Here is a 144,179-nt window from a genome sequence, read left to right as displayed (position 1 = left end):
ATATAAAAATGGTGGGGAAAGGGGTGTCAACTTTCTTTCTGGCAGGGAATTATTTTCAAAGTTGGTAGGCAGAAACTCATCAGGTGACACACACACACACACACACACACACACACACACACACACACACACCCGCCCTGGCCCATGCCTCATTATCCTGGGAAAGATCCTCCTGTTCTGACTCCATGTAATCTTTAAAGGCACAGGAGCCCACCAACAGGAAAAGAACAAAGATTGACAGGTTTTCAATCAGAGATAGTACCCATCTTTAAATAGCTCTGATACAACAAGACCTTTCTAACTCACTGTGGGACAGAGTAGTTTGATCCAGGAGGTGGGAGAAGATGGTTTGCTTTGCCTATTAGATCATCAGAGCAGCACAGCAAGAGGCACAGCAGTTACCTTACTGCTTTGAACAGGTCATTTCTCTAGATGATAATTTGGTAAGACATATCAGAGTATACCCCTGTATTTAAGATTTTGTTTCCTCAGCTAGAGTTTGTTTCAAAGGGACAACCTGGGCTGAAAGAGAGGATCCTTGCTCTTATATTCTTAAATAACATTATTGGTTACTAAGCACATGTTGCCCAATAAACAACAGAGTAGATCCCTTGCCTGTTAATCACTACATTGCATAGCGTAGCACACAGTTCGATTTTGATAGCATTTTGGCTTCTCCTAAAGACTTGCCATTCCACTGAGATCAGCTGAAATATTTTGAGACCTGCTGCTACCAGGAATTTGGGTATGCAATTCTAGTTGGCAGTGAAAACATGCATGTAGCAAACTCCTTCCAAGAGATATGAAGCAACTGGTAGGAGGAGATCCTTGGTTGCCTGAGATGGCCCCAGACTGCATTCCAAACCTCCCTTGTCATTAAAAAAAATCTTAACCTCTGACCCTTGGGACAATAATAAACTGCAGGGCATTGCCAAGGGCTTACAGTCTGCAAGCACTTATCCGGAATCTGTGCTTTCAACTCTGGGCAGGAACTTTGGGGTTAAAATCTTAGTAGGCAACAAAGCTAAGTGCTGCTTCACACAATACTAGCAGTTTTCAGCTCACAGAATATGCTTGAATATGCTTTACTATGGACTGAATAGTCCCCACTGGTACTTCCATTCATCCTTCTTTCATATGCAGCATGCCAGCCTAAATTTTCCCTACTGGGGGAAGGGAAGGAGAGCAGACCAAAAAAAAATTGGTGGGGAAATGTACCCATTTATTTCTGTCTTCCCTTTATACAAAAGGAGGTTAAGCTGTGTTATTTTGGCTCCTAGTTTGGGAATTTAAAGATGTGACTGCATTACACACACAATATAGAAAATATATACCTGTAGCTGTTTAGCTTATGCATCACTAGATGGTGAAGGTGATGCATGTCACACTATTGTGTTCACTTTGATTCCCTCTGATTATATTCAGAGGTAGAGTGCCTGTGTTATCATAGGCTAGATGGCTGGCAACCTAAGAAAGGACCAACAGGTGAAGACTTCTTTGTTAGTTTTCCTCTCTGTTTATGTATTTTTAAGTGTTTACATTATGTTTTATTTAATGTTTAAATATATTATATATTATATATCTATTTATATTTTAAATGCTTTTAACGCTTGAACTGTTTTAATGGTTTGTTTTAATGATTCAGTGTTCGCAGCCTTGGAGACCCTGAATTGGGTGGGAAGGTTGAATAGAAATGTTTGTGGGAAAATAAACAAAATAAACCTTCATTTTCCAAAATGTAGTTCCATAACACTACAAGTCCTATGTTCATTTGCTTTTGGTCACTCGAGTTATAAAAGACAGTAGAAATCTGCCATGGTCTTCCCCTTCATCTCCAGAAAAGGACGTCCCAGAAAAAAAAAAGCCCAGTCCTAGATAGGCCTTATTTCATCAGAGCTCAGAAGCTAAGCATTATCATCCCTGATTAGCATTTGGATGGGAGACTACCAAGGAAGTCCAGGCTACTATGCAGAGGCAGACAAAGGCAAACCGCCTCTGAACATACCTTGCTTTGAAAACTCTGTGGAATTTCCATAAACTGGTTGTGACGTAATAGCAAAAAAGTAAACAAATCATAATCCTAGTCTCTTCTTCAGCCTTCACCTATGACTGCAGAGAGGTCAAGCACCTGTCATTTCCTCTTACCTAACTCAGTCCCTTATGCCTTGTGCAGCATTCTCCATAAGCGCCCAGGGAACCCCCATTTGTGGAAAAAATCCCAGCTTCTTTGTATTTTTATGCAGTCTATACTTTGCTCTCTCTCAAGTAATAGGCATTGAATTTGTTCCATGTTTGGACTTGACTTTGCATTATGGACCCTGACACTAAAGCACCAGGAATTTATAGACTTCCTCTTGGACCGAGTCTGACTATGTCTTTGGAAGCCAGATCCTAGGAAACGAATGTGCCTGAGCCAGTATTCATCCTCTCGTCTCCGCAACTGTTTATGCTATTACAGGGTCATATTACGATGTAATCCTTCCTGCTGTTAGAGAGGTTATGTTTAATAGAAACTGTGCACAAAAATAAATTGAAGGCACTGAAAAGAAACACTCACCTAAAGCTTGTACTATGCCACAAGTGGAAGAAAACATTAATAAATGTCAAGCAAGGGCTGGATAGCAAATCATATATTGTATAAGCATGATAAATTGAATAGCCACTTTGTCATTCCAAGTCCAGTTGAAGTGCTCCAGCTTCCTTTCATTTGTGACTTTGCCAGATGGAAAGAGGGGTTTAAGCTTTCAGAGACATTTTACAATGGACTTCTGTGCCAAATGGAGCAAGTGGAAGGTGGAACACATGATGTAGAGTTGGCATGGCTGTTAATCTTTTTCCTGACATAGTTGGGGATGCTGAGGCTTTAGCTTCTAAAGGGTATGCTTATGCAAAGCAACATGGCAAGGCAAGGGTTAGCAGAAGCAGTAACTCTCATTGCTGCTGCACCTGCCACACAGATGCTGCAACCATGTGGGACACTGCTGTGGAAAAACTCAGCTTCTTAGCTGTGTGAGTGTTTTCACGTTCAGCCATCACAGGCAGATGAGAAACAAGAACCCTGAAAGTGCAACCCTCCCCTCTGTACATTCAATCTGTACATGGAGAGGAAGAGCAGGCATAAGTGTGCTGGCCCCATTCCCTGCCTTTGTGTGATCAGCAGCTCTTCAGCCCTGTGTCCACATGTGGAGGAGAGGTAAGTGTGTGTGTGTGTCTGTGCACTCTACCTCCCAGCAGTGTCCCTGGGCTCAGGGAGAAGGCACATGCATATACTCCTTCTCCATGTATAGGCATGATGCTGACAAGCTGACAATTGTGTGACGGTGGAGGGAAGGCCAGTGGGCATGTGCTTTCTCTCCCTCTCCAGGTACTGACTGGCCTATTCATCTATTGCACCATTGCATTATTTCTGTCATTAAGGCAATATTTCTGGTGTGATGATATTTCTGTGTGTGATAGTGAAATTAACTCGAACGGAAAAGAATATAAAGAGAAATTTTTTTTGCCAATTACAGAAAGAGGAGCACTGTTAGGTTATTACAATTTTGTAGCACTGGTTCCATGGAACAGGTGGCTACTGCACAGGCGCAAAGCAGCTCAATATGAAATGTGGCAACAACCATTGAGGAAATCCAACCAGGAGTTTGCCTCATGACTACCTGAGGGAGTGGAAACAGATAAATTCACCTGGCAATCATATTCATGCTGAGGTTTACAGCCTGTCTAACATACATGAAGCTAAAGGCGCTGCAAATTTCACAGCGTATGGGTTTGGCAGGAACACATACCACATTTGACTGCTGTGATCGCCATAAGTTGATCTGAAGATCCATTTGCCTGTCCTTCCTGAACAGCTGCTGGACAGCTTTGCAGGCTGCTAGACAGCTTTGCAGCTATGGTAACCGAGTTCTGTTCTTTCTGCCTTGCAAGCTACTTTTTCATTGGAGCAGGAGGTTATGTTAAATGTTACGTTAAATTTAATTTGTATACCGCCTTCACCCAGAGGGCTCAGCACGGTGAACAACATCAAATAATAGTACAACCAATAATACATAACATTGCAATGCATCAAAACAAAATACATAACAATAAACTCAGTAACTCTTAACAGTATCTAATATCAGGTTATCAATTCTACAATTAACCACATATCAACTTAATAATCCCCATTACATAATCAACTAACAAATTCAGACATCATTACTTAATAACATCAAGACAGCATAACATCTGTATAAATACATAATGGATAACATTTCCTGACAATCCATCTAGAGCATAGGTGTCAAACTCGCGGCCCTCCAGATGTTATGGACTACAGTTCCATCATCCCCTGCCAGCATCATGCTGGCAGGGGATGATGGGAACTGTAGTCCGTAACATCTGGAGGGCCGCGAGTTTGACACCTGTGATCTAGGGCAACAAAATAGTACAATATAATCACATAGTCATTACAATATGATAATAGTGCAAAAAAGATAAGAACAACAAGAACAGACTCAACCAATCAACTGGCAATAATAAGGAAAATTTGTTTTTGATGGCGACTTCCTATAAAGTGCTACATTCAAACAACCTGAGAGTAAACAATTCTAGCATCCTCGCTACTAACAAGAAATGCTCTACATATATACTAACTAGCTAAACAGTCTCAAGTGCTATCATCTTCACAAGGATTCAGCAATCAGACGGAAAACCTCGATCTTAACTTCCCACCAAACTCAATACCCCAGCTTAAGTAACCAGTCTTGACAACTAATTTCTAAAAGCAACAATGAGAAGCAATGTCCACTGAATGTTACGATTGGTCAGTCCCAGCCTTTCAACAGGGAACTGACGCTGCCACCATGATCTTACCAGGCGCGCCCTACCCCCATTTCTGGGGGAGGGAGTCTTATATGTTTTTCTGGGGGCCACTGCCACCAGCTACGCCTCCACCGCTGCAGTTCAAGGCTTGCAAGGGAAACCTCTTGCATCGCATGGGGACCCCTGCCACGGACCCCCATCGTCTGCCAGGCTCCTCCTGGAGCAAGATGAATTATAATTACTCCAGCATGCTTGAGAGCCTCTCCATTTAAATCCGCCCAGGTCGATACCATCTGGGAACCTCGGCAGGCTTCTCCTAGGCTGCCACCAACCCTCTTGGGCAGGCATCATTATCACTGTCATTGCTGTCATCGTCAGAAGACCTCTGCCACCAATTGCCCTCACCCAGCATGTCCAAGGGCCCTCTCAGCAACTCCTGATCACACCGCCAGGCCACCGCCCGCCGGAACAAAGCTCATCTGCCGCTGTCTCCTGTATAGGGTAGGTTGAATCATTTTGACCCAGCCTAATCACAATACCCAGTCTAACTATAAAGTAGTGCAAAAAGTCCTACTAACTCTTCCCAAGTACTAGGTGAAAACAGTTCTCCCCAGGATCATGAATAGGCAGGTTAGGTAATTAAATAATACAGGGGCTGCAAAGCATTCTGTAAGGCTGTGATAAAGTGCACAGATGTGAAATAAAATAACTCAGGCGATAAGATGGACATACATGGACATCAAACTGTGGCCATTTCAGCACAGACACTTTAAAGTGTTTTAGGGCAGGAAATAAAATGTTTTTCCATGAGTTCTACTTTGTTCCCCTCCCCCCCTCAGAATGTTTTATTTGCAGCCTCGAAACATTTTAAATGAATCCTTTTTTTCTAGTGAGTCTTTTGGCTGAAACGTTTTTTAAAAGGCTTCATTTGTATACTGCCATTTTAAGACTCCATTTTGTGAGTTCACTCCTAGCCTGCAGAAACTGCTTACCTTGTTTTTGAGCATTTCAAAGCATTCTTGGGATTTGGTGGGGGGGGGGGGGCTAATCTTCACAAACTACAGAAGACTTAGGCCATTTCCTCACGGCCAGCTGAGCAGGGGTAAATTGGCATAGTTCATACCGATGCACTCCCCTGGCTCCCCAGCCAATGAAGCAGTCTTCTCATGGGCTGCGCCACTCCCTACCTCCTGCCGCCTCTGGGGTAGGAGACAAGGAGGCGTGTCCCCTGGCCTCCACAAAGTGACAAAAGGCGGCAGGAGGTAGGAGGCATCTGGGAGCAGTGCAGGAAATACGCCGGCTTCCACCCAGTGCCATTCACACAGCACCGGATGGAAGCAGGCATTTTTCAAAAACCTTGATCGGGGAGTGAAGTTCAAAAACACCATTTCAGGGGGGACAGGGCAACACCATATTGATTTGGCAGCAGTGCCTGCTCAAAGGCTCCCCACCCCAAGGTTTTTTACGGGCCGAAATCTGTGATTTCGGCTCGTACACAAACACCCTCAGGGAACTGCAGCATGAGGCTGTGGAGCATGAAGCACTGATTTGTTCACACACTGGGAAAAGGCGGGGGGGGGGGGGAAATGAAAATGGCAGCCAGGAATCATTTCAAGAAGGTAAGTGCAAACAAAAGGAGGGGTTGAAAACATTTTCAATGTTTTAGGAGATTTGTGTGGAAATAGTCAGTAAGACTTTTGGTGGAAAAACACAATGTTTATTCATAATTACTGGCTGACTGATTTACTCAATGTTGATTTATGCAACTACCTTCCAATCAGAAAGCAGTTAGAAAAAAACTGCAGAGGAGTGAGGAAATTAGGAATCCCATCAAGATGTGTGAGAACATGCAATGTGAAATCCTACCGATTGCACTATACTATACTGTACTGAACTGAACACAAATAAAGTAACCTGACAAACAGGCTCAAACTGCTTAGAACAGCCAAACAACTTGCTGAAAAACTGACTCCTTGCATCTAACTGACAAACTAGCAGGACTTCAAATATTACTGTTCACTAAATGTAGTCGCTGGAACAAAGACATGATGCTCCCATGCATATATGCATAACCTGTTCCTCTATCATCAGGAATGCTGCTTTTTCAAAATGTTCCTGACAAGGGAAATAGGTCCTATATGAGTACATTTACTACTGGTGCAAATATGGTGTTCACGTTTTGGCAACAATGTGTAGGTGGAGCCAACATCCTGCGTTACAAGTAGAAGCAGGACCAGGAGGACATTTGTCTCTCTTCTCCTCCTCTATGTACTTTGACCTAGATATCTCCTCTGAAGAGGCTTTCTGATATTTGAGCAGAGCTGGTTTATAACTTTCAGAATGAAGTAGCTACAAAAATGGGAAATCCACAATGTACTGATTTTCTCTCTCTGAAAATAAAAACAATTTAAAATTTGTTTTTGTTTTAAATCAAAATTTATGAATCATTACTCACAACCAGAAATCAAAAGCAGCATATCTAGTATGTAGAATGCTAAATAAATAAACAAATAGAATGAAAAGTCAAATGAATGTTACAGAAAGATCCTACATCCATTGAAGATACTATTTGGGCGGTCAAAATGTCAACATAATGTTATTAGGGTGCTTTACCACATGAACCACTGGCTCAAAATAATCCTTATTAATGTAGTCATTAAGCAAAGAAGGGGTGAGCAGTCCAGAAATAGAGATATTTGTGATTTGGAACAAATGTTTAAAAGAGAAAAACTATTTGCATGCAATACTTGTGGAGCAAAGCTGGGCCTGACAGAGCAGTGCTGCATATAAATTTCCTTATGACAACTAAGCTCAGGCACTGTCAATTGCAGTGATATCAGCTACGTACAGGCCTGGGATGATAATACCAAAGTGGCTCATATTGAAATACATGTGAGGCCCTGTTTCTTCTTCTCTGAGGATAATCTCTTTTTCAGGATTCCCCCCTCCCATTATTGGTTGCAAACGGAACTAGAGAAATGCCACCGTATTCAGTGTATGACATCACCTAGTGTTGTTACCCTGGGGATGGAAGTGAAGGGGTGCTAGGATTCAATCCCCTATCCTTACACAAATATAAATGATCAGAGCTGTCTGTATTGACAGTGTGGATTTTCTGTTCAGAAACCATCATGCTGTACAGAAGCACTGTATCTGTTACTATGTTTGATATATGTTGGATATAAGATTGTGTTAGGATTTTACAAGTGCCTGCTTCATTCAGTCAAGCAACAGTTAACTGCAAACATGCCTAGAATCACATGAGTCTCTGCTTCTTCTTCCAGCCTCAGTCAGGGCCTCTAATCCAGTGATGACAGTTTCAGCAAAAGTGAGTACAGTACAAACCCCAAACCAATGTGTCCTGGCAAGCTGCCCCACTCTACGTGCTCTCTCTCGGTTAAATGAGTGGATTTTTTTGATCTGGCAATTTCATATGAAGCATGCTGTTGCTATTCAGAATCTCTCCCATGTGACAAAAAATGCCACCAAATCCCCATGAGTTAGAACTGTTTAAAATGGCTGATTACATGCTATCTCCTGGGTTCAACAATAGGGGATGAGGAGTGCCCTTATTATGAGCTGCAAATCTGCTCGTGATCTTTGGAAAGACTTGAAAGAAAAATACTGGGGGAAATCAGTTAAAAAATAAGGCTTTTAACAAGGAAGTTCTACAGTGCAAGAATGAAGGGGCAATTTGAATGAACATTTAAAATGGATGGTTGATATGGTTATGCAAAGGGTAGCTGGAAAAGATTTGGAGGATGAAGATGTAATTTCTGTTGTCTTATGTTCTTTGGCTAAAATTTTTGAAAACCAAGTGTCTGTTCTTGAGACCAGAGAGTCATTGGACCCAAATTATGTTCTAAATTATGCAAGAGATATCGAAGGATATCGAAGAAATAAAAAAAGTGCAGAGAAGGGAAACGAGGATGATTGAGGGACTGGAGCACCATCCTTTTGAGGAGAGGCTGCAGTGTTTGGGACTCTTTAGTTTGGAGAGGAGACATCTGAGGGGGGATATGATTGAAGTCTATAAAATTATGCATGGGGTAGAAAATGTTGCCAGAGAGACATTTTTCTCTCTTTCTCACAATACTAAAACCAGGGGGCACACATTGAAAATGCTGGGGGGAAGAATTAGAACTAATAAAAGGAAACATTTCTTCACGCAATGCGTGATTGGTGTTTGGAATATGCTGCCACAGGAGGTGGTGATGGCCACTAACCTGGATAGCTTTAAAAGGGGCTTGGACAGATTTATGGAGTAGAAGTCAATGTATGGCTACCAATCTTGATCCTCCTTGATCTGACATTGCAAATGCCTTAGCAGACCAGGTGCTCAGGAGCAGCAGCAGCAGCAGAAGGCCATTGCTTTCACATTGCTTTCACATGTGAGCTCCCAAAGGCATCTGGTGGGCAACTGCAAGTAGCAGAGTGCTGGACTAAATGGACTCTGGTCTGATCCAGCAGGCTCTTTCTTATGTTCTTAAGAGATACAGATGCAGAAAAGAAAGGAAAAGAAAGCATGAAATGCAATGAAAGGCTTATATGTGCTTAGACTAGATTGTGCCAATGACGTAATTTGCTTTAACTGTGGAAGAAGGAGACATATGGCTAAATATTGTCATGAAAGCAAATCAGCTGGGAGAGGACGAAGGGAAGAACCAAGTAATGCTTATGGAGGAGATGATGTTAGTAAAACTTTGTGCATTCATGATTACAGATGACTGCAACAGTAAAGTGAATTCATTTCTTTTGGACTCTGGATCTTTCCCCCATGTTTGCAATAATGAAAAATATTTTATTGAATTGAAAGAAAGTGAAGAAGAGAATCTTTTGCAAACTAATGGTAAACCACTAAAAGTATATGGAAAAAGTACTGTGAAAATTGATGTTTTGAATTTTACTGGAGAGACATACATTTGATGCTGGTGAGAATTTAATAGTAGCGCGTAGATTGCTAATGATGGAAACAATATTATAATGAATGGAAAAATATGCTGCATTTATAATCCAAAACTTGATATGATGTTCAAAGCTGAAAAGATTGGAATCTTTTCCTTTCTAAGAGATGCTAAAAATGCTGAGAGAACCATATATCACATAAAAAAGGAAGACTGCTCTCCCTCCAGTTGTGTTTATGGTTGACATGTAAAATTATGCCACAGAAGTATGGACTCAGTGAGAAAACTTATAAAAGACTACGATTTAAAACTAACTGAATGCAGCAAAAGTACTGAATGCTGTGAAATGTGCATTAAAGACAAACGCACTGCTCCTCATTATTCAGAGAAAGAAGGAGCAGGAGAAAAGGAAGTGCTAACAAAAGTACACTCTGACCTTATTGGACCTCTGGCATCTTCTGTTGGTGGAAACAAATAAGTATTGATGTTTATTGATGCAGCAAGTGGATTTGTCCAGGTGTATGTTCTCAAATTAAAAGATCAAGTATTGAATAAGTTTATGTAGCAGCTGTTAACAAGCATGGAAGAGCTCCAAAAAATGTATTCTCGGATAATGAGATTGAATACAGTGCTAGTGAATTCCAAAATTACATAGAAGAAGATATGCAACATACATGATGATTTATATATTCCCCTCCTCAAAGTGGTCTAGCAGAACACTTATATGTACAGTACTTGAAACTGTACATTATTTATTAATGCAGGCTGGATTACCTGACACCATTTGGGCAGAAACTGTCAATACAGCTGTATATATCTATAACAGAACACCATGCAAACCCATTGGAATGACTCCTTTTGAAATATAGCATGAGAAGAAAGCCGGTTTAAAACACTTGAAGTCATTTGGAACAAAAACCGATGTACAAATTCCCAAAGACAGAAGAAGAAAACTAGATCCAAGAGCGGAACTTGGAATATTAGTTGGCTGCAGTCCGAATTCAAGAGGTTACAGAGTCATGGATTGTTCTGTTCCCCAACTAAAATATTCTATGTGCCCTGTACTCAGCCAGAACAGAGTGGGAGACTCACAAGCAATGGTGTAACAGTTCAAAAAAAAAGAGAGGTTTAATTGCATAGAAGAATTAAGACCCTAACTCCTCCCAGGGTCTGACTAAAACAAAGTACTTGCTTGACTGGAACAACTTGAAACTTGAGACTTTGATCCTTTCTTGACTTCTTCCAAGAAAGTCCACTTTGTCTGTGCTTCCTGTTGGTTCCTTCAGTGTCCTCTATCTGGACCTCGCTTTCTGTAACACCTTAACTTAATACTCATTACCTGATACATCTTATACGTAAGATATATTACAGCCTTCCAGCTCCACTGGCACCTTAGACTATAACTAACTGAACAGGAGCACTACTGGGTAATAAAAGGAAGACTGTAAGGCTGTTGCCTCTAGGGGGCTTCTTAAAGGGACAGAGTCTAACTAAGGTTCCCTCCCATAGAACACTATAAAAGAGAAACTAAACCCATACTAACTAAAGGGACAACTGAGACTTAATAAGAAAATAGTAAGAGTTTCTCTGGGGGCATGACATGGATCCTAATACCTATGATTTCTGGATATGCAATGATGTCTACATAGATGAAAGAAGCATTCTGTGTGCTCCAAAAGAAGATGACTCCACAAAAGAAAGCAGACATGATACGGAAGTCACATTTACAGAGTGGATAATAGGGTTGCCTACCTATACTGCATTCCAACAAGAGAATTCCCAACCAGAAGGGGAAGAAGATGGAACCAAACAACCAGAAATAGAGACTGTAGTAACTGTAAGTAGCTCAGAAAGAAGCACAAAGGGGGTGGCACCATAGAGATACACCTACCATAAAAATGTGCAAAGCCATAATGAACCTAAAAGCTGGGATAAAATGATGAAGTTGCCGCTACATGAAAAAGAAAAATGGATGATGGCAGGAAAAGAAGAACCACTTACCAAGATGAAATGTGAGAATCTCCCTCAGAAATTATGCCTGGTTGACTTCAGAAGCTGACACTTGAGAGGGGATTTGTTAGGATTTTAAAAGTGCCTGCTTCATTCAGTCAAGCCAGAGTTAACTGCTGAAGTCACATGTCTAAAATTACATGAGCTTCTGGAAAGATCTCTCCTTTCTTCTTCTAGCAGAAGACGAGAGACAGATACACAGGTACACATAGACTGCATAGATACCCAGACTGAACACTTGCATAGATAGAGTTTGCTGTGTAACTTTAGTTATTATCTAGTAAAGTTCTACAAAACAACTCACTTGCATTTCTGCCCTATTATTTACTCTGTTAATTCACTGCAATACCAACAGATTGCCTCCACTGCATGGTATCCTTCACTGTGCAATGCTGACCATGCCAATATGGTTCAATGGGGTCCTCAGGGCAATTTGCAGCATATGAATCAATGGCAGCCTAATTTTAGGCTGATTTAGACATCCCTAATTGCATTAATTTCAGTGGACCTAAATACCTTTCACAATACACAGGATCAGCCTGCAAATTGATAAATAATGTGGATTGGATTCAGAAGAGTGACACAAAGCAATAAAAGTTGATAGCAATGAAAAAATTTTAAATGCCACACTGGAAATCTGGATGTGCTCAGCAGGTGGGAAACTGTTTCTATATGCAGATCACTCTTGCTGAATCTGAATTATTTTTAAATGGTCCAGAACAAAAAAATTATCTGTGTGAGCAATTCTACGACCAGCGTTAGTATTATTCCACCCTTCCCACCTCATTTTCTTATCCAATGTACACCATCATCTCCTTCGATACAAATATTTCTTACTATCGTCATAAAAATCCAATCCCCATTTCTCTTTCATAACTTCACCCTGGAATAAAAGAATGTTTTAGAACAAAAATAAAGGTTTAACATTCACAAGGTAAATGAAATATTCCAATTCAGCAAATAGATGCAGAATGTCTGCTCTGTGTACAATCTGCATTTAAAAAAGCATAAAACTGTGTGCACATTCTGTGCCAAGAAAGCTAACTACACCTGTGTAAATTAAGTGAAGGGAATGGAGATATGGAGACATGGAGGACTTACACAGCATGCTTCTCCATTTGCCCTTCATCCGTGCTTGTCTGCTGCTGGCCTGCTTTTTCAATCCAGTGAGCAATGTTTTGGCGAGCAACAAGCTCCCTCTGAGCTTCCTCCTGGGTGGCCTTGGCATAGGGGGTTGGTGGCAGCAACCCCCCAACAACAACAAGTGGCTGAAGCACCCAGACAGCAACCAGCTGGGCATGTCTGCATGATGCAAGCCTTCGAGCGATAGCGTTCAGGCTCGTGGGGCTAACAGCGGCAGCCCATCAACAGTGAGAGTGCCGGGACATGGTGCCTTTGTTCATTGCTGGAGGCCCCCAGAAGTCAGTGAGGGCCAGTGGCAGGGGCTCCCACAAAACACATAGAAGGCTCACGCTCGAAAGCCGAGGCTGGGTGTGCCAGGACAAGAACATTGTAGTAGTGGTGGCGGTTGCCCCCCCAGATGGAACCCTATTCCCATTGAGAATCAGGGTTTGCACTGTTACCATTGAAGATATTGACTATGAGGGGAATTGGTGTTAACAGCTATTGGAGACATTTAGGTAGTAAGTTTATAGAGCTAGTGTTAGGTGTAGTTGCTTTGTATTAGTTTTAGTTAATGGTTGATATTACTTTAAGTTAGTGCTAGGCTTGGTCATTACCCTATCACTGCTATGAACTGCTTAGACGATTAGTTCTAGGTTGTTATGTTTTGTAGTCTTCGCTATAGAAGAGAAAGTTGCCATCTGTGCTTATTTAGACTATTTATTAGGTTATGGTTATTGGATTTTTTTTGTAAATGATGGTATTATTATGCTGTTACGTGATGTCCAGTGATATCGTTTGCTAGGTGTACTAGTCTGACTATTGTTATCTTGTTGTTTATACTGTCACATTTCATGCTATTATGCTATGTTTATTGATGTTTTTATTAGTGATGTTATGCTTATGATATTTTTATCATGTGAAATGTTATAATTATTGTTATTTGCTGCTTATATTGCTTATGTTTATTGATGTTCTTACTATTTTGTAATATTATGCCTATTGATGTTTTGTTAATTGACTATGACATGTTTGCTGTTTATATTATTGTTGTTCGCCACCCTGAGCCCTAAGGGGGAGGGCGGGTTATAAATCAAATAATGAAATGAATGAAAAGTAGAAGGAAGCGTAATCTTATCAGATCTTGGAAGCTAAGCAGTGTCACTACTTGGAAGGGAGACCAGCAAGGAAGGTTCTACAGAGAAAGGCAATGGCAAACTATCTCTGCTTCTCACTTACATTGAAAGCTCCATTCTTTGTAGTTGGCTTGGACTCATTCAGTTACTCCAGCTTCATAACTGATCTCTGGTTCCTTCACTCCATCACTGTTTTAATGCACTTCCATCCCACACATGGTCAGTTTCAACTCCAGTTTCTTTCCAGATCAGGCTCATAAGCCTTTGCCCCCCCCCCCCTTTTTCTCTAGTAGGCAGGTAGTTCTTTGTTAGGGAAAGATTTTGTTGTGTATTATCACCATCTATTTTACTTCTTGAAATCTCCATTTTGCTCAACATTATTGGTTAATTTGGTCTCTTTTCTGTCTAGTAAATTAAAACCCATTTTGTTTAAAAAGCTTATTCACCATAATTTGTTCTAGTATTTGTCTGAATCTGGACCTTGGGATGCACAGGGTTAAGATCCCAATAATATGAAAGTACCAAAAATATACCTTTGCGCTATTCCAGCAAGAGGACACATTTGCATGGTATGACCCTGACATTTGGGTAACACATTCTACTAACTCAAGGATCTACCATCTCATTTTGTCACACAAATAGATCACTCTATATTTTACTCTCTCATGGAGAGAGCTGTGGATTTAACAGGCCCTCTAACCCCCCACCCACCACCACTTGACATAAATCCTGTTTTTTGATTGAAAACCAAGGTTCTCAGAATATTGAATTCTATGCATTCTACCAAATTCTGTACTCTTCCTGCACTCTTCCTGCAAAATAAATCCATGTTGCATATTTCTTACTGAACGTACTTTTAAAAATATAACTTGACTCTATACACACAAAATTAAGCATATTTTCAATGGCCTTGGGTGCATTGAAATTGTTGAATTATTGGAAAGCAATACAGTTGGAAAGCAATACAGTTGAGAGGGACTGAAAATAATCAGTAAAATAGTTGAAGACCAACTAACATGAATAAAGTGGCCCGAACAGGGGTCCTTTTCAAACATCTGCTTGTAGAGCATATCCAAAGCCAGGATATTCTCTGTGATCCAGCCACTTTCACTTTCCTGGGTAGCTGATTTCTTGGTCCTCTGAATTTATATGTAACTGATGTTGCGGGAGGCAAAGAACTCCGGATTTTTTTAAGCAAGGCCCAGCATTTCATATGAACTGGGATTGCATTTGCAGTTCTAGAGACTAGGATAAAATGACAGGGACTATCAATCCACATGTGATTGAAGGAATAAACTGATCTCCAACTGGAGCTGTGAGGTAGAATGGTGTTACTTTACTTGATTTGGGAGAAAGAATTCTCCCCAAGAAGCATCATTTAGCTTTTGGTGGAGACTTGTTAAATTTGGGTAGGTAGCTTTGCTTTGAGTCTTCTTGTTATATTGTTTACCAATACTAAATCTTTATGAAAGGTAGGAAATTTGGGGCAATTGTCAAAACTAAACATTAGTAAACCCCACTGATTTCAATCACAAAGTGTTAAGCAATTCTTTAGATCTCCCACTGAAATTAACAAGCTTATCTTTGGCAAGGTTATGACCATAGTGAGTGGCAATGGGGTGCAACTGCTCCCCTCAAGCTCATTTTTGACAAGTGGCACCTTTTCAACATTTTTTCTCCCAATTCAGCCCAACCTGCTCCCCCACACAGGCCCGTGCTCTTGCTCCCCAAACTGGAGCCTGCACCGCTACTTGCTATGTGTCATAGCATCTTTTTATGTGCTTGCTTCCCCTAACTTTAGAACTTGACTATGCCCCTGACCATAGTATCTATTTTAGCCTTTCTTTTAAATCTGTTGATGTATACTGGCTTAAAATAGATTAATTACACATGAAGATATACACCCTAGTACAAGAGGAAAGGAATAGGCAGCCTTTGCTATTTGAACAATCATTCTAATCTAGGTTGTTGAGTGTCAGTGGTCCCACACATGACACTAACACCTATTTCTAATGTCTTTCAAACCAAGATGTAGTTAATGTGGCGTGTAATGTGGGGAAGAGTCATTTTAATGAAAATGGTTGTTCCTGGAAATGGGGCAATTTAATTTAAATGCTCTAGTGGATAAACATTTTCAGGCCATTATATATAGATATTTTTCCACCCATATTTTTCAATAAACATTTTTCCACTCAAGAGTGTGAGCGTGTATGGGAAGTAAAGGGTCCTCCTAGGGGTTTGACCACATCTTGCTCTTGGAGCAGAGTATTTTATAAGAATGTAAAAATGTTAATATATCAGCACTTCAAAAGGCAGTGAAATGTCACAAAAAAAAAGAAATGCAAAAACATTTAAAATATACCCTTTTGGATTTGGAGACAGGGCCTCTGGCTTACAGAGGGAAAGAAGGCAAAAAATGATGTTGTTACATTGATTAAATAAACTATGCCGAGCTCGTTTATCCTGGCTGCAACCCAGTCTAAATTTGGTGTGCAGAAAAGGCCTAAGTGACAGCAACAACTACTTTATCCTTGCCTCCCAGGTTTAATCATGAGGATCGAATAGCACTGAAAGAAAGTGCCTGGCCAAAAATAATTGATTAAGGTTCATGGCTGAACAAGATTGGAACCCAGGTTTCTCCGATCCACTCTATCAACCCACCGTGCTAGCTCTTAGCTTGTTGCAACTTATGTAACAACTACAATACTTCCAAAGGAAAACATGAAACCATCAGATTTGTATGATACTATTCATTTGAAAGGATTGAATGATGCCTCAATAAGCTACGTGTTTGAACAAGAACTCCAAATATGATTATGGTTCATACTGAGCTGGGATCTGCTGTGGTAAGCAAGGCAGAGTGATATATTTCCATCTGGCTTCCTGTGTGATCTCCCTGTATGGGTTTACAGCTGTCTTCGACTACAGTGTTCTGTGTGACAGATGGTTCTTTTTGACTTATCAACAGAATCACTTCTTCTGCATCTTTTTGGTCTTTGTCTGAAAAGTAGATTTGTATAATGCTAAAAGATGTACCTGGAAAACTTACAAGGTCATTCAGAGTTACTCATAACTCTGCTGAAGTAAATGGGCTTAGAAGGATGTGACTCTGCTTAGGATGGTGCTGAGAGTCACTGGATCTCAAGTACCATGAGTGAATATGAAAAATGAATGGGACAGATGGATTGTTGCGTGTGTGTTTGCATAAAAACACTAAATAAACCATTCCTGATCAAATGGTTGCTAATGTTTGTTTGATCTGAGGCCGTTTCCGCATGGCGTCGATGGGGGTTGGGTCGGTGCATTCCGCCACGGAGCGCCGTCGCCCGGCCACCCCAGCTTGTCCCTGGCCCTCCGGCACGTCGCCGAGGCCTGGAGACACGCCCCCCGGCCCTGCGCGCCTGCTTCAGCGTCGCAGGGCAGGGGGGCATGTCCCCAGGCTCCGACGTCGGAAACCTGACCTGAAGCCAAGTGAGGGGGGGAGGCCTGGAGGGACCAGTGTAAGTGAAGAAGGGAGGGGGGGGGGGGGGGGGGCGGGGAGGGTTAGGTAGGTAGGGGGGAGGGGGAGGGGGGAGTTATTCCTTAAAGATGTTCTTTAAGGAATAACTGAATATGGTGTAAAACCCATTATGTGAGGATGCAACTCCTCTCTAACTGGTACCTTAGCAGAGTTATCATAATTGTGTGAGTGTCTTTATGGTAGACCCTTAAAACCAAGAGTGTTGGCACAGGCAACTGCATTCTTGCTTGAATCCTCTATCCTGGCTTTATCCCAGTTGTGGTGAGATGTCCTAGCCACAACACTCCACTCATGCATTGCCTTCTGTGACAATTGAACATGTATTGTGATAAAAACAGTGGAGGAGGAAGGAGTCAGTCAGTGATGGCACAGAAGGAAGCTTGGTAGACTCTACAAATTGCTTCATAAAGGTGTGATAAACATAGTATAAATATAACCCACTTGTCTGCATGTGTGTTTAGGACTGCGGCCACACATTTCCCAACACTGTCACATGGATTCACATGTGTGGGAGAGAAATATTTCTTATTCAAAAAGGAAACCACTTATTTGGGTAAATTGAATATAGCTTGGCAATGATCTGAAATTGTGTAGGAACTGCTCTCGCTATGCATCTGTTCAGCATTTTATGAAATGTCAATTCTGTTTTCTTCAGGAGTTTCTGTTTTGGAAGCAACCAGGGTTTCAAGAAGCAAACTGGGCAGATTTTACAGAAACCCATTTTAAATCTTTGAATGATTAAGATTACTTAAATTGTTTGCCCTAATTAAAAAAAAAGTTTCAAAAGATGCCCAGGTGAAACAAGGACTGCTCATCAGAATTAGAAATCATACAAAGATCTATAATTGAGCAGATCTAGACGGTATGTTATCTTAATTTGAAATCATTTCTGGACTCTTCCTTCACCTTCTGCTTCCAGAACACCTGATGGAATTTGGAAGTAGGACAAACAATTGTAGAAACGTCCCAGGTTTCTGGTGTATGCATTTTTATCAGTTTAAATTCTGCATTGTTCCTGATGATTGCTACACCAGTTTCTCATAAACCATCAAGCATAAGAGTTTACACTGTTCCCATTTTGGTCTAAGGCCATGCTGTGCAAGTGCTGTTCAGATTTGGTTGAATTGTGCTTCGATTTTATGAACACTGCCCTCTCCATAGAAATCCTGAAGAGATTTTTTTTATCTAGAGGGGAGAAAACAAGATCTCTGTGATAATTTACAAGATAATATAAAGATGGGAGGAAGAAATATATCAGTACTCTGCAAAAATACAATGGTCAATGTTTTGGTACCTTGCTGGTTAGGTGTACTGATTTTGGGGCATCCTGGGAGGCATTTCTAGACACTTTATGAAGCATACTTCATGGATCGTGCTCTGCATTCTGTGCAAGTGGGTCACAGTAACTACCATGTTTAAGTAATTTAGGCCTCATATTTCCACCCATATCACTTCTGTTGGAGAGTTAATTCCTCTACTTATATGATTCTATCCTCTCTTTAACATACAATACAATACGTCCCCCAACCCATCCCTTCTTGTTCGCCTGTAAAGTTTTATACCCAGGAATGACTGTATCCCATAGATTTTCCCAATTCCACCATGTTTCTGTAATACCTCATATATTTAAATTATCATTTAGCACCAGACACTCCAGCTCCTCCATCTTAGTCCAGAACCTTCTAGCAGTGGCATAGAGAGACCTCCAATATGTTTCCCCCTCCAGCAACCCTTGCCTTCCTCAGCCTCTTTGTCACCATACATGGTCCTCCCTTGCCATCCTATCCTCCCTTCCAAGTTCTATTATGTTCCTATACATATTATCGTAATCATTTACATGATTGTTCCTTTGGACTGACTTGCCCTGAACAAGAGCTTCCCAGCTTCTGCTGGCTGTTCCCTTGGGATTAACTTAAAAGGTGCTCTGTCACCTCTTTGATATTAATCACCAGCAGCCTAGTTCCCTTTTGGTTCAAGTGAAGCCTGTTCCTTTGTACGGTTTGGCTTGCCCAAGCAAGTTTCCCACTACCTAATAAATTTAAACCCTTCCTGCTGGAACCATTTTCTCATTTGTGCATTGATCTGTGCCTAAGTTGGCCCTACACGTGGAACTGGCAGCAATTCTGAAAGCGATACCTTTGAGGTCCTGGTCTTTAACTTTCTGCCTTGTAACTTATAGTTTTCCTCCAGGAGCTCATGATTACATTTTGCCTCTGTCACTGGTGCCAATGAGCGCCACAAATTCTGACTCCTCCCTTGTACTATCTATCTACCTAGAAAGTCTAATGTCCACAACCTTCACATCCTTGGCACAAGAGGATATTGGCTTACGTCCCAAGGACGGGGTCCCTTCTAAGGGATCATCTTCCTCCTCCTCAAATTGGTGCCCTCAGACTTTGAGACTCTCGCTCTCCACAACAGCAGAAGAACTGTCAGTGCAGGACTGTTCTGCTAAATCCCTGAAGGTTTTGTCCCCAAACCTTTCTCTTTGCCTCTGTTTCTCCAGTTGGCAACCCTAGCCTCAAGGGACTGTAATTGCTGCCTGAGAGCCATGAGCTCTGGGCATCAAGCACACACCCATGCTTCTTTCCCATGGGGCAGAACACTGGATAGTCCCTGCTCCCCTGGTAGATTTCCACCTTCTTAACTGGTTAGTTCATTCATTCATTTTCTTTATTAGGCAGAGGATAAAACAACTATCAGACTAACAATAAAAAGTTATTAGGTGATCAACAGGAGTGCACAGTTGTTGATAAAGCTGTTGCCAAAAACTTTGCTATGTCTGCAGTTCTTTTAGTGCAGCAGAATAACTAGTTAGTTGTTTAAAGCTACTTTAGAGTGACATAAGGTGCTTATCTGAATTTCTGTGGATTTCCGTAGCAAAGATATAGCAGTACACCACCTTCCTTGCTGATGTGGAGATTGTATGTCCTTTTTCAGAAAAGTTGGACTAGAGGGGTTCTCTTCTGCACCCTCTTGATCTCTCTCTCTGAACTCCCAAACTCAGTTCCCATTAGAAATTCTATTCGAAGCAGCAGTTGCATACCCTACAGAGATTCTGAGTACTTTTTACAGAGACAGTCTTTTAATAAGTTCTGGTTTACAGCTGAGAACTGTGGTGCTGCTCCCATGACTCAGCTGATAGCAGACAGCTGAGTCATCCCACCCAAGCAGAGGCTCTTCCCAGCAGGTGCTTCTAGTGCACTCGTCAGTCCCAAGCTCAACTCCCTGTCAGAAACCCTGTTAGATTCCATTCACTTACTCCTTTCAAAGCCGGCAGTATTGCCAAAAAGATAGGAACAGTGAAGAAGAAGGAATGTAGGAGTGCAGAATATAGGAGGGCGGAAACACTCTGGTTCACCAGATAAGCTTCTGCCACTCAGGTGGAGGAGTGGGGAATCAAACCCAATTCTCCAGATTAGAATCCACCTGCTCTCAACCACTACACCACGCTGGCTCTCAATTTTGGAATGTATTTTGGAATGTATGCATTCAATACAATCTAAAAAACAACAGGTATACCAGAAACTGTTTTTTTTATTAACTGCACATATATAAATCAGAAAACATCAAAAAACACAGAAAATTTAGAAAATAATCAAAACAAACAACATAGCTAACTTCTATATACAGGTTTTCACAAGTGTTAGTACAAAGCAATTTCACAGTCTTAACAATGTACTAAATGATCATACACAGTCTCCAGGCATGAATGGGGATCTGACAACTTGCACAGATAGAAGCCTCTTTTTTTCTGAAAAGAAGGGATTAACCCCTGAGGCATTGACTCAATCCACTTCCAGAGCCAGCACAAAAGATGCTGATTCATGCTGCTGCTAATATCCATAAGGATTCTATGGTCAGGTAACATAGGAGCCTTCTGGAATTACCTAATTCACTAAAAAGATTTCTCAAATGTGGATCTCTATAAAACAAAAGGGATAGGTAGGAATTAAGATCAGGGACAAACAACTGTTTGGGATGGTTGTTTTGTAATCTCACCAAATGATTTTCATCAAATTACACTGGGTAATTTCCTGTAAATTCAAAGTTTCCAAAGTTTCCCACCCAATGTTTCCATTGTTCTGCTTTTCCTGAATGTAGCTCCTTAGTTTCGTATGGTATGATGCAGACATAACACAACTTATTGCATGTAATGAAGTGATGAAGCATTCAGTGTGGGTTGACAGCATCAGTATATGAAGGACCCATTTGGGTCTGGCACTGAGCTGCTCCATCAGTCCTTTCCGACTGCTGTCCATCAACCACACTTGGGGAGAAGTTCACTGGTCTCCCTGCTGACTTTCTGTTTCCATTTAGCAGTATGAAACATGAAATGCCATGGCAATGTAGTAAAACATACACTTTGCTAGCAGAAGTTTCAGTTCTTGGCATCTCCAGTTACATTGTGTGAGGTGGAAAGCATTTAGAAAAGAACCCAGAGAGCTGCTGCCAATACACTGTAGGCTGTACTGAGGTAGATGACCAATACTTTAACTCAGCATAAGGCAGCTTCATATATTTATTGTTAAGCATTATATGCAGACACACAGAACTATGGGAGGGATAGACCAGTTCAGACAAGATCCTTTCAACTCTATGGTCTCATGAAAGAGTTTGGTATCCCCTCAAGAAGAATCTTTCTTTACTATACTGCTCTTATAGTTAGATAGTTTTAGGTTAAAACCGCCAAACTATAAGAGCAATATAATAAAGATTCTCTAGCTAGAAAGAAATGAATAATTCATTTTAAAAAATCTTGTAAAATTCAACATATCTAAAGTTTTATAGTGATTTTTAAGGCATAAGACTTGCAGGAACCCACAATATGAATTGGGATTTTAAAGTCTGCAGACTGAGATAGTTAAGAATTAGCCTCTATGATGTTACAACATACAAAAAAAGTTGAAAAATATTAGAACTATATAGTATTATTTATTTTGATACTTGGCAGAATCTTTTAAAGAACTTTAAATTATTCTTTTATTCTTATATGTGATGTAAAGGAATAATTTTCTTCTCCTGTAATTTCTTCCTCTCGTTCTCACTGAATTATTCAAACCAAGTTCTCAGGAATCCTGTCACTTGAAAATCAGTGCAAGTTTCACAGCAATATCTCTCCTTTTCTACTGTGATCCTGTCTTGATTAGAAATTCCACGTTTTAAAAGACAAGTGATTTATTTTTTTGTAAGATATTTTGTCAACCCTAAGCACTAAAGTGACTGATCGGCAAACAAATCATTCAGTATGACAAGCAGCATATTCACAAAGGATACATCTGGAAGAAGGAACAGACGGTCTTAGAGACAGGTGAAAAGTACAGCAAAGGCAAAGGTGTCTGCAGTCTCTTCTGCTACATATTCAGGAAAGTTTTTACCATATGGAGATTGAATGCAGGGGACATCCTCCTGCAGAAGAAAAGAACATTCTGGTGAGCAAAGGTCCAGTCTCAAAACTGGGATGGTCTGTCTTTCCATCTCACAGTATTGTTTTTCCGCCAAGGTTGCAAGCTACCTAAGGAGTAAAAAGGCAGGGCCTAAAATATTTTAAATAAATAAACACAAGCTTCCACATTCGTTTGTTCTTCATAGAGTGCTAGGTCTTGCAATAACCAACCAATTAAATTCTTCTTCCCCTGAGAATTTATACCCACAAGTATTTTTCTATACATTTTCCTATCCTGTGTCTACTCTGCAATTTTATTACTCTTAAATGTTTACAGCATGCAGAAATCAGAAGGAAATACAGTTGGAAGATGTTAGAAACCAGCATGATACTACATATATTTTTTTCCCATTTCAAGTTAAATACTGTATTACGTTATGTTTTTTTTCTTTCCCTCTTATCACTTCTTAGGAGAGCAAACAGAAACCTCAGCCCAGCAAATGTCTTTGTCAGAGATGTAAACTTCATCTTACAGAAGGTTCCAAGGAAAAGAAGTTTCAAGGACCCCTGTATTCTCAAAAGGGTTCTGAAGATGATCGACATAAAGAGCTTGTTAAATTTTAAGGCAGCCTAGTGCTGTCTAGTAGGGCAGGTCTGATAGCTCTACATACAATGTTAGCCTGCCTATTCATGTAGGTAAAGCACAAGTAACAACCATGTAAGATTTCAGCAACAATGCCCTCTATTAGTTTCCCACCCATAGGCCAAAAGGACTTCAGAGGATTTCTCTACTGAGACTTTGCATACTTCCTGAAGAGACAAATATTTGACTGGGTCTCTCTTTCTTCCCTCTGAGTCTGATTTAGATTCAAGTGCCAAAATACTTTCTTACAGCCTCCCAGAATCTCGTGTGTCGGCATAGCTTCCAGCCATTACTCTAAACATTAAAATTCTGCATTCCAGCATCAGTTTTGTAGAACCATTCCTTTCCTTCATGAAGCACATTATATTGTCATTCAGCACATCATAGGGAAGGTCAGCCAGAGATGCAGCTATCCAATTATCCAGAACTTCTGATCCTTTGAGCTGACTGATTGCCCCCCTATGGAGTTTCGGTGTAATCCTGTATACAGAACTTCACGTACAAAAAATGTTTCAGGGAAATAAACTTTACCCCAAAAAGCTACATTACATCCAGCAGTCAGAATAGAAAATTGTACAATGCAGGTTTATTTAAAAAGCGCAATGTACTCTTGAAGTATACATTAAAACAGAATTGCAATAATGCAACTGTTAGACACCACAATAACAGTTTAAGGTTATCAATGCCAAGCACTGCCTACGCAGAAGTATGTTAACTGTTTTACAAACACATACGGGTAAGACTGTCAACTGCAACTCTCATCATGAATACATATGTACAAAAAAGTGTTAATTGCCATAAAATTGTAATTGCCTTAAAAGTAGAAATGTACAGGCGTGCCAAAACACTTTCTGCAATTTTACCTTTTAAAGGATGCCTCTACGGTATGTTGTGTCCCAGACTCCTGAGTATAGTGAAGAAATCCTATGTACCTGAACCTCAGCTCACCAAAACATTTTGGATGTATTCCCATTGGGGTTGCAAGCTCCATGTTGGAAAATGCCTGTGGATTTGGGGATGAAGCTTGAGAAGGGCTGGCTTTGGAGAGAGGAGAGACTTTAAGTGGGGTGTAATGTTGTAGAGTCCACCTTCCAAAGTGGCCCTTCTCTCCTGGTGAACGTATGTTTGTCTCCTAGAGATCAGATGTAATAGTAGGAGGTCTCCAGCCATAATCTGGAGGTTGGCAACCCTAACTCCCATTCAGCTAAATGAGCTGGTATTCTCCATAGATCTGCACATTCAGCTTCCAAAATATGCTATCTAGTGGCCTCATGAAATAGCAAACACATGTAGGGATTGGTAGGCTTTTGTCCTTCTGGGGGAAGAAAATTTTTAGAATGCAGTTAACTGATTAGTTCAGAATAATGTATGTGACCATCCCCCCTTTGCCTTTTGCAAGGCTTTGAAGCACATCCAGAATGTCATTTAGAATGAACAGATTCCTCCAGTTCCATCCTCAGTTCTATCCTGTTTAGGATTTGTTCCATCTTTAATCCAGAGGTTTTACTAAAATGTCATGGAACTTTGAAGGCAGATTCCAAGTTTTGTGTGTGCGTGCCGGGGGGAGGGGCAGTAAAAGAGAAAGAGAGCAAGAGATCAGCTCTATTCCTGTTTCCAAACAAACAACCCCCTAAAAGCATAACATTTGGTATGTCAAAAGCTAATTATGAAGGGATTTTTGTATTTTTTCCTTCCATAGGACAGGCGAACAGAACTATGGGCGTCTGCAATACAGAAATGAAAGAACAGAAACCCTTTCAAAACCAGTCCTCTGTGTGTCAACAAATGAAAACAAATATATTTTGTTTCTTTGTTTCTAACCCCATGAGTCGATAACACTAGTTCACTACAGTAAAAACCTCTATAAAGTTAAATCATAATAAACAGGCTAAATTAAAAAGGTTGCATAAATGTGTGCATGTTCGATACCATTCAATGTCAAATACACATCTAGCAATTCTCTAGGACAGGGGTCATCATGAGGCCCGCTGTATTCCTTGGGGCTTGCCTAGTGTTTTTAGAAAGTGGGCAAGGCCAACATATAGGAAGTTTGTCCAATAGAGCTTGTGACTGGACTGATCAGATTGCAGAGCTTTAAAACGTGCTTTGGCAGAAGTTCCTATCACAGCATACGGATCTTCACTGTGTGACTGAAGGCAGGCTGAATGTATGCAAGAAAATATTTTAGAACAGCATGTTCATTTTAAACTGTTAAACAAAGTTTCTGACTGAAATTTTGAAGAGTTACTATAAAAGTTACGTGTAACCTAATATTTTGTAGTTACAACCACTTCCTGCAGCAGCCATTTTCTGCCTACACCCACCCATGTCAGAATTCCAAAGATGTCCACTGGCTCAAAAAAGCTGGGAACCTGTGTTCCAGGATCTGAAGAAAATCCATCCTCCTTATGGCTTGGCTACAAATTACTGAAAACTTCCATTGGGTTCAATTCAACATGTTCTCTGATAAACCCCCTCTATTGATTTGCCCTCATTTGTTTTGCTCCTTTACAATTGCACAGTAGAATGTTTTCAAGAGAATATACTATTCATGGAGGTAATCTGCAATGACTCCATCTAGGATGAATGTTAAAAAAGCCATTGACCCTGATTGCTTGCTAAAGTCAAGAACACATTCCCCTTGAAATTGCAGGGGGAAAGCAGAAAAATAAACCAAATTTCATTTTTATTAGCCATGATTTGGGTCTCTTACTAGCTTTGCTTCATGAAGATTTAACAGTTAATTTCATGACAGAGGTGGAGAGGTTATACCATCTCTTCAAACAGCTAGGCTTCTGTGGAGTTTCTGTATATAATATGGATTTTTATTTTCACTTCTTTCTCCTTTCCCCCTCAAGATAACAATCCATAAGGCCAGCTTTACAGTTCAGTTAGCTCCAAGGTTTTTTGTCCTGATAGCTATGGGTCCTTCTTTTAAAACCCTTGTGGTGTTCTTTGTAATGCAGAAGCTCAGTATGCTACAGCTGTCATAAGCAGTGACTTATTTTTCTAACATTTATCTGGAGTTCATTTGAACTGCTGGTCTTGGACTGAGCAGAAAGATGCTTAGTTGGAATGTCAAGGTAGATCCTGGCAGCTAAGAGAGAGAAAGGGGAAGAAAAAGCTAATAATACAAGCTCCATAAATTAAGGCCAAGCAAAGGTATCCTAGGAACAAGAATGAGCTCAGAGACCAGAGGAGGCAAGCCATGCCATGCCATGCATAAAAAGCAAATCTTCAGAGGAAGGCTCCACCCTTTCTTGCCATTCCAAGCATATTTATGTGACCAAGCCTATATCTAGCTTGTAGAAGGCAGGCTTGAGACAAGTTCGAGACAGGTACAGCCCTGGGAAAAATAATTACAAGAGAATTTGAATTTGCTTAACTGTCCCAAAAGGGAACAAAGTGCCTTTTGTGAAACCTTCTCCCCAGAAAGCCTCCTAGAGTTTGAACTGTATCCATAGCCTCCTTTGGAATGAAACCCAAAGAAAGGTTATTGTTCCCATTCACTCTGACTACTGCATTGGGGAGGGGGGTAGACAATCCCAAGAGGTATTAAAATATTTAAAATATTGCATAGCTGTATTTTTCCCGGGACGTGAATCAACTTTATTGCAACAAACCAAAAGCTTCTAGTGTTATTGAAACATGGACAGCATCAGCGAACAGAAGCAGAGCAAAAGGATAAACAAATATTTTCATTCGGATGAGGTTATATTTTTACTGTTGCAAAATAGTCTGAGAAAAGGATTTTATATTGTGCAGCAAAACAGCAGACATTTCTTAGCCTCTCTTTGGAAACATGCTAGGCAGGCAAATTAATCATCCTCAGTCACAGACTTCAAAGGGGAAAAGGCATCGGAAATCTATTTGGTCTCAGTCCCGCTACTCTCTCAGAGTCCTTTGTACACCTTTCTTCAGCAGATCAGATTTAGTTCATCGAAGACTCAAGCGAAGAGCAAAAGTCACCACAGGGTGCTTTTCTAGGCAAGACTGGAGCAGACAGTCCAGAAATACTGTTCAAGATGTTGAGCTGAACTTTATGCTGAAATACAAGACATTTCTAGAATGGGGAACAAAACAACATGGAAAACCGCTATGGTTTTAAAAGCTTTGTGGTTGTTTCTTTGATCAGTTAACCTGAGTTCTCCAGCTTTGCTTACAAGGTGTCAGTCCATGGCGCATGAATCATATCTGGCAGCTTGCTTTGAAGTCAAGGTAGGCAGTTGAAGTAGAAAAGACTTGTTCTCATCTCAGGAGTTACCCATATACTAACTATCACTGGCTTGGTTTCAATTAGCTAAGCATTTTAAGAGAGAGGAGTGACCTAAAAACTAGGGACGGCTTAGTCTTGTATGTAGCCACTGCGATGTGCCCATATCCCACCATTACAGTGTATCAAATTCCTTTGTTATAGCTTAAAAATGATAAAGAAAATACAGAGCATTCAGATTGTATCCACTGATACTGCATATTATATTGGAAGCTTGCAGGCTTTCTGCATTAGGAGAGTGTGGGCCTTAAGTAGTTTTCCATGGTTTAGACTCAAGCTGCACTGGAGAAGCTCTTTGCTTTTGTAGAAGGAGGAATTTGGATGTACTTATTTCCTTCAATATTTTTATCCCCCTTTTCCCTCTAGTGGGGATTGAAAATGGCTGACAAAATAGGAAATATGAAAATATAATTTATATATGCAAACATGGAAAAACCAGGAAAACTGAGCGTATCAAATAAATTATTTGGTTGGAGGTGGGAAAGGTAGATTTATTTCACGACAAAAGCTCAGGATGGGAACTTTTAAGCTCCTAATAGCATGTGCTCATCTTGTTTATCCCAATGTCTCCGTGAGCTGGTTATGCTGAAAGGCTATTATTTGCTCAAGACCACTCAGGGAATATGTGGCCTGAGTAAGATCTATTGAACCCTACTGAAAATTTTTTTAATGCATGCTGGTTCCATCACAAACAACAAATTTTGTACACTTCATAAGTCAGAATTGTAGGTTTGCACTGGAAACCAAATTATAATAGGATTCCCACTCAGAGTGGTTAGGCCTGAAATTTTCATTGCTGTGTCAGTCATAAAGCGGAGCCCACTGGGCAGAGCGGGGTAAGCCGAGATCCCCACCATTATACTGTCTGTCCCTTTGGGAAGGATTTGATGAAGGCAGAGGAAAGCTTTCGGCCCTAGATACCAAAGGGAGAATTTACAGGAAGAAGAAAGAATCCCCATTCAAGCCAGGACCATCACCACAACAGAGTAGAAAGCCCTACTCCCAAGCAATGCACTTTGTGGTCACTTTGAGCAAGTACTAGTTGAGAAAGAAGGATTACAGAATTTAAATACACAAGCAGAAGGATCAATACGAAACTCATGAAGTTAGGCTGATACAAGGCCTGTTCAAAGACATGTTTAGAACTTATATTAGCAGCACTAATGAAGAAGAGAAGGAGTTTGGATTTATAGATCGCCTCTCTCTCCTGTAAGGAGTCTCAAAGTGGCTTACAAGCTCCTTCCCTTTTTCTCCCCACAACATGCACCTTGTGAGATAAGTGAAGTTGAGAGGATTTGAAGAGAACCCTCACTGGTCCAAAGTTACCCAGCAAGGAACTTAACATAGTGGCAGTGTGGAGATCAACACAGTTCTCCAGCATTAGGGGAGTCTACTTTACTTCTACTCCATCCAGCTCTCCTGGCTGTTATGGGTTTTGACTGCATAGCCCAACTGGTCCTACATGGTTTTAGCTCTCAATTTTTGCCTGCATCTGTAGCTGAAATGGCACAGTGTGGTGTAATTTGTGTGGTTTGGTATCTGTTTTGTCCTCCTCTCAGGTGGTGGTGGGGGGTTGCAAATGTCTGAGTGAAGTTAATGTATCATTATATTTATATGAATCCTGGTGGGTGAGGTGCATTTGAAAGTGTCACGGAGAGAAACACATCTTACTGTGATATGCCTATAAAGATGCCAGTCATAGATGTGGGTGAAATGTTAGTAGCTAAAACTACCAGACCATGGTCACAGATCCCAGAAAACTCATAACAGCCAAGTGATTCTGGCCATGAAAGCCTTTGACAATACATAATAGTACTAAACTGTTAAACAATGCTTAGCTACCAGCATATAAACATACAAATAATACCAACTGAACTACCATACAGTAACTCTGTGTTCTTGTAGAGAAGAGCAAGTGTACGTTTACAAGACATCCACAGCCTTAATGGATGAAGAATAAAATTGTTTCATACTAATGCTAAAAAAAATCACCATAGCTTATATATTAGCAGGTGCCCAGTTAGAGAACTGGCAGCTGTTTTGCAGTAATTAATGGATTCACTCACCTCCCAGTGTCTTGGCTGTATGCATTGTAAAGTTTCAGAAATTATTTTCAAATAGCTCAGTTCCACTAGTAATGACAAATAGATTCCACCTAACCAGTTAACTTCCACCACTGGTGTAATGCCCATTGGGCAAGGTGGGCAGCTGCCCAGGGCATCACCTTGTGGGGGGCATCAAAATGCTGGGTTCGTTTTTGGATATTTTTAGTGGTTTTCCAGTTTTGGCCTGCAGGAGGGCCTGCCAGTTTTAGGCTGAAGCTTCACCAAGCTTAATTTCAGCATATCATCCGGGGAGACTGTCCTTATACTACTCCCATGTTTTGGTGAGGTTTGGGGTCCAGGGAGTCCAGTTATGCTGACCCCCCAAAAGGGGTGCCTCTATCCCCATTGTTTCCAATGGGGAACTAATCAGGCAGATGGGGGGCTACAGTTTTTTGAGGGTCCATGCTTTGTTGCTGAATCAAACTTCACGCAAAATCTAGGGGGGGTATAATTAGAATTGTTAGTCTCCACAATGATGAGACCCTAGAAAGTTTTGAGACTGTGCCTTCAATGAATAATGTCCAGCCTGCAACCGCCCATTGTTGACAGCAATGCCAAGAAAACTCAATGCAGAACAAAGATTCTTGGGTGTTCGGGATGTTCTTGCAGGAGAGGGGCATTCTTGGACGATATCCAGCACCAAAATTTCAGGAACATCATCCTGGAAAAACTGTCATGATGTGCACCCCAGGGTTTGGGGTGCAGTTTGGTTCAGGGGGTCCAAAGTTCTGGACCCTCAAAAGGGTAGACAACCCATGTCTCCTTAGCAAAGGAATGGGGGATGAGGCACCCTGAGGGTGTAACTCCCTAAACGGCAGACTGTACCAAACGGAGTCCCATCAGGACTTCCAATCTGATTAGTGCTGATGCATACAAAAATGCACCCACTTCAGGAACATCCCAGAAATTTGCCCAAGAATCTACTGCATTGAATTCCTGTCAATTAGAATTACAGAGTGAAATTTCCTGAAGGCTGAGTCTCAAAACTATGATGGGTCTCTAAATCAGGAGACTAGTAGAATGAATCCTAGATAGATGGTCTGCCACTATCGGCATACAAGAGAGGAAGGATCAGGATTGTCCAACAGAGTGGTGTAATCTGATAGAACAGGCTGGGGGAGATCTGAGTAGAAATGTAAAAGGGAGTAAAGATTCACATACTTGGATCTACAGTTTCCTTGAATCTAAGGAGACAGTGTATTAATTGGTAGGAGCCAGAGATTCAACTGAGCCACATCATTACATGGGCACAATCTTTTAGCAACTTTTTCTTGCTTATTAAATCTGCTTAAATATGGCAAACAAGGAGCCAGAAGGCATAATAACTGTTAGAAACCTGGCAGAAGCATTATGGCTCTCCCTTTTGACAGGAGTTTATTAAGCTTAATACAGGTAGTGTGCCAAGTGGCCCCGTTCCAATGGGAGAGAGAAAAAATACAGGGGAGGCACGTTTTCTTGGCTGCGGTGATTGGGGTAGAGAACTTCTCTATCCAATACTTGACCCAACTTTTAATTTTCTATAAACTTCTGAACAGGACAAAAGGCAAGCCTAAGTCCACCGTAAAAGTCCAACAGAAGCTCATTTTTTCTTCAATTATGGAAAACCAGGGGTTGGAATGGGTGTCAGAAAGCAGACGGTGGACCAGGGAATTACAGTCCGAGAGAAAATGAATTTGCAGCCAGAATCTAAAAGCCCTCAGCCAAGCGGCTGATTCCAAGGAGTTTTGACCCAACTCCAGACAAAGGGCTGCATAGGGCACGCAACATGGGTGAACAACTTTTATTTTGGGAAAAACTGGAAATATAAAATATATCTAATTAAAAGTGGTGGAAAGATACATGCATGAGTGGAAATGTTGTTCAGATAACCACTGGAAATACTAAGGGACAACACAGAAAGACGACTCAGATGTCAACTTTTGGATGTTGTCTCAAATCCAGAAAGTATTGTCTGCCACATAATGAACACAAGCACGTGGCTATCTTTTAATATAATTGCACAATGCCACAATGATGCCCTCCTAGCCAATCGTCATGCAGGACTCAGTGAGTCCTGTGTGGAATTGAGTTCTATAGGGTGACTGGCCCATTGCCAGTCCCTTACCCAATCACCAAGCCAGGCCCACCAGGGCAGTCACCTCCCTTCCTCAAACCCCCCTCCCTTCCCCAAACACCAAGCCAAGGCTGGCAGAGCAGCGGGCAGCATTAGCCTCCCATTCCCCTGCCCTCCCCCACCCCCGTCTAGAGACCATTTTATCTGAACTTAATATGGGCTTTACTGCAAGTCTAGTAATATATGTTCATTATCACAAGTGTTAACTGATATTTGAGGACCATGAGTTACGAGAATACCCCTCACACTTTTCATTACATGATCTGTGACTGAGATGACTGATTCTTTATGATGGCATTCAGAATAGTTGGGAAGAGGAGCATGGGGGAAGAGGAGAAGACGAAGGCATGGTCTTGAAGTAAACCTGTGAACTGCATCTGAATTCTCAAACAAATATCTAATTCTCAACGTGATTCCATCTGTGAATAATGAAATCTGAAGACTGAGCCAAGAACAGATAAAAAACAGCTCCAGATAAACAGAGAAGGGGTATATGTGTGTCTGTGTGTGTGTGTGTGTGTGTGTGTGTGTGTGTGTGTATGTGAGAGAGATGTGTGTGTGTGTGTGTGAGAGAGTGAGTGGAGAGAGAGAGAAGAAAGAAAGAAAGAAAGAAAGAAAGAAAGAAAGAAAGAAAGAAGAAGGAAAGCAAGGAAAGAAAGAAGAGAGAAGAAGAAGAAGAAGAGAAGAAAGAAGAAAGAAAGAAGAGAGAAGAGAAAGAAAGAAGAAGAGAAAAGAAGAAGAAAGAAAGAAAGGGGGAGGACCAAAAGGTACTCAATACTTAAGGGTATCGGTAACTAGAGAAAAGAACGAAAATACAATAAAAATGTAAAGAGGATCCCCTAGAAACTAAAGCTAGTCATGTTTGTGAATGTCTTATGATACAAGACATTGGCTTAATTATTTTTTTGTTTGTTTTCTAGGTCGCTGTTCCCCTTCTGGGCTCAGAGATGTTTACATGGCACCCCAAATATATCTCACATTAAGGATGGAATAACAGTATCAACAAGACCTCATCAATAATAAAGGAAAAGAGGAAGGGGAAGGGAACCCAGCCTGATATATGCCGTTGCGGCCCTCAACCAAAGGCCTGGCAGATCAGCTCCATCTTACAGGCTTTATGGAACTGTGATAGATCCTGCAGGGTCCTGGTCTCATTTCAAAGAGTGTGATCATGACTTGTTACGTTTTAGACCTAGCAGTATGTAGCATTCAACATAAACATGTGGACCTCTCCCAAATTTCAAGGAAAACAGGCAATGACCAATTGTGCATGTTTAAGAAAGCAGCAGAGAAAATTAATTAAATGAGAAGGGATTTATATTCCAGGCACTAGAAGTTGAAGCATGAGGCATCTTACATTCCCTGAGGAATTGCAAATTAGCAGATGTCATCCAAATTGTAAGGCAGTCCAGCCCTCTGTGCCCCGGGGGTCCTTAATTTCTCCTGTCTGCCTGTTGTTAACATCAGCTGCTGGAACCCATATCTCAGCCACTTACTCTTGTTTCTTAGAAATTTTCCTAGCTACATTTGGACATGTAGAGTACCATAAACCAATGGTAGCAAAGAATTTGTACATAAAATAATAATGATAAGCAAGGAGACCAAGACTTGGAAAACCAGCTGAAGAGGTTTATGGGTCTGGTATAGACTACTTACAAAATAACATGCTTGTGGAAATCAAATGTTCCTTTTACTCATAGTCTGAAGCAGGTTTCCATACTAAATGGTAAATTTTAATTGAAACGATTAACTCTTATCTTCCAGATAATGTTCTTTTAGAGTGGAATCCAAAGGGGGTGTGTGTGAATGGAACCTTGGTAGCGACGCGAGATTGGGCTGACGCAGGTGCCTACTCCACTGGTATGAGGGGCAAATATGCCAGAGGAGGGGCTATGGTGATGGCAGTTGGATGCTGTGCAGCTGTGTGGCACCTGAATGCGGAGCGTGCCAGTGCTCCTAGGTTGAAAGACCTGCGCTAGTGTGTGTGTGTGTGCAGTTTGGGGGAGTCAACTTTAGTAGGCTTCCAGTGAGTTTTCAACCCAGAAACACCCCCTTTTGACTTATGTCATCAAAAAGGCAGGGTAAGCCCATTGAACTACATAGGGGGGTTGCAGGGTGGCCAGGGATTTTTTTTTTTTTGCAGCTTTTGTGCTTGCCCACCACCTGAAACTTCTTTGGAGGCACTGCAGCTGTGCCATAGCAATATTGTCCCTGGCCACAATACAACTACCCCCCCCCCACCCCCAGCTTTGGATTGGGCTGCCTATTTTCTTCTGAGCTCATCGTTGGAATATGCCATAATTCTGTCCAACAACTGCTGATGTACTGATCTGTCTGCCCACCATTCTCCCTCTGCTCCTCTCATTCTATTACAGTTCTTGAGTTGTCCACTTTCCACTTTGGAGTGGTGCGCACCGCCAGTTGCGGTTGCTGGACACCTCAGGTAGGTAACTTGCGCCATATCGTAATAATAAGGCCCAACCAAATCAAAGGCAATAGAGAGGCAGCAGCTCAGCACAAGTTGCACTTCTGATCTGTCATGATCAATTCTGAAGAGCAGCAAATGAACGCAGGGAGGATCTCAGGTAAGTCATCAGCAGTTTGTGACACATGGCAAGAGCCTCTCCAGCGTATTCATCTTCCATGCAGACTATTTTATGGCCTATCCATCATCCGGAGTAGAAGAAAAAATGAAAGTTGTCTTGAGAATAAGTTTTATGTAAGATATCACTCCAGCTGCAAAGCCCCAGTGGCAGAAAACTGCCAAAAACACAGGTGGATAGTGCAAAGTAGTTAAGAGTGAGATAGGACGGGAAAGGCAGACATAGGTAATCACATGACTCTCCAATGGGGAAAAAGGAAGAGGAGTCTAGTCTTCAATTCCACCCTTTATTGGGGCAATGCAGAAGTGACACTAATACATGCAGCCTCATCAAGAGACATGTGTGTAGTTGTTCAGTGAACTAGGCATTGCTGGCACAAGACATTAATTTTAATGGAGAGGAATGTGCACGTGTAAGCAAAAAGCTGCATGCACAGAGCTTCATATCCCACTGAAATGAGGTTCTAGGTAGTTTTTTTGGAGCTCTACGCCTATCACAGATAGGGGCAAGAGCCAATGCTATGTAAGGATTCCTGAAAACCTAAAGTTTCTGCTATCACTTGTGAGGTGATGCTACAGTTCATATCATTAATATAGCTTGGTTAATCACAAACGTTTCCAGTGGAGGCTTGCAAGGAGCAACTCACATGAACTGTCTTTATGCACTGATGCCTGCACTCTATCACGTGTCTCCACTTCTTTACACTGTAGATATGGGCAACACAGTCTGCACATAACCTCACAGAGTACATACTGGCAGAAACTTTTGAGCGTTGAACAACTGTCAAGAAAATCTAGGAATGCTGTTTTGACGAGTTCTACATACAATTTGAATGTTTTCAAAACATTCACAGATCTGGATGTAATGGCATTTGACTGGTGATAGGTAGCATTTAGTTTTAATTGTCCAACAAGCTCTATCTTCTGGAAATAATTTTAATTGGGTTGAGGGAAAAAAGGTCTTATTTTAATAGTGTTGGGGATAAAGAGACTAAACAGATCATATGCACCCCTTCCTGCCTGTCAGTGCCTTAAAACTGCTCAAATCTAATATGAAGCCAATGAGATCATTATCGATTACCCTTTGCGGCCAGTTCACCAGAGATACTGGAAATGGACAGATACACTTGATTATTTTATCCTGTCCTTAACTTACTGAACACAGGGTAGGTGTGAGTGGAAGGGAGGGGGAAGAGGCATGAATCACTTCATTAGTTATCTTTCTTCTTTTATAATGGTAACAAAATCCTTCTTCCAGTTTCTTAGGGCAAAGGGAGAGCAGCAAAAAGAAACAGTAAAAGTTAAGGCTTGAGTGTTTCCCTTCTTGGTACAGCACTTTCACACATTATGTATACAAACTTCCACAGTGGACACTGCGTGCATTCTCCATGTAAACAAGTATGTGTAATGGGCAAAGTGTACTCTGCAGCCTGAGGTTATAAGGCTGTGCTGCCAACTAGGACTTCCCACCATACCCATTTCAGGCAAAAGAGATACACATTTGTAGATTGTATTATGTTTGTGTGGCACACTTTTAAATCTCCATTTCAGCAGGACTGCATTTGTCCCTAGAGAGCTAGACTGCAGACTATTGCATCCTAAGTTCAGGTAATTGATGTTCAAACCAAGTCTGTTTTCTAATTGCATATTATGCTGGTGAAGGAAGTGGAGGCAGAGATTAATTTCTACTAACAGTCTGCATGACAATCATGCTGTATTCAAGCCACATTCTATTATGTAGAGGAGAGAAAATATGTGGTCATTGTCCAGTACTAAGGAAAAGGTGCCCTGCTTGTGATCAGATGCACTTTTCTCAAAGACACAAAAGTCTGCCTGGGCACAATTTTCTGAAAAGTACATTTCTTTTTATTGTTCTTTTAAATAGAGTCATATGTGTGAACACTCCATGAGTGTCTCTTGCTTCTTGAGGAGAACAGGAAGCATGTGATCTGAAGGAAAAAGAGACATTAGCAATACATTGATTGCCTTTGAGACATTCCAGGCAATGTGGGGACTGAAGGTACTGGCTTGGATCCAGCAATGCACAAGCAGAAACATAAATAGACTTATTTCAGTTCCATTGTGTGGAATGTTTTGCACATAATCCTAGTACTGTAGCCTCTGCATATTATACTGTTTAGAAATTGGTTGCAAAAGATCTTGGGAAGCAGAAACACAAGCAGAAATGAAATTAATTTGACTTGGCACATATCGCTATGCAGCCTTTTCTTGTGTTTCTGCTTGTGCAAGAGCTCTAGCCCGCGTGGAAATTTTGCACAGGATCCAACACACTTTGCAGTGTTTACATCAATAATACTAGTAGGACATATGAAGGACATTTTGGCAGTTCTGGCACAGGACACCTGAAGATAGGAATGAGCACGTGAACTTGTGGTGAATTGGCATTTAGGAAACTGAGATAAGGCATGTGTCAACCCAGGAAAAGGTATTTGCAGCAGTGGCACCAAAACTTTGGAACTTCCTCCTTAGGGAGATTCATCTGTCCCCTTCTGTTGCCATCTTCCTCACTGAGGGAATGCCAAAAGGGACAGCAGGAAAAGACATTTTTGTTTCATTTGGCATTTCTTCAGTGTTCCCTTTGTTCTAGCCCATGTTTTAATTGATGTTTTTTATGAATCTGAGTGAATTTTAACTTTTTAAAAAATTTGTTTTTGTGATCTGTGTTTTGGGAGGAGTTGATTAAATGATTTTAAAATGTTAATTTATCATGTAGATTTGTAAGTGTTAGTTGTCTTGGTGACCCTTTTGAAGGCAAAAAGGTGGGATATAGTTTTTGTAAATGAATAAAAAAATAATAGTTTAGCCCAAACTTTTGTTTAGCCCAAAAATAATTGTTTAACTGGAGAACACTTAATTTTTGACGGCATACATACATACCCTTCACTATGGAGAAGAGATATTAATGAAGGAAATTCAGTGCATGCAGATCAGTTCTTAGGTTCTTTGTCTAAAGAACTAGCTTAAAATATACATCAGAGACATTTTTGTTTCAGCCCTGTTGGAGGCAGCAAAAACACAGCTGTTTAAAGCAGCTCACAGAATCTGCCACATGTGGCACTTTTGTATTGCAAGAGCTCTCAAAATCATTTTGCACATTATACACGACAGCAGGAGCAGTTGGATTGATAAGGCAAGTGCCAGTCATCAGCATGTCACCAACAGCAACATCTGCAGAGATGAGTCGAGGAAAGAAGAGACTTTCTCAGAACACAGAATTATTATTAGTTCTTCCCATCCCCCCCTTTTTTCCTCCCCTTCCCCTTTTCAACATCTTTACCAGAAAATTGTCACACTCGTTCAGGAGACTCAAGATCGGGGATTAGGGAATATGACAGCATTAACAGAGAACCTTCTAAGGCTTTCTGATGCTCTTTATTAATTTAGTGTCTATGAATATCAATGAAAAATTGAAGAAAAGCCCTTGGGAGTGCTTCTCTCCAGTGGGCCCAGTGGAATGAGTGTGCCGGAGACTTTAGTCGGCTTATAAATACATAGAACCAAAGAAAAAAATGCACTAATGTTGCCTTTGAAATTAAGCATATCCCAGGAAATGCTGGAATATCTAGAGCAGGGTTTTCAGAATGTCAAGATTCCAGTCTGGACCAGGGAAGCCAGTACTTCCCCAGCCATGCAAAATAAGGAACATTCATATATCTCCCAGCGCCTTTGAAGACCCAGAAAATACATGAAGAAACTGACACTGCCATATCTTCCTGCATTACAAGGATTCACTAATTACTAAACTTCCAGCATATTCTTTTCATTTTAGCACGCTAAGAAATGTCAGTCTAGTCCAGATGCACCTGGGAAACTCACAAGCAGAATCAGTTGTTACATTTATCTGTGGTTTGAATTTTTAATTTTGCCAATGTCAAACAGACATGTGTCAGATCTGGAACTAGATTCATGGAGCAACCCTGAGCAAGTTTACTCAGAAGTAGTCTCTTTTTATTCAATGGGGCTTTGTCACAAGAAAATTTATTTAGGATTGCAGCCTCAGTCACCAAAGTGGTGACCTGGGTTCCTTTTCATCCAGATCATTCCAATTCTCATGATATATGTAGTTTTTATTGCATTAAGTTATCAGTCCTACTACAGGAATTTTCCCAGTCTCAGAAAGAAAACCTCCCATCTTCATGGGAATATTCTCAAGTAGGAGGCAGTTTGAATGCCTGGTTTGAATAAAATTAATGTAACCCCTAAAAGTCTAAAACCTGTGCAGCAGAAATGACAAATAGCTGATCGAAATTCACCTTCATATGACCAAACCTGCAACTTAATGCATTCTCTCCACACCTTTTCAGTTTTTAGTCTCAGACTGTATTTGCTCACAAACAATGTCACAGAGAAATATGGTAACATAGGGAAAAATGCAGACACCTACCCTGTTGCTAGAACCTCAGAGGTTATTACAGAGGAGTCAAGGAAAAGGACACACAACTGTTATTCCCACTAAAGTGTCTGTTCACATAAGACCTTTCAACTGTCAGATGATAATATGCTATGCGCTTGTTTTCTCTATTTTTTCCTCCCTCCTATATTCAGTTACTGCTTGAAAAGGCAGGCCAAGCAGAATCTCCTTTTGCTGTCTTGCTTCATTCCTCAGAAGGCAGATTAAAAGCCAGAAGCAAGGGAGACACTAAGATTAGCTGGAGCTTTTCCCTTGAAAATCAGAAGAACAGACACAGAAGATCCTTGGAGACATATAAACAAGCAGCTGATATCTAACACTGTATACTGCAGAAACATGAAGGGGCATGTTCCAATGAGGCTTTACTTGTCCCTGTATTCAGAGGTTTTCAATAGTAAGGCAGCAGGGTGGCAGACCAGAGGAAATTCAGAGGTCATGAAAAACATCAGTGATGCCATAATCTCATTTGAACATGCAGGGGAGAAGGGCTTAGAAACTTAGTTTGGGGCCCCAATCCATCTTTAATCTCTGTACTTTTCTTCTTACATTCACTCAAGCACAGAGAAGCAAGCTGGAATGATCTACATTACTCCTGAGCATCATGCTGTACAGGCAGGGTTGCCAACTTCACCATGGGAAATTCCTGGAGATTCTGGTGGTGGTCCCTGGGAAGGCTAGAATTTCGGACAGGACAGGACACTCTGCAGGGCTGTGATGCCATGATGCCACAGAGTTCACTCTTTGGAGTGGCAGTTTCTTCCAGGAGAATTGGCCTCTGCCATCTGTAGATCACTTGTGAATCTAGGAGAATGCCAGGCCTCACTTGGAGAGTGGCAACCCTATATACAGGTAACCCACATTATTATAGTTTCCTATTGGTAAACTTCTACAGGCATCTGTCTAGTTTGCCTTAGAAACATAATTCTGAGCTAGAATGGTTTTGGTTGGATCCAAGAAAGAAACACTCACATTTTTATATTTCCATTTCACTTAGAAAAGGTGGCCTTAAGATAGCTGGGAAAAGCCAGCTTATCAGCTTCTCTCCTCCCGCAGCTACTCAGTACTACCCTTGCTTGATAAGTTACACCTCTCTAAATCCATTAAGGTCCATAGGCTTAGAAGGCTATGCTTCCATTTAGGATTGCACTGTAAATATTCTTAAAATCATAGTTAACCTGCAATGATTTCAATGAGATTAATGATACCTACATTACCAGGATTGCATCAGTAAGGTTCAAAGAGATCAGCTGATGGTCTTTACTACTGCAATACTACTTTACAACTTTATTATTGCAACCTGTTGGTTGAGATCTTCATCTGAGTTCCTCCTCCATCTCCCTCCCTCTGAGGTAAGATGAATGACAGCTAGAACCAGGGCTTCTTCAATCACAGAATGCCCTCCCATCAATTCTGTGGGATTTGGTATCTTCCAGCACAAAGTAAAAGTTTGTTTTCCGTCCTCCACACCTCAAGATGTTGATTTTAGTCTGCTATTTTAAATGACAATTATTAGCTTCATGTTTTCTACTGTGCCCTATTTTACATTCTCCTACTTTAATTTCTCAGAAAACGCGATGAGTTTTAATTCATGCTGTTTTAGAATCATAGAACTAGAAGAGACCACAAGGGCCATCAAGTCCAACCCCTGCCATGCAGGAACACACCATCAAGGCATCTCTGACAGATAGCCATCCAGCATCTGTTTAAAAACCTCTAAAGAAGGAGACTCCACTACACTCCGAGGTAGTGCATTCCACTGTTGAACAGCCCTTACTGTCAGGAAGTTCCTTCTAATGTTTAGATGGAATCTCTTTTCCTTCACCTTGAACCCATTACGCCTTGTCCTAGTCTCTGGAGCAGCAAACAAGCTTGCTCCCTCTTCAACATGACATCCCTTCAGATATTAAAACATGGCTATCATGTCACCCCTTAACCTTCTCTTTGCCAAACAAACATATCCAGATCCCTAGGTCTCTCCTCATAGGGCATGGATACCAGAACTTTTACCATTTTAGTCGCCCTCTTCTGAACCTGTTCCAGTTTGTCAATATCCTTCTTGAATTGCGGTGCCCAGAACTGAACACAGTATTCCAAGTGAGGTCTGACCAATGCAGAATCGAGAGGTACTATTACATCACTTGATCTAGAGACTCTATACTCCTATTGATTGCATTGGTTCTTGGCCGCAGCATCACACTGCTGTCTCATGTTCAGCTTGTGGTCTACTAAGACTCCCAGATCCTTTTCACATGTAGTGTTGTCAAGTTGGTGTCACCCATCCTATATCTGTGCATTTCATTTTTCTGCCTAAGTGGAGTATCTTACATTTATCTTGTTTCAATACTGTTGTTACCTGCTCATTATCAGGAAAAGAAATCAGTTTGCCTAAATAATAGAGTAAAAACTGGCTGTGCAATTGCTGAATGTGTCTGAGGAGGCACCATTGGATTAGTATACAGAACCTGTAAGTAACAGGAAACAAATTAGAGCCTTAATTTGGTGCCAAATGAAATTCACAGCTGTCTAGAGGATATGGATTCCTAATTCTGGGATCTGATCCCTCTTTTTTTGAGAGACCCAGCTACATTGATTGTGAGACTATGAAAGTAAAAGGGGTTAGGAAAGCATGTCATTTATGTGCACTTCTGCTTATGCAATTCCATTTAGTACTAGCTTAAAATGTCACTTAATGCAGACACTTTGTTCTGATTTTTGCTTGTTTCAGATTTATGCAATCCCAGTCCTATCACATTGCTTATTAGATTACACTTATGCATGCCATATTCTCTGGCAAATACGAATAAGCACAATAAGCACAATCAGTACCTCTAAACTGATCACACAACTTTAGGAGTCACCTGAAAGTGATGTTATCACATCAGGTGATGCTCTAACATTCACCCAAACCCTATGGTTAAACCTATGGTGATTGGGATGAATGCTTGAGTGTTGCCCCCTACTGATGTCACTTCCGTATCTACCTGGAAGTGACATAATTGTACCAGGGCTGCCAATTTTCCCCTGCATTTAAGTTCCTACTTCTCCCAGTTCTTGCCAGTTGACATTACTTACACTGCATAATTCCCTCATCAGTGTCAGTGAGAAAGATGAATTATAAATATCATATATAAATTAATAAATTTGTGAAGAAGCAAATTATTTTACTATTACAGAACAATTTTTAAAAAAATCAATATACAATTAATGCTATCAGGCTGAAGACATTTTGTAAGCCCAGAAGGGATATGTAAAAATTAATTAAACAAGAGCTCAAGTGGACTTCTGGGGATGAAATGGATCTGACTTTGATAGCATTCTATAGCATTCTATATGTGCAGTTCTTTAATGGACCAAGCTGTTCTTTCTCCACCTGATGCTAGGATTAAACTCTTATCCTAGTTGTTCTTATCACAGCAAGAAGCAAAAAGACTAGAGCTCACCCATAGAGGAAAATAATCAGAGATCAATTGGCTACTAATGGAGGGGCTACATCATTTTGCTTTGAGTAGAAAAGCTTGCTGGTTTGGCAAATGATCAGTCTGTTTTATTCTTTTTTAAGCTATCCAGAGAGCTGGATCTATTTTTAGCTGCCCTGTGCTGTTTTAAATACAACTAAATGATAAACCTAAGCATGCTGAATATGCAACTTAAAACTGTACATTTCTTAAAAGGAGAGAACTGAAACAAGTAAAGATTTTATGTTAAGGAAGAAGTATATTTACCAGGCATGATGTTAGAATACTATGTCAACAGAGTCATCACAATCCAGCAAAGACAATGTTTGTACAATAAAGTAGCTTCATTTTTGTCAAAAATGTTTTCAAATTTTATGTAGTCAGTCTCTGAAAGGTGCTGATCTATTTCAGCATATAGGTAGGACTTATCCTGCTGCAACCATTGTATAGGCCCATACCAATGACCCAGGAACTTCGCAATGCTTGCAACAATATGGCTTTCTCACTTTTCAGGCCCTGGTCCCACTTCCCAGCATCAGGGAACCGTCACAAAAATCAGGGAATTTGGCACGGGAACTAGGGCAGGTTGGTGGAACATGCTTTCTTTTGCTTGAATGGAAATGCTTTCCACTCACTGAAAGGACATACAACCTTACTGTGAACAAACCCTGTGTTCACAGGATTTAAAAAAAAAAAACTACCCTTGCACAAACTGTACAAGGTTGCAAAATAGTGCACATCAAGGTTTGAAGTCCCATGTATTTTACTGATCACTTTTTCTTTAGTGCTGGAATTGCCTACCCCTTGTTGGCTTTAGGACTTAGAAATGACAGGAAATATTTGTAGTAATCATTGACAATCTATAGCTGGTAGTGGGATAACCAGCCCTAGTAGGCTTGTACCCTAGAATGAATTTATATAGAGCCATTTCATAGTGGAGAGCATCAGACCCAACTGAGCTGTGAAACATCTAAATTGCAATTTGATCACAGTTGTGAACAGTGCACTCAAGAATGTCTGTTTTTTTATGGAGCATTTTAAATTGTTGTGCTGAAAATATTTGGTAAAATGTGCATCCTTGAACCGTTTTTCCACTGATGTTCCTGTCACCAACAGAAAATACGCATTATTGGTTATCTCAGTTCTGCTGAACTGGAGCGATGGTGGTGAGGCAACCTGTTCGGCATGTCTCTCTCTAACACTCCAGCCTGATTCCCAAAGCAGAATATGTTTCTTCAATATTTTAAATTGGTTTGCAAACATTTTGCATATTCCTGTACAGCCAGCACCTTCTGACTGAACATGTGGCATTATCATCTCTGTATATAATTGGGCGAACCTAGAAGCTGGAGACAACTCACTTCCAGGCAATCGCTGTGCACACATGGCTTAGTGGTGGAACTAACACAGAACCAGTAAAAACTAACAAATAAAAAAGTGGAATTCAGCAATTACTTGCTCTATGCACAGCAGACTGCTTAGCTTTGGAGCTCTAATGAGTCTGGGCTAGCTTGAACCATCTAGGTGAGGGCACTACAGGTAACCCCAGGGTATAACTTGGTGGCTTTTTGAGCTATTTTCTAGAGCCCATTATATTTGTACAATGGGTTTTACTGCTAATAAATACTGCCGACAGTGAATACATAAAACCGTGAGGGAGCTATGGTAGGACAAACATTTGATATGCAGTGAATTTGAAATTGTGCATGACCTACTTCTCCAGACGCTGGATCATATGCAGTTCAAACTAACCAATAAATGGAGCACATGTGACAACAGAGAGACAGCATGGTGTAGAGATTAAGAGCAGAGGACTCTAATCCGGAGAATCGGATTTGATTCCCCACCCCTCCACATGAGAGGCAGACTCTGAGCTGGTGAACTAGATTTGTTTCCCCACTCCTACACACGAAGCCTGCTGGGTGATCTTGAGCTAGTCACAGTTCTCTGAGAATTCTCTGAGCCCCACCTACCTTACAGGGTATCTGCTGTGGAGAGAGAAAGGGAAGGCTAAGTCTCACTGAAGCTCCTTACAGTTGAGGAAAGTGGAATAAATCCAAATTATTATTCTTCAGAAGCAACCCAGCTAGCCACCAAGTATTCAGATATAAAACAGAACTCAAAACAAACATGAAACCTTGTAACACACCTCATTTTGCGTTGTGAAGAAATCATCAATGTGACCATATGGTGTGCTTGACTTGAGAGCAATAGACATGATGAGCAGGGTTAATTTGATATTTAAATGTGTTTGTTGAGATAACAGACACATTTAAAAGCATTACAAGAGATCCTTACCGAGCACCTTTCAACTGTGTTCTCTATCTTGGGGATCTGTGGGGAGAGACTAACTAAAAACATTGATTTTTACGATTCATAAAGAATATATACCTCAATAACACACCACATGAATTCTATTAGTGGGGAAGCCACTGTCCAAATACCTCCCAGTCTTGCAGTTACAGATAGAGGGGGCTTGGGAAACATTCTACCTGTTTCTATAGACAACCCTAGCCACAACCATGCTTTTTATGAATGACACCTCTCATATGTGGTAATTATTATCTTAATCCAAAATCTAAACAAATAAAGGCATTACCTATTAAGTCAAACTCATCCTGCTAAGGAATCATATACTTTGACTAGCAACAGCATTAAAAAGTATCAACCAGATAGCTTTTCAAGCCTTGCTACCTGAGTCTCTTCAGCTGTAGATGCTATGGACTGAACCTGGAACCTTCTGCAAGAAATCTATGTCTTCTACCATTAAGCCTCAGCCCCTCCTTCAAAGGACTTCTTCCTTTTGTCTTAGCTTTCCAATTATCACCATCTTAATGTTCATTTCTACTGCACTTTTCAGGGTATGATGACTTTCACAATTTTTATACAGTGTTGCCCTCAAGCCAATCCTGTAATATTGGTTAGGCTGCATGGCAGGGTTTTGCCTGAGCTTCCCAGAATGCCTGAGGAGGTGAACCAAGCTATACAAACCAAAAGAAAAACAATCTCCTGTTCTATTCGCCAGATTCCCAGTTATATCCTCCCCGCCACATGCTTCTTCAGCATCAATGCCTGCCCTTCAGAACTGTGCAACATTTTACTGTGCTGCAGATGTCAAGCTAGTTTGAATTTAGCCTTGCTCCCTGACAAAATTGACTGGCAAAAGGCAGACAGGCAGTCATTTCATTGCATGATGAAAAGCGGCTCTATGCTGCGCTGCTCACATCAGATTTTTCACAAGCTCAAGAGCACGCTGTTTTAAATTGTAAGTTCAATGCCTTGGGATGATACATCAGGAACGATAAGCGTTGAAGGAAAAAGAAAGGATGATTATTAAGACTGCTAGCATCTTTATGCATGACGGTCAGTGGCAGTTCAGGACAGACACATATACAGTCACTTGGATAGCACCATAGTATTTCTCAAAGACTTTAGAAATGCAACAAAATTATCAATCAGACTACAAATTGTGCTGCATGTAATAGCACATATTACTAATTACTAACAGAACATATTACTAATTAGTTGAGTTCAGCACAAATACACTTTGATAGTATCAGAATAGTTGTAAATATTTTTTGTTTCCAGAAAAGTATTACTTATTTCAGAACACAGCATATTGTTTTGATACGGCATCCAACGTGAACAGAGAGTGCACAGAATTTCTTTATTGAAGGGGATTTTTCTCACTGTCAAAAATCAGCGGAGTCATTGGGCTGCCCCGAGCCAGTGTAGGATATATTCCAAAAATAAGATGCAAGGGAGAAATTGAAGTTCATGTCATAAGGATACAGAGTGAACACTTCCACCTGACTGCCAGCTTGCTGTTCACTTGATGTTGTGTTCGCTGCATCCTCATATCATGAAAGAAGAGATGAGGACAGGCACTTAAAACTATTTTTCATATACAGCTGTTTTATCTGTAAAATAAGGTTTGGATCCACTAGAGGTTTCTGCAGCTAAAATGACTTCCAAAGAATGTGACTTTTTTGCCTCCTGGGGAATTCCCGTGAAGAGCATTTGGGGGACATCTGAGGCTACAAGGGACGGAGAGAATCATACCTTAGAGGCAAAAATCCCTCTACACAGAAAGCTCTGGTGGATCCCAGCCTAAGTCAAGAGTAAATTACCTCATAACTAGTACCTTAAGGTAACTCTTACATTATTAAAAAGATGTATGCAACAGTAAGAAACATTCTATTTGGTAAATCCAGATGTATGAAGTAGAATTCAAGTGTTTAGGAAATTAGGAGAACAACACATGAAAAAATCCCTTTTCAGGCATACACAGAAATTTTAGTGCATCCTATGTACAAACCGATGTGAAACCTGGGGAAAAAAATCTTCATAGAATGAACATTTAATTACAAAATTGACAAGAAGGAAATGAGCCATTGTGGGACAAAGAAGGGATCTCCATAATCAAAAAAGAAATTTAATCACTCAAAGGTAGCTGCTCCTTAGAAATATTGACCAATCTCTCCATTGTTGCTGTGATTTAGCAGAAAAGGAAAATCACTATATACTCTGAGTTGAGTTTCTTACATGGCTTCTTGGGGAAAAACTGTTAAAAGACTAATGGGCCGATCTAAAGAATAGTTGTTTCTCCATTATTTCAGTCCATGGCATGGAAGTATACTAAGCAGTGTACCAACACAACATCACAAAGGATGATCTTACCCTGTTGTTGCAGAGACTTCAGAACAATTGCAGAAAGACATGAGGATGCAAATATGGAGGACTGGGATGGTAAATGGAAAAGTAATCACTCGTATCAAATCCTTCCAGACAGACTGCTGTTTCATAAGCAGAAAGTCCATCAATTGTCATCATTAGCAGGTCTTCATTGAACATTCCTGAGTTCTACTCTGCTGTATAAAATACACTGCAAATTGTGTTCTCAGATAAGATGAAGTTAATGTTAAATCACATCCAGAGGCGTTCCTCCCATTGGGCAAAGTGGGCAGTTGCCCAGGGCGCCACCTTGTGGTGGGCGCCAAAAATGCAGGTTCGTTTGTGGGATTTTTTGTATTTTCAGTGTTTTTTCCGTTTCTGGCCTGCAGGGGGCGCAGCTTTTAGGCTAGCAGCACCACAATTTCAGGGATGTTTCTGGAGACTCTCCTGATGCTATCACCCAGGTTTGGTGAGGTTTGGTTCAGGGAGTCCAAAGTTATGGACTCCCAAAGGGGGTGCCCCATCCCCCATTGTTTCCAATGGGAGCTAATTGGAGATGGGGCTACACCTTTGAAGGTCCATAACCTTGGACTCCCTGAACAAAACTTCACCAAACCTGGGTGGTATCATTAGGAGAGTCTCCTAAAGATACCCTGAAAGTTTGGTGCTGCTAGCTTAACAATTGCACCTCTGACAGCAGGCACCCCCCAAATTTCCCCAGATTTTCCTTTTAAATCCCCCCCCCCTTTGGCATGGGTTTAAAGGGAGAATCTGAGGTCCCCAGTTTAAACATTGGAAGTGATGCTTTTTTAGGGTGTGGAGAATCCACCCCAAAATAGCATCACTTTCAATGTTGTTTAAAGTGATGCTGTTTGGGGGTGGATTCCAGCATCACTTGTTTAAACTAGGGAGTCCAGATTCTCCTTTTAAATCCACCTTAAAGGGAGAATCCGGGGTCCCCAGTTTAAACAACATTGAAAGTGATGCTGTTTCCCCCAATTGGGGGGACTGGATACAACACCATAAAATGTTTTCATAGCAGTAATAAAACATTTTGAAAGCATTTTGAAAATGTTTTCAAAAAACATTCTGCTGTGTTAAGATTTGTGTGTTGGGGCATGTTCTATATTGTGATGGTGACTTTGAAACCACCTGGTGGAAAAAATCATTGTTTGGTCACGGTGGGAGAGGGTGGCTGCCCATGGGGGTGGGGGCATCAAACTCAGGTTTTGCCCAGGGTTCCAGTTTGCCTATGTACGCCACTGATCACATCTGACATTGGTGGAAAAGAAATGGAGAAATAGAGGCTTCAATGGCTACCGATTTTCAGGAGCTTTGGAAATACATGTGGCTCTGTGCATAAGAAAATACAGAGTTTAATCCCTAACAAGGACTCCAACAACTTGAACAGAATTCTGAAAAACCCAAGGACAATGAACAAAGATTCTTTGGCTGTTGACCTACTTTAAAATCTGAGAGTGTTACAGTCTATATTCTATGTGAGTCTGCTTGAGTCTAATTGGACAATCAAATTGTGATTGGATAGCCTCACATAAATTTCCCAAATCACCTCAGGCCTTATTCCCAAGTTACTTCAAGCTGTGACTCTAATAGCAACACTGTATACATTGCCTCACTTTCTTTCAGGTCATGCCTTGCCTGAATTTTTACTATTTCATCTTGTCCTGACTTACTCTTAGATGGACCCTCCAGGTATGCGCCTTCTCAACCTTCTGCCAGAAGGATGGACACCAAAGACTGACCTATGGTCTAACTGCTAGCTCCTGCTTTCCTGCATTCCCGTTAATTAAGAACTGCAAGCCCTCTTTCTTAACGAAACTGTTTGATAGATTAGCAAACTGGCCTGTCAGTCTTCCCTTTCCTGCTTCTACCTGGGGAAAGGTAGTAAAGCATCACACAGGCAGACACTTCTCAATTATCCCTTGCAGGCACTCTGTTAACTTTCTGTGACCAGAACAAGCAGCAATATTTTAAAAAGTAGGGAGGGTCAAAACTGAGACTTCAGCCATTTCAATCACTCATATGAATACCTGCATCTTACAGATTGCTTTTTGAACTACATGCACAGGATTACCATTCTGTTGTAAACATGGTTTCATGGTGTTGTGATCTTATTTTTACATCACATTTGTCTCCATCCTACATGGTTGTAAACAAGTGTGTGGGAGTTTGAAAAATATCTCATGTGCTGTTTTTGTGCAGGCAAGTTTTTTAAAGGTTTCACACCTAAAAAGTAAACAACAGTGCAAATACCCATGATTACAAATTGAGTTCACAGGAGTTACTTTCTGGTTTGAAAAAGCTATTAAAACTGTTGAGGGAAAGAAACTGGGCTGAGACAAAACATTCAGCTCTTTTGCAGATGGCAGACTGAAGAACTGCCCCAGGTATTCACAGATGAAGATAAACAGTACATAGTCTCAGGGGGCAAAATGACTTCTACACAGACATTTGAAACTTAAATTTCATATCTTAAAAGCTTTATGTCTGGGTTCATAAATACAAACCACCATTGCATAGTTTTTTTCATGTCTACTGCCCATGGAAGAAAAACTGAAAGCACAGCTTGCCAGTACATTGCAGAATTAGATCAAGAAATCATATTTAACTGCCAACTATTTACATTCCCATTTTAGTAAGAATTTGTCAAGGATTTGTTATAGCATAAGCAAACAATTTAGCAGATATATGAAAAATTACAATCTGTTGCCAGTAAACTGTTCAGAAAAACAATTACATTTTTTAATTATTAAGATTTGCAAAAGCAGGGAGACACATTATTGACTCATAACAGGTTATACTGTCCTGGTCCTCATGGGCCTCTTTTCCCACTCTCCTGACAGAGTGAAATTACCCTACCATATATTCATATATACCAGTGTACATTAATTATGAACAATTTGTGAAGGTATATCAGTACTTCCAAAACTTTGGGCAAAAACATACCTGATGATACAACAGGGCTCTGTATCAGAGTTCATTATTGCCAAAAGTAAGTGGTGGTGGCTACAATACACTGCAAACTAGGGCTGCTATTAAATACTGCATGCTTCCTTGTTCAGTTCAAATATCCTCGTTTTCAATTTGTTTCTACTTAATGCAAACTGAACTTGTGAGTCTTTATTTTAACAAAATATATTCATATACAACTTTATTTATGTATCATCCCACATAACTGAGGTCTACTCTAGAATGATGTAATCATGGGAAAGTTTCTGTTTTCATGTGACATAAAATTTGTTTAACAGGAATACCACATTGTTGTGTTAGTAGACTGCCTCAGACTCCACCTCAAGAACTTCATGGTGATTTCAGGTGATTTTATTTAGCTTATGGTAATTAGAAAATTTGCATTATGCTCATTAGCATGAGCCTTTGTTAGAACTAGAGTTCTATCTCCAAGTTCTGAAAGAATGAATTCTAGTTCATGGAGCTCAACTGCTCCAATACTGAAGATATATACCGTTAAAATGTCATTATGCGACTTCAAGAGAAATCAGACTAACAGTACAATCCTAAAGAGGGCTACTCCAGTCTAACTCATTAATTTCAGTGGGCTTAAACTGGAGTAACTCTCCTTAGGACTGCACTGTAAATCCCAAGTTAAGATTAAACTGCAGAACTGAGTTTCCTCTTTTTAAAAACTTTGTTATCTTCTAATATTAAGTATGTATATTCAAATCACAGTCAACAGCCTCTTGAGGTCTCCTATGTAATGCAGGAACCAGACACAACAATTATCCACAGAATGAAGCTTTACCTTCTGTGATGGATTTCTACAAAAAAAAACACCCTCTTTTCTCTCTGTTACTTGAGTGGAGATTTTTGCATACCTTTTTCTTATTTGCTCTAAATATTAACTGTACTGTTTCTTTAAGTACTCCACTCAGCAACAATATCAAGTAAGTAGGGGTGTCACATGCTTCCCTCCCCAGGACATAGGATTACTCTCAGCCAATTTGGGAGTGCCCACTGTTCAATTTTGAATTTGCAGGTCTGTCTGAGCTCAGTTGAAATGGGGCTCTCTCAGGAACAAGTTGGAATAAGGCTCCCTTTTTTTCCTCATAAAGGGCAATTTGGAAAATTGGCTCTCAAGAACAGCTTATAAAATATCTCTCTAAACTGCATTTCTAGCATTTCCACACAGACCCCCACCACCATCCCAGTAATCCTCTTAACCACTGGACACTGAGGAATCACTGATTTATTCAAAAGTGAGGGAGAATCATACTTCTCTACCTGCCTATTTTCCTTTCTTACTTCAAAGCAATAAAATCATTAGAGTCAGATCACAAAATCTGTTCAAGAGGATTAAAATGTTTGTTTCCAAGGATAGACTTTAATAAGATACAAGCACACTGCAAGTATAGACTGTTACTGTTCAAGCTATTTTAATTGCTTTTAAGTGAAAGAAAAGAGAACCCTTGAGGTCTCTTTTCCTTCACTTTAAAATAGCATATGAGCATGAAGCAATGTCAAATCCTCAACTGAGTTGCTTGTGTATCAGTCAAGGCCTGGCTTTGTGTAAGAAAAATATTTCATCACAAATAGTTCAAATTTGCAAGAGTCACATTTTAAGGCACCAATTTAATCTGCCCCTCCTAATCAAAGGGAATGAGAGAGCAGCAGCTGATCAACCCCAAGTTTTTTTGGATAACTCATCTGATAGAACCTTTCAATTTGGTTTCAGACCAGGCTATGGGACAGACAGCTCAAATGGCTGTAGTTGATGACCTCCATCTAAATGCAGGCAAAGATCAGGCCTCCTTATTGCTCTAATTTATCTGCTGCCTTTGACAAAGTGAACCATTGTTGAGGCATCTGAAGGCAGAAGCAGGCATCACTGTTCATGTGTTGAACTGTTTCAAATCATTCTTCACAAACCAAACTCAGAGAATTACTGTTGGAGACCAGTTATCATTAGCAATAGACATGTCCGACCTATGGGGTCTTACTGGGTGCAATCCTATCCCCAGTGCTCTTCAATCTTTATGTAAAACTCTTAAGACAAAATCATTCATAGTTTTGGGACTGGCTATCATCAATATGCAGATGATCATAGCTATATATATCCTCACCCAAATCTTCTAACGGTGCAGTAGAGATTCTAAATCACCACTGGGCTGCTGTGATTAAATGGCTAAGAGTGAACAAGGATTGAGGTAATGCTGGTTGGAAAGGTGAAGGTGTGAAGGGGATCATGAGGGGGAAAATCTCCCTCCTCCCAATATTCAATGGCTACTAGCGTTCCCTAATTCTCCTAAGATCTTCTTTTCTTTGCTTCTGATCAGCTTTTCAGTCTGTCTCTCTGTCAGTCTCTCTGTATGCGTGTATGTACACACATACTCCCCTTTTAGGGGGTTCTCGTCCCACTCTGTTCCTCTTTAAAATAACTGAAGCAGCATAGGGATCTGAGGGGATTCCTTCCTCCCTTTGTGCTCTCTGTACTACCTCAGATAACCAAACAATAAGCTTTTTAAAAAGTTCAACAAATAAATAGTAGAATTGTATTGAACACTTCAAGGGAATAGGATAGGAGGGAACATTGTCAATAAGGAAATAAGCAGTTCTATATACAAGTTTGAAGTCATTTCCAAAGTTCAGCACAGATGGTATACGGCTGACTATTTAGATTTTTAATATTTCAGTTCAGAGTATTAAGATCTCAGTTAAGAACAGAATTCTTAATGCTTTAAAATATGATAGACTTTCAAGATTTCACAGATTTAACCCAAACTATCACTCAGAGCTTCATGAGTTCACTCTGGTGCCTGTAAGCTACCGTATATACTCGTGTATAAGTCGACCCGCATGTAAGTCGAGGCACCTAATTTTACCACAAAAAACTGGGAAAATTTATTGACTCGTGGGAAATGCAGCAGCTACTGGTAAATTTCAAAAATAAAAATAGATACCAATAAAATTACATTAATTGAGGCATCAGTAGGTTAAACTAGCTCTGTAAGCCCTGATTCTCCCTTTAAATCCACTCAGAAGGGGGAGGGGGTGATTTAGGGAGAATCTGGGGAAAATTTGAGGGTGCCTGTCAGGGGAGGAATGTTTATGTGAGCAGTACCAACATTTCAGAGTATCTTTAGGAGACCCTCCTGATGATATCACCCAGGTTTGGTGAAGTTTGGTTCAGGGGGCCCAAAGTTATGGACCCTCAAAAGGGTAGCCCCATCTACTATTAGCTTCCATTGGAAACAATGGGGGATGGGAGCACCCACTTTGGGAATCCATAACTTTGGATTCCCTGAACCAAACATCACCAATCCTGGCTGGTATCAGCAAGAGATTATCCTGATGATACCACCCAGGTTTAGTGAAGTTTGGTTCAAGGGGTCCAAAGTTATGGACCCTCAAAATGTAGCCCCACCTACTATTAGCTCCCATTGGAAACAATGGGGGACGGGGCACCCACTTTGGGGGTCCATAACTTTGGACCCCCTGAACCAAACTTCACCAAACCTGGCTGGTATCATCAGGAGTGTCACCTGCTGATACCCTGAAATTTTGATGCCGCTAGCCTAAAAACTGGGCTTTCTGGCAGCTGACAAAGTAAAAACCCTAAAATATTTTTTAAAACACACCTCACTCACATATAAGTCAAAGGGGGCTTTTTCAGCACAAAAAATGTGCTGAAAAATTCGACTTATATGCAAGTATATATGGTATATGGAAAGGAGTATTCTCCCAACTCGCTTATGCGAGTTGGGAGAATCCTCCTAAAACTTAAGGAACACTTCACAGTGTTTGAAGTAATTTCTTCCAAAGAACAAGGGATGAGGATTCTTCTCAGACACACAGTATAAATTCCCCTTCTGACTCGAGAATGGTCCCTTTCTGACACGAACCCTTTCACTGTCAGTTTCCTCAGTTCTACCCACTCTGTTGAGAAGACGAACTAACTCTGTTCTTAGAACCTGGTCTAGGATTTCTTCTTTCCCTAGAAATAAATTCCCTTCCTGGTTTGAGTAGGGTCTTTCTTTCCCCAATACTCGCTTCATGCCAACACCACAGGTGTTTCACAAACACTAAACATGTCTGTTCTTTCAGGAACTCAGTTGAATTCTTTCTAATTCTGTCAGATGCTTTGATGCCTGCTAAAACTCCATTCCCAGCCTGCCACTTACATACTTGGGCTCTATGAGGAATTAACACTTCTGCTTTTCTGCCTCTGCCGGTTTCTTAGATCCATCACAGGAGGTCTTGAAGGATATTGTGTTCCCCACTTTCTGTGGGGTTTATCTGACTATGTTAAGAACCTCAGGGTAATACTGAACCAGAACATATTGCAGGAGAAGCAAGTTAACACAGTTGCAAAAAAGTTGGTGTACTTTCAACTCAACCTAGCTTAAGAAAGGGCCTCTTACCTCAATTCGGCTGATCTGACTACCTGGATCCATGTCATGGTGACATCCACTACACCACAGCAATGCACAGTATATTGGTCTCCCCTCAAAATCATTTTGGAAACTTCAGGTGGTGCAGAATGCTGCAGTTTGGCTATTACCAGAACCTATATGGAACATGAATATTAATCCCAATCTGTACTCATTTCACTCACTGTCTTCAGTTACTGAGCTTCGATTAAAGTCCTAGCTATCACATAGAAAAGCCCTTCATGGCCTTGGACCCTCTTATCAATGCGGACATCTCTCCTCCTATGCTCTGCCACAATAGGTTTGCTCATCTGAATAGGGTGTTCTGCAGGTGCCAACTTGCAAATGGGCAGAATCAACAACTGCCTGTACACATGCCTTTTCCATTCTGGCCTCCATCTTATGGAACGGCCTGCCTGAGGAAATCAGAAAGGCTCCCACGCTCCTGGAGAACTATGAAAAACTGAATTATTCAAGGGAGCTTTTCCACACATGCAATAGGATAACACTGTACAAAATGATTCACAAACTTATTTGGACAAATTATTAGGGTCTGTGGTCTAAACTAATGCATATAGTTTGGTATAAATTAGATCCTCTATCTAATCTTGCATCATTTTATGTGTCATGTTAACATTTATGCTTTGCTTCAGAGCTGTTTTTTAGATTTCTGGTTGGTCTTCAACACAAATTCAATTTCACTGTTTACTGAATGTCTCATCCTATTGATTACATTGACTCACTCTGTGTAATCCGCCTCGAGTTTCTGTGAGAATAATATAAACAAACAAAATATGGAGCTGGGAAGAAATCCATTTCCTTGTACCCAGTATCAATTTTAGGCTATTGCTTAGTATTTTTCAAGTCCTATGGATGCAATTCTATTGGCATTCCACCTGCTCTTGCAAATTTTCTCCTAACCATCCAGCATACAGCAAGACATTTTTTCACAGTATGGTGGGTTCAGGTTCCTGAAAAATGTATTTAATTCCAGCATGAATAGCCTTCATCAGGTTATTCACATCTTCTTTATTTCTTCCTTGTTTCTAATATAGGTTTCACAGAGTGACTCTATAGCAAACAGCAATGTCAAACCCTCAATTGAATCGCTTGTTTGTCAGTCAAGACCTGGCCCTGTATGAGGAGTAAAATGTTGCACCACAAACATCTCTTTGGGTTGCTTCAGCTGTTTTCAGCAACACAGGAATAGCAAAATGAGAAAAGAAAATTACAGACCTGGTAAAAGCAGAGTTATGCCTGCCTGTACCTTGCTTCATCCCATTAAACCCTAGAAAGATTAATTATTGATCACAGTCCTTACTATCTTAGGACTGACCTCAAGAACCACTTTACATGCTATACTATGTACGAGCATAGAAACAGTTTACAGGAGTGCTTTAGATCTTCCCTTCTATTATGCATAGTAGCTATCTCCTTAGCATACATCCATTATGTATTTCTGAAGGTTTTACAAGGAATCATTAGGACAATTCACTTCATTTCTATAACATGCCTAATCAGAACTCCATGTTGGAGCTTTAATTAGTTAATAGTGCATATGCTCTTCCAGCAACATTTCCTACGCTGGGATGGTCTGCAAGCAGATCTACCTGAAGGCTGAAGTGCCACACTTTGCCAGGTCAAGTTGAAGACAGATCAGTCTTTGAATGCTAGGGTCATTTAGTAAAGTCCATCTCTGCCACTTGAGCTGTGGAGGCTTATCTGGTGAACTAGATTAGCTTGTGCACTCCAACACATGAAAGCTGGGTGACCTTGGGCTGGTCACAGTTCTTTGGAGCTCTCTCAGCCCCACCTACCTCACAGGGTGTTTGTTGGGGGTGGGGGGAAGGGAAAGGAGATTGGAAGCCCATTTGAGTCGCCTTACAGGAGAGAAAGGGGGGATATAAATCCAAACTCTTCTTCTTCTTCTATCCTCAGACAGAGAACACTGAAACTATAATCTCCCTGCTTCTAAGGTACATCCGTCATCATCTATCTTGATTTTTAGAAAACTGCTAAAACTTTTTTGTTTAATTAATTCTGAGGTTGATGGTTTGGAACTATGGTGGACTTGAGTGGGTTTTTGTTGATTCTATTGAATATTATTTAATATTATTCTGTACAATACTCTGTTTGGTTTGTTGGAATTTTGTTGTGATGAGTTATATGTTAATTCTTTACATAGTTATGATTTTATTATGTAAATAATGAAAGGCATTTTATACAAAGAGCAGGATATAAATATTTGAATGAAATATAAAATCAATACATTTTACATTCTCTAGCTGTTCCTGTTATTTGAAAATGAGTCATTTTCATAACTTTTCAGATGCTTCAGACCAATGAAGAGCATTTTCTCCAAATAGCCCTTGTTTTCATGTGGTCTTGTCTAAAATTTGGCCCACAATTTCAGATGCACTTGCAAAGGCTCAAAGAACTGGACAGCTTTCACCTCTGTGATCTGTACCTAATGGGGCATGTCATGGTCATGCCTCCCTTTTGCCATTCTCAATTGTACATGAAAAACAGTGGAGAACATTAAGGCTTTAGATGGAAGCTGATATTTGATAGAGATCAGCACTCTACTACGATCCACCCCGAGTGATGTGTCCCCACTTCTTTCAAGTGGAATGCAACAGAGGACATGCCACAGTTATTCCAATGCACTCTCCTAGCAACAGTCTCTTTTTCTCAATGAGGATCTCCAGGGGCTAGAAGAAAAAGACGACTTGTTACGGATTGTTCCTTTTGTGGGAAGGGATGACGTCACTGTGAGAAGAGGTAAGCAGCTCAGAGGGGACAAAACAGTCTACTGTCTTTTAAGGAATGCTATTAATCCTCATCTTTCCTGGCTTCTTTTTTTCTCCTCTTGCTTACCTCTCTCACTGTACCAATTCTCATCAAATTTGGAAGTCCTGCATTATTTGAGCTCCAAACATCTGCCACCAAATTATTTCTCTCCCTCGGTTCATTGAGCAAAGATTCTGCATCACTGAGTTAGAGAGAGCTTATCCGCATACAACAGGCTTGTTGCTGGAACTGCCACTCTCTCCTGGCGCGCACGCGCACTTGTGTGAAAAAAGACCCATGGTGGGCTACAAGATGCCAACGCTACTCCTTGGATGACAAAGAATGAAGCTTTCCACACATGAAAGGAAAAGTCCAAGACAGGTATTTGGGAAAGTAAGTTGGCTATTAAATCATGCTGTTCCTTAAGAAACAGCAGAATGCCAGTAATACAAATACAGACAATTCAGCCTGCTACATTGTGATTTAATTACATTATCAGGAGGAAGCAATCCACCACTCTAAAATTATTGGTTTCATGTTTTTTCTAAAACAGAGTAACACTTTCTGTCTGAGCAAAGAGGTGCCCAACCTTCCTCACTCCCTTGCTGGATCAAACAGGCTCCTGCTTTATGCGTGCATTTACTAATGAAAATGATAGTGAGACAATCCAAAGTGCCGGCGACATCTGCATGAATGCAAAATGAATTCATTATGATTGGAGACATTACAATGAACAGCAAATGCATCCATAACAGCAAGACATTTAAAAGTAATGGGCTTCCAGGTTCCCTGTGCATAAAAGTGATTATGAGGAAACCGGTATTCCCATAAATGAGAAACTGGCAGATTGCCACTTCAAGGAGTAAGGAGATGACTTCACGTACTGGTACTTCTTTAGGAAGCGCACAATTAGATCTTGTCCAGATGGCAGCTTCCACAGCAACTTTACCGTTAAACAGGAAGTGAATGGAAAGGTACATTTTGTGCTATTAGGGAAGAAATTTGCAGCTATGTTTGCCAATGTTAACTGTTCCACAAAAGGCAATCTTGCTAGGCCATTTGATCAGCATGGAAATGGAGCCAATGCCTTGAGGTTTACTACATGTGAAGAATACTTGCAAAACTCTTTTACTATATCCCTCCATCTGAGAGCATCTCTAGGGATAATGATTCTAAAATGGTAGGTCTGGTGCTATCCATATCCTGAAGTGCTTCAAGTTGCTAGATTGCTGGTGATGAGAGTTGTGAACTCTGCATAGCAAAGGATCTCAAATGCTTTGTGAGAACCCTATGCAGGTCACCAAATGCATCAGTGAATGTTGGGAATAACAAATAAGAATAGGTGTTAGTAACTGAACAAAAATAAATACACTGGTGAGTACTTGCATTTTTAATTTGGAGAAGCAGTAAGCTAAGGCAGTCAAAAGCAAGTTTTAAGCAAAACGCCACCCACCCACCCCCAGCCTAGTGAGTATGCTAAAAAAAAAAAAGCTTGGAAATGCTACGCTAGAGTCAACATTTCCAAAGTCTGAGGTAGGAATAAAGAATAGGCAAATTTGTAGCAGCAATAAGCTGCTACACTTCCTAGCCCACTGCGTGCACATTTTAATTCAGATTTAATTTAGATTTCCTTTTTACTTGAGCAGAGGGATATAGATTTCCCTTGATTTGTGCAATTCATTAACAGCCTATCTACACATTACAATACTTATGTGGAAGCCACCTGAAACACACATTTTTAAATGCATGCCACAGTAAACCGGGTTTGCTTTTCAATTGATTGAATAAGAAAAAAAAATCCCTCCACAAGAGCCATTGGGTTTAAGACAAAAACCAAAACAAACACTTCTTATTTGCAATACCTCTTGCAGCATCTCTCTTGCTCTGCATCGTCCAAAGACATTCACTTTGAAAATATCTGGTTTATTTTATACTCAAAATTAAGTCGTAATCAAATTGTAGGCACCAACATGATGCATTAGGAGTGTCAATCTGTTCAGCCATCTGTCCTTGAAGATAGTGCCTGTGACCATTTGAGTTTAAGAAAAAAATTGGGCAATCTGTGAACTCATTAATACTCACAGATTCTGCTGACAAGCCTGGACATATGAACTTTTCCAGTCATATAAGTATTGTCTAAAACTCTTTTAATTGGCAAAGGAGCTTAGCAGTCACCAGGCTTCAGCGCACAGTTTGATGACTCTAGATTTTGTATAGTTTCCTATGTACTGATTAGCATTTACAGCTCATGCCATAGCCCATATACCCTAACACCTGGTAGTGGAGTGTCTTATCTGGTTCATTTTCATGACAAACAGCATGACTAAACAACAACAACAGGGCATGCGCAAACCAAACTTCAAAAATCTTGGACTCACTTCCACAGACTTTGCTGCCAACTGTGGGGCCATAACCTACATAACCTACAGGTTGGGCAACGGTGGAATTAATCAACTGACAACTGTAAAAGGAACCAAACTGGGCACAGAACCAAGGACTGCAAGAGTTAGAGAAAGAAGAACCTGCTCTTCTCTGATTGGTGCCCTGTGTGTCACTGAGTTTTATTCTAGTACTAGGGGACATGACACTTGCCCTGAGGGTAAAATACGCTGTCACCTCAGAGCTCCCTCCATGTGTCTATTGTGTCAAAGTACAGCCAAGCTGATAAGCAGGATGCTGCTGTCTTTTGTAATATGCAGATTGCAGATTTCAGAGAATATGCAAAGGTTAACATACCTCTGTTTCTCCGAAAATAAGACATCCCCTGAGAATAAGACATAGTAGAGGTTTTGCTGAAGTGCTAAATATAAAACATCCCCCGAAAGTAAGACGTAGCAAAGTTTTTGTTTGGAAGCATGCCCGTCGAACAGAACACCAGAGCATGCAGCTGTGGAGTGGAAAAATAAGATATCCCCTGAAAATAAGACATAGCACATCTTTGGGAGCAAAAATTAATATAAGACACTGTCTTATTTTCGGAGAAACACGGTACGTAATAGAGGCCGAATCCCCACCAGGAAATTCAATCTAGATCAAACCAAGTTTGAAAATAAACTGCACCTTTTCATCGAGGTTTCAACCTCCCCACCGCAGCATGTTTCCAGACATCTAAGCCTATCTCGGATTCAAGAAATGTAACAATCCCCACTACCTCGCGATCGGCTTGGCGGGTCTCTTCTGATTGGTTGTCGTGCTGTGTTGGGGCAGGACCTTTTTTGTTCTCCCGCAAAAACGTGCTGACGTTATGACGTCAGAATGTCAGCACGTTGTCACGTCTTCCCCACCCAAGTTTCAGGTTGGTTCTCGTGCTCTCATGAGAACAGCACTGTGCGCACTGATTGGTTGTAAGGCATTTGTGTCACGCTCCAAGATTAGACCCCCAATCCTCCCCTCCAAACTGGATTGAAGACTTTTTTTTTAAAAAAAAGTAGTACTTTCAAGCAGGTTCGGCAAAGATGCAGAATAAGGGGGAGAATAAGCGCCAGAACCAGGATGAATTCTTGTTCGTCGATCAGGCAGTGGGGAGTTCTTCCTGAATCCTTGATATTTCGCGTGACTATCACGCGATTAATTGACCGTGGGGAATCGGCCTAAGAGTATCAAGAGAGAAGTAGATTATTTTTCTGCACCCTCCAGAATTAAAGTTAAAAAAGAGGAAGAACATTAAAACAGTCCTCACATCAAGCTACATGGGTTTGTCCTTGAAGACATCTATGACAAGAGGGAGGGCTGTTGGTGACCTTAAGCATCTTCCCACTGCCTCATGCCCAGAGGAGATTTTTTCCTGCCAAAATTCTAATGGTCAGTTATGCTTCGACTGAGCAGCCCTTTTGTCTGTCAGAATTGCTATGAAGTAGCATGAATGTGGTGAAAATTCTTAGGCTGCTTCTGCACTGCCCCAAAACAGCACCCTAGGGACGGTAAAAACACAGTCCCTGGGGTGCTCTTCAGGGGCTGTGCTCACCCCCACCCCGAAATGGCACGAAAACGCTGTTTTCAAAACACGCTCCACGAGTATTTTTTTGAAAAGCGGCATCTTCCCTCCAGCGCTGTGCGAAGGGCACCAGCATGAGAGCGATGCTTTCAGGCGCTGCCTGTTTGTGTGTGCTGTTTACCTTGTCTTCCCTCTGAGGCTCTAGAGAGAGAAGGGACACACGCATGCTGCCCTCCGACCCTCATGGGTTAGAGGGCAGTGTGGACGTGTCACTTCCTCCCTCTGGAGCCTCGGAGGAAAGACAAGGTAAACAACACGCAGACCAAAGACAAGGTAAACAACACACGAAGTATACAACAGTTTTGGCCCCACCTGCATGAGACCATGCAAATGGTTTTGTGCCCCCCCCCAGCATTAATTATGTTGGTGAACAGCTGCTTCTGCCACCATGCAGAAACAACTTTAATGTTTCCCCACTTCTGTAAATTAAATCAAGAAGTAAGAATGTTCTTCAGCTGTTCTGCTTGGGCACTTTACAGACAGGAAGATTAACAGCTCTGTGGGGACACCTAAATAACCTTTTCCTTGCTGTCAGAAAATAAAATAACAATAAGCTGGCACCAGAGGTGTATAAAGTTAACCAAAGAATCAAATGTTTTTATTTACAAGACCTAAATTAAGACGTTTTTTCCTGGCAAAGGAAAAAATAGAAATTATACATATATACAAGAATCTGGTTTTTTAGAGAGTTTACTATTTACAAGTTGTTTTATTATCACACAGGTCTTTAGTGCCTTCAAGTTGTTATTATCACTTCAAGTATACACACTATAAGGACCCACCAGTATAGGTGTATAGTTTTCTGTTTGGGTTTCTAGTTTAGGTGCTAAACCTTTAGTTCTGCCCACAGGTAAGTATAACTTACACAGTTTCTCAGATACTACTTCATAAGAACATAAGAAAGAGTCTGCTGGATCAGACCAGAGTCCATCTAGTCCAGCACTCTGCTACTTGCAGTGGCCCACCAGATGCCTTTGGGAGCTCACATGCAGTGGCCCACCAGATGCCTTTGGGAGCTCACATTACAGTGTCTAAGGGATACTGAAGGGCAGAGAACTTGATGCTTTTCAGGCATCGGTCCCATTACTCAGTGCAAAGCAATAGCCTTCTGCTGCTCCTGTTCCCGAGCACCTGGTCTGCTAAGGCATTTGCAACCTCAGATCAAGGAGGATCAAGATTGGTAGCCATACATTGACTTCTCCTGTCCAAGCCCCTTTTAAAGCTATCCAGGACCACCCTCCCAATATGCTCCACTGCAGTAGTTATGTTCATCAAAAGCCTGATAAGACTTTTAGAGTTTTGCAGACTATGAAAACCAGTATAGTTCAGGAGAGGACTTAAATGGAAGAGAACTGTAGTTTTAACATCTGTGAAAATACTAGACATTTCTGTTACATTGTTTATTGTATGTTTTAGATAATTATAGTACATTTACTATGTGATCCACTTCGAGTGTCGGAAAGGTGAAGTATAAACAAAAAATGAAATCAACACCTGAGTAGGAGGTGTAACAATAGGGATTTCACTACACAAACTCATATATGTCTCAGCACAAAATGGCATGCAAGTGCTTCCAGTTTAAAAAGAGAACAAAATTCAAGTTCAGAAATAGTGACAGAATACTGATTATCTCTCCCTCTGTGTACCTTATGCAGGAAGAGATAATTTTAAGAAGTTACAGTGTCTAAGGGATACTGAAGGGCAGAGAACTTGATGCTTTTCAGGCATCGGTCCCATTACTCAGTGCAAATGAAATACATGAACAATAAACCAGGAGGGACTTCTTCATGAGGGATAAACAGCACAGATGGTCCAGACTTTGTCATGGATTAACTAGAAGGCTGCATGTAGTAGCAAGACACTTATTGTTTTTTGGGTCAAACACCTCAGGAGTGAATAAAAAAACCAGAGATTAACCAAATCAGTGGCAAGAAATAGCAGCAACATGTTCAGAAATTCTTATCAGTGCCCTCAACTCTGGTCTCTGAAATGCAATCATGGCATTTGGAAAGGAAATTGCAGACCAGTAGAATTATTGGAAATTACAGAACAATATTTGCAACCTATGTTATAAAGCTACTAAAACAAAAAATGCAGATGATGCTAGGATCCTTGTATGCACTCTTCTGTCTCTGTTTCAGGAAGTGTGAAGAAAAAGTTAAGAAGCCAAAGGGCTGGCAGCTGAGGTCCAACAACTGTCTCTGTGTGAGTGCGCGCGTATATGTATCGAGTCACCCCCAACTTCTGGCAACCCTGGCAAGGGGCTTTGAAGACAAATGAGAAGTAGAGGTGGTTTGTCATTGCCTTCCTCTGCAGAGTCTTCCTTGGGGGTCTTCAGCAACCATAGGACTCTGCATCTTACCCAACGCTTCCCAATTTTCAGCCAACAAGTTGAGTTCTACTAAATGGTGGCTTGGATCTAAACCTTACCCTCTTAGAAGAATATTCCCATAAGCATCTGTCTTCTACCCAGGGGAAGAAGCATTTATCTAGCTGTCCTAAAATTCCAAGATATTAACAGTTAATGAGATGTCCTTTCTGTGATGAGCAAACAAAATCAGCCCCTTTCCTCCACCCTATCAGAACTGCCCAGGACACCTTCCAGAGTTATTTTAACAAAGAAACTCTTATATTTACCAGACCCCCATCCCTTCTATGTGCTGGTCTCCTTACTCTACAAAATTCCAAGTAGACCATTACTTATGTGATTTCTGTCAATACTTAAGAAAAGTCCACTTTGTCTTGAGGGATACCATTGAAATTCTGTCCCATCCAGGCAGACTGACAACTGAAAGCTAATTACAAAACATACAGAAATCACCTCCTTCTCTTCACTTGGCAGAAGGTGATTTCTTTTCCCCTTCATTGAAGTCATGTACCATATTGAACTTTGTTCCTGAGGATCCTCAGGAGTTTCAGATTGGCTTTTTGAGACAAGCATCACGCTGCAGTTAACAGAGTTAAGGTATTCAAGATCTGCTCCACTAACTCCCTCTGTGAGCTTTTCCACTGAGATCCAAACCATTGTCTATGGACTGCGTTTTTCCTCCTGATTTTGCATTACAACTGCAACATTCTGAACTGCCAAAGCTTAAGTCTGATTTGAAGAACAACAGCACTTTTGCTTTTTTTTAAAGTGGCATTTCTTGATTAGGCTATATGCAAGATGAGTTGCAAGATAAGGTATTCTAATGTTATCTGGGAAACTATTTACATTTTTTACAAGAACTGAAGGGGCCTCATAGTCATAACTACTGTCATTCAACAAAATCTATGACCTTGACCTGGAAAATCTAAAACGAATCAATTTCTAGTCAACAAGTATAAACATCAATATATCTGATCCTCAAGTTGTCCAAATTGGCGGATAATTAAATCAGAGATTGGAGCCATTAACGAACAAGACAGACTATTCTACACACTTGAAAAATATCCTAAATTTGCAAAAAAAAAAATCTTTAAAAAAGAAATTGGGGGATTTACCCCCCCCCTCAAAAATTAAAGAAGCAATGCCTGAATATTTATGGAATGAATGCCTGCTTAATGGCAACAATATTGTCAGCCTTCAAGCCTTAGCTTCTATCAGTAAAAGGCAGGGGGAGGGGGGAGCAGTCTTTCCAGGGTTGTTTTGATCTTCATGGTAAGAGTCATTGGGTCAGGCCAAGCAGCAACCACCAGCAATTTGGGATTCTGTATTCTCCATGAAACAGAAATAGCACACAATAAGTAATGGTTATTTGATTCATAAAAGGCAATGTCATATATTTCTTAGAACAAAAAGGACAAATATGTCAGCTTAGCCTTCTGTAATTTGACCCCCAAGCTAATGTTTTTAAGAAGTAGGTTACTGGGCCCTTTGCTGGCAAATGGCAAATAAATGAGATCTTGAAATAATCTCATCTCATATATTCAAAGAAAATTACATTTTCCACCATAATTATTATGTCAGTCAAACAACTCAACTCTGGTAATAATTGCTTCTCTTAAAACTCTGACACCAAATTGTCAGGAACGCAGGAAAAAAATAGAAAAGGGAAGAATTTCAAAGGTGAATTAAAGTAGGATGTAATGGAGGGACTGGGTAATGTGAATTACATTTTAAAATAAAGTGTCCTAATCAGGTCACTGCTGTCTCACACAGATCTTTTTGTTTCCATCAGGGGACTGGACAAACAGACCAAAAAAAAACAACTGAGCAGAAGTAGGTCACTGTCTTCACAAAAGAAAATGTTCACCAACATGAAGGCATTAAAATCTAGTTGGTGACCTCAGGTATTCAGGACACACATCTCATAAAAAAAAGAATTCTAGAAACTTATTTCAAAAAGTAAGCCACATTATCTATCTTTCCCAGATAATCCTATCGACACAAGTATTGTATTTATTTATTGTACTATTTCCTTTGGTCACAATGGCAAGCATGGTGGATAAAAATGAATTATTTCTTTAAAAACAAAAACAAAACAATCAGATTTTTAAAATTTAAATAAGGGTTCTTTATTTAAATTGGATTTTTAAATAGAATGTTTTTTTGAGGTAAAATCTATCTAAAGATAGTTTTCTATTAAAGATGCATCATAGTTCAAAGGTTATTCATAATGAAATAAGGATTAGTTTTTAATTAGGTAGCATGAGGCTGTATATTCATGCAATGTTTACTTTTTTTTGGTAAACGAATTCCATTAATCCATTCACAATGTCATGCTCTTCCAGAGGCTTCTGTAAAATTGTTTGGGGAATTTTTTTCTATTTAAAAGATGTTACCACAGATGTTTGCTCTTGCAGTTCACAAAACTGTGAATTTGTGTCTGCAGAGATAATGTACTTATTTACAGCAAAAATATTATAAAATACACAGAATTGAGAAAAAGACCTTAAGTGTTCCTTTGCAAATCTATGTACACAATCCCTTACCTCTGAAGTGCTATGTTTTAAGAAGTTTAATGAATAAAAGATTTTTGGAATTGAATAGCTCTGCACAAGGAGCCAAGTGTAAGAAGGGACAGACAAGCAAGAGGTAAAAATGAAAATGAAACCTTTTAAGCAGGATACTGCACAAGTCTTGGGATCTTTGAGTATATACAGTGACATTTATCATATTATTCTCTTCCTAGAGGAGAAAATCTATAATGGCAGCAGGCCATAAAAGAGACCCAGTTTGGGAATATTTTAATGAAGTTCTTCTACCTATGCATATGAATTTTGTGGACCCAGTTTCTGTGGTCATGGAACCCACATTTTTCTTCCCCAATGCCTCTTTTCCCCAAAGCTGATCCGGTTCTGGATTTTCTTCTCATCTGTGGAGCAAGAGGTGCTTCAGAACTGTCCAGAAGATTCTTTGCATCTGCAAGGAGAATCTATTTGAAAATATCTACCTTCTTAAGGAAAATGCTTGGCTTGGAATCTCTCAGCATTTTGTGATTGTCTTCAGCCCTCCATAGCAGACATTTTGTAGTAGCATCCACTACCTGATTTCAACATTCCAAAAGCACCTGTAGGATGTACTATATTGCATAAGTAGTAAAATACCTGTATTTATCATGTTTCTAGTTATATTTGCATCCCAGTCTTCCTAATGAGACCTGGGTGACTTGCGTGCATTTTTCCTGATTAATCCTCAAAACACTGTTGACAAATTAATTAGGCCGAGAGATTAGGCTGCAGCATAACAGTCTTATTATTAATGGACCTTGTGTTGCACAACATCAGTGTTGGAGAAGGGTTCTTCCTAGACCCACCACCAGTGATGTAGGTATAGATTTTTTAATGGGGTGGGTTTGGTGACTGAGGGCTTTCCGGCTGTTCCATTCCATGCATTGTTTCAAGCAAGCCGGACAAGTAATAGGAGGGGTTTAAACCAGAGAACCCCCCTCCCCCAACCTACGTCCCTGTCCACCACAATTGTCTCTTGGAATGGGACGAAGGTCAGAAAGAGGCTGAGTCTGATTATATCTCAACTGCCCTCTCTAATATGACCCCCTCCCACCACAGTATCTCCCTTGCTCAATAACCACTGGGATCCCTGATCCCATACTAGTCTCCCTAAGATGAAATAAAGATTCCTCCTTAACACTATGGCTACCAACTACTAACCTACGAATTGACTCTAAAATACTAGACAAACAATACTAAACAAATCCCTCCAGAGGTGAGTTTCTATTGTTCACTTGATAAATATTCCCAACCTAGAGGTCTGTTCAATTCATAAAAGATGTTATCATCAGGCAATTAATTATCTGATGTTTGCAGTCCAGATCTTCAATGGCTACAATTTCTAATAAGCAATAAGTAGTAGTTGGCTAGACTATGGTACTGCATCTTTCAGCTTAGTGGAGATAAGGGGATATGAAAAGCCACAAAAGTCCTATTAGACCCTATAAAGCTGCTGACTCTGGACTGGTTTCTAAGTCTGATCAGAATGTCACTAAGACCTGCCTGAGCATCTCCTTGTTTAAGCGGCCACCTATCCCTTTACTGAACCATCTCCCTGCTCTATGGACACCAGTCCTGAGTTTCATATCTGAACAGCTATTTGGATCCAAGTCTGTCATTTCCAAGTCTTCCACTATTACATTCAATAAGATGCCAGTACCCATTCACATGGCCTCTTCTAAAATGTGTGTTTGTTGAGACTGCTGGAATTTATTTCATAAAAATGTTAAGAAACGAGCACATCCTACAATTTCCAGCAAAGTTTAGCATTATAGAGAGCATTTACAGGTGCACTTTAAGAACATAAGAACTAGCCTGCTGGATCAGACCAGAGTCCATCTTGTTCAGCACTCTGCTACATGCAGTGGCCCACCAGGTGCCTTTGGGAGCTCACATGCAGCATGTGAAAGCAATAGCCTTCTGCTGCTGTTGCTCCTGAGCACCTGGTCACCTTTGTTCTCTGTCCTATCTCCCTCCATGCTTTTATATCATGAGACTCACTAGCCCATGTTTCAGCAAATCAGGTGAGATAACCTTGCTGCACAAAGTTTATTTCCATGATGTTGAAAGAAATGCAAACTTTATTGTCAAGCACCCTCTGTCCCGGGCCCTAGAGAAATGAGCACAGCCACTGCAAGTTATTTAAACCTTCCTGTGGATTTTTAAAAGCTTTTCAAATTTTCCTGCAAACCTGGGGACTACCCCAAGTTTGGAAAAAGTTCTGTATAGTGTCCATATGGTCTCAATTCATGGGTTTAGGTATCCGCAGATGGGGTTCACATTATTAGATACACAGATTGCTAAAGCTGCTTTACACACATAGCATACAATGAAAGAGAAATCTATTCTTGAATCATCCTCATTGTGGCAGAAATGCATGTTGAGTTACCTAATCTGCATTACATGCTGTTGAACAGATGCCTTTCAAAACTGTCAGAAATGAATCCCTTTATCTAAACTAGTGTACCTCCTTGGGATTTGTCCATCCAGAAGTGAAACCCCTTCAGGAGCTCGTGTACCCAGCTTGAAACAGCACTGTGTCTCATTTCACACTGCTCTGCAAGCTGCAGACAGTTAACAGGCTATAACAGGGTATGGCTCAGCAACAGCATCAACGCCCTACCTTTTCCTCTGTGCTGCTCTCTTATAATTACTGACAACCCCCTTTCTGCTGCAATTATCTCATCCTCCCCCTTAATGATCAGCTGTGGAATTAAGCTGATTTTCTCACTCTTTTCGTGTTGCCATGGCAACAACTGGCCTGCACCTGTCACTGGATGAACAGTGGCACTTTGGGGGGTAGGGGGAGGCACTGTCACATTGGGAACTGTTAGGGTTTCTTCCTACATGTAAGGCATTATAAGTAAATTGTATGAGGGGAAGAGAAATCAGATGCTGAGTACATCATTAACGAAAGTTTTTCGGCACTTAAAGGAACATAACTTCCATTTTCTTGTTACTTGATAGCTGGGCCCAAGATATCTCTACAAACTTGTACAATTCTGTGATAATCATACTTCTAAAAAGATAAAACCTGAAAGAGAATTAATCCAAAATAAAGAAAATGGAGCCAGTGGGGTGAGAATACTGGGTTCAAAGATATGAGACGGGTGTTGTTGTTGTTTTTAGTTCTCTGAAACCATGAAGACTCACTGGGCAGCTTTGGACCATTCTCAGTGCACATAGAAAAAGGACCGTTTCAGTGCAAAAAGAAAAAAGAAAGAAAAAGAAAAACAGCTTCCTCCTTACTATTATGAGGCACCAGCTCCAACCCAGATAAAGGTAGTTTGAAAACTGCACAAACATTATAAAGAAACGTGAGAAGTGACAGGTTTGTTTATTTGTTTCTCATTTCTAATTGCAGCTGCTTCCTCTGGTTCTATGGAAGTCAGCAGGGCAGTAAATCTTCCCTGTTTTGGATTCATCCTCTCAGAGGACATAGGCTAGTGCGCCTACAGTCCATGGACCCTTCCTCTGATGGTTAATGCTCTGATCACCACAGATGGGTTTATATAAGATAAATAAGATAAGATATATAAGATATAAACTGCACTACAGTTAACTACACATGTTGGCAGAAAACAGGAGATTCTATGTTTGTGAGTGGGATGGAGCTTCTGAGTTGAGAGAAGAAACTCCAGTCCCTTGGCAACTCCTGTCCACTTTTCTGTTCTTTTCAGAATGCTGTCTGACTTTTTATCTTAGGGTTGGATCCAGATGTAAAGAACATATTAATATTGGCATCTCCCAGTCACTTTCATTCAAGTCTAATAATATATCTGAGAGGCAGGACCTGACCTTTCCTTATTCCCTGACTCTTCATGGTCCAGCAAAACAGTTGTTTGTGTCTTCTAAAAAAATGCACCAGAGAACTTCAAGGAAAACTATTGTTATATTTATATAATTATTCATGTAACAGAGAGTCAATGTAGTATAGTGGTTAAGGTTTTAGATTAGGTTCTGGGAAACACAGGTTCAAATCCCACTCTGTCTCAGAAACTCACTGGGTGACCCTGGGCCAATCACATACTCTCAACTTCAACCCTGGCAAGTATTTAATGGGAGACTTCCAAGGGAATACTGTGGCATCCCCCCCCCTCACCCGGGCCCTTTGGGCGGTGTATCCTGTGGGCGGGCGGGCCCTGCCTGGTCTGAACTGCTTCTTCAGCCCATGTTCTACAGTTGCCTCAGCTGTGGGCTTGGAGGGCCTAAGCCTCCTCTCTTCCCTGCCTTCCCCTTTGAACAAGGCTTCTGAGGCCTCTAAGGCCTTCTCCCTCCCTGCAAGAGGCTCCTCTGCAGCCTTCTCATCTCCCGCAGTGCCAGTTGGTGCGGGACTCATTTTTTGCCTTGAAAATCCTACAGGGCCACCATTAAAAAGTTTAGCATCAGAATGACTTAAGGAAGAATTCATATTACTAAAAATGTTATACTGGTACGACAGACACGTCACACCTAATTCTTGATAAATTCTGAGTACCGTATATACTCATGTATAAGTCGAATTTTCCAGCACATTTTTAATGCTGAAAAAGCTCCCCTCGACTTATATGCAAGTCATTAAAATTTGTGTGTGTTTTTACTTTGCCGACCAGCAGGGGGCGCAGTTTTTATGCTATCGGCACCAAAATTTCAGGGTACCCTCAGAAGACACTCCTGATGATATCAGCCAAGTTTGGTAAGGTTTGGTTTAGGGGGTCCAAAGTTACGGACCCCCAAATGAGGTGCCCCCATTCCCCATTGTTTTCAATGGGAGCTATTAGTAGATGGGGCTACCCTTTTGAGGGTCCATAACTTTGGACCCTCTGAACCAAACTTTACCAAACCTGGCTGGTCTCATCAGGAGAGTCTCTTTATGATACCAGCCAGGTTTGGTGAAGTTTGGGTCAGGGGATCCAAAGTTATTGACCCCAAAGGGGATGCCCCATCCCCCATTGTTTACAATGGAAGCTAATAGTAGATTTTCCATTTCTGATAATATCCCTTTTAAAATCTAAGTTGGGTTACATTTGGACATACAGATGATGATGAGGAACCCAGTTTTGGAGGATTTTAACTCTTGTGTTTTAGCTTGGTTGCTGGTTGAGCTAAGGTTTTTGTACTTTTAAAGTTATTGTTGAGACCATATTGTTCTTGTTGACCCTCTTTTCCACTTACAGAGCCAGTTTACTGTTTTTCTTTGAAATAAATATTCAAAAACATTTAACCAACTGATGCCTCAATTGATGTAATTTTATTGGCATCTATTTTTATTTTTGAAATTTACCAGCAGCTGCTGCATTTCCCACCCTCGACTTATACGCGAGTCAATAAGTTTTCCCAGTTTTTTGTGGTAAAATTAGGTGCCTCGACTTATATGCGGGTCGACTTATACGCGAGGATATACGGTAATTTAAAAACTCATACTTGTAGCATTTAGGGATGCATAAATGTTTCAAAGTGATCTGCTCTCTCTTTTGGGTTTTGTTGTTGTGGGACTAACAACACCTGAGAAAACAAGTAGTGCTGAAAATCAGTGCTGGGTCCTTAGATTTGAACAGAGAATTAAGAACTATGATCCTTTTGAGCTTCGTGGCAAAAGTACAGTATCTCTTGACTGAATTCCAGGCACACCCAGCCTTAGTGCCCCTGGAGATGACAGATAAACTTGACAAAGGACAAGCTGTCTCCTCTGCTGCTATTCTAAGGTTGCCTGCAAGCCTCCTGAGACAATGAGGTATTTTCTACAGGACATAATACAAATCACTGACAGGTGAAAGAAAAAGGCAGCCTAGCTGATGCCCATTCTAAAATGAAAAGAGACTTGCCCAATTTTAGTCTTCATTTGCAGTCACCTGGATATCATGCTGAAAACTTCCATCCTACCTAAACTACAATAAATCTATATTTATTCACATGGGGGTGATGATATTATTGATTTGCCTTAAGGACAGTTATAAGAATTATTAGCATAATGCATGTGTAGTTATTTAAATATTTCAAATGTGTTGCAGAGATAACACACATCTGTCAAAGCTTCCTGTATATCTGGCAGGCTGCACAAAGGATCTTACAGTGTCCTCTTAGCATTGCTCCTCTGCATCAAAGCACTCTAGAGCTTCCCAGGTGATGTGATCTATAAGTGGAGATAAATCACACACTGGAACCAATATGACAAAAGGGAGTAACGGGGAAAGCAACTAGCAGAATACCAATAAATCTGGGAATAATCACCCAATGTAATTTTATGGAACTGTGCCATGCAATGCCTTCAAAACTTAAAGAAATTCTGCCCTTGTTTTCATTGTTCTCATTATCAAAGATATCAGTCTTTGGCACAAGCTATAGGGAAAGCCAAAGGGCTCTTGGCCTGTGACTCTTAGCCTGAGGATTGAGCCTGTAAGAAGCTAAACAGTTTTTACATTCCTATATTTGTCATGCTTTTGGCTTGGTAGAAATTACCAAAGGTATTAGCTCAGGCCTGCAGAGACCCAACTTGGAGGATCAGGTCAAATGGAAATGAAGATGTGGGATTTGCAGTTGCCAATGTACCAATGCCCAAAGCTAGGGCAATAAGAAGGAAGAGGTTGAGCTTCTATGACTAGGTTGGATGATACCCATGACTGGAGTGTAGTAGTGGATGGATATGAGTTGTTCAAGAAAAACTCAAAGGATTGAAGATCAAGCGGACTGGTGTTGTATGTGGAGAGAAGGTTCGCTTGTTAGGAAAAGCTGGAGGAAGTAGGTGACAACCCTGTGGAATGTATCTGTGTGAGGATAAGGAAAGTTGGACAAACAATATTGTGGCTGAAGTCTGCTAAAAAGTGCCTGACCAGGGTAAGGAGGTAGCTACTGCCCTCCATGACATGACCTTGCAATCATGGATGACTTTAATTTCCCTAAAGTATGCTAAAAAACAAAGTATTTTTTTTCCTTTTAGAAGTTCATTTAATTTAAAAAGGCAAAAATATAAAAAGAGGGAGAGGATTGGTTACAGTCAGCTCCTTTAGCTTGTTACATAGTACAATTTTCCATTTCCTTCTAGACAAATGCTACATATCTTTTTAGTATAACTATCAGAGCATAGATATCAAGTACATTTAATTCTTATTTCAATTTATCTTAACTCACTTATCCTAACTTTTCTAAACTTAATGCTACTAACACATCTTAACTACTATCCTTACCACTATCTTAAGATATCTTAACTGCTATTCTTAACTAACTTAGCATTCAACTGGAGAAACTGAGACATTATTTTTATCGATATAATCTGTCCAAGGTTCCCAATTCTGCTTATATGTATCATAAGGCAAATTCCCTATCTGATGAGCCATTCTATCCATAAGATACAATTGTTGTACCTTAACCCTTCATTCTTCCATTGATGGTATCGTTTCGTTTTCCATAACTGAGCCAGAGCTATTCTCACTGCAGCTGTCATATGAAACATTACATGAGCATAAGATTTAAATGCATTACAAGAAGAAAGTACTTGACCTAAGAGGTAGGTAATTGATGGCATTGGAAAATTAATTCCTATTACATTTATAATTTGAGAATGTATCATATTCCAATATTTATTAACTTTTTTGCAAGTCCACCATGTACGGCATGATAGAATGTGTTCACCTCCTGCTGACATTTCCAGCACAGAGGTGAATTATTACTGTTCATTTTTGATAAAGCTAGTGGGGTCATGAAACTTCTATAAAACACCTTTAGATTGTTCTCCCATAAATCAGTAGTTGGGAGTGTATTTATATATGCCTTTCCAGTATTTATTCCATTGTTCTAACGTTATTACATCATTATGATTTTGTGTCCATTTTATCATATTATTTTTTACTACTTCTCTTCTAACTGTCCACAATTGTGCAACTTCCTGGCCTGCCTGGATGGCAACTTCCTTTTTCAAATGGTGGAGGAAGCAATGAGGGGTTTGGCAATGCTTGGCAAGAATTGGTAGATGGGGTAAAGGGGTGGGGAACTTAGGGGGAAGGGACAATGTCTTCAAAGAAATCTTTTTCTGTGAAAGACCAAGAAAATGTGAGGCCAGGTTTGTATGTTAAATTTTTAGCAGGGCAGACATCAATGAACAGAGGCATGGAACAAATGGTCCTATGCACAGGAAAGCTGGAAGGTAAAGAAGCAAGTGAAGGGTGGCCTTTTCTCAATCAAGAGTTCTTGCAAGTTCAAGCCATCCCTTTCCCAATAAGATGGAAACATGGTAGGGCATCGAAGTAGCCAATATGGATGAACAGAGAAGTTGTTGATGAGCTAAGGAAGAAAAAAAAGTCAAAACCTGCAGGGAAGAACAAACCTCTAAAGAAGAGTATCTGAGAGCTACAAGGCATTATAGGTTGGCCACCAGAGAGGTCAAAGCTTAGAATAAGTGAAGGTTGCCCAGGAAGGCTTGCTACAACAAGAAAATCTTTTTCAGATATGCAAGGAGAAAATGTAAGGTAAAAGAAGCAATAGGCCTACTGTTGGATGAAAATGGAGAAACTACGACAGAGGATAGAAAGAATGCTTAATGCCGATTTTGCCTCAGTTTTTTTCACTGAAGAAGCCTTATCTAGAGATGGCAGTAGGCAAGGCATGGCATCCAGGCTGCTGGTTGACATGGCCAGAGTGGTTGTTGCAAACTGGTGGTTTGCAACCAAGTAAATACATGTTGGGGAATTTTAGTGTAAATGAGAGGCAGGTAAAGCAAGATTCTTCACCAGTGTATACCAGGATATACCAGCATATTTGAGCAACAGTTGATTCAAACTATTTGGCTACAAGACCACAATTGTAAAAATACGTTTTAAAGGCATCTCAGCAGTAGGGGAATATAAGGGAATATAGATAATACAAATGTTTGAGTAAGCTTTAATTTTTTCTTCCTTCTTTATAATTGATCCAGCAAAAATGCCAACTAATGGTTTTATATTTCCAACTGGATGGCTTCCATGTTTTGCTTCTTCTTCCCAGTATGCCAACAGACAGTTTTATATTTCTAACTGGATGGCTTCCATGTTTTGCTTCTTCTTCCCAATATGCCAGAAGGCTAGCTTATGCCAGCTACCCGCCCAGTGTGCTCACTGAAATTTGCTAAGAACTCTGCACATAATACAGAAAGCGATGGCTTAGCATCATGGCTAGAAAGGTGTTGTCTCCTACCCTTTAACACATAGCCTGATGAAAAATACTGGAGATTGCAAAAGCTTGCACAATGTATTCTGTTGTTTTGATTGACCTTATTAAAAGGTATTACATTAATTTTGGTTTGGGATTTAGCAAAACAAACAAACAAATTCAATTCAGTCAGTCTGGTTACTTATCCCAACTGGCATATGCCTGGTACAATGGTTAAAGTTCGTTTCTGACAATGAGATCAACAAGAATGTGCCAGGTATTGTTTACTGTTCATAAAACACTTGTAACTGAAATGACACCACTGCTCTTTTAATCAGCACTCAAGGCAGCGTGCCTTTTTTACCTAACAAGAAAAAGTATGACACTTCTGTTCTGTATGAAAAAATACTACTTGATGTGAATGATTCATCAGACATCCATCATTTCCTCATTTTCATCTCTAATCTTCCTTCATGTTAGAATCTTTGTAAGTTCCTAAAACAGAATTCAGAGGATTCATGAAGAACAGCATTCCTAAACCCAAATAATCAAGAATTATGCTTTCAGAATTAACGAAGGGATAATGCAAGTAATCACCAGAAGTAGTATTTATAGATTAGAGACGGGGGGGGGGGAGGGGGGGTTGGCAGAACTACAAAGCATTTTTGATCTTCAAGTTGTTGGATGCTAAATAATCAAACACTGCTCATCTATTGTTTGAGATAATTAATGCCCACGTTCAGAACTCCAGCTTCTTACTGAGGTGCAAGGGGAAAAGGAGAGGATCTGCTCAGATAGGATATCAGAATTTTGGTGCAGATGAGGTTATTTTGTTATTGTGCCAAGTTATTTTGGACTTCTCTCAATATGACAAATTGTATAGCTGGTTTCAGACATAAAACTCACTGGTTAATAAATTCCTTCCATTAACTAAAAAGAAAAGTGGAAGTTATGCAATGGTAATGCTACCCAGAGAGCAACAAGCCAACTGGAGATGAACAGAACACTTTATGACACAGATGGTCCAGCTGATATATTCATGGTTGCAACCCAATCAGAATCCTATGGCCAGTTGCGCAACTGCATATTAAGGCACCAGCACTGTAACTTCACCACTGCTGTTCCTACCCATAACACCTGGTACAGACTGCCTATGTCCCTTGCATAGTCATAACATCAGAGTTGCAAAACTGTGTTGAAGCACTGTGTCTATAAATGTGCTATTGCAGGGGTTCTCAATGGGGACTATGGTGCCCACCAACATATTTTCTGGTGCCCACCAGGTGTTTTTAGAAACTGGGTGGGGCCAGGTAGGGCTTCTGCCCAGCAAGGCTTGACTACTGAAGATTCGATTGGCTGTACAGATTTTTTTTAAATGTTGCTTTGGCAGCAGCTGCCACCATGCACAAAGCTCTTCACTGTGTTACTGACGTTAAACGGTGGCAATCATTTTGTGACTCATTCTTCCTCCTCCAGCAGCTGTTTAGTAGCGACCATTTTGTAGCTGTGTCCACCATGCTGTGTCAGAATTCCAAATGTGGTCACAGGCTCAAAATGGTTGGGAGACTTCTGTTCTATTTGAGTCCTATTTGGCATTAAGTCACACTGTGTTGAATAACATTTATAGACTGTGCACAGGATTGCACTTTCTTATACATGTTTTAACAATAGAGGGGTCTGGCTTATTTCTAAAAATGGAAGGTCCTAGTTTACTGAAACTTTAACTTGTTACTAACAGGAGTGATGTTTGTGTTCATTGTGTTGTAATAAACAGTGTGTGATGTTTTTATTGTTTGTGTTGAAAAAAACAGAAAGGTGACAGTAAGCAGGAGTTAATAAATATTTCACTATTCAGACATCAGGACTCTTCAAGTTTGCTGTAGGGCCCTATACCAGCAGTGGCTGAGAATTCTTTATATGCTTTCTTTTAAGAGTATAAGCATAAAACTGTGCTCCACACAGTATCTCTATTATACAGGTTTTATATACGGACCACTATTTCAGATGTGACTCCTTCCATGTGTGAATTCTAAGGCAATATATTAAGCTGATTATGAGATACAGTATTATGTCATGCTTGTCTGAATCAGGTCATGTTCCTGTTATTCTGCATTTGATTAGTTACATTTTGTACCTGTGTTCCTGCCACAACTTGTATCTTAACCAACGTCCCAGTTCCAGAAATGCATCAGTCAACCTGAGAACATCTTAACCTCTACATTCCATGTATAGACAGGGAAAGCGTTGTTCATCAAAAGAGGGTAATAGCAACACGATGAACTGCAAGACGTATTACACCGTTTCTTTTCTATCTAGTTATTTTAAAGCCAAAACTGTCTTAATTCAAGCAGAGTTTGGCATGGACTCTTTGTTTCCCTCACTTTAAATTATATTTTGGAGATATGCATATTATGCAGGCAGAAAACTTGTACTTGGAGACTGTGAGGCTTTCCTTGTCTTTTTGAACTTGCCACTAAGTTGTATGACTATATATGTATTCTCCTTGCCTTTTTAAACATTATGAAAAAGGGGCATTTTATGCAAGCTATGACAGTTCTACAAACATTTTGCTCATAACCACTTCAAAATCAGGAACTGAAGAAAATGGAAAACAAAGGCAATTGTGAAAATGCTTGGCAATGCCTAGAATAATTAATGTTGTTTACAATTTTTGCTGTGGAAAAATATTTTAAAGGTCTTCAGAGAATAACTAAGCTCTAGTTAAGTTTCCATTTTCAGGAACATCAACTGGTTCCCACCCCAGCCAATTCTAATCAAAATAGAGACAAAAGAAGGACAGATGGAGAGACAATGGACAATTACTCCCTAGTGAGAGAGGCAGGCTATTAACTCAGAGTCAATCTGTGTAAGGTACGTAGATTGTTAACAGAATCCCAGCAGAACCTGGAATTACAAATGGGACCCATGTATTACTGATGCAAAGAGACATTCAGTGAGTCCAGGACTCCCATACCTTAAGGCTGCAGTGTTTAAAAGATGCCTGAAGTTTTTCTTGAGAATTATTACTATTAGTAGTAATAATCTGCACTATAATGAAGAGAAGGAACAAAAGTTCAAGTACAGTTGTTGTCCAACTATTTTAAATCTACTAAAATGGGCTACATTATGATAACGCTGAAAAACAACATACAAGAATGTAATAAAAGGTACAATAATAGTACACAAAATTTGACCTTGTTTCATTGAACCCTTTTGCTGGGCTTTGTTGCTGGTGGAAAATCTACCCAACAAGAAAGCATATTAACCTCCACCCCCCCCCCAAAAAAAAAACCCTCAATATTTGTGGTGCCTGTGCAAATGTTTGTCTATTCAAAAGTGAGGTACTGAGATATTAACATTGAAGATGCAATTAAAAATTCTAGTGAGGAAGCAGGTATCATCCTAAACGACCTAACCAGTTAAAGAAGCAGTTTTAAAGTTATCAAAATGCTTGAGGAGCACTTGCCAACTGCTTTCTCCCTTTCAATTCAGCTTATCTTAAGTTTACATAAGGGTGGTCAGGTTGCAACTGACCCAGCAAGGGCCTTTCAAGGCAAGTCAGAAAAAGAGGTGGTTTGCCATTGCCATCTTCTGCAAAGTCTTCCTTGGCGGTCTCCCGTCCAAGTACCAACCCTGTTTAGCTTCCATCACACTAGATTTGGGCTACACTATGCAACCTTCCCTCCCACCTCAGTGGACAAGTTACTTATTTTTCAGGACAATCTGAACATCAGTTCTACAAGGGAACACATGAACTCTGAAGTCTCTAGAGGAAAATTCATAACAAAGGCATCTAAATCAACTAAAAGGCTGAAACAGACCAAAGAAAATAAAATGTTAAAAGGCAGGCAGTTTAGTGTCCTGCTGCATAATTCTTATACTGAAGTACCGAGTTTTTAACCCTGTTGAAGAATGGAATAATGCACTGTGTTTCACACACTTGTGTCCATTGATGAGCATGAACATTTTATGAAAAGCATGCATGGATTATCATGTCTTTCTGACCATCTATTCAGGATTATCTACATGAATCTTGTATGAAGGATATCGGGTATATGAATTCTGTAAGGGGCAACACACCTTAATATGTTTTTCAAAGCATTCTCTTCATGCCCTGCTAGTCATAAGGCTGGATCTCAACAGCAGTCGTAGGAATTAACAACAGTTAAGACAAAAAAAGTCATTCCTTCCGAAGCTAATATAAAGCACAACCAGAGGACCTGACCAATTTACCAGAATGCAAGAGCATGGCTTTGGAGGACTTTGAGAAAGTTTGTGAAGATCTATTAAGCAACAGGAAGACAGAGAAGAATACTAATACCTGCATTGCACTGCCTGGAAAGAACTAGTTAAAAATGCATTGAGAAGTATCTGATCTCAGCAACCACCTATCTTTCCACTGGGAAAAAACCCCATGGATAGCATAAATGATTAGTATTGTGTAAACCTGATGAGTGAGCATCAAGTCTCATGCATTACTATCTAATTTTACATAACAAACCAGGAAGATAAGCCTGTCATGAACAATTTCTGACATTTCCAGGAACTGTGAATAAATTGAATCTGCATCTCAAATCACTGAAAGATAATCGGCTGAATCATGCTTAAGAATTTGGACACCACATGAAACAAAGTTCATCCTATCCCTGCCATCTTGCTGTCAAGGAGGCCTATTCATCTCTAGGTCTTGCATCAAAATTCTGTAGCCATCCCTTGCCTACACAGTGCCATGTAAACCACAGAGTTTTTATTTTATTTTCCTGTTTATTATTTTTAAAAGAAGACCCTTTCTAACATTATTATTTATGTCTCTTTTGGAGCCACTTCCTAGCCCCAAGAACTAATAATAACTCATAACAAAATAACTCATAACAAAAATTGTAGGAGTTTCAATAAAATGGAAGAGCAACAAGCTATTAGATACCAGCAAATACAGTTAAGCACCTCTACATAGAAGGTTCTGGACCATTTTCAGTCTCCACAGAAATATCAAGAGCTGGAATCCACCCCAAAACAGCATCACTTTCAATGTTGTTTTCACTGGAGACCTCAGATTCTCCCTTTAAGGTGGATTTAAAGGGAGAATTTGGGCTCTCTAGTTTAAACACCATTGAAAGTGATGCAATTTGGGGGTGGATTCCAGCATCACAGCGGCTGCCCGTTTGGGGGGGGGGGGCTCAGATTTTGCACTGGGCTCCATTTTCCCTAGCTATGCCTCTGCCTGGAGGGGAGGGCAGAAGGGACTGCCAGCTGGGAGTCCAGCCAGTGGAGGTGGGGGCGGGGCAGGGGAGTCTGCCATCCCCGGACGGAGAGTTGCTTTTATAAGCACTGAGGTTAGGGGTGGGGTTTGGGGAAGCGTGGCCCCACCACCGAACCCACCCCATAAAAAATCTATACCTACGTCACTGTCCAGTTGTCTTAATCTATTTCAGTGTATTATCAAAGGCTTTCACGGCTGGATTCAACTAGTTGTTGTGGGTTTTACGGGCTATGTGGTCATGGTCTGGTAGATCTTGTTCCTAACGTTTCACCTGCATCTGTGGCTGGCATCTTCAGAGGTGTATCACAGAGAGAAGTCTGGACACAGTGTGTAACAGACTTCTCTCTGTGATACACCTCTGAAGATGCCAGCCACAGATGCAGGTGAAACATTAGGAGCAAGATCTACCAGACCACAGCCACACAGCCCGTAAAACCCACAGCAACCAGTTAATCTATTTCCTTTGTTCCTCATTGCAGAAACTTCCTAATTGAGCTTAACAAAAAAGCTGAAAATATGCCCCAAGAATATGGTAGAAAAGTCCAAGCTTATTAGAAATAATAAGCATGTGCAGTAGCCACCTGATAATTCATTTGACTGGCAATCTGGAAATCATAAGCATTAGGAATGCCAAGTTTGCACTATTAGAACATGCCTTTCCTCCTACAGAGGAAAGTATAAGCCTATGAAAAATAAGGCCCATTGGGAGGCAAGGAAGAAGTAGAACAATCCATTCAGCCTGTCAGCCTGCACCAAATTCAATGTCAAAACAGTGGAAGTCACATTGATAGACTTCATAAGGATTGCATCAGGCATTGTCCAAATGAATTCCCTTTTCCCCACTACAGTACTGCAGGCAAATGTATAAAAAGAATCGTACCAGAAAATAAACACAACGAAGTCTAGCATATACTGAAATAACCTTCCAGTGAAAGGACTGGAGAGATGCACAGAGAAGAAAAATACGCTGTCAAGTTTGTTATATTTATAATGGTTATTCCTTTGGCAATAGCTAAAAACAACAAAACATTTGTATGGGAAACAAACTAAAAGTTTCTTACTTCAGGGAATAGTGTGAAAGTTACCCTGTATTTATACCAGGAACTAGTTAGCAGGTTAAATATTCATACCAGGAAAGTAACTCTTTGAATCCAACATAACAACTAATATGCATTACTTAATAATTTTGAACATTTACATCCCATTTTCTATTAAAAATGAACACGGCAGCTCACCATAATACTAAAACATAGATATTATAATAGATTTTTAAAAAGTAAAACCAAGGTAAAATTCTATTTTTCTTAATTTTATAAAAGTTAAGTTCCCAGGTAAAGGTGTTTCAAAAGTCAAGGTGTGCCTGTCGAGAAAGCTTTTGTGTGGGTCTCCACCAAACATATATTTGTATTTGTGAATTTCCAAAGCGCTGTCTCCTCAGACAACATCAGAGTTTGAAGGCAGTCTTTCTGGTACTAAAATGTTTACGGCTTTAGTAATCAAAACTAGCACTTTTGCTTCTAGTTTTTTTCCCCTGGCCTCAGTACAATGTAGTTAGTACACAAATGGTAGTATTGTTCATTGTGGCAACCTCCCATAGCATTCATGCTGCCACAGTCTTGAGTTGAAGTTTCTAAACCATCTTCCGAAGCAGACCTGCGAACAGTACAAATCATCTTTCACAGCAGACCCATGTGCAGTATGTTACAGTAATCCAGACTGGATGCTACCAATGCATGTATGACTGTGATCAGATCCCCCTCCTCCAGGAACATCTACAACTGGAGAATCAGCCTAACTGGTAAAGGTACTCTCCTAACTACAATAGTGACGTGAATATCAAGTGTCAGTGAAAAGTTTAGGAACATCCTCAGATTGTGAGCTGGCTCTTCTAAGGGGAAAACAACTTCCTCCAGATGTATTCCTAGATCAGTTTTAGTCCCAATCTACAGCACTTCTGTTTTGTTTGGATTAAGTTTCAGGCTGTTTCCGCACGGGCGGAATACAGCGTCCCAGGGACGCTAAAAACAGCGTCCCTGGGGAGGGGTTCACACGGCCGCCGCCGCATCGCAGCAGCAGCGGCCTCACAACCATGCGAATGGCAACGGCTGGAAGGCGCCATCCCCCCCTTTCCCGAACGCCTTACCGTCCCTCCGACCTTCTGGCGCGTCGCCCAGGCCACTGAAACTGAGGTTTTGATAAGATGAATCGCCTAATACGCTATCCTTATGAAAATCCATGCCAATTAAAAAGACACCCAATCCTTGATTGTCAGTCTTTGGTTTCAGTGTAAGTGATCTGACATGTAGGTTTCTGTAGCTTGGGGACTAAAAACCCAGAATTCCTGTGCCTGTTTCATAAAGCACACAGTGTCTCAGTACTTTATTGAAAGTGTTAAAACTTCCCACCTCCAATGTCATTATACACAAAACATGGGGGAGAGGGCAGGGGAGGACAAAGGATGTGATCTTACCTGGATTCTTCATCTGTGCTCTGCAGAAGAAGAGGGGAAAAAGAAAACATAGTTAGCAGCACTGTGAACACTGATTTTCATGCTTCGACTAGTGTGAATAAGTAATACATGACAGGCACATTCAGGGCTTGCTGTCTAATGACGAAAGAGAGCTTTTACTTGGCTAATGGAGGTCATCATCATTACATCTCAAGCTGCAGGCTGCACTTGACCAAGAGGGCACAAGGAACAGCACATTTATTATTACTATTACTGCCTCAAGCCCAGTCTCCCTCCAAAAGTGATCATGTCAGCCCTTACCAGTTAAGTACACTTCAGTCCTTCACACCAGATTTTCAGGTCATTCTGGCTAAACCAGAATGGCTTTAAGATGCAATTTGTTGAAGATAACACCTCCCATTCCCTACCATAATGACAGGTTGATCATACCTTTCTAGTGACAGAGTGGCAGATGGTGCATAATTGCATCAGGCCCTAATGGTACTGAGCATTTCATATTATGGTTGTCTGTATGCTGTGGTGCCTAAATGACAAATGCTTGCAATCCTGAATGCATTGGGCTGGATCTTCATTTCTTTCACGAAGTATGGGAGTTTATGAAGAAATACAAGAGTTAAAATACTGCGATAAAGAAAGACACTACCCAAGCACTCGTTAAAATTCCTCAATCCGTGTAGAGCATTAAGGACATTTTATACCACACTGGGAGAAAGGAAAGGGCACTGCAATAATGAGTTCTATGTAAATACCACTGTGGAGCTTTTCAAGTAACATTTTCTCTTCCACAGATAAAAGGGCAACATTAAGCAAGCTTTGACATCTGCTTGCTTTGAAAGTCTGATAAGGAGAAGATAGAACACTAAAATTTAATAAGATTTATTCAACGAGACAACTCAGCATCTCTGTGACATTATTAAACAATTATGTGTTTTAACTTCACCAACAGATACTTTCTATTTGCATTGTATAAACAGTTGGTGCTTCAAAACAAGTTTGAACATTACATGGGCAGCCCCTGGCAAACAGGCAACACAAAACCTATAGCTAAATGGCAGAGCACATGCTTTTCATGTGGAAGGTCCTGACAATCCCTGACTACTCCTGCAAAAGAATGAAATCTCAGAGAAGTGCTACCAGTCACAGGGCCCAATAAAGGACTAAATAGATCAGTGGTGTGAATCTACATAAGGCAGCTTCCTACTGCAAGTAAATAAACTGGCATCTCTTCCCATTAAGTAAATAGAACCCTGTCAAAAGAAGCATATCACACTCTCTCCTTCCCTTGAAAATCTATTGTACAAAACAACAACAACAAAAGGGATGACCGTATCAAACAAGGTAGCTAAACATGCACAAGCATGTTATCTAAGCATATTGAGAAGTTTTCAAACATGGTGCATCCATATTAATTGAGAATTCAAAGTATTTATAGATTTTAAATTTCCTGTATGAATTATTTTTGTTACCTCATTTCTCATATGTTCCTTTGTTCCTCTCGCTCTTTCCTCAGTTCCAACTACACATAAAGCTAGTCTTCTGTTTCGTTGTGGTTTTTCAATATTATATATTAAAAGTTCAGCCAGAAGGAAGTACAACTTCCCCAACACATAACTTACGGAATTCCCTATATTAGACTTGATACAATTTGCTTAAATGGCTTTTTAAAATGATTAGGCAAAGTAATTGAGACTAGATCTATTAGTGGCTTTCATCCTGCAAAGCTAAATAGAACACAGACAATATATGGCTTTGGTCTCCTGAAGGACTGTGACAAATGAAGGGGGAGATAATTTCCATTGATTCTCCTGTCCTGCTCTGACTCCATCATGCTGATCCTGGGGCTTCCCCCGTCCCTGAGGAGTAGAATTTGGAGGCTGCAGCTGAACAGGGGAAGTGTGGAAAGTCATGCTCTATGGACAAAAATTGTTCTATCAATATAAATTACAAGTAGATCCAAATTTCTAAGTGAAATGCAGATACTGGGGAAAAACTGTCAGGAAAAAGACATCATTTCCATAACCTACTGGCAAGTGTCCAGAGGCATCTAAATGCAAAGGAAAACCTGATCTAGAAGGACTATTTGACACAGAAAACCCTTCTTACATACTTCTAGCTTTAAACTTTATACACTGAATGACAGGTATAAAAGCTACATAGTATTCAATTCTCCTATCCTACGAACACTCATAGTGGCTCTCTGAACTCTGAACATCCAAAGGACAAGACCTTTTAGAGAGTGTGCTAGCAGGCTAATATAGGGGCTCATTAATATAAACATTCTTCCTAATGCTCCACCGCATGTCTGCACTTGATACAATTACAAAGGGCAAGATTCCTGCAGCTTCAAAAAGAATTGGCTGGGGATTCTTTGTTTCGGGGCATGTTCAACATTATTACCCACCACCCTGTTTGGGGCAGGCATTACCCATCAGCTGACTTTTTGTTTGCATCCAGGGAGTTTTCTATCACACGCGCATGCTTCAATTTTTCATATAATCTTTAATTGTTATCTTTAATCAATAGAGCAGTCTATCAGTCTATTGACAGATGGATAAATCGACATAAATAAGTGACCTATTAAAGAAAAGTCTTGAATATGGCATTTGTACACTTTGCATGAACACTGATTGTCTTTTATGGTGGAAAGTGAGGGGGGAATAATGGCGGTATGCAAACTGCAAAAGGACAATGAGAACTGCTGTTTCCTAAGTTCACAAGTTCGCGATCATCCATCTCCTCATGTGCTGTAAACCCCAGAGTCAACATCGACAGGGTTTTCCTGGTGTGGTCTGGAATCACTGATGGCTTGTGTACATAACTGCGAGGCTTGAGACATCCTAGCTTGTTGATAAAATGCAGGGGGAAATCGGGCATTTGGACTGATTGACTTGTCTTATTATTTTTACATTTTTTAGTATTAGTGTCAACTTATTTATTGATCGATATGGTTATTATTATTTTTAAATCTAGAGCTTTAAAGATATGCAGGAGTAGGAAGTCCACAAACAATAGAAATGATACAGCAGGACAAGAAGTGGAAAGTAATCGGCAACAGGAAGGAGGGTGAAGGGAAAGCATGCAAAGCAGTGTGAGGGAGTAGGGGGGTAAAAATAGGCAGGCTGGCTGTGGGCAGAGGGAAGAGGTTCAGGGCAAAGTTGTGCCCATTGTTAAATCCGTCCTGCTCTGGAAACAAAGCAAAATTAGAATTGAGTTATAAGTAGATTTGTGGAAAGTGAAAGTGGGGCTAGAGGAAATATGTTCGTACAAAAAATCTTGCCACAGTGGACATTTGCCTCCACCACGCAATAAACACCACATAGTCAGCCATACAGTAAAACCTCATCCCTTACCAGGATGATGCAGAAGCCAGGCAACCATGAAATGAGAGAATACTTATTCCTGCAATACTCTTTTTGTCTATATGGGTCCTAAGTTATGACATACAAATGTGTGGGTGAGAGCAGAGCCATGAAGAGCTAGCAACTGTGACATATGTTCACTTTTTGAGCTCTGCACTGACAAATGGGGGTCAGAATCAAGAAAAAACACAGTAGGGGTCAATTTGATTTATTTTTACTGTTTTTCCTTTCAAAATGGCAGGTGAAAGGCTCCAGACTCCAACAACAGCTTCACTACATCAGCACAAAGAAGCAACTGTGATTTTTCAGGCACAAACATGGACAAGGCTGGCTCAGTTATTTTCAATGGCAATGGTGGTTAGTGGATTGGCCAGCTGCCTTTTTAAAACTACAGCACCTGCCTCTGAGAATCTTATGCCTCTAGAAGCTTTTCTCTATTCCTCTACACAGAGTAGTTGCATTTGGGCAGATGGAGATAAGGCAACAGCCAGAGTACATATGGGCTGTACACTGACAAAGCCAGTGTAAAGAAGGGATATGTGTGTTGTGTGATAAAAAGAGACGGAAATTCCTTGTAGAGGATCTGGATAATTAATTATTTGGATGGGGGTATTAATGGAATAATGGAAAGAATAGGAATAGCACATAGATGGGAAATTCACTCATTTGCATTCTATTGTATTAGGCTGTTTTTTCTGGAGACCATGAGAGAGTTTCAGGGGGAAACTAGCTTGTATTTCATATATTACAGCAAAGCTTTTGACTGTGTAGATCATGAAAAGCTAAAAGAAACGATGTGTCACAATATCTGATTGTTCTGATGAACAAGCTATACACTGGACAAGAAGCTACTGTTAGGACAGAATATGGAGAAACAGAACAGTTTCCAATTGGCAAAGATGTCAAACAAGGATTATTTTATCACTATCTCTTCAATCTGTATGTAGAACATATAAGGAAATTTGTAGAAGGAACATTAACAATTTGAAATATGCAAATGTTACCATATTACTGGCAAAAAAATCAGAAAACTAGAAATGACTACCGATGCAGGTTGAAGCAGGAAGTGCCAAAGTAAGATGACAGCAGAAAATCAAGAATTCAAAAGTAATTACTACTGACAAATTTCCCAACGTTGAGGCAGACAATTAATAATTTGAAATTGTTAAAGATTTTCTATTCCTTGGCTCAATGATCAATCAAAAGGGAGACTACAACCAAGAAATCAGGAAATTAAGACAAGGAAGAGCATAAAGGAAACAGAAAAGTTTAAGTGTAAGGATCTGTCGCTGTACCAAATTGAGGCTATCAATTGAGGTCACATTATGAGAAGATGAGAGGAACTGGAAAAGGCAATAATGCTAGGAAAAGTGGAAAGCAGAAGGAAAAAGAGGAAGACTCCGTCAATGAAGTCATGGCCTTCAATTTGCAATCAGCAAGGTAGTTAACAATAGGATGTTTGGGACATAATTAATTTATAGGTCAGAAGCATTTAACACAGAAACTTTCGGGAGATACAAGCTGTGACTTATCTTCATTCTTTCATTACTATATATACTGAACCTCATCGGTAACACTGAACCTCAGTTGCTTTCAGATCAGCCAGAGACAACATCCTAACTCCCTCTCTGGAGAAGAATGATATGGAATCATCACAGCACATCACTAGATAATAGTGAAAGTGGATAGTTCAGTGTTTAATATTTAAATGTAATTGGGGAAGGACTTGGAAGCTATCTTCCCAGTGACTTCCACAAAGAATTTTCTTTCTCAATAGTGACAGAAGAAAACAGAAAGCGAACAGAGAATCCCATGATACTGACAGTGAAAAGATTCCTGTGATCTAAAGATGAGATCAACAACCTTTCCATCCATCTATCAAAGTCTCTACAGTTCTTTCTGCAAGGCAAGTGAATCAAACAGTGTTGAAAAGACTCAACCTGTGCTCAGAGCAACAAAAAAAGTTACAATTTCAATGCATGTTCTTTCTCAGCCTAGTTTCTTTAAATCGTCACTGGTATCACTTTTAGAAAGCAACTGAAGTTTCACCCAGGTTAAATTTAGATCTTTGCTCAAGAAGTTAGAAGAAAGTATTGGAGTAAAAGTGTCCCTGATTTTCCAAGATCCATACAGTTAGCCCGCTGTTTGTTTCAGGAATAGTAATGCTGATCATTATTCACTTTTAAGCACATGTTTTCATCCCATCCACTATTCCAGCTGACTTCTGAAATGACCAAATATATTCACTCAGGATAAGATTACTGGTTTATCCTTCACAGATTTTGTTTTCTGCTGCTCAAAAATAACAAGGAACCACTGTAACATTTATGCCAAGTGTTGAAAACAGAATATTAGATTAAAAGAATCCTCAGTCTGAGCCCACAAGGTGATTTTGCTATTGTTATTTTTGTAATGGCTATGCATGACAACAAATCTTTCCCTGACCAGGGATCCTGCAAGCATGAATGAGTCTTTCCCTGTTCCCTGAACCTCACAACATATTGATTAGCAAATTGTTTTTTTTCCGTGGAGCTGAGTCAATTGTGTCTTGGATAAAGCAGGCTCCGCTCTTACATCAACAGCCTTCTCCATCATATTCCTGTAAAATTCTCCCACTTTTGTCATTCAGAAGTTATTGAGTCTAAATTAAAGGACTGTACCTCAGTGACAGAACACCTGCATGCAAAAGGCCAGCCATGTTAGGTCCATGACATCTTCAATCAGAAGCCAGGAGATGAGGTATGGCGACAGGGATGGTGGGGGGAAATGGCGCCTTCCAGCCGTTGGAAGACACTGCTTCCAAAAAACCTTGCTCAGGGACCGAGGTTCAGAAGCAGCGTCTTCGAGCCGCTCTGGGGTGGCAGAGGCTTATTTATTTATTTCTTGAATTTGTAGACCGCCCCATCCCCGGGGGGCTCTGGGCAGTGAACAATAATATTCATTACAACCAGTAAAGTTATTAAACCAATAAAATCTATTAAAATCTATTAAAAGAAGCGGTCAGTACAAAGATATCAGGCGCCCCAAAACCCAATTTAATTAGAGGCCTCCCTAAGGAAAGGGAACGGTCGGACTCCCCTCTAAGAGGGTAGCATATGGTGGTTTATTAGGACATGTGCGTGTCTGAGATCCTCAAAGTGGTGACAGGCAGCTGTTAGACTGGCATCTCTTTGGCTCATGCATACTGATGTTGCCATATCAATAACAGCAGCTTAACAACTATCGTACAAAAACTGATTAGTGCCGTTTTAAAAAGGTGAGGGAATCATGGTGAGAAATGCATAGACATTTGGTGAGAAATATAATATGCAGATGTGTGCTAGTGCCAGAACCTGTAAGCTAAGATGGAGAAGTTTGTGGTGTTGATATTAAAACTAAACACCAATATAGAATGCGTATCAAGAACTGTGTAGAACAGTAAGATCAATATGATACGGTTATCTAGAAAAAGGAAAGAACTCTTGGGAATGGCATTGCTCTATATGTCAAAGAGAGATCATCACCCAGTTAACAAAAGCCAGAATCCTCAGAATCAACATACATAGGAAACCCAAGTCCAAAAATAATGTCGCAATAAGGGCATACCAAAGCCTCCATGGCCTAAACTCTATTGATGATGGATTTATAGTAGTAGTAGTAGTAGTAGAAGATAAAGAAGGAGGAGGAGGAGGAGCAAGAGGAGGGTTTGGATTTATACCCCACCTTTCTCTCCTGTAAGAAGACTCAAGGTGGCTTATAAGCTCATTTTCCTTCCTCTCCCCACAGCAGACACCTTTTGAGGTAGGTGGGGCTGAGAGAGTTCTGAAGAATTGTGACTAGTCCAAGGACACCCAGCAGGAATGTAGGAGTGTGGAAACACATCTGGTTCACCAAATAAGCCTCTGCCACTCAAGTGAAGGAGTGGGGAATCAAACCCAATTCTCCAGTTTAGAATCCACCTGCTCTTAATCACTACACCATGCTGGCAAGAATTTATATGAATATACAATGTCTGAAGGGAGGCAATGTCAATATGTGCATGCTAGTCAGCTCCATTCTCCCGTGACAGCTGTGGGTCTGTAGAAGTCCTGAAAAATTACTAAGAAAGGGTAACTGATGAAGGCCACGAAACTGAAGCACAGACAAGACAACACTGGAGTGTGGTTGGTGAATGACTAAGAGAATAAGGATTTTATCTATTCTGGTGGGGTTCAGGGCAGTTCATAACTTGGGGGACCATTGTATCCTAGTTTCTGCTTAGAGGATTAGGTCTCCTCTATGGCATATACTGCCTTTTATCAGCTTCAACTGATTCATGTTCCAATAACAACAAGACAATGGTTCAAAATGCACTAGCCTGGCTGGTGTTGGAGAGAGGATCAGTAAGAGATTGTAGCATTCCAGTACTGAAAGATCTGCACTGGATATCCATATGCTATCGGGCACAAGTATCAGTACCTTTCTTAAATACCCTAAATCAGAGGTGGCGAACCATAGTTCCCATCAGCCCCTGCCAGCATGGCCAATTGGCCATGCTGGCAGGGGCTCATGGGAATTGTAGTCCATGAACATCTGGAGTGCCATAGGTTCGCCACCAAGGCCCTAAATTATTGAGAGGCAGAACACTTGAAGGATGATCTCCTCCCGTACTGTCCAGCCCACCAATTAGGGTCCTCCTCACCAGCTCTGTGTTTCCAAATATGAACATGAAAGGGATTTCACAGTTACAGCACCTTACTTATGGAATGTCCTTCCCCTTATGGTTCAACTGGCACCTTCTCTACTTGCTTTCAGGTGCCAAGCCAAAAGTTTTTTTTTACCCAGGCTTCCAATTCAAGGTTTGATCTTGTTACTGTCTGCTTTTAGCTCCAGAACTCTTTTATGAGACTCAAGTTGTTATGTGTGTCGTGCTTTTATGCTGTAACTGGGTTTTTAACATTTTTCCTTAAATTTTAATGTGTAAGATGTTTTATGGTTCTTATTAAACTGACTCAAGCAAGGAAAAGTGGTATAATCTTCTAAATGAAATAAATGAATGAATTAATGACTTGGGGCACAGTACCTCAGTAATGACCTCTCCCATCCTATCCAGCATGCAAATTAAGACCATCACCTCAAACACGAATCTCAGTGCTTCCATCCACAGAGGTGATACAGGCAGAAGCCAAATATGAAGACTTTTTTTATGGTGGCCCCCCCCCCCCCCCCCGTGGAATGCCCTTTCCCTTTAACTTCACCTACTAAACTGGCTTTTAAGCTCCATGCCAAATATTTTTTATGCACCCAGGCTTTCAACTAAACATTGCATTGCCCTGTTCTCTCTCCACTTTCTTGCTGTCTCTTTATCATTTGAAAAGGAGAGGTCAAACATAATTACATCACTTTTTAAAAAAGTTTTGTACCACATTCTCTCTACCTTGAATAAAGAAAGGACTCAATGAAAAGGTTACAGGGAAGTCTAAATTCTGTCTGTGTCTCCTGATATACAACATCATACCTAGCTCCTGTACCAGAACAACAATTCTGTTTTAAAATGGATGGAGGCAGTTAGCTGTCTGCCTTTTCAAACCACCTAAGTCAATTGGGCATCAAGATAACCACACACAACTCATAATGGGTTATTACTTACAATGTTGAATATCCCTTTGGAAGTTTAGTGAATTTGTGGCCATCTTTAAATGCTGACAAGCAATGAAGGAGACTAAACTTCTGCATCCATCATAAAGCTTTACAGCCCTCTGCCACAAACTGCTTCAAATGTTCAATTATTTACCTCAGGCTTGAGTAGGGCTAGCTCATTAAAGGTGTTCAGCTGTCTTGTGAGCTCAGCCATTTCTGTCATCAGCTTATCCATGCGGACATCAATTTCTGCCAGAACCTCTGTTGTGTGAGCAGTGGCCAAGGCTTCCTGAAGATCCACCAGGTGAAGAGCTTTCTCTTCCTCTTCACAAACTAGGCGACGTACCTTTTCAAATTCTTGCTGAATGCATAACTTCATGTCACCCTGAGTTACCTGAGATAAGAAAGAGTGATTGGTTTTTAGAGAATTTCTGATAAGTCTGCCAGAGATCTACTGTCTGGAAGAAGGGAATCTAAAATGTTGCTGAGAGACATTAAATGAAATAGTACATTCTTTACAAAAACCTGTATATAAACATATAATGTGTTGGAATATTCACAGGGTTTTACATGTACTATTTTATCAGTCACTACAATGGTCCCTGTAACATAGGTCAGCACAGGAAAGGGCTCTGTCTAATACCAATCATTGACTTCATAGGAGAATGGCTAATCTACACAGGGGAGGGCTAAAAGAAGATAGCAAACAATTGCCCACAATTTGAACTCTGCACATCCAATGTCTAGAACAAAAATCTACCTTGCTAAAATGTTGCAGCCAGGCTTAGACTTAGCCAAAGTGACAAATCTGCCAAGTAAATAAGACAAACGTCACAATGGGTAAACTTCAAAACTGGATACAGATCAAAGCATGATCAAATACCAAATGAACCTCCTCTCCTATCATGTTTTAGAGTAAACCAGAATGCAACTCTCTGTCACTGCTTAAAGGACCTTGTGCATCACTCGAATCACGTAAATAAATAAAGAATATTACAGAAAGAGACATACTGGAAAGACATAATGAATTTCAAATCAGAGAGTAGCAGCAAAACATTCATTATGCTGACAGCAAACGTTAGCACTTCTGTTGTAGTTGGCTCTGCTAATCCCAAAGAACATCCAACTTGTTCAAAACAACAGCCGCTAACTCAATGCATAAATTCACACTGCTTAAATAGGGTGCCTTATTTAGAGCTTGCAGAGAAAGATTCAGCTTGTTCCATTTAAGCTTTGCTAAATCCTCAAGCCTTTTTTCTCTTCTAGAACACACATAAAGTAAAGTCCATATTGCAAACGGAAAACTGAGTGGCTCTGATTATCATTACATTAGAGCGGGAATATCATGGTGGCGGCAACAGGAGAGGAAGGAAGTAACAGTAAAAACAAACAGTGCATGTGAACAGCCCACCTCAGTAAGTATTTCTAAGGTGGACGTCTCTGCCTTCAGCCAAGGTTGGATAACTATTGACACAGGCTCCTCTTTTAACAACTTGACTCTCATTTTCTGAGGAATGAAGGGCTTCATTGCACATCCTCAGAGTTAATATAAATGTACTGAAACTCCCACAAACAGAGAACTTTAACAAAACAAATGGTGTCAGTTGCTGTGAGGAAGAAGACCCTGCCTTTAAAAAACAGGAAGTACATTTCAGCTTTTAATCAGCGAAATATATAACAGAACATTAGCAAAATGGTATGGTATTGCTACAGAGAGCAGAGACAGCCTTGCTTAGAAACAAATAAACAAAGGTTTCTTGAGTATTCACCTGCTTAGATGATATAGTGGTGAATGCTCAGTTACCACAGAAATAAATTGTTAAAAATAAAACTGAACTTTCAAAAAATTGCCAGGGGGGGGGGGGGGGGGACCAGGAGCCCAGTCACAAATAGTCACATGAAAGATACTCATTCTGTACCAATAATTTCAACCATTATGTGAGCTTAAGGTAAGATGGAACTCAACAAGTGACAAGCAGACAAATGCATCATCTCCATAACTGGGAAGGCAAATGAGGTTAGAATTACACATTCAGCAGAATGAGCTTGGAAAGCTCAGGGCTGGGAGCTCATGCTATCATTTCCTGAAAATAACAGAGGGCCTGACAAAGTCAATCAGAGGGTCATCTTTCTTCCCCTTCACAGATCTCCTGAAAGAGCAACAAATTGAAGACCAGCCCAAGGATTTCCAGCCACTTGTGCATGAAAGCCTGACAGGATTCTTGCTGTTCTACTCTTTTGTCTTTTCATATTTTAAACAGCAAGCCATCTTCAATCCTTTCACAGTGGGTGGTAAATAAATTCCGAAATGAAGTGACAGAATAGATCGCGCTATTTCAGTCCACAATGAGTGGGGGATAACATTTTTAATGCCGCTCTACAAACACTCTGTGAACAGAAAATCTACAACAGATCAACTAAAACTCATGTTAGTTTTCTTCAGGCAGAGAATTATGTTTGTTTATTCTGTAATATGAGAGAATTTCAAATTATATCCCCACTATAACCACATCATCGTATTCTGCTGCACATATCGAATAAGACTGTACTAATGACTGCAAAATTCTTGTACTGTGCACTGATTGTCCAAAAAGGACCTCTCCTCTCTTGCTCAGAACAGAGGAAGTATTTATAGCAATCATTTCATAGAGGAAACCCATAGGATAACTGAGCCTTTATTTGCCCAGGAAGGAGAGGACGGAACACCCTCCAAAGGATGCTGCTTTCCAAGGGCTGTGACAAGATTACATATCTATTCCCTCAGCACCGGACATGCTTGTCAAAGAACCACCAAGTGTGTGTTAAGAATGAAGGCTTTTCCACCACAATTGCCAAAAAGCCTTTCCAACTCTGCCTCTATGGCAGTGTGATATCTATAGCACAGCATGTGAATACAAACTGGCAGTGAGTTACTTGTAAAAGTGATGCTGCAAATCACAGATGGGTGTTATTCTGAATGCTTAAACACACACACACACACAGCAGGAAAACCTAACAGATTCTTTATATACCTCACTTGAATTGTAAGTGAGAGAAGAGAGAATGTGAAACTGCAAGTACCAGCCAGAAGCATCTTTTTTTTTAATTGCCATAGTGAATGCCAGATTTTTCTGGCAAGGCTGCTGTCAACAAAGGAGCACAATAAGCCACATTTTCTCTTCAGCTAGCACTGCTGGAAGAACACAAAAAGTAAAAAATTTCTATGGGAAATTGCTCATGAGGCATTCTGGCAAAAATAATAAAAACTTGCACAGGTCAAGGGTAGGAAGTAGAATGCTGAAACAGTTCATTTGGTTTAGAAGCATTCATCCTATTAGCCTATCCTGCCAGGTATAAATCCAGCCAGCATTTCACTTTGTGAAGTACTGAAAACATAGGGCACTTCCCAGGATAGATCTAGTAATAATACAAAATGAAAGCAAAAGCACATAAGCACTTGTGTGAGTGGCTATAATAATTCTGCAAAATGATGTGTGTTTATCAACGCATGTAAGTCTACCACCTGTCCCTGTTGCATGCTCATGTCTTTTTGCACCCTGGCTAGTATTTGGATGGGAGATCACCAAGGAATCACAGGGTCATTTCACAAAGGCAGGCAATGGCAAACCATTTCTGAATGTCTCTTGCCTTGAAAATCCTATGGGGTCACCATAAATCGCCTGTGACTTAACAGCACTTTCTATCACCAAATCTAGCTACCTAGGAGAAAAACTGCATAATATAGCCCAATCTCATCTCAGAAGCTAAGCAGGGTCGGTGCTTGGAAGAGAGACCACCAAGGAAGACCCTGCAGAGAAAGGCAATGGCAAACCACCTCTACTTCTCACTTGTCTTGAAAGCCCTTGATGGAGCTGCCTTAAGATGGCTGTGACTGGTGGCCCTTTACATATACACAGATCTAGAAAAAGAGGAGTTAGGTTTTTAACCCCACTTTTTTCTATCTTACGGAGTCTCAAATTGGCTTACAATCACCTTCTCATCCCATTCTTACCACAGGAACTTTATGAGCTAAGTGGGCTGCAGAGAGTTCTGAGAAAACTGTGGCTGGCCCAAGGTCACTCAGCTGGCTTCAGGCGTAGGAGTGGCGAATCAAACCTGGTTCTCCAGATTAGAGTCCACTGCTCTTAACCACTACACCACTCAGGCTTTCTAATAAGGGCATCCCGCTCCTTTTATTTGTGAAGCTAGCTCTGCTCCCATATACTAAAAGCACAGGAAACCCCCCCCCCCCCCCGTTGGTTTCTCATAGTTGGTTCATCTCCAAAATCTATTTTCAGCTCCAAGGGTACATCACTGAACCTTCTTCTACATAGAAAGAGTATGTTTTTCATTTCATGGTCTTATTAGCCTTCCTGAATTTAATTTCTATCTACTTTGACTGGTCTGCTCCACTGCCATCCCCTTAGTTATAGATTCCTTCCCTCCTACCTGAAATGTCTTCCCTATTTATCCCACCACACCTGATCTCCTTTGGGTAAACCATTCCCTATCCTTTCCCTCCAGGGTGGTTAACTCTCAACTAGCCAGAGAGTAGAAATATAATTTGAATAATTAGGCATTTGGCTAGAAATAATGCACAAGAATTGTGGGAATGTGAATGGTTTCTATTGAATTATCACATTAAATTATAGTGGTACTTTTGCTACTGAACAGTACAGTCTCTGTCTTGTACTTTTGTCTTAATTCCTTTCTTCCTCCTCTGTATTATGGAAGAGTAATGAGTTATCTGCTGGTTAAACACCTGCCTATCTTCCAACTTTCCCTCAGTAAGAATTTATTGTGCCAAACCACAACAGACAAAAAAAATCCTTTTCACCCTAGGACAGTGGTGGCGAACCTTTGGCACTCCAGATGTTATGGACTACAATTCCCATCAGCCCCAGCCAGCACGGCCAATTGGCCATGCTGGCAGGGGCTGATGGGAATTGTAGTCCATAACATCTGGAGTGCCAAAGGTTCGCCACCACGGCCCTAGGACATGTTCTAGTTCTTCATGCGAAGCCAGACATTAGGACTGATGAAGGTAACATCTTTACCTACAACTTTCATCTTGTTCTCAAAATAAAGGGTACCAAGTCCAAAGTACTAACCTCTAAACAAAGCCTGCTTGCTCTAAAAGACAGTATCATAAAGATATAAGAATATGAATGTCATCCATTTCAGGCATGTGGGACCCTTCATATGTGTTTGCTATTCGGCTGTTTAAAGCTGGGGCTTACACTAACCTCCCTGCTCTGCCCGCAAGTTTCTAAATTAGGAAAAACAACTTTCAGCATTCTTTTTGTTTCAGAGGCCTACTGACTCTTCTAAAACTAAAAAAAGGAAACAGAGAACATGGGCAAAATCCCCACAAATTTTGCCACGTTTACAGCTTGTAAATGGCTTCAGTTGGTGACTCATGTTTCAGGCTGGCAATAGAAAGGACATATTTGTTGTGGAACGCAGCAGGTGCCTGGTAGTAAGTGGGACAGTGGATGGGAGATGTGCTTTGGGTGAAAGGAAAATGACCATTCTTTGAATAAATCATTTGTAAGGTTAATTTGAATTACTTGTTTTGAGGATAGAATCTGGGCTTCTTTAGCGGAGGACATTCAGCTATGAATACATGCCACTGTCTCTCACTCAACTTTCTGTGGGATATACAAAGACAAACAGTAAGAGGACAAACCCCTAAACCAATCTTTTAAAATACAATCAGCCCCCTCCTCTAATTAAAACTAGATTCTCTACTCATGAATCAAGCCAATTCAAAGAATTTCCGATTAGTCATTCTCCAGGCTCCTGGCCCGTCTGTCTAGAAAGCAATTTTGTTCTATTAGGAATGATGATTCTGACAACTGTTCAGCAGCTCATTAGTGCGCTGTGCTTTTGCTGTTTGATGGTGCTCATCTACAGTGTCAGGCTAAATTGCCAAGACATAGATGTGGTTAATCTAAAACAACAGATTCATCAAAAGGATAAAAATAAGAGGCGCCATATCTGGGTAGTCAGTCAATATCTCTCAAATGTGTCCATTTGTTGTGAAGGGTACAATGGTTGTGCTTCAAATGACTCTCCCCTCAGTGTCTCAGAAATATCATTTTCTTCAATGAATACACTTCCGCCATGCATGAGAGGGTCTCCAGGTAACATTTAACCTATGTTAGGTCTAGCTACTGCCATTGCAAAAGCACCCAACTACATGAACTATGCCGTTCCACCAACAGCATATTTTGGCACACCTTCAACAAACTTGTTCCATAAGTCAATCAGAGAGCAGCAATTTCACTGTAGGAAGAAGCACAGAGGCAGTGGGTGTTTGAAAATGACATGAAGAGTTGAAAGGGCCTTTTGTAGTGGATGTTATTTTTGTATGCTGATGTACAACAGACTGCTTTGCTTAAAGATTTCTTTCTTTTTCCCAGCCCCTCCAAATGTACACCAACATATTATAACTGGAAAATCTCAGCTTCCACTCCAAAGATCTTTTTTAAAGTTAATATACAAATAAAGGTTTGTAGCACAAAATTTTGGTCTCTCCCCAACAAAGAATCAATTACACAAATACCCCTATTTACTCGAGTATAAGTCGATTCAAATATAAGCCGAAACACCTAATTTTGCCACAAAAAACTGGGAAAACTTATTGACTCGAGTATAAGCCTAGGGTGGGAAATGCAGCAGCTACTGGTCTGACAAGGATGTGGTGCGCCCCAGGTACCAGCACACAGAAGCAGGCAGGTTCTTGCCCAGTAAGGCACGGACAACACAGGGGCTGCCGGCGTACAGGAGAAAAGAAGAGCGGTGATATCAGCAGTCATCAGACAACCCACAGAGGCGGCAGGCACCCGCAGATGAGCGGGAGAGAGCAGAGAACACCCGCACTGCGCCGGAGAACAGGTAAGTGTCACTCGAGTATAAGCCAAATGGGGCTTTTTCAGCATTTAAAAATGTGCTAAAATAGTTGGCTTATACACAAGTATTTACGGTAAGCTATTGCATCTGCACTAGTATTTTCTTTTAATATTTTTCAACTGTTTATGTTCACTGTAACAATACAGCAGGTGCAGTGCTGAAGGTGAATAAAGACTATTTGAATCTTCAAATTACTTAGCCTATTTGGATTACTCATAGAAAACTATACCTTTGGGGACTTCTGCATAAGCTTTTTGAAATAAAAGTACTGCTATTCCCATTTACTGCTGTAAAGGGTTAAACAGAAAGCATGTCCAGTGGACTGTGGCCAGGATCACTGTCTATTACATTTCAATCCCACACTCACTCCAAGCAGGTCAGGTCAGACTTTTTTTCCTTCTCCATTGTGTTCTCACAACAAACTTGTGAGGTAGATTAAGCTAAAAACAGTAGCTAGCCTCAAATCACCCTTGTGGGTGGGGATTTCTGGGCTTGCAGGGATTTGAACATGGATCACCCAGTTCTACAGAGCAATCCACGACTGGTGAGGGGAAGGGGGAAATCCACTTGTGGAGTCCTGCCAGTGTAGCAGGAGTGTGCCAAAGGAAGGCCTAGGGTGGAGCCAACATTAGTCAACTTCCACCCCAGATTTGCAGTCAGTTATGGTATGGCCCAGGACTTGGACTTATGCCACCGTTTTAGGTGGCATAAATCCATTAAACCCTATGAAGAGTTTTCTGGCTGCAGAGGGGTGGTTTGGTGTTTCTACCTCCACACATCACTTGAAAGCCCTATGAAGGAAATGGCAGCGGAACAATCCCCCACTGCCTCGGGCTCTGGATTGGGCTGCCGTCTGATATTGTAACTAGTTTCCCTTACTGACTTTATAGTACCAGTGGTAATGGAGCATGTCATCTTAATACATACTATCTTTGTATCTGTTTAAATGGCTAAGTTAATCACCTGTTAGCAGTGCAATCCTGAAGCAAGTTATACTCTTCAAAGGCCCTTTCCACACGGGCCCATAAACACAGGGTAAGGATGGGATAAAACCCAGGTTGTGGGGGGAACTTTGCATGGATCCCGCTCCTAACGTGTGTCCACTCTGTGATCCTCCCCCCCCCCTCACACACACACACAGGTTTTACAAGAATCGTGATTTGTGCAATTCTTTTGTTTTAACGAGCCTCGCAGCTATGGCCGAGTGAATGGTCCCAGGTGGGAGGCATGTTATGCAGCTGAGCTTTTGTTTTGCTTTTAACCTCCTGGCTCCCATCTGCAGAGCCACACAGACACCTCTGGAGTCAGCAAAACTCTGGGGGTGCATGTGTGCCTGCCTGCGGAGCTGCGCATTGGTGGGAGGTAGGACCAAAAAACCCACGTGCCTCCATGTGAAGATGTGGCGGCGACCCATGTTAGCTCCAGATCCACCTGAACGGAGGTGTGCACTGGACTCATGTACTCCAGATGCACCCTGCTTTGTTTTGGTCTTGCGGAAAGGGCCTAGGTCTACTGGTTTAGAACGGCACTGAAAATTGTGCTGCAAATTAATTATATGGGTTTTTTAAATACATCTGGTACAATGCAATAACATAAACAAAATAATACTCTATCTAACCTCTGTCACAAAATAATATCTTCTTTCATACAGTGTTCAAAGGAGATCTGGCAATTTATTCAGCCTTGGAAGCTGGCTTTTCTTGGGCACAGTCCATGTGTGACAGAGCAGCTAAAGAGCTTGGATTTAGAATGGCCATCCCTTGAAGTGGATGCCACTGTTATAAGACAAATGTGGATGTAGCCTTCTGTCTGCATATAAATACTGTCATGCTCAGATGTGTGTGGGAACAGTATGAAGAAAATGTAGGGTCTATGGCCCTGTGTACAACTCCTGCCACTATGTCTGCCTTTTTCCAACACTTTAGAGAGAATCAATGATCCAGATAAATGTTTATTCAAAGCACAGATTTCTTCTGGTCCTTAGACTTTAATAGAAGAAGGGAGGAGGAGGAGAAGGAGGAGGAGAAGAAGAATAGAGGAAGAGGAGGAGGAGGAGTTTGGATTTATAACTTGCTTTTCTCTCCTGTAAATCTAAACAAAGTTGTACCCTTCCAAGCCCGTGGAATTCAATGGACCTAGGATTCCACTGTGAATATTTTATACATTTTTTTGCCCAAATTTCTGCTTTCACTGAAAAAACCTTTCCTTTTTCAGCTTTCTTGAACCTTTATATATATAAGCCCCCGTATCCTAGCCTACAATTCTAACCAATATATTATGCTTTGTCACTATTAATATTGAATAGACACATAGCAAGTAGGGTTATTTATTTTTGTATTCCTTTTCTGCCTAAATTTAAAATCATCCCCTTCCTCCAGAACTCCTCTACTCAAAACAAAAGTTCTGCATTAAAACATCATTGAAAATCTTTTTTAAAACAGAGCCATGTTTTGTATACTTAGTTTTACCAGCTGTGCCATATCGTTTAAACGGGATCTGCCTCAGTTATTGAGAACAATAAGTGTAGAATAAGCTTTTCATTATAGGGAAAGATTTATTTAAGCTCTAATCCAGATATGTATTTTGTGCGCTGACCACATACTCAGAAATAGCATTAGATTGAGCTCCTAGTAATGAATGTAATATTTAACATACTGGATTGCACCCAGACTAAATTTTCTCCAAAGAAAAGGGGTGCAACAATTTCCACCAATTTCCTCTTCCTGTTGCAGACTCCCAATGTGCATCACACTGTTGCTGAAGGTCCCTGTCCCCCAAGAGCAGCACTTCAGTGGTCTGTTTCACTAACAGAAGCACCTTGCAAGAAAAGAACATTTATTTGGGAGCAAGCCCATTGTCACTGTATCACAAATTTCCATGCCCCTGTTTTTCACTTCATTGGTTACAAGTTGTAAGAGCAGGGAAACTTATAACATTGGCACTAAATTATACTCTTCTATGCCCATTTAAATCAGCAGAAGTCCGTAACTAGATGTAGGATTGCACTATTAATGTTACAAGGAGTAAGAACAGGAGCAAATACAGGTTCCACCAGACCACAGCCACACAGCCCAGAAAACCCACCAGAACCAGTTGAATCCGGCCATGAAAGTCTTCAACAATACAAATACAGGTTCCTTATTGTAGTGTGGTCACACAGGAGACAAAACATGTAATTCCATAAATAGATAATAGTTGGGACTTCAACATTCCTGTGGACAGAATTTTTTTTTTTAGAAGAAAACAGTTCACCTTCTCAGTCAATCTCCCAACTCTTCACATATAAATGAAACTAATGGAGACACAGCCAGAGCAGGGCAGCTCTAGCCATCTCATTTAGCTCCCAGGCATCATGAAGAATGGCTGCACGTTTCTTCAAGTATGCTTTTTGAACAGAGCTCACTGTCAGAACTTGAGCCTTAGGTAATTTTGGAGGACTGAAACTGGAACATAAGCAGTGGGGAGAAAATCCTGCATTCCTCACCTTTGAATTCCTTTTGCTTGTGGTTTGCCATTGAACTCTTCTCTATAGTAACCCAAGCTGTATTAGAGGTCTCCTATCCAAGTGCTGATCACAGGACTCTGATGAGTTTGGGCTCAGCCCAGCTACTTAGGCTGCTAAGAAGTGATTACTCATGGTAAAAAGTAAACCCATGTATAATGGCATGTCAATAGACTGTTACAGGTAAGCTCATGTTGAAATGACAAAGACATGTACCTGTCATGATGGGGCGGGGGGGGGGATGAATCGCTTTTGCTTTTGCAGGTGCTGTTTTATTACTTCTACCTGTGGCCTTGGAGTTCTGTAGCTGAGATGAGGCTCCAGGGCGGACAATGTGAACTGTCTGCTTCTCATGTGGGGGTGGGGATCTTGCATTCATATTATCAAGAGTTTGGAGCCAGAACTCTCTTTCTATGTTCCTGACATGTCTTCAATGAAAGTCTTGAATAAATCAAGTGATTTATTGTCTGAACGGGAAATCTGACAGTACCACATTGAACATGATAGCTAACAAAAAGTGTACTCAAAAAAAGAGTGCTTGTTTATTGCACACAAATTGAACTGTGTTGATTATAACTTCTGCTTAGAAGTCATGGAATATGTTCTATGTTACTAAAAATAATGGAAGAAATGCTCAGTTTGGTGGAAGTCATTTCATGACTGTAACAATAATGCAAGAATTGCATTAAATTAAGGTACCAGTTTACAAATACCTTGTGTCCCTTTGTAGGAGTAACCTTGGGATTTTAAAAAATCTGTGCACACCCATAAACACATGAATTGTATCTAAAATGATTATTCCTTGTATTTAAAGCAGCTAAAAGCAATTAGTTGGTCTGGAGTTAACTTAAAAGTTAGGTAGGTCAGCTCCTGTTGCCTTGTCAGGTTTTATCTGATGAAGCAGTGGCATAGCTATAATGGGACTGGTGGGGACAAACCCCCTGGGCGGGCCAATATTGTGCCACATGGGGGCAGAAAATCACCCCCACTCCTCTTCCCCCTCAGCCTGGCCCCGCCAGAGTGCTCTTTCAGCTGGCTCTGCAGGAGCAGTCTGGCAGGGCCGTGGCGAGGGGAAAAGAAGGCCAGACCCAGACAGGCTGCCTGAGACTGTCGTCGCGCCGTGATGGTATGTGAGGTACAGGGGGGAGGGGGGTGGCCCGGGCCTGCAGAGCCCTGCAGAGGTCTTCCCTCCCCCGTACCACTTCCCATCTCCCCCACCCCTAGCCACCCTCACCCCCTAGCCACCCTCCCCCACCCCTAGCCACCCCTTGCAGCCCTCACCCCCTAGCCACCACATGTGTGATTTTTTTGGTGATGCCTGTAGACTAAGACATGTTGTATAGTTTCATGGCGGTTTCATTCCATTTCATTCAATTCCAATGCAAAAATCATATGAATTCATGAGGATCATATGAATTCATGAGGATCATAATCATCTAGAGCAGGCTTTTACCCAGATAAGTGAGTTTGGGCATATTCTATAACGTGATGGTGACTTTGAGATAACGTGGTGCAAAAAAACTTTGTTTGGTCGTAGTGGGGGAGGGCAACACTCAAATTTTGCCCCAGGCTCCATTTTCCCTAGCTATACCTCTGTGATGAAATAACAACCAAGTCACTTTGCAGAATTACACTTTTTAAAAAGAAACTGTTCAACTGTTTTCATCATTGTTCTTACCAAAGACAATGAGCTTTTTAAAACAACCATCAAGAAATTGCTGAAGATTTTTATTTCTCTGGGTGCTATTTCAAGTCCTTGGTAACATATTCTGCCAAACAGTGATTCATTTGTGCAAACAGATAATTAGGAAGCAAATGCCACTTTTGACAAGCAGAGCAAGGCTGTCAGGTTCCTTCCCCTCAGGCAACACTACTTTGTGTTTCCACTGCTGGATTGTATTTGACATTTAATTTTAAAAGCCCTTGGTACCTACTTTTAGGACTTTACTATGATAATAGAGATAAAGTAACTGAAAACTGCTTATGATGGAACCTCTTTCTTCTCGTTGGTTCCACCCTCATGCACACTTCCTTTATGTTAAAGTGCCCTATTTGCATTGGAGAAATTGTCTTAACCTTGAAAATACCTTGAATGAGGGGACACTTGGAATGATTTAACAGAGAAACCCATTAGTTTTACTCTGAAATAATGCAATGATCCACCTGTCACTGTCAGTGTGAGAGTGAGCACTCAAGTGTGTGTACACAAACATTCAATAAAAGAAAAAGCAACAGAGATTATAGATCTCTGCTGCAAAAGGCCTGGGAAGACATTCAGTTTACTTATTACTTTTTCTGCAATTTGTTGCCCATGTGCACATACTTTTTGATCCCTAGTGCAGCTGACGCAGAGAAAACAACAACCCTAGTATTGGCATGGGTATACACTGTAAACAGAAATTATCCTGTACCTAATTCTGAACCAGGCTTCCAAGCAGACAGACCTAAAAAAAATCGGGACAGCTTCAGCCAAAATAATTTTTCTCAAGAAAATCAGAAACATTCAAAAAGTTGGGGTGCTGAGTTGGAGAGGGAGGCTACAAGGTGCCAAAAACTAGAGAAGCAATGTCTGTGCAAGTTCAGACAAAGCCCAGGGTTAGTGCTGATGGCAGTGAAATGAGTGCAGACAAAGTAAGAAGAGCATGGTAGAAGGGCTAAGGATTCTTAACCTGTTTTACATTGTCCCATCCAGATGCTGCTTTTTCAAGGGTGGGAAAAGTCATCTCGGGTGAATTACATTTGGCTCAGGCCCAAGTTAGACATTTCACGAACCAACCCAATAATACATGTAAACAACAGCTTTTACTGTCCTATTCTTCACTCAAGCATCCTAGAACTTTAAAGAACGAAAAGGTTATTTCCAAGAAGCCAGTTGTCAAGGTAAGGTCTTTTCAGATACAGCAGCTGATGGAATGCATCCAAGTCCCATCTCTAGAAAGGCAACTACTGGTAGCTTTTTACAATAAAAAACAATAAATCTTCACCCACCCTTCGCAGAACCATAATGCTAAAAATAATAATGATGTGTCTGGGATTTCAGCATTTGGATTAATCAAATCTGCCTTTTTCCCCCCCTAAAAGGTTCTTTTAGCTTCCCGTATTGTCTTTTTATTTGTCAGCAGGGAGGTGCTATTAAGAAAGGAGAGGCACTGGCCTCCATAAGATGTTCACAGGATGAAATCTAGTTTGACCACCTGAAATAGGATTTTCTTGGGGAAACTGACACGTTTTTGCACTCCATTTCATTAATTTATTGCAATACTATAACCAGACTAATATTGAATAATGAATGAGAATGTACCACTGGGAAGAGGAACTAGACAACAATGTCCTCTGTGCTATTTGCATAAATCACTGAATTTCTAGAACAGTGACTTGGAGAAAAATAAAAACATAAAGAAATAAATCTGGAGGAAAACACAATAAAATCAAGTGCAAGAGACTTAAAAATTGATAATGTACAAGTGGAGACCAACAAGGATTTATAAGACATGGAGCAATCCCATACAGCCTCACTGGTGCTATTCCTTTCTGCAGCTGTCTGCATCCCCCTTTCCTCTCCTCAGTGCCTGCTTTTTCCCTCATACTTCCTTCACCTCTGGCATCTGATCATGTTGCTGGTAGCTTCCACCACTGACTCAATAATGGATGCCTTGTTTGGTTTCTACAGCAACCGAAAATGCTGCCAAGTCTAATCCCATTCCTACTTGCCCATGTCTGTGCATCCCTAACCACTGACATTATTTTTTCCTTCCCCCTCAGGGGATAAAAATCAATGATTTGTTTTTTAAAAAAATAAATAATAATATTTAAACTGGATTTGTATTAATTTGGATTTTTTAATAATAAAAGGCTCTTTAAGGAAAAAAATCTATCTGAAGATAATTTAAATAGTTTTCTATTCAAGATATATTATAGTTCCAAAATTATTCATAATGAAATAAGGACTCATTTTTAATTATGCAGCATGTAGTCATGCAATGTTTAAATGTTTTGGTAAATGAATTCCATTAATCCATTCACAATGTTATGCTCTTCCAGAGGTTTCTGTAAGATTATTTTCGGCAGTTTTTCCATATGGAAGATGCTATCACACGTTAGGTTTTGCAGTTCTCAAAACTGAATTTGTTTTGCAGTTCTCAAAACTGAATTTGTGGCTGCAGAGATAACATTCTTCTTCACAGTAAAAATGTATTAAAATAAACATATAAAGTTGTGAAAAGATATTAAATCACATTGATCCTTTGCAAATCTACGTACATAGAATCAACCCCTTACCTTTTAAGTGCTAAATTTTAAGACATTTAAGTCATTCAATGGATAGAAGATGGTTTGGAGTAGAATAGATCTGTACAAGGAGCTACGTGTGAGGAGGGACGGGCAAGCAGTAAAAATGAAAGTGAGAAGAATACTTTTTGAGTAGAATACTATGAGAGTCTTGGGATCTTTGAGTGTATAGTGATATAGTCTGACATTTATCATATTATTCTTTCCCTGAGGAAGAAAATCTATAATGGCAGCAACCATAACAGAGACCCAGTTTGGGAATATTTTAATGAATTTCTTCTACAAATGGGAAAGGCAGGCATGTGTGCAAAATGCAAACACTGCAACAAAGAAATGCAAGGCCTTGTGGCCTGAATGAAATGGGAGATTAAAATCAAGACTTGCTGACTAGTGATTTAATCATGAGTTATGTTGGTTTTATTTAAATCAATTCCACCCTGTCTTCCTCCTCTGAAAAAAAACCTTTTAAAAAGTTGGTTTTTGTACAAACCTTGGGTTTTCCCCGTGTTTGAAGAACCTTAAAGTGATAAACATGACTGGTCCTTGCTTGCAAGATTTTGATCTGCATAGGTACCAGCTCTTTATTATTAAATATCGGATGCTGATGACACAGAAAAGTCATTGAATGAACCAGTTAGATCTCTAATATAGTAAGGTACAACGAAACTGTGGAAAATCTTAACTAATTTCAAAGACAACATAGTTATTATTCAGTATCATGCTGAATACATCTTGGTGAGGTCCCCTTCACGAGCTCGGTACAAGCTGGATGTTCAGAGGATGGTGAGCTGCCTACAAGTCCACAATGTTCTAGTAAGTATGAAGAGTCCTGCCTGGAGTTAATTAACCTGGAGTTAATTATAGACACAAGAACAAAATATCTGTCACTCACAAGAAGGTTCTGATGATCAAGGAGATGGCTTCATCCACAATTCTCAGTTTGTAGTCATCCATCATGACTCTGCCAAGCTTGATGGGGCTACTAGTTTCCAGGATGGATACTGCACAATGGGGACAATTCCAGGAAACTCCAGCGCCTACTTTTATCTTATCAATGGTGAATCGCCAACAAGGGATATTTCCATCGTGGTTCCAAGACAAGTCAAGATCAGCCTAGCTTAGTGGATGAACACCAAGAACGTGATGCAAGGCTAATGCTATCTCATCCAATCTAGACATCAGATAATTGGTGGCTCCTGTCTGTCAGGCTGGGGAGCTACACTGGACAACATTCTGGTCCAAGGCACATGGTAAGCAATGAAGTTAACAGACCAGGTGATCAGGAGCAACAGCCGCAGAAGGCCATTGCGTTCACATCCTACATGAGAGCTCCCAAAGGCACCTCGTGGGCCACTGCGAGTAGCAGAGAGCTGGACTAGATGGACTTTGGTCTGATCCAGCTGGCTTGTTCTTATGTTCTTAAGTTATCCCTTCCCATAAATCTTCTGTAGTTGCAAGCCATACAACTGGCCTTGATCCACTTCCAGAATCAGATCCTTCACTCCCATTGGTACGTACCAACAACATTGTGGCCAAGGCATACAATAACAAGCAGGGCAGGCTGAAATCATCTGCCCTCCACAAAGAGCCTCACCTCCTGCTGATATGGCAAAGAGAAACCTATTGTTTATATTGGCAGAGCACATCAGAGGAGTAACCAATGTTCAAGCAGACTGGTTGAGCCGTCCGCTTTGTCATCCAACACGGCGAGTGGCACATGAAGACAGAAGTGTTCTTTCTAATCACAAGGCAACTAGGACAACCAACAATGGACGTGTCTGCCACTCACAAGAACAACCAACTCCATTGGTTCATGTCACGATATTTCCATAGAGAAGCAGTAACCACAGTTGCTCTGGTTATAGACTGGCCTCCAGGTCTGATGTATGCCTCCCTTCCAGTTCCTGTATTGCCCAAGCTTCTCTAGAAAGATCCAGGAACAAAAAGCAGAAATCATCCTAGTGGCTCCACACTGGCTCTGTGATACTCCACGGCTGTCAGCTACTGGTGGCTCTGTCAGCTACTGGATACTCTGTCAGCTACTGGTGGCTTCTCCCTTATCCTTGCCTCACCTTTTGGAACTACTTCAACAGGGCCCTGTCTAACATATGGATCCTAACCATCCACGTTTAATCACCTGGCGATTGAGCATCAGCAACTCCTGAACTTGGGTCTCGGTCAGGACATGATATTTACTATTCAAGCAATGAGACATTCTTCTACAAACCGTATTTATGATGCAACATGGAAGGTCTTCGTGCGTTAGTGCAGGAGAAAGAAGATACATCCTCTTCAACCATCTAGTACAGGTATAAGATCGTCTTCTCTGAGAAGACTAATAGCAACAATTACTACAGTTGTCCAGAACTGGAGGGTTCCATGTAATCATCTCACCTTCTCAGATCCTGAAAGGGGCCAAAGCAAAAGACACTCTACACTCCATATGCTTTTTGCATGCTGTCTTAAATGCCTTTATGTCGCCACCATCAAACCCATTGCTGACACTCCCCTTAAATTTCTTTGCATGAAGACTGTCTTCTTGATAGTAATCACTTTGGCACATATTGTTTCTGAGCTAGGAGCATTTTACATCAACTCAAATCAATGTGCATTCCTTAAGGGCATGGTGGCCCTCAGAACCGACCCAACATTCATCCCCAAAGTGAATTCTCCATTCCATCGGCAACAGAAAATTTGTTTACCTACCTTTGACCCCATCCAAAACATCCCAAAAAGATCAAATGGACCACTCTGGACATTAGGAGAGTCCTTAAAGCCTACATCATTAGAACTCAAAGAATTAGGAGGTCTGAGGTTAAGTTCATAGTGGTCTCTCCTCCTAACTTAGGCCACGAAATTTTGGTCATTACCATCAGCAGATAACTTAACCAACGCATCACTGAAACCTATAAGGCACAGAAGATAGTTCCTTCAGCAGGCTTAACAGTTCACTCAGTTATCGCTTCTCGGCCTTTTGGCTAAGATCAAGTGTAGTTCACTCATTTCATAATTCTGCTTTCAACATGGCAAGGGCCAAGAATGCATCCACTGAGAAAATCTGTAAGGCTGCTACTCGGCCCTCGGTTTCTACTTTAGTGCGCTATTACAAGATCGATGCCTACAGTTCAGCAGATGCTGCCCTTGAACGAAAGATTTTTCAATATGTTTATTTTTATTTATTTAATCACATTTTATCCCGCCCTATCCCAAGGGCTCTGGACAGGTTACAACAATTAAAACACAATAAAACATTTAAATGCAGCATTAAAAACTATAAAAACATGTTAAAACAGTAGATTAATAAATAGAGTATAAAAATAGATGGTGTCTTAAAAATCCAAAAAAGTTCTAGAGGCAAATGATGATGACCCACCCAAACCTTAGGTACACTGCTATGGGAGGTCCCTAACATGTTGTCCTACTCTGCTGGAAAACGACCACTGATGCTTACTTGTGAAAGGCAATTTTCAACTGAGTTAGGGAGCACATCTTGTCCTCCCATGTCACTGTCTCTCACAGGCAGTGAACATAGTGATTCGGTCAGGCTACGTGACTATTCTCTATTTTTTCTATGATGCTATCTTTCTGTACTTTTCTGTACTCATGAGGTTACAATACTTGACTGCTAAAAGAAGTATCAGAACTGAAGCAGACGGGGTGGCTCCCACTGGAAACAGAAAAAAGAAAGCCTTACTCCTGCCTCCCTGGCAAATGGAGGGAATCACTCGAAGATGTCCTCCTTAACTCAGCTAAAAATGACCTTTCACAGGTAAGTACCAACGGTTGTAACCAAATCATTCCACTTGCACGAACAGGAACACAGTCCAACAGTTCAATGGAAGCAAAACTTTGTAACTTCCGCCTTACTTTCTTCAGTGCTTTGTTAATAACATAAATAAAAGGAAACAAACTATCTACTGAAGCGTGGTTAGGGGGATTTTGTAAAACTTTGCTAATGGTAACGATTAAGTAAGATTTCCAGTAAGATTTAAGGAAAGATCTGTTTGTGTCTTTTCAGAACACGAGCCTAGTCAAGGGACTTACTCATTTACTCAAGATTTCTGGTTCATGTTATTTACAGGAATTGATGTGTTTCGGCATTGATTTCTTTCTCTCGTCGTTGGGCGCTTTTTTGCAGTGAATGATGTACTTGTAATCTGATCATTATTTCTGTTTTATTCTTTTTAATGAAAAATGTAAGATGGATGTTCTAAAAGGCATTATATTTCAAAAGCGTTTCCTTGCCCCATAGCAATGATTTTCCTAACTGGTCAATATTCCACAAATATCACCCATCTCAACATAATGAATCCATTAATGGGAGTATTGCAATCATGGCTTAATTGCCCTATCCTTTACTGATGAACGTATGAAGCTGCCTTACACTGAGTCAGACCCTCATAGTCAGTGTTGTCTACTCAAGACTGGCAGTGTCTCTCCAGGGTCTCAGGCAGAGGTCCTTCACATCATCTGCCACCTAATCCCTGTAACTGGAGATGGCAGAGATTGAACCTGGGGCCTTCTGTATGCCAAGCAGCTGCTCTGCCATTGAGCCACTGGTTCCCCCTTATCCAAATCCAAAACCTTTATTAGGCATAAAACCAGTGTGTCTCTGCCATTGAGCCATAGTTCCTCCTCTTTCCCCACATTATAGTGCAGCAACAGCTCCAAGCAATCTAGCATCAGGCTGTGTTGGGCCCTGATTCTTTGAAGCAAGCCTCTGCATCAGAACCTGTCCAGTATGGCCTGAGTGCAACCTTGGGATGTTTGAAACAATACATGAAGCAAAGAACTTTTCTCACAATTGGATGGCCTAATCATGACAATGCCAACACATACAGTAGCTTGCCTTTATCAATCCTGTATAGGTGATGAACACAGTTTAAGAATATGCCCCATAAATCTTTTATTACTTCCACAATATTGTATTATACAATTAACATTCTCTTGACCTGGATGACAGTATTTTTCAAGCTGCCGTCACAGGCCAAACAAAAAGCCCAGCTCATTAACACTAGGAGGAAGAAGGCTGCAGAAGTCATACAACGGCTCAGTTCCTATTTTGGTACCCGCAGCAGGCCAATTTTTAACACACAGCAAGTGTTTAAAAACTCAAAACAGCAGGTACTGTAAAAGCACACTAGGGTAATCAAGACAGGAAAAATCTGCTTAGATCATTTGCCAGTTGAAGTAGGTATGAGATTGTAGAAAAGTGATGCACAGATCTGGATCTACCAACAAAAAGGTAATGTGTACCATATTTTTGGGATTTAATTGGATCAGGCCACAGCACACAGAGGAGGGAGATTCTAAGTCCAAAGGAGCAAAATGTGGCTCCCTGGGACCAGTTCATGCTGTGAAAGAAGTGAGAAGGCTTCAAATTTCTTCCCTGTGGTCCCAATGGAAATCAGGCCCTAACTGCCTGAAAATGAAAATTTAAATAATTACAGAGAGCTCTAAACACACAATGTTTAGTGCATGCCAGGTTTGGCCCTAGGAACTAGGCTTCAAGTAAAAGGCTTTCTCTGTCTCAAACCAGTTTTCTAATCACTGAAACCAAACACTTTCAGACCATGTCCACATTCCAGAGTTGAGATGAAAGACAAAGACAGGCCGATAATAGTCCAGACTCCAAAAAATAGCTTCCTTTCTTGTAAGCAGAATGACAAGTACATCTCTTCCAGCCAGGACATTTTCTACTTGCAAAAATGATTGAAATTTGTTTCCACAGAAGTTGCAGTGAGCACTACTGGATACAAATGCAGATCTTTTAATTCTAACAGCCAGACCTGTGGTCAAGGGCCAGACTGACGAACTGGCAACAATGAGACTTGATTAAAAAACACTACATTTACTTGATTTTTAAACCAAACATTATGTTTTGATTTTTTTTTGAAACAGGCAAAATTTATAGGAGGTAGAGCAAAGATTGGGGGCAGGGAAAGAACACACACACGTACCAGTATTTCAGTATTTTTAGTCTGTCAACTAAAAAGTGTCATGATCTGTCCAGTTCTGGCCCGATCCTGCCAGGTCTCCCAGGTGGGAAGTGGGATCCTCTCCCCAAGGACTGCTTTCCCTTTCCCTAGGACTGCTATTAGCTCTTTGTCTCTCATTTTCCAGAGGCCTAATCTGCTTGTTAAGACACTTGCTGGTTTTTGCAATTCAAAGCACTGCAGAGTGTGGGTAGTTTTGACCTAAGTGAAGGCCATGCTGTCTCCTTCCCAAGAGATTGGAGGGGTGCCATTCTCCGCCTTGGAAACAGGTACCAGGGGTGATGTTATGTGATGTGAAGGGTCACAGAATGGAGTATAATGGAAGATCTTGTGGCACTTCATTTTAGTTCTGGCAACAGAAGTCTAAATGCCTTTTCCTGATACTGTTTTCAATAAAAGAAATCATCTGAATACAGACACTCGTTATTGAACAGTCCAGGGGAACGACACTGGTATGCTGTTCAAGGAAACAATTACATATTATATATATTTCAAATCCTAAAATGTGATGAGGGAAAGCAGGAGGAGGAAGAGACTACTTATTTCTAGCCACACATGAAGACAGTATTTATATTTTGACTGACAGATTTAATTAGATCTTAACATAACACACAGATAGTCATTAGCAATACAGTGCACTTCTCTCAAGGAAAATGAAAGGCATACAGAGAGTGAGCATTTTAAATTTATGAACTTACTTTGGGATCTGCAGACTTGAACTTCAATCTTTCCACCATCTCTAGCATAGCCACTTTCAGGTCAATACGATCTCTATTCTGAAAGACAAAGAGGGGAAAGGTCAGCACACTTCTGAACTCACACGAATTCAGTAAGAAGTTCCATAAAATGACTGGGGGGAGGTGGAAGAGAAGCAGTAATCTTCAGGGCTTTCTATTAGGCAAATTGCTCTGAGTATCTGAATATATTTGCTCATTCTTCTGGGACTGAGGTTAAGCAAGCAAAGGCTCAAGAAGAAGATGCATCTGCCAAGAACACTGGGAAAAACTACTGGGATAAAAATTAAATGCATTTGCACAGGCCACCTCATTCGCTGCTTTGTCACACAGCTCCTGCTAGATGGTGCGTATCACACCGACAACAATAACTCAACTGCCTTCCTAAGGGGTGCCAAGTACTCAGCATCAAGCCCTTGTTGAGGAGATGCCGGGCAATGGTGACCTACCTCCATGTTTCATTTATTTTCTGTAATTGGTATTGGCTGTTCGATAATTTAATCCTGAACTTTTATGCCTCCATTTGTTAAGGCAGAGCAGAAGGAAAGAACTAATTAAGGAAGTAATCAAGAGTTCACACTTCAAGAAAGACGCAAAGCACTAGGCACTTGTGGAATCCCTGGAAAATTTGTTTCTTTTGCTTGAACTATCTTCTTCCCCTTAACAAAATCACTGGATACACTGGAAGAAGGTGGGGGCGGGGGGTGGTGGTCTCAATAGCAAAACTACTTTGAAGCATTTTTTCTTTTTTCAGTCCTAGTGACCTACATGTTTTGACCAATTCTGTATGACTGAGAATAAGCATTCTAGTCTTCATTCACAGCAGTTGCCAAAGAGAATAAGAGTCAGTGATACTTCTTTAAAGATATTTTGGACTGCACTGTTCAAACAGAATAGTGCATGTTATTTTGCTGATGCTATAACCATGACTTTGAACTTGGGTCACATCCCAATCCCAATTTTACTATTTCACAGTAACTAATCTGAGTTGAATGCTCACCAAAATCCAGTGACCAAATTCATATATATCCAGAGAGGGCTGGGGTGCTTTCAACAGCCTGTCAACTCCAACATCAGAACCTAACTCCATTATACTTCTTTTTTTGCAATAATTATGCAGGTGATCTCTTCTGTATCCATTTATTTATTTTCAAATTTCTTATCCCGCCCTTCCCCCAAGGGGTTCAGGGTGGCAACAATATTTTTAAAACACAATAAAATCTTATTAAATACATTAAAACAATATAAAACAGTGCTAAAAACTAAGTCCAGATGGCAACTGACAAAATTCAGTATTCCTTCCCCTGCCCCTGGGAGGCCAAAATAGCTGCTAACCCGGCTGGCCATTAGGGAAAGCCTGGTGGAATAGCTCCATTTTATAGGCCCTGTGGAAACTACTCAGATCTCAGCTTGGAGCATATTCCACCAAGTAGGGGCCAGGGTCGAAAAGGCCCTGCCCTTGACGAGGCCAGCTGGATGGTTTTTGGGCCAGGGATTTCCAGGAGGTTACCCTCCAAAGAGTGTTCCCATGATGTCAGCAAGCTTTGATAAATCAGATCTGAGTTCCATTTTAACAAGATTAAACAAGAGCTAAACTAGTATACTGGAAAGCCCCTTGTTCAAATCTCATGCAGTCATGAACCCTCTCACTTGCCATATCAGGACCAAAATACAAGCCAAAATTTAGAGGCCTGTTGTACTGATAACCAAAATAAGCCATGCAAATTCTGCCCTCTTTGACAGAAGCAGGCAACTATGAACAGGGACAGAAAAGTCAGTGTGGTGAATTGTAGTGCCACTGAGGTACTCATAAAGCTCTGTTCTTGAAATCAGAAATCCTTTCAAAGCCTAGACTTCATGTGTGCATATGGAACCTCCAGAGTAACTGGTTGGCTGCTGTGTGAAATGAGATGCTAGACTAGGTGGGCCACTATTCTAATCCAGCAAAGCTTTTATGTTCTTAACTTGTATTTGTGCATTTTACACACATGCAGGCTCTTTCATACAATATTTCAAGTCTACACAACAAACACTGAAAGGACTGAGGCCCCTTTCACACATGCAGAATAATGCACTTTCAATTCACTTTCAATGCACTTTGCAGCTAAATTTTACTGTGCAGAATAGCAAAATCCACTTGCAAACAATTGTGAAAGTGGATCGAAAGTGCATTATTCTGCATGTGCGGAAGGGGCCTCAGGGATGTGATCAGGCTTTCCTCTTTACACACAATCATTACAACCTTCTTTAGTTAGAAAAAAGCAGGAAAGAGGATGCCATCCCTGTCCCATCCCCAGGTCATAAGCTTTGCATATGCATAAAGTGTGCTGGTATATCCATCCCTGTGATTGAAAAAGCTGCTTTTTCTAATACTCTCAGCAAGGAGATGGCACCTAAGTGCTTATATTTTATGCATCCATATATTGTACTCGTGAACCAGTGACCATGCACAGACAGGCGGGGGGGGGGGGGGTTCCTATATGCATGCTAAAACCAACATCAATGTATAATGCCATTTAAAGAACACTTTGACGTCACCAGAATATGTATACAGTCCTTTATTTTAAAAATCAGTAGAAAATTCTGAGATTCACCGCAAGTAGAAACAAAGAACACTATTCCTTAGCATTTATATACCACTTGCAATGTTCAAAGCATTTCACATAGATCGTAATGCTGCAATCCTTTAAAAAGACATTTAGGATATGCCTGCATTATTATCCAGATATTGAAGATGAAGGACTGAAGTCAAGAGTGACGTGACTAAAGCGATGCAGTGGATTTATGATAGAGAAAACACCTGAAACAAAAGCCTTCCAGAGCTCCATCTTATAGTGAAAGTCTGTGCAGCTTAGGCCCATTGAAACCAATGATCCGAGACTACTGTAACCCTGCATAGGACTGCACTGTTTTTATGGTATACTAACCTTACACAAAAAAGAAAATGTAATGAAAGTGTCACTGTCAGTAAATTATTACCACAATAAATTGTTACTTATCACATTATAAGAGGGATGTTTAGTAGCATTACCATCACACAGTCTTTCCTTTATCAACTCACCAAACTGCTACAAGGTAGTTCAGATGTTACCTTTCTGCTACTCAGAACTTCAGCATGCTTATTAAGAAAAGGAGATGAAACAGCCAAAGATGAAGGCATATGTTAAAGTGATCAGATAGATCCTGATACACCAGACTGGCAGAGCATCTTATAAAAATGTTCACCAATTTCATGTAGTATGGAAGCAGTAATATTAAATTCAAACATTTATATTCTGCACTGTCAGCTACAAGCACTTGTTCATGAACTAAATGCTCATCAAGATTCACATCCCCAGTTACCAGTTTTTCCATACTGGAATCCTGAGTACTTGAGAATGGAAAAACATAGTCTGAACCAGCTTTGACAAGTCCGCAGAAACTAAGAAGTATAATGGAAAAAATTACAAAGTGACATTATTTCCATGGCACAGTAAAGGGGCTAGAAATTGATACATCACCCCACCCCCCCTTGACTGTATCCACACAATTAAAACACACGAATACACAGACTGGAAGAATTTGCTCCTTACTGGGAGTTGCATGCCTTTGAAATCCCTCCTGCCCTGACTTACTTTAGTAACTAGAAACCTTAATGCCATAGCTAGAACAACTCTTGCAGCTCCTAATTCAGCTACACGAATTCAGTAAGGAGTTTTTATGTAGAAAACCATGATTTATATCAAGCCTTGCTGACTAGTATTTAAATCGTGATTTAAATCCATTTGATTTATATCAAATCCATCCTACTTCCCCCCCACCCCCCAAAAAAACTTTTAACAAGTTGGATAAGGCAAGCATGCATACAAAACACAAGCACTGCAAATGACCTGAATGAAATTGGAGTCTATATATTTCTAATAGTATCAGTGATTTACATATAAATCCAAAACTAATTCAAAAAGTTCTTATTCTCAAGATAAAACCTTCATCTAGTTGTAAATATTCAGATTATGCTAACAGGGGTAGGGAACCTGCGGCTCTCCAGATGTTCAGGAACTACAATTCCCATCAGCCCCTACCAGCATGGCCAATTGGTTCCCTACCCCTGTGCTAGAAAATGTAGGAAGCCATGATTTAAATCAAGTCTTACTAACTAGAGTTTTAAATCATGATTAAAATCGATTTGAAATCAAATTCACCCTGACTGAACACAAGAAAAGACAGGCAAAACCAGGGGAATTGGGGGGAGGGGGGAAGGAACCCAAGGAAGCTTGTTATCACTGGACAACTTCCACATAGATTAAACCCTACTGGATAGGATGATAGGGCAACATTATAATAGGGCGACATAATGAAGGTAGCATTACTCGTCTGCAGGTGAGGGAAAGAGGGATGAAACAAAACAACTCCTTGAAACAGCCCACTATTTCCAATATTATAGAACATGTCCATCCCTGTTAAAAATGATTAACAGATTATGCCCATTCAGCCTGGGAAATAAATCCACAAGAGTTATGAGCTAATAAACATTTTTGCTAGCTTGTCTGCTGACATAGTTGTGTTAATCATTTACAGCAGGTTGGTAGCCTAGATAACTTGTATAAAGTTACTGATACTCTTTAGAGGCTTACAGACTCATTTCAATGAACCTTACCCTGTTGCTGAACATCACAGGTTATAGAATCAATGTTAATAAGCAGTCTGAAGCTATCTGTTTAAAATCAAGTTCCACTGTGGTAATTCTTTTTTTCCCCTGCCATTACAGTTCCCCTCTATTCTCAAATCTCCCATTACCTTCCTTCCCTACTGAAAAAGAACAGAAGGGCAGTGTGAAACTTTTACAGTGTCACTAAACATGGACAGAGCTTTTATCCCTTCTAGCATCAGGAAACTTGTGATTTGCTGTGCATACATCCTAAGAGGATATGAGCAAGCCTTGGGAAATCTACCCCTGCCTTAATTCATTAATATACAAAAGTCCCCCCCCCCCCCAAAAAAAGAACACCAACTACAGCAGAGTTTTTCAATATTAAGAGGGATCTAATTCAAATTAATAACCTATCTCTTTGTTTTTTCCTCATATAGACTTCCACCATAGTTTAACATGAACCACATCAGCTTGAAGCAGCCTGCAAAACTGGCTATTCTGATTTTAATAACACATGCCTGCCTGCTTGTGTTAGGTGAAAAGCCACTATGGGATCAAACTACAAAGCAATGATCATTAGATTTATGGTTGGGTTCTAAGGGCATCAGAAACTATTAAGGATCTGGAACCTGTTTCCTAATGTGTAGAGACTCTTAGTTTAGAAAAAGATGACTAGAGGAGGCAAGACAGAGTTTTATAAAAGTATATATTGTATGAACAAATTGAATGGATACCATTTCTCTTTCCTATTCCTTTTAAACCTGGAGCCACAAAATGAAACTCGTTGCCCATAGACTTAAGAGAAAAAAGTATTTAATAAGCAAAATTAACTATTATAGCTAGACTTGGATCGGAGACCAACAACATTTGCACACTATAAGCTTTTGAGAGTCAAAGCTTCCTTCATCAGATACTTTGACTCTCAAAAGCTAATACCCTGAAAATCTTGTTGATCTCTAAGATGCAACTGTACAGCAATCTAGCTCTTCTACTGCAGACCAACACCAGTACACTCTTAAGTATTATAGGACCTGAACATGGCTACTGGCTTAGATAGTTTTAGAGAATTACTCAAACTCATGGAGGATAGGTCTATGCACACCTATCACCAAAGACAGCTAAACGGAAACTCCAGGTTCTGAGACAGTATGCCTTGGAGACAACAGTGAAGGAGAGACAATGGCTTCTTGCCATGACTGAAGGTAATTCCTCAAAGCACCTCACTGGCTGCTTCAGGAAAAAGGATATTGGACTTTGGTCTGATTCAGAAGGACCACTAATGCACAACCCTTTATATCACTGCACACAGCAGAAAGTAAATAACCTAGTATTGATTTGTCTGTCAAATACAAAATAAAAATAAAAACCACAGATTCTACTGAGAAAAAAATCAGCCAGTTAATACATCTTTTTTGCTAGTTGATGTGCTACGGTTCTCTCAGCAGCATGAAGGGCAGATATTCAACATGTGCTAATACTACTTTCCTGACATGGAAATTTAATAATCTTAAAGAGTGTTCTAGATATATTTTTGCCTGTCAGAACTGTGAAATACAGAGTCTCTGTTAGGAAGAAGGATAACAGATAAGCTGAGCTCTAAGGAGTTCACTTTGCTCTGTCATAGCCATCTCCTTTACAGAGAGAGGTCCTGCAAAAACATGCTAAAAGAAAGTTGTCCCAATATCAAATCGACGTCCTGTATTAAGACACAGGAACTGCATCCATGTAGTCTTGATAAAGTCTATGGAATGATACTGTGAAGGATGTAAAGACTGAAGTCCTGACCTTATTTTCATTATGACTTCCAGGACTCTTTATGATGACCTTGTTGATAATAAAATAACCAAAACTTAACGTTTACTTATGGAGCAGACTGAATTCACAGATTTGATTTCCTCCCTTCTCAGTGAAGTGCATCCCTCAGATTTTATTATCACAGAAAGTGTGCATGGAAATATTTTATAGCTTCCCAGGCTACAGGTAGACACAACTGGTACGGTTACAAACACTCTGAAAGCGCCTGAAACTCAATCAGTCACAGCCTACTGCTCTAGAAAACACCCTACCCTATTTCTCAAGAAAGGGTTTGTGCGCAACCTGAATATTTTCAGTCAGTTCATGAAGATTTTGTTTCTTCTGTGCTCTCTTCCATTGCTGCAGCTCATTCCTCAGTGGCTGGGACAGCAGCTCCTCTGGAGCAGCAGGTAAATAAAACCAATGAATGACCAAGAAGAACAAGCCAAGAAAACACACTGGCCAATTCTAACATTCAGGGACAACATACAATATATTTCATATTTTTGAAATGCTTATCTTCTTTACCATATATAAACATTCTATGATAACTGGTTGTGGTGGGTATTCCGGTCTATGTGGCTGTGGTCTGGACACAGTGTGTAACAGACTTCTCTCTGTGATACACCTCTGAAGATGCCAGCCACAGGTGCAGCCGAAACGTTAGAAACAAGATCTACCAGACCACAGCCACACAGCCAGGAAAACCCATCACAACCAGTTGAATCCGACAATACATTATATGATAAAATATTTTGGCACTGGGACACATTCAGACAATTCACTCCCCATGCATCCATCCATATAAAATGCCAGCCCACAATAACTGAACCAGTGTGGTTTTAAACTATCTAAACTGGCTTTTAGGAGCAACCCAGCTACCAAAGTCCTTTTCTGAAAAATGAAGGGGGGGGCAGTCTATATATATCAGGTGCTTTCAGGAATCATGAAAACAGCTAACTAGAAACAGCTAGGAAGCCATTTATCCAGCTGGGCATTGTTGCATATCTGAAGTCACCTAAAGAACCAGGTCTAGTTCAGGGGTCTCCAACCTATGGCCTTTCAGATGTTCAAGGACTGCAATTCCCATCAGCTCAACCCATTGGCCATGCTGGCAGGGGCTAATGGGGGTCGTAGTCCATGAACATCAGGAGGGCCTTGGCCTAGTCCAGGTCCATTCCTCCAGGTTACTTACCCTCATGGCTTCATAGGCATCCTTCAGAGTGATGATATCATGCTTCTGGTGAGAGCCAGACACAGCGCACAATACACAGATAATCTTCTCATGCTCTTTACAATACAAGCTAAGATCTTCCCCGTGTTCTTCACACTTCTTCCGCTCCAGCTTGCGAACCTCTTCTTCTTTGGGGTCTTCTTGGCTGCTTGCCTGTCTCTGCCCTGATGGAGTGACAAAGTCAGTCATCCGGTGGGTCCTGTATCTTTGGCTGTGCTCCTCTGCGTGAAGTTGGCAAAAGGAAAACGCACAGTCCTGACAGATCTGCGTAGCACCCTGTGCTTCATCGGGCTCACAGGCATCGCAGGTGTTGTCTTGGGGCAACTCTTCTCCATTCTCCCTCTCTGAGGAAGCCATTTCCGGTCTGAGCCTGACAAGGCCTGCTGGTTCAGTGCCAGCTGGTTTTTGTACTACTCACTGTTTACTATTGCAGCTAGGGCATCTGCAGGTTTTCCGTTACTTGCTGGGAAGAGGTTTTCCCTTCAGATTGCTGCTTTCCGAGTTTCCAGGTTTTTCATCCACTCTCTTCCTCCCCTGAGCCAGCCTGCTTCGGTTTCCCCTGCCAAACTTTATTTTTGCCCTTATTTATCTTATATACCACCCAAATAATTTAAAGAATCCCTTCTCCTTCACGTCTCCCTCCCTTTTGGATTTTCACCAGTTACCCCTTTCGGTAAAACACGCACTCCCCGTAGCCGTTTCACTTTTGAAGCCCAGGTCAGGCAGGTTCTTTTCACTTCCTGAGTCACTTAAAGGGGCAATGCCTTTCTCGGCGCCCCGCCCCCTTCTCTGCTGCAGATCGCGCCAGCTGCCAAACCGGGGTGGTTTGAAGAGGGATTTCCTCGTCTGGGATTCATTAAGGTCACTTGAAAGAAAAAGAAAAGAAAAAAGACGGCGTGCTTCCATTCCTCGCTTGAAAGGCAAGCTTATTCAGTTGTTCGTTGTGAATGGAGCTCTGAGCCAAATAACTGGCTTGGCAATCATTGAAAAAAATCACCCTTTGAAGTATATAGAATGTTTTCTTTTCTCCCTGTACTGTACAGAAGGGAGGTCCTTTTTACTGGCTTCAGGATTCATTAAAAACAACTTTGGATTAAGGAAACGGTGTTTACCGCAGCTGTAGTCAGGCTGTGTCAGTGCTACACGACTGTTTAGGAGTAAGAGTTGAGCTGGAGACATGTGGCAACTACTTGATGGCTTTCCTTTTTCCAGAAGTCTGCTGAGAAGAGCACTCGATCCTGTCCCCACCCATCACTTCCACGCCCCGAATCACCACCCCCACCCAACCCTTCCTATTTATAGGTGTTTTTAAAAATGCAATTATCAGGTGCTCAGTTTGGAGCAGGATGGAGGTGTACAGGGAGGGGTACTTCAGTGTGGATCCGAAGCAGTCGCTGTTTCAATAAGTGCTGTGAGTTTCTCACTTTGCAAGTGACATATACCAGGACAGTTGGACCTCTTACTTAACTATAGTATTTTTACCCCAGAGGTTCAGAGATAATGCATAGAAGAATGATAGGCAATTTTGTCTGTGAACGATAGATGATTAAGGATTGAACTGGTCTCTGGTGACCAGACCTGAGCCATCCTCCCATCCACACATACCCCTCCGGTATCCTTGCAATCCTTAGTGTGTGGCCCCTTTCCATCCATCCCAACAAAGAGACACAGCCATCCAGTTTAAAGCTTTTATTGAGTGAGCCGTAGTTATCAGTGATGGAAAACCAGAGCTACCCTGACATTCATGGCTATTGACTATGTGCACAGTGCCCCTGACAAAGGCTTCGCCTCATGACTTGATCTCTGGCCTCCAGAATCTGCACTGGGCCAGCCCTCCTGTCATCTCCAGTTGCTCTCAGTGGTCTCTGTGGAGAAAGCAAATGAGGGGAGGCAGCACTATGCAGCTGGCCCTCCATCCTATGTGAATCTTGTCATTGTGGCTGGCAATTGCGAGGCTGACTGCAAGGTTGCTGACACTGTCGCCAGTGACCCTGCCACCACTTCTGTTACCACTGGGATAATGCCGTTCCCCTGCTCATGCCTAGGCATGCCTTGTTTCCTTCATCAGCTGGTGGCTTCCATGGACCCTGCGGGGTGGGAACGTGGAAACATCTCCATGAGGCCGCCGCACCAGCCCCCTACACCTGTGGGTATCCCTCCTGGTCAGTGAGTTGGCCCTGCTCAGCTGCCATTTGGCCCTCAGTTGGCAACCAGGTCAGGAGCCCATGCAGCATCAGCTTCTGAACGCTTGCCGTCACTGAACACAGGGTCCCGTGGGATGGCCACCTGGCCCCATAGCAGTTGTGCTGGTGCTTTCTTCCCAGCCCATCCTGCACTCACCTCGCCTTGTCACCACCACAAATGCCTCCTCCATCCTGTGTTCTCAGTGAAGTCTACCCCTTTGGCACCATGAATGCTTCTGACAGCCCTCTCTCTGTCTTGGGAGTGTGGCCACCTCCTCCCTTTCTTGGGCTCCTCTCTCTCCCCGCAGGGGATAGTAACTGATCACCATTCCCTCTGCAACTCTGTCTGGCAGTATGCTGTGCCGGATCCACACCTCCCCACCCTCTAGTGGTTGCTGTCAGCAGCTCGTGATCTTTGTACCTCCTGCCTCCTCTTCCATCTCACCCCAGCTATTTCCTTGGGCCACATCATTGCGTCTCTCCCAGAAGACTTTCGGTCTTTCTGGGCTGGGTGGCATCTCACCGAGAGGGCCTGCTGTCCTCACCCCCATTGAGCTCGATTGACCACACCACCGTTTCCTGGAGCAAGTATGCACCATGAAATGGGGGCATTCCCAGCCCCAAACCCTCATAGGTGTTAGTGTACTGCTGGGACATGCCCTAGCTTGCCCCCTTCTCCACAGGCACTGCTCCCCATGATGCTCCCCACAAGCATGCTGCCTCGACTGCCACTTCTCTCTTGCCCCCAGCTGCCATTCCCCAGTACCTTCGGTTTTGCCCTTCTGTTGACGTATTTGTCCCTTTCACTGGCATGTTGGGCATTCATGCCATTGCTTGCCGTGGCTCAGACCCCTGCCAAGCAGAAGTCAAGACAACAATCTGGTACTTCACTGTTTATTTAGGTCAAGGCAAGAATCAACACAATCAAAGGCTCACTCATCACAAAACAATGTTGCTCCACTTCAGTCTTATTCCTACAGCCTTATATACAGAATGGCCTTCTCACTAATTGCCAACCTCTCCCAGCTGCACTCCCTTCCCCGGGTACTGGGGAAGGATAGAGCTGGGATCTGGCAGTAACTTTGGGGTAGCAGTTTCCATCCCAGGGGTTGCTTTCTTGGGTGTTACCTGAGCCCCTGGCCCTGATCCTGTGCCCACTACTGAAGGCTCAGGCTCTAAGTCTGCCTGAGTTGGCTGGACCTCTGATGGCCTAGCTACAGCCTCCTCTTCTTCAGATCCATTATCTGAGATTTCTCCCATGATGCACAGGGACCTGACAGTGCTGCCCTGTGCCGTTTCCCCAACTTCCTTTGCCCTGCTCTCTGGATTTGGGTTGTCAGACTCTTTTTTTAAATTTTTAACCCCTTCAATCCTCTCACCACATCTTATCTCTATATTTAACTCTTCCAAGACAAGTATAAACAAGAGAGGAGAGTGTAGACATCCTTGTCTTGTTCCCTTTTGTAACTCACGTGGTTTGGTTAAGTCTGTACTAATGAGTTTCAAGGTACTGGAAAATATGGACTTTGGTGAAAAATTTGTAAAATGGGTGAAATCGATATATATATATATATCGATTTCACCCATTTTACAAATTTTTCACCAAAGTCCATATTTTCCAGTACCTTGAAACTCAGTTCAGATTGTCAAACACTTTACCTGCATCCAAAAAGATCAAAGAAGCTTGTTTTTCCAATATGTTTTTCATAATATTTCAATATGTCTATACCTTGTCTCACAGAAAGATAGAACCTCGATGTTGAATTAATCCACAGCCACTTCCTGGACCTTCTTTTTCTTGAAAGGATATCATTGCCATCTTAGGAGACTAGAGAAAAATGATGAAATTGGAAGGTTTTAGTTTTGAAAAACCAGTGGGTGGAGAAGAATCCCTAGGTGACCCCAAGCAGAATGCAGTTAAAACTGCTATGATAGCCCAAGGAATCGTAGAGAATCAGGCGTTTTTACCTGTGATGGGCATTTTGGAAAAAATGGGGATCCAAATTTTAAAAAACCAATTAGTGGGGGAGATCTTCCACTGTGATAGCTCATGGAGTTCCAGAGATACAGGTGGTTTTATCCATGGCGGCCATTTTAATATCAGAACTTTTTTCTACAGTGGAAACACACTATTTTCACTTTCAGCGAACAATGCAGAACCAATTTTGGGGGGGGGGGTTTGGACAGAATATGGTACACTTCTAACTTTGTGCTTCAATTATCTTTTAGACAGGAAACCACATTGGTCTTCATAAATAATTCATAGATCTTTTCAATAAATGTCATTCTAGTCTGGACCACCGCTTGGTTATTTCAAGAAATTTTCTTTGTGGTGTTTTTTTTTTTTGGGGGGGGGGGGAGGAATCCCTGTATATGTAAATGGAGTTTCTGTTGTTATCCCCTCTTGCCATGTCTTCCACATTAATTCCCCCACTAAAACATAGACACAGACCACCTTTGAGTGACAAGCTTACTGGAGGAGCTTGATTAACATGTTTCATAATTGTGACAGGCTCTTTGCTAGTCAAATAAAAATAAGAGAAACCATCAGTCTAATGTCCTTCTCTTTGTTGCCATTTTGATATAGCAGTCTGCTTAAACACTGCATTCCACTTAACTTGACCTTCAGGTACTGTGGTTTGAGCCTTTGAAGAGTTTACAAGGCTCTTCCCATCTTGGGGGTCAGTTCAGGCCTCTTCCATTCCAGAAGAGCCCTCTATTTAAACTCCGGGGCTGACAGGTGTTTTTGTGGTACCTAAATGAACAAAAAAGTGTTGTCTGTATTTGCGGAGATAACATGTTTTGAAGTGAACAAAGGAGGATAACAGACTTCTCAGGGTATGTTGCCATGAAAAAAAAATTACATATAATTCTACTGTAACCCAGCAAAATCTATTGCAACATGCACTCAAGAACAGTGTTCTAAAAGGCTCATTATGTTCAGCTAGGGATATGGTGTTCTAAAATAACATCTTATAAAATAAGGCACATTTAGCAAGTGTTGGTATGAAGTGAACAATTTAAGATCTTTGTACTGCAGCTGCCTTTACATTTGGGCTTAGGGATGACTTGACAACACAGCTGCCTGTCTTGACAACTTAGCTAAAAATAATCCAAGTTAAAGATCTGATTATTTCTCCCTCTTCTTCCTCCTTGGTCGATTCCACCCAGCAAATGTATAACAAGTTGCAGTCATTATAAAGGAACATGTTTTCCTTTTTCCTGTTCCCATGCGTGTCGTTCAGGCAGCAATTGGAGCCCATGGAAACAATCTGGGTTGGTTTTGCACCTTTACGTGGAGATGCTTCTCTTTTTTTTGATTTCCTGAAACACATGCATGGCTGCGCAAGCATACAGGTATGAATCCCCACAGCCATGCCGATTGTCCCACACTACTATTGGCTGCACTTGCGTAGCTGCTCATGTGCAACACACACAAAAACGAAAAAGGGGTCTCTCCGCAACGGCAGGGCAATGACAGGCGAATTCTCCCTGACTGCGGACAGTGCGGTGGAATGGAGGGAATAAAGCATCTCCTGCCTGGCCTTCTGCACGGGAGCAGCTCCAATGGAGAGATTAACCTCCCTCTGTGCAGCTTTATGTGGAAGGCTTCGGAATTTAAACAAGCAATGTGTGTTTAATCTCCAGCACTTTCCTCTGCAGGAACAATCTGTGGGTAAAGGTAATAGCTCTGATAAGATCATCTTTTAGCATTCTTAAAATCTAAGTTTGAAAATCTTGCTGCTCCAATTTAGAAGGATCCAGGATAGGAATTCTGGAAAGAACTTTGGGGATCAGAAGCCAGTAGGAATAACTACTGGACAAAGTTCTGGACAAAATGGATCATTGACCAGAGCTTGTATAAAGCAGCTGTGCCTGTTTATTGTTTAGGAAATTCATATGTTCCCTCTCAAGAGCCCTGCTCAGGGTAGCTTACAAGTGAAAATAATGCTACAAAATCTTTAAAAATTATAAATTATTAATATAAAAACAAAATAAGTCATGGACATAAAAACTGCATAAAACAAATATCGAGCACCATAAAAATCTATAAGACAGTACTCAGATATGAAGCAGTCCATAAAATAGTTTAAAAGATGAAGACACTTGATTAAAAGTCTTGGTAAAAAGAAAGACAATATGGTATATGCCAGCCAAACGTCAAGACAGAGAGCATGCCGATGGTGCCAAACTTCTAATTGATCCTGATTGAAGGTGGGGGCACAGAGAGCAGGGCACAGTGGACAGATTTTAACTGGAGGCCACGCACTACAGGAGGAGACTGTCCTTATGAAAGCTAGGGCCATTTCTGCACGGCCACGCTGCAGAGGTGCGTCGGCGTAAATAACGCTGATGCACACACCCCCGGGACCGTTCGCATGGATGGTCCTGGTAGGGGTGGGGAAGACGACGCAGCCTGCGCAGAGGCTGTGCCATCCCCGAATGCCCTACCGTCCCTCCGACCTTCCGGCGCGTCTCCCAGGCCAGGGGACACACTCCTGTGCCCTGCGCGACAGCTCTGGAGTTGCAGGGCGGGGGGGGGATGTCCCCTGGCCTGGGCGACACGCCGGAAGGTTCGAGGGACGTTAAGGCGTTCAAGAAAGGGGGGAAATGGCGCCTTCCAGCAGCTGCCGTTCACACGGCAGTGGTTGGAAGCCGCTGTTTCCGAAAAACCTTGCTCACAGAGCGAGGCTCGGAAACAGCGGCTTCGCACCGCTCAGGGGTTGCGAGGCCACCGCTGGTGTGATGCAGCGGCAGCGGCAGCGGCCGTGTGAACCCCTCCCCAGGGACGCTGTTTTTAGCGTCCCTGGGACGCTGTATTCCTCCGGTGCGGAAACAGCCTAGGATAAGTATGTCTGGTATCTAAAATCCCTTACCTAACTATGTCATGGAAAGGAGTCAATTTTGTTTTATTGTTACTCTTCTTAGGATTGCATAGCAATTTGCTTCTGGCAAATAGATTTGACTTAACCCAGTCTCTCAAGAATCCTTTAATAAGGCAATTGAGCTATTTCTTTTATTTTAAAACTATAATTTCTAGTTTGCAGGATTATTCATAGAGCCATTTTCTTTCCCTGCTATAGTAATGAAAAGAGTAAATTCCAAAAGGGGAGTAGAGTTCTTGTTTTTAATATACAGATGATAATACAGATAACTGTTCATGCAATATGTGCAGACAGGACTTTATAACCGGTTTCATTTTAGCAGGCAAGCCCCTGAGATCACCTAATCGGATTTCCTGCTGTTCCCATATTAGCTGATACCTTATCTTATTAGAGCGCACTGCAGCAAAATGTAATGTCCCCTAGTTGAATAAATCCATTTCCAAAATGTTATGAATGAAAGAGTCACAGCTGTCACTAATGTTCCATGTCCATGGAAGAACATAACCTGCCGGAGTTGTCAGAGAATGGTTTGATTTAACTCCTAAACATTCTATCCTGCTACCTGACAATCATCTCAATAGGCTATTTTGTGAGTGGTGCTGAATTATTCACAGAGCTTTTTTACGCTTGAGCACAAATAGACATAGAATATTACAAGTAAAGATCCACTTTGTAACGCCACAAGCTTTGTTATTATTTGGGATGAAACTTTCTTCATCATAATTTTGATTAATTATTGCTACAAATTGTTTTGTTATAAACAGTAATGTCTAATGGAAACACTGAAGGTTAACCATCCATATTTATAAACCCTTATTATTTATCCAAACTGATTTCTTACAAATGGATGATTGTTATATATTTTCATCACATGTCTTCTAATCATTGTGCTCCTTTCGCATGGAAAGCGAACATGTGTCGATAAAATGTAGAGGCAAAGGTATTCATCAACTACACAAGTAGTTCCTTCATTAAACTCCTCTGAAGATTTTAGGGTGATATCTTGGACACATATCCATTTATTATGGAACCTTGGTCTAGGCTGTTAAGCTTTCACTTTTGTTCTGTGTGAACTTGAGCATATGGCCTATGAAGCTGCAACCCTGTTTTACAATTCACATCTCAGGGCAGATCTGGCCTGAGGGAAAATTATCTTGGGAAGTACAGTCCTGAAGGGCGATAGATCTGCTACAACTGGGAACAGAGCAGCAGTGCCACTTCCAAAGAGGCCTGATGAGCCATGGATAGCAAGCCTAAAGTGATGTTACCCCTTTCCCTGAGGAAGTGCCCTCTGCATCTCAGTGAGCTGCAGCACTGATTTTGCCACCATTAGTCTGCACTAGCAAATGGGGTCATTCCTTGGTCAAAAGAGCTCAGGAATCCAAGTAAAACTGACACACACACACACACCAGGAATTCCTCCCCCCCCCCCCTTAATACTGGTGCCAGCTCCCACACAGTGGTTCTGGCACCTGGGTGTTGCGCTGCCACATGTCCACCACCACCACCGTAAGTGTCTCTGGCTGCTGAAAATGCCCCTTATGTTGATGCAAGGGGCATTTAAACAAGCAATGGGGTCGCTCTGCCTCCTGAGCCCTCCGCAGAATTTTACTGCTAAAGAAACTTACCCACCAATATTGACATTCTCATTAAGGAATCCCAAATAAGCTCAAAGGAACACTAAAATTCCGAGAACAGTTTGAAAACCACTGAATGGATCAAATGTGGACAGGGCTTTGGTACCTTTTATACTTATATATAGAAGAAGTTATTTCTGAACTTTCACATAAGTGTTAGAGATAGGGCAGCACTTGCCCACCTTTGTATCTGGTTACTCTGACCATTTCTACATAGGGTAACTGCTGTGGGTTGATGCTGTTGGGAAAGGTTTTCTCTCCCTTTTTTCTGCTTCTCCCTAGCATTGTGGTATATTGGTGTATCTGCTGGGGTTTCTCTGGTTTTTCTCCAATCTTTCTAAAACCTTTTATGAAAGATCATAGTAAATTTTGGGTGGTTGTCAGATTTTCCCACCCACATGGCACCCATTTTCCCTGACCCTGTCTCCATGACAACCATTTGTTCCCCCACCCCGAGGGGTTCCTTTTTTATCAGCAATATGTTGGGATACCATTATAGTGACATGTATAACAGATGTCGTGAAGTCACTGCTTTCATTTTTTTTTAAATTGAGTCTTTAGCCCTTTCTATTGCAGAAATACATATTCACAATGGAAAGACTGGAGACCTACAGGGGTTTTGTTTTGTTTTTAAATGAAAGCTGGGAATTCACAGAGCTGGTTGCATTTAGTGATATAATGGCAATATAACAACATAATAATATTCCATTGCTGTTTTTTTTAAAGAATAATAATTAAAAAGTCCTAGTGGCCTAGGTGAGTGGAGATGGTCACAGCTGGGGGAATGGGACCAGGAAACTGTGGGGAAGTCTGCCTTGTGGAAGCCCTGTTGCTGCTGTGCTGTATTGGCAAACTCACTGGCAATGGGAAAACCCCACAAGTCTGTTCTTGTGTGCAAATCATCTATGTCAGGAATTCCCACTAAGATTCTTGTAGGCACCTTGGTGCCCACTGACACATTTTCTGGTGCCTGCAAGGTGTTTTTTTTTTTTTGTTTTTTTTAGGAAATAGATGGAGCTAGGAAGGGCTTTTGTCCAGCAAGGCTTCTGATACATTACTGGAAATTTAATAAGCTGTGCAAATGTTACTTGGAGGGAAACTGCTTTGGCTGTTGCTGCAGAAGGATCATCTGCACTGTCTTACTAACGTTAAGCTGTGGCAATAATTTTGTGACTGGTTTTGCCTCTGGCAGCCATTTTGTGGCAACCATTTTGTTGTCACTCCTATCATGTCATGTCAAAATGCCAAACGTACCTGCAGGCTCAGAAAGGTTGGGATCCCCTGACATATATCATCAATGTTATATTTTAAAAGATCATATGAGTTTTAAGTGGCTCATAAAGCAATAGTGTGTTGCAAATACCTCCCAAGACACAATTCATTATATCATAACCTTATACCTGATTGACTGTTGGAGTTAATATCTATGAATTTACATGTCAAATTGGGCATACAAGTAGAACCCTCCCATGGGTGAAAAAAAACCCTGTAAAATAACATTTGACGTGACCCTTTTTGGTAGATAACTTCAGCCATACTCCTAGTGCTCAATTTTATCTTTTTTATTACTTTTTGAAGGAAAAATGAATTATGAACCAACAATTTAAATTAGTGTTGGAGAGGTCCCTTCAGTCCTAATCCTCTTCTTCACCTCAGCAATGGAGGGGTCATTTGTTTAGAATAATCAGCTAATTTGTTCACTCTCATTTTGTGTCTCCTTGGACATAGATGAAAGAATTCCTCCTACCCAACTCTGCAAAATATTGATTAAATTTCTGTAATTTTTTCAAAGAATACTCTAAGGTAAGATTTTCACTTTCCCATAATAATTCATATAACTCCTGGACTGAACAGTCCTAAAGCTTCTGTTTCCCACACCAGTGCTCAAACAAGCAGTAATCATAATCCTTCCACACTATTCCTCTGTGCTGAGCCTGGCAGTTTTTATGCATGCAAGGACGATGCGAGTGAAGGTGGCAAAAAAGGCAAGGTACTTCAGCCCTTGCTTGAGCTATAGTCAGAACTAGTGTGGCCCGGCCATGCGTTGCTGTGGCTTATTGTGGTGAAATGGGAAAGGAACAGTAGCAGCAAATCAATTGCACAGGCCAGCAGTACGTGCTCATGCAAACACGCAGCCTGATATTGTGCGATGTCATTGATTTGTGTGCCCGCATTCCTTGGGGGGGGGGAATGGAAAGGCACCCCTCCCACACATCTAGGCTGGCTGGTCATGATCCTTTACCTGGGAGTAAGTTTGGTTGGTGACAATGGGTGTCGCTTCTGAGGAAACCCTCTGAGGGGCTCAACGCAGCCATTCAAAGTATGACACGGTTGCTGTACTGAGCTTACTCCTGCGTAATGCGTATCTAGTTTTCTCAACTGTAACTGCAGTATTCAGGGAATCTAGGGTGCCTGGCCCCTCCCTCCCATCCCTTGCATGTCGCCCCTCACTCTCTTCCCTCCCTCACTTCTCTTCCCTTGCATGCCACCCCTCCTCCTCCCTCCCTCCCCTTTCCCTCTGTTAGGGTGGGTGGGTCATATCAAGATGCTGGGCCCCCTGCCTCCCCTCCCTTGCATGCCACCCCTCACTCTCTCCCCTCTCTCACTTCTCTTCCCTTGCATGCCTCCCCCTCCGTCCCTTTCCTCTCCCTCCATCTCTTCCCTTGCATGCCACCCCTCCCTCTCCCTCCCTTCCCTCTCCCTCATGTGCATGTGTGTGTATGTGTGTTCACTTCCACTCGAGTTACTGCCTATGTACTGTTTTCACTGCTCATATCTGGCTATCTGAGCGAACTTTCTAAGCAGCACAAACATTCTAAGGATGACAGTTACACACAGGCAGCTGCATGTCCTTCACCATGGAGCGCCAGGAAAAGGTGTTTTACCTGGGCCAGGTGTGAAATTTCAGGTATGTGAACATCTAAAAACACTCTCACCTGGCTGACTATAGTGGCTGGGAATTTTAGAGGAATTGGCCCAGCAGTTACTGAGGTATACTATCATTAACAAAAACACTGGTAGCTTTTAATGTATATAGATAGGAAAGCAAAGCTCATCTGCCTCATATCTCTTCTACTTCTCCTCCACTTCCCTCCTTTGTACTAGTATGACCAGGTGTTGCTAGGCAAACACAATCATGATGCAGTCTCAGAGCTGCTTTCTGACTACCAGTTGACCATCCCTTGCTTATAAAGTTAAATTATTGGTATGGCAGACAATGACTAACATCCAAACAGCCTTTCTGATAGTGCAAAATGGAGGAGGTTGCTTCTTTGACCATGAGAAAAAGCTATACTGGGAATCATGGGACTTGCATTTACAGAAGCTGCGTGGCAAGGCATTCTGTATCATGGCGGGAAACTGGCTGAGATTGAAAAGCTCACTGCATCCAACCCAATATGAACTTGAGATGTTATACAGATTATGCCAGCGAAGGCAAACCTAAGACACACATGTCAAAGTTGACTCAATACGACGTTTTGGGTGATATGTCAGCATTCATCAACACCTGACAAGAACTATGTGCCCTGAACTACCCAGAGCTTAAAATGGATTCTCACCATCCATATCAGCCATAAATTTGAGGGGAAATGGAACCCATGAGCCCACCCATGTGGCCTACACCATGAACTCACACACGATCCCTTCCCTTGTGTGCCTCAATAAGGAGCAGCAGCTGTGATGATGTGGGTGCTTCTTTAGTTGTGAACTGTGCACACAGCTCAGTTTTGGCTGGCTCTTCACTTGGTAGTCTGCTACCTTCTCTTGGATCCTCCTGAGTGTGGTCAGTGGATTTATTTGGAATACCAACCCAATTCCAAACCAATGTCTTATTGCTTCCTGGTGAGTGGTCATTAGTGCAGGAGCCCAGATGAGCAGCAGGGCTGGAGGTGGGATGCATGTACATGATAAAGAGAATTGAGGGTGAGGGGCTGTTCAAGGGTTGGGGAAAACAATTATCCTGCATGAGGTGGTGAACTCGATGCTGCCTGGAAGCGCCATGGAATGGAGCCACCCTCGAAGTACTCCCTAGTTAGGAATGAGTGTCAGTGTGGGGGGGGGGGGGGTTGGGGAATGGTATGCATCCCAATCCAGCACATCTTTTTACTCCCAAGTAAGTCCAGAATTGGGGGAATGCCAAGGGGCTATTGGAGTTTACCACACAGAGAAGCTGCTAACACACTGATTAAAAAGATAAAAAGTAAATGTTTGTTAGGAATTACATTTAGGATAGGAAAGAGGGAAAGATAGCATGCTGCTATCTTGCTAGCTAGGAAGAGACTCTACAACTCACTTCCAAGAAGAAGCAGAATATTAGACCTGAGAATAATAGTCTAAGAACAGACAAGAGATGACACAAAAGGACCACTTGCCCCCTCTCTGCTGGGTCTTCTTCTCAGTTCCTTTGCACATTAGATATTGCTACATTCAACAGGGGCTTGCAGGAGTACCAGCTCTTCTTTCGTTGTCATCTGGAAATCCTGATTCCTGAGCATTCCCTTGGTTTGACATTCCTTCTGTGCATCCCTCTCACACAGTTTGGATCACTCTGCTTTTTTTTTTTTGGATCACTCTGTTTTTCCTCCCTGCCCCAATTTTAGGTAGGTCAGTATTTTCCTCCCAGCCCTGACCTCATCAGATAGGCCAGTCTTTGAAGCTGCCATCCCAATCACTTGGCAATGGGTTCAATTGGACAAAGCAGTACTTGCTCCTGAGCAGAACTCCACAGCACCCACTGACCCAGGCACCGCATTCTGTTTCTACCCCCACCCCTAACTGGGAGCATAGCAGTGCCATCCCAAGATGCATTTTTCTCTAGACTCTTTCTCTTCCCCCCTCCTCCAATTGCAGCTCTTGGGTTGGAATTAGTTGGCTCAACAATGAAGAGTTTGGGCCCAGGAGAAGGGAGTAATGTGTTCCCTCCCCCTCCCCCCCCCCCAAAAAAAGTGCAGCAAACTTTCTGGGTTCAGCAGAAAGTGGTGGCAATGACTTGAAGGAACTATACTGGGCTTGTTAGGAGTGGGAGGGTTTTTCCAAAAATCATTTTGGTTGTTTCAGGGAAGAGCAATTCCTTGGCAGCATCAGACATATGCAAAGGTCTGTTGGAGGACCTGAGAGAGCCACAAATTTGTTCTGACACAAGCTATTTGGAGCTTAGATTTGTTTCATGCATCCCACAAAATCAACCCCATGTCTCTTGGAAAGCTTCTGCCACAACTGAGGTTCTGTTAGTTTTTAAGGTGCACAAAGGGACAAAATGTTGGGCAAACAACAATTGCAAAGTAACTGATCTATACCCAGACTTGCTTACAAATAAGTTTTTACTGGGAACCCATTTTTACTAGCCTGGCAGCCCCGCCAATCAGTTGAGTATTGGGAGGAAAAAATATTTTTTGCCATGAAATGCCCAAGGACATTCTTGGATGGCTAGAAACCTGTCCTTCCAGGGCAACGAGTATAGGAGAAGCCTAGGCATTCATTCCAATTAGGGATGCTGTGTGAAAACTGTTTTTAATAATGAAACTGGTTTAATAACAAATCTGCTTTTTCATTATTATTATTTTACGTGTCTGAATTTGTTTTACTTTCATTTCATTTTTGTAAGTATTTGACATTTCTTTATATAATGCCTAGCACCACACATGATTAGATTGTATTTTTAAAAATAAATGAATATGTAAAGAATTGTTTCTCCTTTGTTTGGGGGTTGAGGGTGACATGACAGCAGGGTAAGGTAGTCCTTTTCCTAATTTTTTACAGGCCAAATTTTTTACACGCCAACAATGTCATTGTTGGGCTGTGCTATCATGGAAGCTTGCTAGAGATACTGCGTTTTTCTGTGCTGACTGAGCTTGTTCCATATGAAAAAGTACTAAGTACAGCAGAGACTGTCTCTCTAAGTGGGTGCTGGACAAAATGAAAGAGATGCATGAGGGAGATAAGACTTTTGTCCTGTGATTATTTAAGAATGTTTCTCCTATCGGAAAGCGCATTATTTGTCTCAATCTACTTAATATACAAAGAGCTGCTATATGTTTATGCAGGTTTCTAGTCAGACTCAGGACTGTGTTGCATCTACAGTCACAGAAGGTTGAAGCACTCTACCAGAACTTTGTCCCGAAGAAGGAATGCATGTCACCCCTTCAAAGATAGCTATGCTACAAGTGAACAGCTTGTTGTGATGAGTAACAGATCTTTTGTTTTAAAACATTATTTCCTCATTAATTCACGAGAATGCTCAGTACTTGCCTTATTGTCTTAGCATTTCAAGCCTTCAGCTTAATTTATTCTGCCTTGGTGTTCCAATGATCAGCAGCCATCTGTTTAATAGGCAAACATATAGAATCTTTGTACACAACTACACATAGAAATTCCACTTTTATGTGCATAAGGATATGTGAGTGCATGAGGGGTCCCTGATTGCCAACAGCACTGCCTCTTCAAAGGTGGGAGTAGGGATGCCAGCCTCCAGGTAGGACCAGGGATCCCCTAGAATTACAGCTCATATCCAAATTACAGAGATCAATTCCTCTGGAGAAAATGGAAGCTTCAAATGATAGATTGCATGATCTTGTATCCCTCTGAGGTCCCTGTCTTCCCCAGCTTCCCACCCAAATCTCCAGGAGTTTCCTCATCTGGAGTTGGCAACCCAATCCCCACACACATACCTTCTGCCAGGGAGGACCTGGCAACCCTAGATGGAAGGAAGAGAAGAGCAGACTCCTGCCTCCACTTGCACCTGCCCAGTCTGTGGCACAGGCAGCTAGCTTCTGGCAGCAGCAATTTGAGAACACATTATATATCATGACACGTCTTTAAGTACCATCCATTATGTTGATTCAGACAATGCCAGAGCAGATGTGCCCAGCAGAATTGGGAGTTTCACTCACAAATGGTCACCACTTCTGAGCTACCTTAGTCCAATTTTTGTTCAATGAAGTTATCATACAATGAACTTGTTTGTCTTGGTATCAATGTGAAAGCCCCTTTGTTTTGTTTCAGAGCAGGCATCAACCCCCTTTCTATGGGGAATGTGTTCCAAATACCATGGGAGGCCTCTCTCTTTTATGCCTTCTCACCTTTCAAGTGAATAGAGAAGGTGATGGCCAAAAATCACAGGGAGAGTAAGACCTGCATTCTCATCATTCTTTTTTGGCAAGGGTGGTTTCAGGTGCTTTTGCAATTGTCCAAAGGCATGTTCTCTCACAACTCCAGCAGGCCCTGCACAGCTCCCAGTTTCACCTCAGTGCAGCTTCTCCAACTCCATCACTGCTGCTGATGCGGGACCAACAAGGCTTCTTCCCCTCCCACCCCCCAACAAGTCTAGAGGACCCATTCAGCTCCCAGCTTTGTCCTGCTGCAGCTTTCCTCCCCATCGCTACAGCTATCACTGGGCTAACATGCTTCCTTGGGTCTCACACTTTCCCTTCGGTCTCACACTGGCTCTCACACTTTTCCCCAAATGTCATAGTAATTGCTGGGCAGCTGCAGCTACCCAGCCTGGAGGTGTGTGTGTTGTGCACAGGCAACACTTTTTTAACTAGGGGGATTTAAACCCCCCATTTTTTTTCATTTTCAGGAAATCTGTTTAGTGTCAGCAAGGCCACAATTTACCGATTTAGATACCTGTATTAGATGGTTATGACTATACATCTGTTACATTATTACCACAAGGGGCATGGGACACTTGGATATTCTGACTCAGGCGTTAAAATTTCAAGGGATGCCACTGTCATCTTCCAATGCTCACAAGCCAATGTTTCTGTGCTACTTCAAAGCTCCCAAGCATTTACTTCTGATATAGCCAAAGACCTGAGGAGAATTTTTCAATCAAAAGCTATAGTGGGACAGGCCAGGGATCAGATGCCTGTAAAAGTGACACCAATCCTTCATGTGAATTATGGCATGTTATTGTGTAATGTGATAATGGACTTGCAGAAGGGATCTTTGAGAAAGATCAAACTATCCAGTATTTAGTGTTGTTCTTTGAAGCACTGAGTGCAACAATAGCAACACAGCTGAAGCAGAAGAAAGAACATTTGTTGCTTTCAAATTCCATTCCAGTATACTTTCTATACAATAAGAACACCTTAATCTTGGTATCGTTTACACATTCTGAACAATTAAAACCAACAGCAAAACCTTCTTCATCTTGATTTATGAAAGAGTATATGAAAAAGTGCAAGATAGAATTGCCAACCTCCATGTTGGACCTGGAGATTTCCCAGAATTGCAATTGATCTCAGATGACAGCTTAATTCCCCTGGAGAAAATGGCTGCTTTGGAGGAGGGATTTTATGGCATTATACCCCACTGAGGTTCCTCCCATTCCTAAACCCTCCCATCCCTAGGCCCCACCCCAAATCTCAAGGAAATTCCCAACCTGGAGTTGGCAACCTTGGTGCAAGAACAGATGGAACTGCTTTCTATTGAGTTACATCTCTGTCAAGGTCAGTATTGCTTACTCTGACTAACAGTAGGTCCACAGATTCAGAGGCAGAGGTCTTTCACATCACCCACTACCTAATGCTTTCAATGGAGATTCTGAGCATCAACGAAGTTGTAGGCAGCCACACTAGTCCAAAGCAAACTTTAAAAATAGAGGCCAAAATGGCACAAAACAATGTATAAGCATTTAAGTTTATCAGAGCTCTTCATCAGGCTGGATGTTTTAAAACAGAGTTGATCTTAAGTGCTTGTCCTACTAGCATCCTTGTGTCAATTGCTGAGCAAGCATGTAAAAGTCGAATAATCCTGGTGTTGAAATGTACCCACTGGCGTAATGCCCATTGGGCAAGGTGGGCAGCTGCCCAGGGCATCACCTTGTGGGGGGCATCAAAATGCTGGGTTCGTTTTTGGGTATTTTTAGTGGTTTTCCATTTTTGGCCTGCAGGGGGCGCAGTCTTTAGGCTAGCGGCACCATATTTTCAGCGTATCATCAGGAGACTGTCCTTATGCTACCCCCCCAAGTTTGGTGAGGTTTGGTTCAGGGAGTCCAAAGTTATGGACTCCCAAAGGGGTTCCCCTATCCCGCATTGTTTCCAATGGGAGCTAATAGGAGATGGGGGCTACAGTTTTGAGGGTCCATAACTTTGGCCCTCCTGCACCAAACTGCACCAAACTTGGGGGAATCATTAGGGCAGTCTCCTGATGAGACCCTGAAAGTTTTGAGAGTCGGACTGTGCCTTCAAAAATGTGCCCCCCCCCCCCCAGCCTGCAACCCCCATTGACAGCAATGCAGAAAACTCAATGCAGAACAAAGATTCTTGGGCAAATTTAGGGATGTTCTTGCAGGGAGGGCATTCTTGGACGTATCATCACCATATTTTCAGGGTATCATCTGGAGACTGTCATGATTATACCCCCCAGTTTTGGTGCAGTTTGGTTCAGGGGGGCCAAAGTTATGGACCCTCAAAACTGTAGCCACCATCTCCTATTAGCTCCCATTGGAAACAATGGGGGATGGGGCACCCCCTTTGGGAGTCCATAACTTTGGACTCCTTGAACCAACCCTCACCAAACTTGGGGAGTAGCATAAGGACAGTCTCCTGATGATATGCTGAAATTTTGGTGCTGATATGTCTAAAAGCTTCACCCCCTGCAGGCACCAATGTCCTGGTGCAAAAAAATTTTTGGTCGTGGTGGAGTGGCCGCCCATGGGGGGGCATCCAACTCAGGTTTTGCCCAGGGCTACAGTTTGCCCAGGGCTGCCTCGTTACGCCCCTGAATGTACCCTTGGTAAGAAGAAGCAAAATGTTAAACTTTCCATTGAAGAGTATATATTGTATGTATCTATAATTATATTATATTGTAATTTCAGATTCCTGGGTACATCCCTGTAAATTGCAAATGATGTGGAATATAAATTAAGAGCTGACTGTTGAGTCCAAAGGATGGGGGACTGAAGCCACATTAGAAGTTGTGCAAGAGTTGCTCCAGTGTCTATGCCACCATGTAGAGTGGTATGGATCACCAATAGTGAGATACTTACCCTGGTAGCCAGCCACCGCAGTGCCCAATCCTGGAAGCAGGGCCCTGCAGCAGCTGACCACCACTGCAAATGCCTGCATTGGTATTCCAGAGGTGTTCCTGGAGGTGGATCCAACTTTAGTCAGCTCCCAATGCACTCTTGGCCCTGGAAGTCCCCTTCCCAGTGGTGCAGACTTACACATGCAAAGAGCATGTGTATAAGCCATTTGGGAGAATGAGCTACCCTGGGAGAGGTGAATGTTTTCTCCCTTCCCCTGGTGCCTGTGCGGTTGATTCCCTTTTTGGAGGCGGTGATGCAGCACTGTCCTTGGCTGCTGCTCTACTCCTACTCACATACACACTTTGGATTAGGTTTCCTTTGACCATATTAGTTTAATAAAAATGAGTAGCCTTAAGCTTTTTAAAAAGAACAACAACCGTGCCTTTGCCAAATTCGGCATATATTTTTTTAGACCAAGTATACTACTTATGGTCAGAACAGAATTATTTTCCAAATCCTAAAATGGATTACACATAATGTCAATAAAGGCTTCTGTCTGTCTGATTATTTCATAAAGTTAGTGTAGAAAATAAATGAGATTAAACATATGTCCCAGTTATTATACAAATAATACAAACCATCCCATTATACAAATAATACAAACCATCCCATTTTTTAAAAAGAATTGGTTGCTTTGCTTTATCTATCTCTTTAAATCATGAGCACAGAAGGAAAGAATAACAATGCATAATGCAAACAGGGAATTTATTAATTTTTTTTGCAAAAAGCAATGCTATCTTCTTGTGGATTTGCTGTCCAGTTTTGAGCGGAGTGAGGGTCATCTTTAAAACCATTTCCCATTAGCCATGACAATGTGTTCTTTAATGCCACATAACACACAGGATTGCTTGATTGAAATCTGCCTATAGAAGGAATCAATACACTCTTTCTGTGGAAGAGGAAAAGGATTGCATCCATGGTAACACTTCTTTTTTACTTGCCATTTTATTCAGGACAAAGGCAAATTAAATTCCTAATCTGAAGTGACTTTAGCTTTTAAGAGTCACAGAGGGGGATGGAGAGAAGAATCTGGTTGAGACAGAAAGATGTCATGTAGAATTCTTAATAGGAGGCACTTGGGGAGTGTTGATAAAGCAAACTCAGTGTTCTGTGAGAAGCATTTGAATGACAATAGCTACCAATACTTCTATCCCCACACAAATAAGCAAGTAAATAAAAAAATAGACAGGGGAAGAAGAAACACCTAATTTTATGATGAAATTTGAAGGCTACAGGCTGAAAACTTTCCAAAATGCTGCAAACTATCTGAGGCATGATATCCTACCAGTCGAATAAGTGTATAACAGATGTTCCCCAGAAGGCAAGAATAAGAAGCAGACTACAAGAACTGGCAAGTAGCTGTACAGCCTTCTACTATGTACCTTTCAGAAGAAATTCAGTTGAGCTCAATGGGCCAACTAAGTGTACTTCAGAGCTGCAGCTCACATCAGTATAAGGACTGTTTAAAGATGGGTGGGGGTGTTCAAGATGGGGAATCTCTTTCCATGGCTTTTTTTTTAAGCTGGATGGAAATGTTCAAATCTAGGGGATTATGCTTTGCATTGCATTGAAATGGGTTTCTAATCAAGAAATATGAGTCTGATATGGTGTAATGATTGAGCAAATAAGTTTGTGCCATCTCTGATTCAAATCCAGCCACATCTGTAAACTGATGGTTGGTTGGTTTCAAGCAAACTATCTTCACTCAGGTCAAATCCACCTCACCCCATCTGTAACATGGAGGGGGGGGGGATTCTATCTTACAAAAGTGGAGTGATTATTGTTGAGACAATGTATGCAAAGTACCTTGAGAATTTAAGAAAATCATATAAATACTATGTATAAATAAAACTGTATACGTCTTTTCAAATTCCTAAGTGAAGAGAATCATATTACACCGTGTTCTAGTTTTGCAATTCAAAGGATGGAAAGGTCACTTGGAACTGGCTCAGCCACTGAGAGACCTGATCCTGTAATCCTTTGAACTGAATCAAGGTGCCCTGAATGCTAGGCATGCTGAGAACTTTGTGGCAAATATGTGCACCTGGTAAACATGATGCTTTCCACAATTACAACCACTCATCAGCCAGACCTTGCTTCAGCTCAGTTTGTCAGCTCAGTTTGCTGTCTAAGACCCAACTTGAGTACCATAGCAAAAGTTGTGCTGGTGCACAATTGCTGTAGTGACGGAGTTTCATTTCCTTCAGCCTTGCAATCCTTTTTGCGCCTGAAATCAGTCCCCCCTCCCCCCGGGTCATGATTGGATCAGGGTGAAAAACATGCATGTGCAAACTGTTTCAGATCCAAACAGATCTGTATCTCTTTACAATGATCAAGCAGATACAAACTCCAAATGGTAAGGCTTTAAAATAATTACACAGTGTTTATATGACTGGCCATTCTTATGCATTATTCTTTTAAGCAATTGATGGTGGACTCTAGCAAAGTAGTGGCAATGAGGGGTGGGAGCAGAAGTGGGATCCAACCAGTTCTCACCACTTCTTTAGAAGTGGTTAGTAATTTTTTTCTGAGTGCCGAGAAGGGGTTACTAGAGCAATCTTCCTGCCCAATAGGGACTGGAAGTGTGTGCGTGTGGCGGCGCCACTTTTTGAATCCCACCACCATCAAAACCTGTCATTAAAATTTTTGGATCCCACCACTGGGTGGGAGGGTAAGGTACACTGTGCATGACTGTATGCATGAAAAAGTAACCTGATGAACAGACTCATGCTGCTCTTGACCAGTTTGAACTGCCTGTCAAACAGCTAGCAGATGTTTGAACATGCCTGGCAAATCTTTGTCTGCTGTACACCTCACCTAGAATTCTATTTATTTATTTATATCAATATTCTTATTACATTGCCACAATTAAATTAAGTGTTCAGGATAAATTCCTGAAACCGAGGAGGAACAGATACTTAGCCCAGATTTTATTCAGCCTTCCTCACCTACATACATGCAAGCTCATGGGAATGAATGGCAGTTTTAAAAGATCCCTGGAATCTGTGGTATTCTTAAGGTAATAACCAATCAGCAGGATCAGTGTGATAAAGCTGGATAGATCAGCTCAGAAGCCTTACTGCCTTTGAATGCAGTTGAATTGCTACTAGTCAAATAATTGAATCACAACTAGTCAAATAATAATTGAGCAATTAAACAACCTTGCTGTTTGATGATCCATTAAGGCCTTGGCTTTTTGTAATAACTTGATTTGCTTAAATGTATATTTCAGTAAAATATTGTGTTTTAAAAATGCTATTTTAAGTTTTATATATTTCCACAGTTAAATTAGAGAATATCATACATTCATGTTGTATGAATAACACCAGACAATTTCTTACTGTTTGGTGCTTTTAATTGTAATGTGCATCTTTATGAAGTGTCAACTAGAATTTTATGAACTCCTTGCCCCAGGGCAAATGATTGTGGTAGATATGATGTGAAGAGTCAACACCAAGGGTCAACAATTGGTTACACCACTTCTCTATTGGTTACATCACAGATTGGATGTAACTGGCCTTATTCAATTTAGGAAAGTTATGTTTATTACTAGCAACATTTACCCAACCACTGCCTATGCTGTATTCTGGAGTGGTGGGCTGACAGTCACTTCTCACTGGACACAGTGTGTAACAGATTTCCCTCTGTGATACACCTCTGAAGATGCCAGCCACAGATGCAGGCGAAACGTTAGGAACAAGATCCACCATGGCCACACAGCCCAGAAAACCCACCAGAACCAACAGGTTTCTGTTCGTGATAAATGATTCAGACAACCTATTTGCCATGAACTTTCCTATTTTCATTAGCTGGTCAATCAAATTTTTGTTTGGCTTCTTCAAAGCACATGGAGATCCATAGCTAAAAGATGTGTCATGATCCCAATGAAATCACTTTTTTTACTATAATTTCATCACTGAAATCCAACATAATGTGTTAATAAATAAATACCACCTTGAGGTATTCCACCATGAGGTGAAATATAGAAGTATTTAAATTAATTAATAAAATAAATAAGTTATCATTAAGAATGTTACTGACAGACTACTTCCACATCCAGTTACAAGAATGTTATATTACTCTGCTCATTCCGCTTTATTCTGTAATAAACCCAACATAATTTGTGAACTCAGAAAACATTTTTAAAGTGATATTGTCACAGTTGAAAGAAGATGGCAATATACTTGGGAAATGTGTACACTAGTATCATATTAAGTCAAATAATAAGTGCTGAGGAACTTTCTGATACACCTGGTTCCTGTGTTCAAGGAGCAAATTCCCTCCCG

The 144,179-nt window shown here is 41.1% G+C and overlaps 1 protein-coding gene and 1 pseudogene across 1 annotated transcript; one reads left to right on the top strand and one right to left on the bottom strand.

Annotated features, from left to right (window-relative positions):
* Window positions 1-28,554: 28,554 nt before the first annotated feature.
* On the bottom strand, window positions 28,555-121,893 carry TRIM44 (tripartite motif containing 44). The gene is made up of 5 exons (XM_048485444.1): window positions 121,119-121,893; window positions 113,464-113,541; window positions 92,241-92,480; window positions 83,130-83,149; window positions 28,555-28,710 (listed from the first exon to the last, which is right to left on the bottom strand). The coding sequence occupies exons 1-5, from the start codon at window positions 121,512-121,514 to the stop codon at window positions 28,599-28,601; spliced, it is 846 nt and encodes a 281-aa protein (XP_048341401.1). The 5' UTR covers window positions 121,515-121,893; the 3' UTR covers window positions 28,555-28,598.
* Window positions 109,728-109,895, top strand: LOC125427593 (annotated as a pseudogene).
* Window positions 121,894-144,179: the final 22,286 nt, after the last annotated feature.

Source organism: Sphaerodactylus townsendi, linkage group LG02, assembly GCF_021028975.2.
Source record: "Sphaerodactylus townsendi isolate TG3544 linkage group LG02, MPM_Stown_v2.3, whole genome shotgun sequence".
Lineage (NCBI taxonomy): Eukaryota > Metazoa > Chordata > Lepidosauria > Squamata > Sphaerodactylidae > Sphaerodactylus > Sphaerodactylus townsendi.
Note: the sequence above shows the minus strand (reverse complement) of the source record. Positions and strands in the feature narration are given on the sequence as shown.

Coding starts and splice junctions, on each gene's coding strand:
- TRIM44 (XM_048485444.1), bottom strand. CDS start 121,514: ATGGCTTCCTCAGAGAGGGAGAATGGAGAAGAGTTGCCCCAAGACAAC. Junction 113,542..121,118: donor ATGCCTATGAAGCCATGAGG/GTAAGTAACCTG, acceptor TTTGTCTTTCAG/AATAGAGATCGTATTGACCT. Junction 92,481..113,463: donor TCAAGTCTGCAGATCCCAAA/GTAAGTTCATAA, acceptor TTCTTATCTCAG/GTAACTCAGGGTGACATGAA.